This window comes from Cololabis saira, chromosome 1, assembly GCF_033807715.1.
Source record: "Cololabis saira isolate AMF1-May2022 chromosome 1, fColSai1.1, whole genome shotgun sequence".
Classification (NCBI taxonomy): Eukaryota; Metazoa; Chordata; class Actinopteri; order Beloniformes; family Belonidae; genus Cololabis; species Cololabis saira.
This window is the reverse complement of record NC_084587.1, coordinates 32,204,205-32,342,410: the sequence shown is the minus strand read 5'-3', so window position 1 is coordinate 32,342,410 and position 138,206 is coordinate 32,204,205. Positions and strand designations below refer to the sequence as shown.

The window sequence follows — 138,206 nt, the reverse complement described above, 5'->3', positions numbered from 1 at the left end:
TGACGACCCTCTTTGCCTTCCTGCCTTGTGGCTGGTCTTCTCCCTTGCAGGTGGCAGTGGGAGGAGCTGAGGGTCATCAGAGAAGTGGCAGCACCTGTGCTCAATGAGCCTTTAAAAAGCTCTGGCTGCTCACTTATCCCCTCTCTCTCATCCCTGAGGCAGCATTTTGTTTGTGGTTTGGTTTTGCTTTAGTTTTACACCTTACACACATACACCCACATTGTTTCCCGCATGCACTCACTTACACCACTGCACTGATCTACTGACTACACACGCCATACTTAATACCATACCATTCTTCTTTTAGCTTTATTATTTGGTATTATTTAATAAAAAACATTTTTGATTGACTTTCCTTGTGTTGCGTCTCCCTCTTTGTCATGGCCGTGCAGCCCGGTTCCTGACACTATTAATTTCCCGTTTTCTTCTGGGTTTTAAAATGATCTGTTGCTGAGTTATTGTATTATTTTGATAATTTAACTCATGTAAGGAACCCATCTAAGAACATTTAGATATAAAAATATAACTTTGAAATATAAAAGCGATTATTTTGAGTCATCATTTTGAGACTTAAATACTGAGACATCAAGTCTTTTGTTTTCCTTTTCTTTTAAAAAAAAATAGTTTGGGTTATAGCTTGAATGCTGTTTCGGTTCAAATGAAATATCCAATGTCTGACCTGAAGCTGAAGAAGAGCATCTCCCCTGAAGTAATAAAAAAAAAAAAAACTGTAGCAATGTGTTACATCTAATATGTCATGACGAAAATGTCATAGAATGAGGTACCTTTCTGATGAATTCAATACTATTCAAAGAAAGTTGAGGTACAATTGACACTATGTTGTTTGAGCTACATTTGATGCAGCATCTTGAATACATTTCAAGTACGTTTGTGGAACTGAAAGTCCAACTAGCGGTAAGCACTGGTCGTGTTCAGGGCCGTAACAGCCTCCAGAAACAAGCCTACTGAGACGGCAGCTTCGTCACAAGTTTGTTTCTTTATTTGGAAAGGAAATATATAACTTTATGCTGCTATACAAAAACTAATAAAACACACACATACAGATTAAGCTTTTTGAAGGGAAGAATCAGCTTTCCATATAAATATTAAATAACTGCACAGAAACGTCAATCTCATGGTTGCTCCATCATCTGAGCCCCCGTAAGTGTGATAAAGGAAAATCAGTTAGTTGTGTTTACAGTGGTCACCCTGTTGAACACTTTACAATAAAGTCGATTTACTGTGCCCAATCGATTGCGTTGTCGTCGGCATTTACATTCATGGGGCATTTCTTACATTTTCTGGTTTAAAGGCATCACTCAGTGATTGGTGAAGGAGATCTTCTATAAATCTTCTGAAGACACATTTAGAAGAGTACTGAGACATTAGAACTTGGGGTGTTATCTAGGGATGCAGGACATTTAAAAGTAGCACACGCAACTGAAAGATGTCTTTTAGACCCAATTAAAGTGTAATTTAACTGTCTTCCACTGACAGAACTTTTGGTTGTGTGCACATCTTTCAGGCACTTAGGACACCAACTGCATAGACACGAATGCGGTATCATGTAGGAGAGGAAGTATCCTTCTAATTGATGGTTTTCTCCTTTGAAAGGTTACATCAACGTGGTTGACGCGTTGAAAAAAGACAAACCGTTTTTGATTGTCTTGTACTGGTGTTTAATGGAGGCATATTATGCTCCCTTTTTTCAATATTAATGATTCTCTGAGGTCTTAAATGACACATTTGTGACACGCATCACTGAAAATCCGAGAGATGTAGTGAGGTAGCTCGGTTCATAAAAGGTTGATTTTGGAGGTCAGGTCATGGACCTGATGCCAGCTCTCTTTATGTTACGACTTTTTTACGACCCACAATACAGGAACAGCAAATGTTACATGATGCCATGGTGGGTGGCAGTAACATGGAAAGCTGGATAACTAACCTGGGGCCTCATTTATAAAGCTTGCTTGTGCACAAAACAGGGCTTGAAAGATGTGCACGCCACCTTCTACGCAAAGGTTGGGATTTAAAAAAAAAAAAACTAACCAAAAAAATGTGTGTATCTTTACGCCAACCCTGACTCTAGCGCACGAACATTTTGAAGATATGGGCAACTGGCGACGCAGGAGGTGAGGTGGTGAAATGAAGCCAGATTCATGTCATACTTTTAATGTCATCACATATCAGACCTAATCAGACTAATATAATAGCGCTGATCGTGTCCCTCTGTGTTTGAAGCACAGCGTCAGCGCTTGGTTCGCTCTGGTGCTGCAGGACACGCCGGGGCCGGGAACCTCCTTGTCACGCACCGCTTCCAACTGAAGAGTGACTGAGGACATAACAAATAAGTGCCGGGCCACTCTAGGGAGCCCATAAAGACACTCAGATTTTTTAAATATTATATATATATATATATATATATATATATGAGTTTTACGCGCGCGCGTAAAGCCTAAATTATGGTTCCGCGTTAAAACGACGCAGAGCCTAGGCTCTGCGTTGGTGTAACGTGGAACCATAAATCAGCCTTAAAGGTTTCACGTGCACGCGTAAAACTCATTATATATATATATATATATATATATATAAAAGAAATCCGTGTCCCTTTAGGGGCTCCGTATCTCTTGGCCTCCACCTTCAAATCACACCACTTCTTTTTTTTCTGCAACAGATCTGCGTTTAGCGCAGCAACGACGTGCTGCCACTCACTCACTTTATTTTATACTATTTATACTTTTACTGTGAGCACCAAATAATGTGGTTTTCCTGGCCTCCACCTCATCCACAAGATCTCGATCTCAGTCTCAGTGAAATTTAGCGGCACGGTGGCTCGACACGTCTCGCGCAGTAGAAACAGGCTGCAGGAAGCCGCTGCGCATGCTCAGCAGGCTCATTTATATGCAAATACAGTCATCAAGTTCTTTCCATTGCCCATTTATGGTAGAGAGTGGGCGTGTAGAGGGCGGGGTATGAGCCAAATTCACTTGCGCAACCTTCCAGCTGGACTGTGATTTATAAAGCGAACATTGCGTGCAAGTGTGCATGCACGCGGTTTTATAAATCCAGATTTTTTTGTGCGCATGCCATTTTCGCCTTTTGGGCGCACGTGCACTTTTAGTATGAATCCTACTCACTCTTTTATAAATGAGGCCCCTGATCTGGATCTGTGACGTCTCGGACCAACCCAAGAGAATGACAGATTGTCAGACTCGGGCTGTCCGGGGCAAGGTGACAGGGTTGGGTTACACCTGCTTTGATTTGAGTCATTTCAGACACTTGAATACGTGCTCAGTGCAGCTCCGTGCAGCTAAAGTTAACGCCCTGTCCTACAGCAGATATTTTAAGGGTCCTGGGGGAATGAGGGAGTTGTAATTGGATTCATTAAGCGTGTTGCAGATGGGCAGATGAGCAAGGTGGAGTCCAGGTCCAGACGGAAAGCCGGGTACAACGGCTGAGAGAACTGGCAATGGAAAGTGTGTAGGAGGACCACCGTGTCTGACACGCTGTAGAAGGACAAGGAGCCCTTCTGGCGCTGTAGGAACACACCGATCCTCGGGCAGGGCGGCGCAGCCACTGTGGTCTTGCGGTTATCGTGCCAGGCGGCGTACCCAGCATGCGTGCACCTCAAGCGCCAGGAATTCTCGTTGCGCCCGAGCAGGCAAGGCTTTCCGCCACCTTTGCGTCCAATTGCTTGATAAGTGACACCAATGTCTATCCATCCTCCGCCCCTCCACTCCACCTCCCAGTAGCTGGCGTCACTGAACCGGCCCTCCCTGCACAGGACTTGTGCCATTGAGTCAAAGCGATGGGGGTGAGGGGGGTAGGACTGCAGATCCTCGCCACAGTGGGCGCCTTGAAGCCCATCCAGGAGGATCAGAGTCGGGTGGGCTGTGTTGGGATCCAGTGACAGACGGCAAGAAACTGAAATAAACATAAAATCAAGGAGGGTTTAGGAGGCAGGAAGACTTTTTTTTTTTACTTTAATGTTCAGAAAATGAAACCATAATTTTCTAGCACAGCACTATTTCACATATTTACACATTTCTTGAAACAAGCCAAGGAGTTCCCCTCTCCTGAAAATCCCAGCATGCTCTGAACAGCCCACACACCAGTGGAAATTCCTTGCTGCTGATCTCCACACAGAACAAACAAACACACCAAATGTACCAGCATGCTACTGTAATCAATATGATACATTTTGACTGTAAGTGTCTGAGACGTGTCCACAGCTCTGTCATCCACAACATCTCAGAAATAAGAAGCAGACTAAAGACTGGCTGACCGACAAATGAGTCGTCAAGTATTACGGGCCGACGGTCTGTCAGGGAAGGGACAAAAGGAGCACACAAACCTAATCCTCAAAATGAATTATTGATACATAACAAGGTGTCGGCACACCATGGTCATGTCAGCTGGCACAAACTGATGCACTGCTTCACGTTATGATCAGGGGTGCACACAAGCCGGTACTCGAGGGCCAGTCTACTGCACGTTTTAGATGTTTCCCTGCCTCAACACTACCCTGATAGACAAGGCTGTGTCACCAACAGAGTTGTGTAAACCTTGATGACATGTTGATGATGACCAGTGATTAGAATCAGGTGTGTTGAAGACAGGGAAACATCTAAAACATGCTCGGCTTGGGTGCACCCCTGGTTATGATCTCCATCATTAGGGCCCGAGCACTTACAGTGCGAAGGCCCTATTGTATCTGTAGGAATTTTTCTTTATTCTTCTTTCTTTCTTTCTTCTGACGAAAGGAGGGCCTTTTTGCCACCCTAAACGTGCCCAAAAAGTCACCAAATTTTGCATGCAAGCCAGGCCTGGCGAAAAATGTGATATTTAATGGTTTGCATTAATGGGCGTGGCAAAATGGCTCAACAGCGCCCCCCGGAAAACTTTGTGCTTCAAGCCCCACAATACGGTTTGACGGCATGGCCGAAACCGAACAGGAAGTCTGCTATTTTGAATTAATTGTGTAATTTTGGCGCAATTTATGCCATTCCTTCGGCAATTAATACGGCCCGAACGGTAACCAGGTGTGTTATACATCAAAATGTGCGTCTCGATCCTGCGACAATGCGCAGTACTTTTCTCTTTCAAAAGTGTTACCGTGGCGACGCTAGATGCCAAAAAGCGTGCACCCCCTTCATCTGATTGGTTCAGACAGAAAAAACTTTGTGCCTCAAGCGCCACAATACGGTTTGACGTACATGAACGAAAATCGGTACACATCTGTATCATGTCGCAACTTAAAGAAAAGTCTCTTGGCGCCATAGCCGAAACTGAACAGGAAGTTGGGCATTTTGAACATTCTGAATTAATCGCGTAATTTTGGAGCAATTTATGCCATTCCTTCAACAGTTAATACGGCCCGAACCGTAACGTGCACCCCGGTGTGTTATACATCAAAATGTGCGTCTCCATGCTGTGACTATTACTTTTCTCTTTCAAAAGTGTTACCGTGGCGACGCTAGACGCCAGAACGCGCGTCCCCCCTTCATCTGATTGGTCCATATTTGATAGTTCCCCAAAAGTCACCAAATTTTGCATGCAAGCCAGGCCTGGCAATAAATTTGATATTTCATGGTTTGCATGAATGGGCGTGGCAAATTGGCTCAACAGCGCCCCCTAGAAAACTTTTCTCTGCCATAACTTTTGAATGGTTTGACATAAAGAGTCGTGGGTGGTGTCATCGGACTCGGTATTGAGTCCTTGACCATAATTGGTGAAAATTATCCCCGCCCCTTTTTCTGATTGGTTGTCCCTATTTTTTATTATTTTTATTTATTCGGTTCTCAACTTAAGTATATTTCATAGACTTTCCTTATTTATTTGCCTCCTCAAGATTATTTGCGCTGAAGGTCATCTTTCTGGTTGAGGATGGTGTGGTGATGAAGGCCAGCACAAATCTCAACTGGATTTTTCCTTTCCTCTGAGTTGAGTTTACATCTTTTTTTCTTGTGCCTGCAATCACTTCTTCCCCCCAGTTTAACAAAAACAAGGAGACATGAGGAGACACAGGTGTTAACTCAGGTTTGTTAACTCTGTGATGAACTGGTGATCTGTCTCAGCTGAACCCCGTCTCTCGCCTCGTGAGAGTGGGTGCATGACGGATCAAAAAAGAAGGGAACAGCTTCTAGATGGAAGGTGAATTTAAGGATGATTAGAAGAAAGCTGAAATACTCACATCTGAGAAAAACTGCCCTCATCCTCTGATCAGCTGACTGCAAGGACAGAGCGGAGAGGGGGAACGATAACCCCCCTGCTATAAAACGATGAATGACAAAAATACTTTAGGGTTCTGAAAAAGAATACGAACAAAAGACGAGGAGAGTCAAACAGCTTACATTATTTTAAGTTGCAGAGGAAAACAAGACCAAAAGGCAAAAAGTCTGAGAAAAGTTTTATCCTCGCTGTCTACATGCATGGAGCAAAGGAAATTATCGCAGAGCAAATGGGAAACATGCATTTTAGTCGCTGTTCGTGGTACCAACAACTAGGAACCAAACACCACAATAAATTATATACATTACAGGCAAGCATAGGAATGGTTGTCACCGTGAAAAGTTAATATTTAAGCCACTATGTGTGGTGTGAACCTTAAAAGTCACTTTTTGCTAGGTTGTGATTTGTCATCAATTCCATGATCATTTCCAATCTCTGCTTCGTTAGAAAGTCTGCTGGCATCTGCTGTTAAGGGAAAGGATTATTCCCAGTCATCCTCAAACTCAGTCACAGCGTTTTCTTTTTTCTTTTCCTACACATAGTGGCTTTGATGTCAGCATTGGTCGGATTTGCCCCAGGTTAGTCTTAAATTGTGTTACATTGAAGCCTCATTTCAGAATACCAGTCCACCTTATATAGTTCCACTCACCCGTACTGGTGTGTTGCCTTGCAGGTTGACACTGTGGAGGTTTGGAGTTCTCAAGATTTGGCCCACCTCCCAAACACAACAAAATTAATCCTTTTTTTTTATATGTATGTTTTTTCTTTATAAATTTTAACAAAAAAATTAAGTTATTACCAAAACGACACCCTTTAGTCAGACAAGTCTGAGGTCTGAGCCTTTTTTTTTTTCTTCTCTCTCTACACTTTGCAGACAAGTTAGCTTGAGGCAAAAATCCAACGTCTGTTCCTTGAGTCAAGTGAATACCGTTTACTATAACTTCTAATGATATTAAAAAAAAAAAAACAGCACACAAAATGTGATTTTGTTTTGTTTGTTTTTTCTTGTTATTGCTAACTAAAACAGACGGTAAACCTATCCTCTAAGACAAGTCCTCAAAATAGTAGGTTTCCTATCAAACGTCCAATTTGTGGATTTTAATATTACCTCAAGACCCTTCATTTATTGATCCATATTGACAAAATTCTGAATATTGCACTGCCATATTTCTACAGTAGCCTGGAATGGACAATTCAAACACGGACCCTGAGACTTTAGTGCTCACTGTACTTTTGTATGAGTTCTCAAAGAGATTGAAGCTGGGGCACTCAGTTGGCTTTGTGCTACAACTGGTCCCACTAGATGTCACTAAATACTACACAGCTGTCTGAAGCAAAAGCAGAGCAGGGGACTATTTTTTCAGGGTGCCATCATGTGCCGTGATGAGTTGGAGGATACGGGAATCAGAGAGTGCAGTAATGACTGTCCTAGAACCAATGACTTGCCTTACAGGCACCAGTATTTCAAAATAATCACACTTTTGCACCTCTGGAGACCAAATTACTGGTAGTTTAGTGGATTTGATTGCTTTTAACCATATTTATCTACCATTATTTTATGTGGCTTATTCAAGTTATTGCGACGTATTCAAAAGGTGACCTCAGATGTTTATATACATTTTAAAGCAAAACATTCAACCCTGTTCAGACATTTAGATTCAGAACATCATTTGACTGACAGATCATCATCACTATGCGTCATTAGAGTGGCTTTTTATGAACATTTGGACGAAATATTAGTTTAAACATTATGATTGATAGTTTCTTTTACCGTTTCTGAAGAGTCCTGATGAAACAAAACTATTTGAGCTAAAGTTAATTTTAGTGACGTTGACAGGCCCTGACTGGACACATCTGCATATATTAGAATGAGCAGAATTAAATTTTCATGGTCATACAATGTTTTTGCTTTTAAATCTCAAATATTAACCTTCCTTTGCTGTGTTTAAAGTAATATTAAAAGCTCAGATCTGACAAGTGTGTGTGTAACGTTTCTTCTGCTAACCTTTTACACACTCTCCTCTAGGGGCGTGGTTCTCTGTAACTGAAAGAGAAACATCATTAAAGCATGAAACTGACTGTAATCCCATCTAATGCAGAACATTTTCAACATGTAGATGTCCAGATAAACATGAAATGTATACCAGGTTGTTATCATGTTTTGTCATATAGAATATTCTGTCATCTTTGGGGTGTTTACTGCTGGCTGTAGGTCTAATGCACCTGCATGGCTGATATTGTCAACCTCCTCCCTGCAGACTTCTTCCATGCGACTGCGCAGGTTGCAGAGAGCTCTTCTCGCACCACTGAAGGCCTCTGTAGACAGGCTGAACACTCTGGAGGGCCGATCAGTGGTCAGAGGGACACAGAGCAGGGGCGCTGCCTAGGACGATACAAACACAGCGGAAACTGCATCACAACTGGGCGGTGGGACTGGTGCTGCTGCCGCCAGGCTGGGTGGGGTTGCAGTTTGCTGGCCCTGTTGCTCCTAGTAGCACAATTGCTGTGGATGGGGTGGGGGGTCCCTGATCTGACATCCCTTTGTCTGATGAAAAATTAGGGGTGTCGCATGTCGCAACTTAAATAAAAAGTCTCTTGGCGCCATGGCCGAAACCGAACAGGAAGTCGGCCATTTTGAATTAATCGTGTCATTTTGGCGCAATTTATGCCATTTCTTCGGCCGTTAATGCGGCCCGAACCGTAACGTGTACCCAGGTGTGTTATACATCAAAATGTGCGTCTTGATCCTGCGACGATGTGCATTACCTTTCTCAGTCAAAAGCGTTACCGTGGCGACAATAGACACCAAAAAGCGCGCCCCCCTTCATCTGATTGGTCCATATTTGATAGTTCCTACTTTCTGCCATAACTTTTGAATGGTTTGACATAAAGACTCGTGGGTGGTGTCATCGGACTCGGTTTTGAGTCCTTGACCTTCATTGGCATGAATTAGCCCCGCCCTTTCTTCTGATTGGTTGATCTGATAGTTCCTACTTTCTGCCATAACTTATGAATGGTTTGATATAGAGAGTCGTGGGTGGTGTCATCCACTAAATGTCCAGGCCTGAAGAATCTACATGCAAGTCATACAAGTGCTTCCACTGCAGCACGCCTGAACGTGCACAAGGGTGCCAGGGCCCGTTCATCGCTGCTTGCAGCTTTAATTCCCTTTTACACCTGAAACTCCAACTCCACATAAAAGGCTAGTGGGCTGATCGTGTGGTATCTCAGTCTGTCTTACGTTGTATGTCCGCCCTCTCTGTAACAACCCACCTCACATTCACTTACATCACATTACACAAACTGCACTCATCACTGTCCTGTCTCCTTCCTGTCCTTTTATGTTTCACATCAGTGGTTTTAGTCTTCTCTGGCAGAATCAAGTTTCATCTGTTAATGCATTTTGTTTGATCCGACTGATAAAAGGACTGGTGTAGGACACTTTCACTCTCAAACACACAAAAATTAATAACTGCGGCAGGATTAAAATGCATATATACAGCTAAAAAGGTTTTTTTTTCCCAATTAGGCACTAACCATTGATACACTATATGCAGACCAAAAAAAAAAAAAAAAAAAGCGTCATAACTTTGCCCTGCTGCCGCCACTTTCATTGATCCCTTGTATAATTTAAAATTGAAAGCACCACTAAGGTAAGTAATGTCTCAGTGTTGCTTTCAACATTTGATTCTGCTCCTAATCCTTCACCTAGTGGGTTCAGGTGAAGGACAGGAGCCCCAATTGCTAACCTGTCATGTCAAAGTGTCACTGAAACCCACACTTCCCTCGCTTTAAAAATCCAGCCACTAAGGAGTCACAAACCAGTGGTCTCAGTGTCGGTTCTAAGCTCAGGTAAACAGGGAGTGTTGTTTCAGAAAAGGCATATAACATGATTACGGCAAAATTAATATGCGGAACACGATGATCTGATGTGGTGAGCCCCTGAAGGGAAAAGCTGACAGAAGTTGCTCTGCTTCGCCTCTGGATCTTTCTAATCACTCCCCCTGGTGAGCTCTCATGGGCTTTAGGATGCATTTATGATACGTTAGCTAATGTGTGACTCGTCTTTAGAGAGTAAAGCTCTCAAGAGAGGCTAAAAGCGTCTCATACACAAGTGTCTATTTAAATACAACTATAATCACAGAAGGTTACAAAAAAATATATATTAATAAAATGAAACAGAAATAGGATACATAAATCACAAAAAATAAAGTGTTATGATATTTCTGTCTTACTAAAAAGACCATCATCATTTGCATTTTTTTTGTTTTTTACTCTAACCTAACTGAGCATGTCTATGCTTTCACTTGTATGAACCACGAGGCTTCCCCACCTGTAAGAAAAGGCTGTTGTCTTCTGTCTGCAGAAGCTGGCTCATCTCCTCGTCTTTCCCCCTCAGCTCCGCCAGGTCGTTCTCCAGCAGCTCTACGTCTCGTTGGGCTCTTCCGACCACTGCTCGCTCCTTCGCCTCCAGCGTTGCTCGAACCTGTGAGGCACAAACGGGAGACCTGGTCAAGTAACGGTACACTGTTAACCCGAATAAGTTCACAGAACTCAAATATTTTTGTGTAACTGATTACACCAAAATATTTAAGTTATATTTTTAAATATTCCTCAGTTTATAGTCTGTGCGAAATACACTCAAAATGTTCTATTTTCCTCAACTACTATAGTTACTACTATAATTCATACAGTAATGGTGACTTCCGGTTCACGAATGAACTGCAGATTTGCCAAATATCACTCCACTCATCTTAATCTTGTAATTCATGTTTTGTTTGCCACCAGTTTGATGCCTAATATTGGAGTCCCTACAAAATTCCTCAGTGCTGGTAAATATCATTACTTTTACAATTACAGCCAAAGCTTTGTGTAAGAGGAAGACTAGGATGACTATTTTAACTTTTGCTGAGACTTCTAGTGCCATCATTTTCAATTCTACTACAAGTGCCGCTGTTCTTACTAGTACTACATGGACTTTTTACATTTTTCCTTTTACATTTGAAAAAAAAAAAAAGATGTGAATGTATGCTCTAACCTTTAACTCAAGATGTTTAACTAAAGCATGAAGGAGTCTCTTGATTGTAGATTTTGACAATGAGACACCTACCGTTTCCTCACCTTACCAGACTATTGTTGACCTTTGCTGATAATGTTTTTTTTCCCCTCAACAAGGAATGGATTCTGTCATTATCCACTTTAAGTGTCTTTCACGCCTTGTGATGATGTTGGGCTCACCGGTGTTTTCTCTCTTTTTAAACCGTTGATTTGTCCACACCTACGTTTTTATTCTCTCTCCTATGGATTGGTTTATGTTGAGACTTGGTTTTGGTAGTAACCTCAGTCAAACAGCTGCCCATTGTCAACCTGGTATCAACTCCACACTTTTTATTTGAGGTAACAACGGATGCTGGTCACTTAAACTGAAGATAATACTTCAGTTAATCATCTTATTTCCTCACCTCAGCCTTAGTTTTCTCCAGACGCTGTGCCATGTCAGCAAACAGGGCTTCGCTGTCCTCCAGAACCACAGATGCCGAGAGCTGAAACACAACGAATCAGATACGTGAACAGTTTTTTAAGCTCAACTCCAACAACGCTGTCATTTTATGTCCTAATATGAGTGAGTTCTGTGAAACTCTCGGCCCCTGATGACGGTCGAGGTTCAGAGGAACACTGAACAGAAAAAAAAGAAAAAAACACTAGTTGTCACCTTGACAATATGTGTGTGTGTGTGTGTGTGTGTGTCATACCCGTCATACCGTTTTGCCTGGGAAACTACCGTATTTTACCCCTTTTTCCCGCCATCTTCCCGTATTAGTATTTTCACGTTTAATAATATAATCATTTTAAACTGCAAACTGAATTGTCACTAGCCTCGCGAGATCTGCCACCTGCCAAATGTTTCACTTGAAGACAAGCAATGTGTATACAAACTGAAAATATTTAATAAATAAGTGTGCTTTAATTCCCCTTTGTGTTTTCATTGAGGCTCTATTATGGGAATTACATACATGGGAATGTCCACAGCATTTGCGTGTCAACAAAGGTAGAACTATCAGGCTATATGACCACATTATTGTAGTTTGTAAGTGATTGACAGGTAGTTATTTTATATTTCTCGTAAATCTGTCTTAAAAATGTAAGATACTGGTCCTCGGTTGGGCTGGTGAGACAGTGGGTGGCGGAAAATATCCCTTATTTTTAAATCCAAAACTTGAGAGGTATGGTGTGTGTTTCTGTGCAAGAGAGTCACCTTGAGGGACTCCAAGCTTTGCTGAAACTCTGCCAGCTCCCTCTCACCAGTCTGTATCCTCCCCTGGACCATCCTCTGAGACTCCTGGAGCTGCAGCTGACAGTGACAAAAAAATAAGAAAGACTATTAATAGCCAGGCATTGAAAGCCATTCTGATATCCATCCATCCACCTGACAGTCTTGCCTGTACCGGGCGAGGTAATCTACAACTAATAATCACTCAAATATGATATATTTATTCCACAAATATGTCTAATTTGACAATTATTACTCTACTCTAAGCCAGTGAAGAGAGGATAAAACAGGAGTGATGTGTTCATACCTCTTGGTTTTTGTTAGAATTCTGGCCGCAGCATTTTGAATAAGCTAGAGTTTATGTAACACTTGCTTTGTTAGTCCTGCAAAAAGTCCATTGCAATAATCCAATCTACTGGAGATAAAAGCATGAACCAACTTTTCAGAGTCTGATTGTGACAGAAAGCATCTTACTTTAAATATATTTCTGAGATGATAGAAGGCAGTCCTGGAGACATTAGCTATGTGTTTCTGGAAGTTAAGATCAGCATCTAACAAAACACCCAAGTTTTTGACAAGTTCACAAGGTTTTACTGACAGATGAGTTAATAAAGGGAGAATATGTTGCCTCAGAGCACTTGGACCAACGAAAAGAATCTGTTTTATCCTCATTCAGCTGTAAAAAGTGTGTTGTCATCCAGTGCATGATATCTGCAATGCATTGACTGGGCTCAAATGATTGGCAGTAACAGATACATATAATTGTGTGTCATCAGCATAAGAATGATATTGAATATTATGATGCCGAATGATGGACCCAAGTGGTAACATATATAAATTGAAAAGTAGGAGGACCTAGAATTGACCCTTGTGGGACTCTATATTGAATGCTGACATTATCAGATTCATAGCTGCCGACCGAAACAGAGAAAGATCTACCACTTAGATATGATGAAAACCAGTTAGGAACTGTGCCTCTGGGCCCAAACACTGTTCAAGGCACTGAAGTAGCATGGCATGGTCCACAGTATCAAAAGCTGCACTAAGGTCGAGAAGTAATAGAATAGAAACTTTGTGGTTGTCTGTGTTAATCTTCAGATCATTGATAACAGTTTCTGTACTGTGTTTTTTCTAAAACCAGACTGGTACGCATCAAACAGGCTATTATATGACAAATCACTCAAATATGATATATTTATTCCACAAATATGTCTAATTTGACAATTATTTCCTGCCCATCATTTCTGGTACCTGTCTCCTGGCTCTCTGGGCGTCCACCCCGCTGGCCTCCTCCCGGTCCTCGCACAGCGGACAGTCCCCGCTCCACACCGGCTCCTCCCCGGCCTCCTCGGGCTGCAGACCCAGGCGGTGCTGGGCACACAGCCGGTCCGCCAGACCCTCCAGCGCCGCCACCAGCCGGTGCCGCCTCAAGGTGCCGACCTATGGAGGTAGATTTGTGTCTTAATTATTCAATCAAACAAAAGATCAATCAAAAAATATATTTTCAATAAAAAAAAAAAAAAATCACTTCAATCAATCAAAGAAAAACAGTGTTTGAATGCAAAAAAATATTTGAGAGCCAAAAAAAAATTGCATTTGAACACTTTTTTTGGATTTAAAATATTTTTTTTGATTTGAAGTGAGTTTTTTTTGATTGAAGTGAAAAAAGTTATGAGGTCTTTTTTTTTTTTGATTGAATAACTTGTCACTCAAACATGTCTGTCTATGGGCTGACCAATGGGGAAGCATCCGCCCACTGCGGGATGTTTGTGTCAAAATGATTCAATCAAAAAAAGAAAGACTTCAAAACTTTTTCCACTTCAATCTAAAAAAAATAAATAAGTTGAAATAAAAAATTTAAAAAAAATCACTTCAAATCGAAAAAAATATTTTAAATCCAAAAAAAGTGTTCAAACGCAATTTGTTGGGTCTCAAATATTTTTTTTCTTTTTTCCTTTGATTGAAAAAGTTTTTTTTTATTGAAGTGATTTTTTTTCCATTGAAAATATTTTTTTTTCTTCTTTTATATTTTTTCTTTTTTGATTAAATGATAAATACACAAATGTCCTATCCATAATATGGCCCAAACACAAAAGAAGAGTACTTCAATCAAAAACGTTGCTTCAAACTTCACTTCTATCAAAGAAAACATTTCCAATCAAAGGAAAACAGTGTTCAAATGCATTTTTTTTGTCTAAAATATTTTTTTGCATTCAAACACTTTTTTTCTTTGATTTAAAAAAAAAATTTTTTAATTGAAGCAATCTTTTTTTTGATTGAATAATGAAGACACGGTTGTCCCTCCGTACCTGGCGGTGCGGCAGGACGTGCAGGTCGCAGAAGGACGCCAGACACACCAGGCAGGACCTGCCGGCCCGCAGCCGGCTCTCCGCCGGGCAGAAGTCGCAGGGAACCTCCCCGACCGCCCCGGAGAACCGCTCCGGCGGCCCCGCCGCCTCGCTCAGCGCCAGCTGGTCCACCACCTCGGCCAGAACCGTGTTCCTGCGCAGCACCGGCCGAGGACTGAAGGTCTCCCGGCACTGGGGGCAGCGGAACTCCGGGGACTCCGCCTGGTCCCAGTAGTGGCTGATGCACGACATGCAGTAGGTGTGTCCGCAGGAGATGGACACGGGCTCTCTCAGCAGGTCCAGACAGATGGCACACTTGAACTGGCTCTCGGCCACGGCGATATTAGCAAAAGCCATGTCGGCAATGGGGTTTTCCTTCGTTGATAGTTGACTTCTGAGCCGCCTCTCGTCTCCCTACTACTTCCGAGAGAAAAAGCTTCCCAGTTTTCCAATGTTGTTGTGAGAGAGCGAGGCGTGGGAAACGTCCTTCCGCATTTACAGTGGAGGGCGGTTCGCCCTCAACGCTGTCTTGTAGGCAGAGGTGTCAAAAGTATTCACATTCATTACTCAGGTAGAACTTAGAAGTATAGATACTAGAGTTTAAAAATACTCCTGTAGAAGTTGAAGTATCAACTCAAGTTTTTTACTCAAGTAAAAGTATAAAAGTACTGGTTTCAAAACTACTTAAAGTATAAAAGTAAAAGTAATGTAAGGGGGGGAAAAGCCATTAAGGACAAAAGCCATTGAAAATGAATGCTTAGTATAATGCAAATATATTAAAGAAACATATATGTGTACTATTGAGCATTAACATGTGTTTCAGAGAGCAGAAGATATGATGACTAGTTGCCTATAAGTTATTGTAATGGAGCAAAAAGTCAAACTTCAGAGGCACGTTATCATTAATCCTAACCTTTATTGGAATGTACTGTACATCCAAGTTTAGTTGCAGGAATCTGAGGACAACAGATGTAAGAACAAAACTGGACAAGAACATCTGTGCCACAACCAGAACCAAATTCACTCTATCCGGATGGCGCAATTTAACTGGATAGTTTTTTTTTTTAAAGGCCGAAATGAAATAGAGTAAAGAGGCTGTTTTTAAAATGTAAGGAGTAAAAAGTACAGATAATTGCGTGAAAATGTAAGGAGTAAAAGTAAAAACTCGTCTGAAAAATAATTAATCCAGTGAAGTATAGATAACCAAAATTTCTACTTACCGGTAAGTAAGGTAACAAAGTATTTGTACTTTGTTACTTGACAGCTCTGCTTGTAGGCAACTTTTTTTTATTTTTATTTAACATTTGCAAAAAGTAAAATGATTACAAATCTTAATTTTATGCAATTTCAAGTTGAATTATAACATATAAAGAGTATAACTCAAATAAAAAACAAAACAAAAAGCACAACAGCCAGGGGGGATGAAATTATAACAGAAAGCCAAAACATTTACATACATTTATGGTTTTGATTGCTTTTGAATTAGTAGAAAACTTAATAGAGTCCAGATACTGATTGAATTCACAATGAAAAGTAAAAAAGAGGGTTTTTGTGTAAGAATTTGGATTTGTGGATGTGGAATTTTGCAAGGATAATCAACAAATTAATAATAAATGTTTCCTTTGGCTTTGTTCTAATCGTTACATGGTCAAAAACACCAAACAACACAATCCTTCCAAAATAATTTGAAATCAGTTTCAATGCTTTCAGACTCAAAATTACATTACTCCAAAAAGTTTGAACAATGGGGCACAGCCAGAATAAGTGAGTCATTGTTTCCGAATTTGCAGAACAAAAAGTACATTTTGAATCGATATTTCTTTTTAATCTTTTTACAATATGATCATTTGTAGGATAGAATTTATGAATTAACTTTAAATGAAATTTCTTTAACTTTGTTTGTCACCAGGTATTGGTTGGGTGAGAGCCAGACCTTCTTCCAGTTAATATTTTCTACATATTTATTCCAATATGGGATCACGTAGGAACTGAAGAGATATCCCTTTTATATAAAGTTCTAATTGTTTTATTATTCTTATTATGGTTGCAGGATAGGCAAATTTTCCCAACTGTCGTATCAATCAAAGGTAGCAAGGCTAATTGTCGGGTTTCTATTCTAATTTGAGACTTAAATAACATGCACACTCCAGATGGGATTGCTCCAAAAACTTTTGGTCTTGTAGGCAACATGCAGGCTTGAGAATAGGTTCACTTACATCACAGCTGATTGTAATTAACAGTCTTGATTAAGGCAAGGCAAGTTTATTTATATAGCACAATTCAACAACAGGGTGCCTCACAGTGCTTTACAAAGATATTGAAACATACATAAAAAGCAAGACGTTTAAACAAATAATAATGTGTGTGTATACCGGTATGTCCTTTTCGAGCCTTGTGGCCAGTACTCGAGTTGTAAAAAAAAAATCAGGGGGGGATGGTGGATTTTATCATATGGGGACAGATAATTTGTGCTGATTACAAATAATATAATATATTACAAATAATAGCACTGACCAAAACACCTGCAGAAATACTGCATGAATGACATAGCAGCAGTTAAATGCAGCCTTCTGTAAGCTTTAAATATCCACTGGGCTTACATCTAATACATCAAAACACAACAATAAAAAACAGTTTTCTGAACTTATCAATATGATTCTGTCCTTCACAGGATAAGTAAAATGGATCACTGCAAAAACTCAAAATAAGAATATTTGTCCTATTTCTAGTTAACATGTCTCATTTTAGTAAAAAAATCTTATTACACTTAAAACAAGACTCATCACTGGAAAAAAACAACAATTTTCACCTGTTTCAAGTAGATTTTCACTTGAAATAAGTAGAAAAATCTACCAGTGGAACAAGATTTTTTTGCTTGTAATGAGAAGATAAATCTTGTCCCACTGGCAGATTTTTCTACTTAGCTACTACTTATGCTGCTTATTCTGTCCTCGCAGTACGTTTCAGCTTGTACAACTAGACAGATAGCTAACATTCTGAAGAAAAGGAGAGGCTGAAGAAATGATTTTGTTTGAGGATTTCTTCTCTTTTGGTCCTCAGTTTTATTTCTTGTATTTCTCTCCAGTTCAATCAGTTATTTTTTTTTGTAAGAAGACAAAGATTTACCAAGCTCCGTTTGAGAGACAACTTGTAACTGTTTTCATGCTGCGTTTTCCAGCCCCGTTGGCATGGTAACTGTTAACGTCGCCGGAGCTGCACGCGTCTGTCCCAGAAAACGGTCAGACTAGGAATGTTACTAGTTCACCGCAGGGCGGAACACTGCTACTACTCTACTTATCTAGCTAGATAGCCATTTATACACCTGGGTGAAGTGAGGAAAGCCGAGAGTAAAGCATATTTCCCAAGGATGCACAAAGTGACGCCATTGCCAGGGTTCGAGCCCACGACCTTCGGATCTTGTGCTCGAAGCCCCAACCACCTACCACTCTAATAATAATAATGATGATACATAAATCATTTTATTTGAGCAATGAATTTGATCAGTGTTTGATTTGAATTTTAGTCTCCTGGCGAGATGGTTATATAGATTTGTGTGTCATCTACGTAGTTATGGTAACACATTTAGTTCTTTTTCATAACTTGAGCGAGTGGGAGCATATAGATGTTAAACAACAGAAGCCCCAGAACTGAAACTCGAGGAACTCCAAATGTTATTTTTGTTAGCTCCGATTTGTAGTTACCTAAAGACACAAAATAGTCCCTGTCTTTTAGATAGGACTCCAAGTGCTGTGCCAGAAAGTCCCACCCAGTTCTTCAACTGCTTTATCAAGATGTTATGGTCAACCGTGTCGAAGACAGCACTGAGATCCAGTAAGACCAAGACTGAAATGTTGCCACTGTCAGTATTGGACCGGATGACATTAACAACCTTTACTGGAGCTGTATCAGTGCTGTGATGTGGCCAGACACCTGACTGGAACAAATCAAAACAGTCATTTAGTGTCAGGAGGTTATACAGCTGTTGAAAAACAGCTTTTTTTATGATTTTACTAATAAAGGGGAGATTTGAAACAGGCCTTCAGCTGTTCATAAGTGATCTGTCTAGACTGTTTCTTTTTTTTAAAGTAGCTTAATAACAGCTGTTTTTAGGTAGAGATGTATTTACAATGTCTAGAAGATCTGAGGGCATACAATGTGCAACACTATAAAAAAACGGTTGGCAGAGTATCAAGGCTAATTAGCTTGTCATCAAGTTCTTCACAACGCTGTTGAAGACCCAGCTACTTGTATCACGGTGTGCTGAAGTAGGGTAACATCTAAAACATGCAGGACAAGGGGGCACGAGGACCAGAATTGATCATCACTGACTTAAATACATCAACACAGGCCATAGTCATCAAATAGAATAATAATGAAATTAAAATAGAATGGAATAGAATACAACACAATGTGGAAATTGCATTTTTGCAACAGCACAGAACAAGAACAGAGGTGGTAAAATAACAAAGCCAAAACCTGTGATGAACTGGCGACCATAAGAGATAAGCCCGCTCCTAAATCTATTAACCTGATATAACCTTCAATAAACACACCAAAGTGGGTTTTGGAAGAAGTAGAAAAAAACAAAATAAATGGGCGTTTTGATGATGTAATTCTAACAAGAATGCGTTTCAAGTCTAAATGATGTGCTTTCTCAACGTTTTTAAACTTTGGGATTGGTTTTATTGTGCTTTTATAATTTGAGTAAAATCCTGAGTAAATTGAGAGACTTTAAGTTTGTTCTGTAAATGCATCTTCTCAATACATTAAATTTAGGTATATACACATTCTTTAAAAACAGCCTTCATTCAAACCACTAAATTAAATAAATTCATACTTAAAGTGGCATCTTAAAAATAGCTATTGAGCTTATTAAATTGAGTACATCATTATTTCAACTAAAGGTTTATTTCATAATTGTATTTATGAAAAAAGATTATCTATACATACAGTATGTTGACTTAAACTATTTAGTCATGTTGACAAAAATGGCAATCGAGTTGGTGCAGAGTTATATCCTTGGATTTTTGCGCATGGGTGATGGATTTTCTGAGTGGGTGTGGAAGGAATTAGAGTCCTGGCTGCTGCCGTGGGCCTGGATCTCATCAGGAAAACAGCCCCCGTATGTTTCATGCATCCTCTCCAGACAGCACAACATGGTCATCAATCAACTGAGATTAATTGTAATCCAGCAGTCCAGCAGATTTCCATATGTCAGTGAACATGGATATGATGAAGTATCTGTTTGTTTTCTGTAAATAACAGAAAAAATATCCCATCTTCTACTGCCCAGTATTCCCACATTCCTTTCCATAAATTTTGTCTTCCTCCCAGTGTTTTTTTTTTTTCTTCCTTGGATTTGTCCTGATCCAGTAATAGCTAGAGTCTTTGTCTCGTCTAGTTACATGTTTAGTTTCAAGAGACAGTGTAGATGCTACAAACAGGACACATGCTGGGATGTTTTACATGTTGCTCTGATTATTGACAGAGTTATACACTTACATGTGTACTGAATCAGTGACCAAGGCAAGTTTATTTATTTAGCACATTTCGTATACAAGACCATTCAAAGTGCTTTACATAAAAAAATGTAAAAGTGCATTAAAGAGTAAAGGAGTTTAAAAACAGAATAAATCATTAGAGACAGACAGACATAAGTAAAAAAAAAAATAAAACAACTGTGATGTAAAAGTGAAGGTAATAGTGCATTGTGGTAGATCACTGAAATATAGCAGTTAATAAAAACCTTTTCAACCTGGACTTAAAGCAGTTGAGAGTTTCAGCAGCCTGATGCATTTTGGGACCCCGACATCCAAAGCAATCTGATTGGTTCATAATGGATCAGGATATCAGAGATGTAGATCAGCCCTAGAACATAGAACCAACAGCAGGATTTTAAAATCTATTCTGTGACAGACAGGAAGCCAATGTAGAGATGTTAGAACTGGAATTACTGTATATAGTCTCATGTTTTAGTGAGGACTCGGGCAGCAGCGTTCTGAATTAATTGCAGCTGGTTGATGGATTTTTTTGGGAGACCTGTGAGAACATCTTGACTGTCCAGTCTGCTAAAGATAAAAGCGTGGACAAGTTTTTCTAAGTCCTGCTGAGACATCAATCCTTTAATCCTTGATATGTTCTTTTGGGTGATAATAGGTTGACTTCACTACTGTCTTAATGTGGCTGTTAAAATTCAGGTCTGAGTTCAGGTCTGAGTCCAGAACCACTCCCAGATTTCTGGCTTGGCTATCAGTTTTTAGCTTCACTTTTTGAATCTACATTTGTTGTTTTACATTATCACAAACTGCAAGTTGGGGTAGACAGAAACATGAAAAGACAGTAGATGAAAAAAGGAAAAAATTGATGTTTTAAAGCTTAGATTTGGTTTTCATCAGTGACTACCAATTCAAAAACTTCAAGACCATACAACCTTTTCACTTAATTTGAGGCCATGTAAGTCTGCAAATATGTCAATAAGTGATTTACTGGGTATGTGTCATCACAGACCCAGATCAGAGTACAGTTATCCAGCTGTCTTTACTCACATCTTCACATCATTCTGTATTTACTGAGCCCGAGAAGCGTGTACTGAGAAGCAAGCTTAAATTTCAATGAAGGGACTCTGTTAAAAAAGGGGTTGGAGTTATGGAACGTACTGAGCCCATCCCTGCTGCCCCAACTGCTTTTAACTGAGCTAAAAAGATGTGGTTGAAAATAATGCTTTTGTTCAGTATTCTTGTGGTATTTTGACCAAAACATGTCAGAGATATGCCATTAATACTTCATTACACTGATGTTAAAAAAAGGGATAATATATTTTAACGGTTATAATTTCCACTGGATTACTTAAGGGGTATACCCTTTCAACGCTCAACTGTGTTGTGCCAAAATGAGTGCCAAAATGAGTGTCATAGGCATTATTTTCTGTCTTCTTCTTTTTTTTTTCTTTTTTTAAATTTGCTGATGAGTCAGTGAATGCTTCGCTTCTCAGCAGCAATGACACTAATTATGAGCTTCTACACATTAATGTGTGTAATGTTAAGGAGATGATTATTAATTTTATGAACGCAGGGATGATTAACCATGAGGCACTCAAGGGTGCTGCAGCAGTACTAGCTTTTTGCCCTAATAGAGCTGTGATAGGCTCCAGCAGATAACCTAAAGGAATAAGTAGGTAAGGGATGGAGGGATGCAAAGATATCTCCAGGTGATAACAAGAAAAAATGCTGAAAAACTGCAGACATGGTTCTCCAATCATTCTCTATTCACATGTTATATTTAAACAAACATTTATATGCATTCTTTAAAAAAGAAAAAGGGACATTTTGGCAATAAAGTAGAAGTTTAACTGCGTTATACTGACATCTTGTGGAAAAACCGAAGAACTACATAAAATGATAACTGGATGATACCTTGAGTCAGTTTGTTTTTCAAATCCATCCATCCATCATCCATCCATCCATCCATCCATCCATCCATCCATCCATCCATCCATCCATCCATCCATCCATCCATCCATCCATCCATCCATCCACCATCCATCCATCCATCCATCGTGGAGCATTGCTTTGTGATAGCCATTTGTAACATGTCATTTATTTTTCTCAAAATGTGAAGACCCCGCAACTCTTTGTTTTTCAAGTTTTAGTGAAGATTTCCTAAAACCTGTGTGGTATTGCAGAGTAAGCTGTCAGCAAAAACATTGTCAAAGACAAGACTACCTTTTTTCTTTTCAACATTTCACTATGCTACACCCAAAGCAACCAACCCCAACATGTGTGAAGACTGGGATACAGAAGATAGTTTTCCTTTTTCAAGTAGCTAATGTTGTTGACCTTAGTCTGAGTTGTTTCTTTTTTGCAGCACTAGCATCTGATGAATTAGCTTCTGAGATCACTGGCAAAAGCAAATGGCAGCCATAAAATTTAGCTTCAACAGCTAACAACCTCAAACAAATGATTTTTCTGACAACCTCAGCAAAAATCCAGTTTGGGTCATATGTTCTAAGCTCGGTCCTCTTGAGGTGTTGTATTCATTCTGTCTAGCATCAGACAAGTGATGCAACTGACCACTTGCACAATGTTCTTAGATTTAAAGGGCCAACAGACCACTTTTGGGTGCTGTATCAAAACATTGGAAGCCTTTTGTTTGTCATTTTACCATCAGTAATACCTTAATATTTAAAGTGTGCGAATATATAAGACCACAATACAACACTTGATTGTTTGTGTTTTGGTTTTCACTTCCTTCATTTCTCTTACTCTGTTATTTTGATGTCACTATCTGCTTACACATCCTAATAATTTGGTCAGGGCTAGGCAGCACAATATATTTAGCTTTACAAAAAGATCTAAGGATATCGGATCTAAGGCTATCATAGCTAGGTTTAGCAATCCACTTCTAGTGGCTATGCTAACCTAGGATAACAAGGGCTTTGTCAGACTGGGTTACTGAGAATAAAACTTAATATAACTTTTATCAAACACTGGCATTGATGGCCAAGACGCCAGTTCCCAAAGTATTGCTGTACACCATTAAACTTATTCTCTTTGATTTTAACATACTGTTTACTATTAAGTTGCTGTCCCTGATTCTATGACGGCTACATATACATATCCAATCACAGTTTTTGAGTGCAGTCCAAGTGTCTGTCTGCCTGGGAGCTTAAGTCAAGCAGAGAGACAAAGCACTGAAAGTGGTCTAGTCCCTTGTCTCTCTTGGCCCTTTGTTCAAACTGAGGCTGGGATGTACTCTCTGTTTTAGAGAGAGGACTTTTCAGCTAGGCCGTAAGGCGATCCTGGGCCTTTCCTGGCCAGGGTGTGCCCCGGGCGTCTCTGGTTTACCTGCGGGACCAGGAGGGGTGGGGTTAGGAGGGCTTGTCCTCGCTGCATTGGGGAGTAGAGCAGAAGCAGGTGGTCAGTGGAAAACAGAGAGAAAGAGAAAGGAGGGGGATGAAGGGATTGATGTAAGGTGAGAACGCTGAGAAAGGACAAATAAACAAAGGTGGCGATGAGGGTCTGAGTTGAATTAATTGTATCAAGCTCATTTTCTTTTAAGCCACAGTCTCCAGAGACGGCAGCACAGGAAACAGTAGACAGTGGAAACAGCTCGGAGAGGCCAAGGGCTTCTTAGCAATCACAACATTTCATTTCTTTACGTGAGTAAAATGGGTCGGCACCACTTTTTGAGCATGCAATCCAAAATTCTCTATTTTGTTATTGTACACATTTTTTCCACCTGTTTTACTATCAAGCTGACTTTTGCTGTTTATGAATGGAATTCCTTCCCAGCTTTATGAAAAGCTCTGATTTCTGGTTCAGATATCCATCCATCCTCCCATCCGAAATGACTTTTTATTAAAGGTGGAGTAAGTGACACCTTGAAAATGTGCAAGAAATTGAGGAATTTTGAAAGTATTAACACAAAATGCTCAGCCTCTTCCAGTTTAACCTCAATCAAAAATCACATAACATAACATAACAAATGCACACACATGACCTCATTAAACACCATCAGGTGATATGGATTACATAGCATGTTTTTAACATGCATTTGATTGCACAATAATTAGGGCCCGAGCACTGAAAGTGCGAGGACCCTATTGTATCTGTGATGTTTATTAGGGCCCGAGCACTGAAAGTGCGAGGACCCTATTGTATCTGTGATGTTTATTATTAGGGCCCGAGCACTGAAAGTGCGAGGACCCTATTGTATCTGTGATGTTTATTAGGGCCCGAGCACTTGCAGTGCGAAGGCCCTATTGTATTTGCAGGAATTCTTTGTATTATTTTTTTTTTTTTTATTATTATTATTTTTCTGACAAAAGGAAGGCCTTTTTGCCCCCCTAAACATGCCCAAAAAGTCACCAAATTTTGCATGCAAGTCAGGCCTGGCGAAAAATTTGATATTTCATGGTTTGCATTAATGGGCGTGGCAAAATGGCTCAACAGCGCCCCCCGGAAAACTTTGTGCCTCAAGCCCCACGATACGATTTGACGTACATGCACGAAAATTGGTACACACCTGTATCATGGCACAACTTAAAGAAAAGTCTCTTGGCGTCATGCCCGAAACCGAACAGGATGTCGGCCATTTTGAATTAGTTGTGTCATTTTGGCGCAATTTATGCCATTCCTTCGGCAGTTAATACGGCCCGAACCTTAACGTGCACCCAGGTGTGTTATACATCAAAATGTGCATCTCCATCCTCCGACACCACGCATTACTTTTCTCTTTCAAAAGCGTTACCGTGGCGACGCTAGATGCCAAAAAGCGCACCCCCCCTTGATCTGATTGGTTCAGACAGAAAAAACTTTGCGCCTCAAGCCCCACAATACGGTTTGACGTACATGCACGAAAATCGGTACACATCTTTATCATGTTGCTACTTAAAGAAAAGTCTCTTGGCGCCATGGCCGAAACCGAACAAGAAGTCGGCCATTTTGAACATTCTGAATGAATCGCGTAATTTTGGAGCAATATGAGCCATTCCTTTGAGAATTAATACGGCCCGAACCGTAACGTGCACCCAGGTGTGTTATACATCAAAATGTGCGTCTCTATCCTGCGACTACGCGCATTACTTTTCTCTTTCAAAAGTGTTACCGTGGCGACGCTAGATGCCATAAGGGGCGCCCCCCCTTCATCTGATTGATCCATATTTGATAGTTCCCCAAAAGTCACCAAATTTTGCATGCAAGGCAGGCCTGGCGATAAATTTGATATTTCATGGTTTGTATTAATGGGCGTGGCAAAACGGCTCAACAGCGCCCCCCGGAAAACTTTGTGCCTCAAGCCCCACAATACGGTTTGACGTACATGCACGAAAATCGGTACACACCTGGATCATGTCGCAACTTAAAGAAAAGTCTCTTGGAGCCATGGCCGAAACCGAACAGGAAGTCAGCTATTTTGAATTAATTGTGTAATTTTGGCGCAATTTATGCCATTCCTTCGGCAATTAATACGGCCCGAACCGTAACGTGCACCCAGGTGTGTTATACCTCAAAATGTGCGTCTCCATCTTGCGACTACACGCATTACTTTTCTCTTTCAAAAGTGTTACCGTGGCGACGCTAGACGTGAAAAAGCGCGCGCTTCATCTGATTGGTCCATATTTGATAGTTCTCCAAAAGTCACCATTTTTTGCATGCAAGCCAGACTTGGCGATAAATTTGATATTTCATGGTTTGCATTAATGGGCGTGGCCTAACGGCTCAACAGCGCCCCCTAGAATACTTTTATCTGCCATAACTTTTGAATGGTTTGACATAGGAAGTTGTGGGTGATGTCATGGGACTCTGTAATGAGTCCTCAAGCTTCGTTGGCCTTAATTAGCCCCGCCCCTTCTTCTGATTGGTTGTCCTTTTTTTAAATGATAAAATCGCCGCGAGCCGCCAGTCGCTCTCGCGCTGACTCCCGCTTCCTGATTCAAACGTCTGCCGGCCCCGCCCCCCGACCAATCAGTGGCGAGTAGGGTGATGACGGCCCCGCCCCCCTACCAATCAGTGGCGAGTAGGGTGATGACGGCCCCGCCCCCCGACCAATCGGTGGCGAGTAGGGTGATGACGCTAGACGCGAAAAAGCGCTCGTCCCCTTCATCTGATTGGTCCATATTTGATAGTGCTCAAAAAGTCACCAAATTTTGCATGCAAGCCAGACTTGGTGATAAATTGGATATTTCATGGTTTACATTAATGGGCGTGGCCTAACGGCTCAACAGCGCCCCCTAGAAAACTTTTCTCTGCCATAACTTTTGAATGGTTTGACATAAAGAGTCGTGGGTGGTGTCATCAGATTCTGTATGGAGTCCTTGACCTTCATTGGCCTGAATTAGCCCCACCCCTTCTTCTGATTGGTTGTCCCGATTTTCTGCTATAACTTTGGAATGGTTTGACATAGAGAGTCGTGGGTGGTGTCATCAGATTCTGTATGGAGTCCTTGACCTTCATTGGCCTGAATTAGCCCCCCCCTTCTTCTGATTGGTTGTCCCTTTTTTCTGCTATAACTTTTGAATGGTTTGACATAGGAAGTCGTGGCTGGTGTCGTTTCTGATATGCTTATGGGGGGCGGTGGCCGTGAGTGCGAGGGCCCGTTCATCGCTGCTTGCAGCTTTAATTATTATTATTATTATTCTCGCCGTAAATAAATTGCCTTTTTGGAGGCCTTAAAATGCTCCAAAACTCACCAAATTTTGCACACGCTTCCAGAGTCGCGTAAAATTACGTATTTTATGGGCGACAGGCATGGGTCCACAAGAATGGGCTCTATAGCGCCACCTATTTTATGTTTTTTGACGAGCCCCACAATATGGTTTGACTTACAGCAATGACCTTTATGTGTGTATTATATTAGACAAAGAGCTACAAAAAAGTCTTTTGGACCCATGGTCTAAGTTACACAGGAAGTCCGGTATTTTGAACAGAAAATGTAATTTTTCATGAATTCTGATCATTTCTAGGCCTCGTACTTTAACAAACTCCTCCTAGAGATTTTATCGAATTGGCTCACAACTTGGTTTGTACAATCTAGACACATGGCCGACGCTAAATTGCGAAGCTTTTAAGTTTCTGCCAGAGGGCTTGACCGTAGTGATCCGGCGAAGTTTGAGGTCATTTTTAAGCTTCGCCATCAAACATCAATTGGCTGTAATTCAGCAATACATTATTTGATGTGGTCGAAAACGTATGTGCATGATTGTAGGTTGGGCCTGAACCCATCTATGGTGGAATATTCAGGATCGGTTGTAGCGCCACCTGTTGGCACCAGGAATTGTCATGTCTTGTAGTTTGCATCTGTGCTCCAAACGAGATCAGTTTCTTGATCTCAAAGTTGGTGAGATAATAGGTAAGGCATTGACGATGAGTGACAGAGAAAACTGTAAGTTTGTGTCAAAGGGCGTCGCTGTCAGAGGTTGTCAAATTTCGGGGTCTCGCCATGAACACAAAAGTTGTTGTAACTTAAACATAATTGGTCAGAATTAACCCAAATTCAATACATTTAATCGGGCTTGCATTCTGAACAAGTGGATATGACAATCTTGGATGAACTCCATAGCGCCACCTTTTGGTCAGGTATACATTTTTCATCAAATTATGTGCTTTAGTTGCTGTTTGGTTTATCCAATCTTAATGCGATTGACACATTTGATTGGCAGTAGGTTCCTTGTTGACTGTGTCGCGTATCGTGGTTATTTCTTGAAAGGAATTGGCATTTTTATGTCACTCTGTATTTCTGGAAAAATATTAATTAAAAATCAAAGATTTTGTGTAAGGAAAATCAAATGACAGTTTCAGATAGCTTACAACAGGAGTAAAAAATCATACACTGTAACATATTGTGTTTGAAAAACTTGGTCACTCTAAAAATTAAAAAAATGAACTAATAACGTAAAAAGCTATGTCTTTGTCAATAAATGTCATAGACATATGGGACTTCATCAGTATATTGTTTACTGTATTTTGAAAAATGTCCTGTGATTTTGATAAACCTAATCATTAGACGTGATTTTAAATGAATATTTATGTGTGATCAGACTGTGTCTCAGTCAGATCCAGCAGTGCTGCTGCAGCTGAGAAGACTGCTGCAGCAGCACTGGGAGGGGAGGGGAGGGGTTGAGCTCCCGCGGGGGGAAGGTGGGGGGATGAGTGCAGTTTGGAATGCGCGCGCAGCTCTTCGGGGGAGGGGGGGTGGGGCGCGGCCGCCATCTTGGACCGGGCGCAGATCGATGCGGCCGCCATCTTGGACAGGGCATTATTTGCGTCTTAGTGCATCATTTCTACTGAGCAAGGTTTCTCCCGGACTACAATCATTCATAACTCCCAGACTCTTTACCGGATTTCCACACAGTTTGGTTTGTACAAACGGCAGAGATGTAGTTATGATACAGGATGCTGTCACACGTTAAAAATACGTACATTTATTCTGAAAGACTTTGTATTATGCTCTTTTACAAAGACATATGTTTTTTGTATAAATTGTATAAGGAAATAAGTTTGATTGTTTATTTGAATTTATTTTAAGAGGAGAGGGGTGTGTTGGTGTATTTATATATATATATATATTTATTTATTTATTTAGTTGAGAGTGAGAGTGACCTCATGCAAATATCTGAGATTAATTCCAATATCTGCTCAACAAACCACTTGCTCAGAAGTTGTTGTCTGTGTTTTGAAATATGTATACACTGTTGACATCCCACTTGCATTGGTTGTCGCTGTCTTGCCTGTCTCACTCACTGTTTTTTTTTTTTGTTTGAGTCATTTTTCTTTCTTTTCTATTATTATCATAGCCTGTAATTCCTGTATATAATCGAATTGAATCAATGTATTTTACAATTAGCTGTGATGTACAATAATTGTCATTAAAACCGATAATATTCCTATTTGTTTTAATTGAAATGAGAGAAAAACATTTAATTTTATTAAAATAGAAAAATAATATTTATAGCTTATAGGCTATAAAAATAATGTTCATTAAAGCAGTATATAAATACCATGTTATAGCTATCTGTTTCTGGTTATTTTCATATAAAAGTACGTTTTTCAATGTTTATAATTATTCACAAGTATGCAGTGTTATAACTACATCTCTGACGTTCATAACAAACTAAACTGTTAGAAAATCTTTAAAGGGGGACCTATTATGAAAAACACGTGTTTTCTTGTTTTAACATATTTAAAGTGGTCTCCCCTCAGCCTGCCAACACAGAAAAGATGAAATCCCATGAAAATCTGCAAGATCTGCTCGCCCCCACCCTTACAGAGTCCCCCAGTGTCACGTGGTTTCTGTGAGCCGTTAAGATTGGTGCATTTTCTTTACGTCACTAAAATGCACACCACCCCTCGGTCTCCTCCGCTGCTGAAACCACGCCCACCACCAGCTCTGCCGCTCGAGCTGCAGCCATTATTACAAGCAGGGGCTGTTTCCACAGCGAGGGAGAGTTAAAATGAGGTTTTGCCTCGACAAGGCGGTGCCGAGAGGGAGAGAGAGAAAAAAGGCGCTGGAGGAAGACACGGCCAAATGTCAAAAATTGGTTGATTTATTCAGCCCCCTCCACAGCAAAGATGCGTCCGCACGTAAGTTGCAGTTCACTTTCAGGCTACACAGTGTAAATATGCAGCCTATAAACCCTGGCCGTTAAATAAAAATAAGGATTGAGATTTTAAAATTATTGATTTATAAGACACTTTATTATAATCAGTACTCGAGTTGAGGGGGGATGAGGGGGATTTCCCCCCTGAAATAAAAACGGTCCAAATCATCCCCCTGTAAAACTGCCATCCCCTCTTTCCATCCCATATGTAATTTCATCAATGAATGTGGTTTTACTGCTATTTCAACATTTAGAGTCATCACCAGAAAAATAACACCAGAAAAATAACTTATTTGACAATTTTCACCTGTTTCAAGCAGAGGTGGAAAAAGTACAAAAATATTGTACTTAAGTAAAAGTACAAATTTTCTGCTTGAAAATTACTTAAGTAAAAGTAAAAAGTACCCATTAAGAAAATTACTTAAGTAAAAGTATAAAAGTACCTCAACTTAAATATAATAAAGTACAAAAAGTACATGGGTTAAAATGTACTTAAGTACAAAAGTAAAAAGTAAAAAGTACAAAGTACAAAGTACAAAATTCAAAGTACAAAATTATTTTCAAAAGGATTGCAAAGAAATGAAGAATCCAAGAATTTGCTTACAACTCTAAATAATGGTGATATTATTCTGACCCCTTTAGTGTTTGTTTCCATTACCCCATTTTAATTTCTCCCTTTGCTCATCACTGCTGCTGTCCCCCATTGGCCCCGCTGACAGGTCCACCCCCAGCCTGTAGTATGCAGTGACAACATTAAGCAACCCCAGCTGATAAAGGATGAGACTTTTGAACTTTTAAATGCCAAAACCAACTTAGAAGTGGTGGAATCAAAGAATGGTGCGCATGGACACGCGTCGGCTGCCGCTCAAGGCTGATTTATGGTTCCGCGTTACACCAACGTACCCTACGGCGAGGCTCTGCGTCGATTTAACGCGGAACCATAATTCAGGCTTCAGTCCTCCTCGGTACTCGACGCGACAGCGGTTCCTCCGGCCTTCCGGCCCGCCTCTGCGGCGCAACTCTCCCGGGAGCTGCGGCTCCTTCTCGGTATATCCACGCGCCCCCCTTCCTTCCCGTCCGCCTCATGGTTCCGCGTTAAATCGACGCACACCTTACGCCGTAGGCTACGGCGTAGAGTGTGCGTCGCCGCGTACCCTACGCTGTAGCTCTGCGCCGGTGTAACGCGGAACCATAAATCAGCCCCCGCTGTGCTGTTCTTTAATTTGTAGCGAGTAACGACGTGTCCAATTTTAAATATAGCGGATTAAAAGTACGATTATTTCCTTGAAAATGTAACGAAGTAAAAGTAAAAGTACAGAAAAATTAAAGTATCAATAAAAGTACAAATTCTCAAAAATCTTACTTAAGTAAAATAACGAAGTACTTGTAGTTCGTTACTTTACACCACTGGTTTCAAGTAAATGTTCACTTGAAATAAGTAGAAAAATCTGCCAATGGGACAAGATTTATCTTCTCATTACAAGCAAAACAATCTTGTTCCACATGCAGATTTTTCTACTTATTACAAGTGAAAATCTACTTGAAACAGGTGAAAATTGTTGTTTTTTCCAGTGATGAGTCTTGTTTTAAGTGTAATGAGATTTTTTTACTAAAATGAGACATTTTAACTAGAAATAAGACAAATATTCTTGTTAAGATTTAGAGTTTTTTGCAGTGATCCGTGTTACTTATCCTGTGAAGGACAGAGTCATATTGATAAGTTCAGAAAAGTGTTTTTTATTGTTGTGTTTTGATGTATTTGATGTAAGCCCAGTGGATATTTAAAGCTTACAGAAGGCTGCATTTAACTGCTGCTATGTCATTCCTGCAGTATTTCTGCAGCTGTTTTGGTCACTGCTATTATTTGTAATATATTATATTATTTGTAATCAGCACAATTATCTGTCCCCATATGATCAAATCCACCATCCCCCCTGATTTATTTTTTTTACAACTCGAGTACTGATTTTAATTATTTACTGATTTTGAAATGATTTATTTGGGCAACAAATGGGATAGCCTATAATCATTCAATTAGTATGTATATGAATACAAGGCCAAATCAAGTGAGACAAAGGCTACACTATCTTCCTGTATGAACTATACGTGTATGAAAAAACACTGTAAGCATATTGGCTGTTCAAAGGTGGTGATGGTGATGACACCAGTCCTGCTGTTGCTTCAGGTATTAACGTTTTACTACCTCCTCTCGAAACACTGAGCCAGGCCTGGTGAAAAATGTGATATTTAATGGTTTGCATTAATGGGCGGGACCTAATGGCTCAACAGCGCCCCCTAGAAAACTTTGTGCCTCAAGCCCCACAATACGGTTTGACGTACATGCACCAAAATCGGTACACACCTGTATCATGTCGCAACTTAAAGAAAAGTCTCTTGGCGCCATGGCCGAAACCGAACAGGAAGTCGGCCATTTTGAACATTTTGAATTAATCGTGTAATTTTGGCGCAATTTATGCCATTTCTTCGGTCATTAATACGGCCCGAACGTAACGTGCACCCAGGTGTGTTATACATCAAAACGTGCGTCTCCATCCTCCGACACCACGCATTACTTTTCTCTTTCAAAAGTGTTACTGTGGCGATGCTAGACGGCAAAAAGCGCGCCCACCCTTCATCTGATTGGTTCAGACAGAAAAAACTTTGCGCCTCAAGCCCCATAATACGGTTTGACGTACATGAACAAAAATCGGTACACACCTGTATCATGTCGCAACTTAAAGAAAAGCCAGGCCTGTCGATACATTTGATATTTCATGGTTTGCATTAATGGGCGTGGCCTAACGGCTCAACAGCGCCCACTAGAATACTTTTCTCTGCTATAACTTTTGAAAGGTTTGACATAAAGAGTCGTGGGTGGTGTCATCAGATTCTGTATGGAGTCCTTGACCTTCATTGGCCTGAATTAGCCCCGCCCCTTCTTCTGATTGGTTGTCCCTTTTTTCTGCTATAACTTTTGAATGGTTTGACATAGGAAGTCGTGGGTGGTGTCATTTCTGATATGCTTATGGGGGCGGTGGCCGTGAGTGCGAGGGCCCGTTCATCGCTGCTTGCAGCTTTAATTATTATTATTATTATTATTATTCTCGCCGTAAATAAATTGCCTTTTTGGAGGCCTTAAAATGCTCCAAAACTCACCAAATTTTGCACACGCTTCCAGAGTCGCGTAAAATTACGTATTTTATGGGCGACAGGCATGGGTCCACAAGAATGGGCTCTATAGCGCCACCTATTTTATGTTTTTTGACGAGCCCCACAATATGGTTTGACTTACAGCAATGACCTTTATGTGTGTATTATATTAGACAAAGAGCTACAAAAAAGTCTTTTGGACCCATGGTCTAAGTTACACAGGAAGTCCGGCATTTTGAACAGAAAATGTCATTTTTCATGAATTCTGATCATTTCTAGGCCTCGTACTTTAACGAACTCCTCCTAGAGATTTTATCGAATTGGCTCACAACTTGGTTTGTACAATCTAGACACATGGCCGACGCTAAATTGCGAAGCTTTTAAGTTTCTGCCAGAGGGCTTGACCGTAGTGATCCGGCGAAGTTTGAGGTCATTTTTAAGCCTCGCCATCAAACATCAATTGGCTGTAATTCAGCAATACATGATTTGATGTGGTCGAAAACGTATGTGCATGATTGTAGGTTGAGTCTGAAGACATCTATGGTGGAATATTCAGGATCGGTTGTAGCGCCACCTGTTGGCACCAGGAATTGTCATGTCTTCTAGTTTGCATCTGTGCTCCAAACGAGATCAGTTTCTTGATCTCAAAGTTGGTGAGATAATAGGTAAGACATTGACGATGACTGACAGAGAAAACTGTAAGTTTGTGTCAAAGGGCGTCGCTGTCAGAGGTTGTCAAATTTCGGGGTCTCGCCATGAACATAAAAGTTGTTGTAACTTAAACATAATTGGTCAGAATGAACCCAAATTCAATACATTTAATCGGGCTTGCATTCTGAACAAGTGGATATGACAATCTTGGATGAACTCCATAGCGCCACCTTTTGGTCAGGTATACATTTTTCATCAAATTATGTGCTTTAGTTGCTGTTTGGTTTATCCAATCTTAATGCGATTGACACATTTGATTGGCAGTAGGTTCCTTGTTGACTGTGTCGCGTATCGTGGTTATTTCTTGAAAGGAATTGGCATTTTTATGTCACTCTGTATTTCTGGAAAAATATTAATTAAAAATCAAAGATATTGTGTAAGGAAAATCAAATGACAGTTTCAGATAGCTTACAACAGGAGTAAAAAATCATACACTGTAACATACTGTGTTTGAAAAACTTGGTCACTCTAAAAATTAAAAAAATGAACTAATAACGTAAAAAGCTATGTCTTTGTCAATAAATGTCATAGACATATGGGACTTCATCAGTATATTGTTTACTGTATTTTGAAAATGTCCTGCGATTTTGATAAACCTAATCATTAGACGTGATTTTAAATGAATATTTATGTGTGATCAGACTGTGTCTCAGTCAGATCCAGCAGGACTGCTGCCGCTGAGAAGACTGCTGCAACAGCACTGGGAGGGGAGGGGAGGGGTTGAGCTCCCGCGGGGGGAAGGTGGGGGGATGAGTGCAGTTTGGAATGCGCGCGCAGCTCTTCGGGGGAGGGGGGGGTGGGGCGCGGCCGCCATCTTGGACCGGGCGCCAATCGATGCGGCCGCCATCTTGGACAGGGCATTATTTGCGTCTTAGTGCATCATTTCTACTGAGCAAGGTTTCTCCCGGACTACAATCATTCATAACTCCCAGACTCTTTACCCGATTTCCACACAGTTTGGTTTGTACAAACGGCAGAGATGTAGTTATGATACAGAATGCTCTCACACGTTAAAAATACGTACATTTATTCTGAAAGACTTTGTATTATGCTCTTTTACAAAGACATATGGTTTTTGTATAAATTGTATAAGGAAATAAGTTTGATTGTTTATTTGAATTTATTTTAAGAGGAGAGGGGTGTGTTGTTGTATTTATTTATATATATATATATATATATATATATATATATATATATATATATATATATATATATATATATATATATATATATATATATATTTATTTAGTTGAGAGTGAGAGTGACCTCATGCAAATATCTGAGATTAATTCCAATATCTGCTCAACAAACCACTTGCTCAGAAGTTGTTGTCTGTGTTTTGAAATATGTATACACTGTTGACATCCCACTTGCATTGGTTGTCGCTGTCTTGCCTGTCTCACTCACTGTTTTTTTTTTTTTGTTTGAGTCATTTTTCTTTCTTTTCTATTATTATCATAGCCTGTAATTCCTGTATATAATCGAATTGAATCAATGTATTTTACAATTAGCTGTGATGTACAATAATTGTCATTAAAACCGATAATATTCCTATTTGTTTTAATTGAAATGAGAGAAAAACATTTAATTTTATTAAAAATAGAAAAATTATATTTATAGCTTATAGGCTATAAAAATAATGTTCATTAAAGCAGTATATAAATACCATGTTATAGCTATCTGTTTCTGGTTATTTTCATATAAAAGTACGTTTTTCAATGTTTATAATTATTCACAAGTATGCAGTGTTATAACTACATCTCTGACGTTCATAACAAACTAAACTGTTAGAAAATCTTTAAAGGGGGACCTATTATGAAAAACACGTGTTTTCTTGTTTTAACATATTTAAAGTGGTCTCCCCTCAGCCTGCCAACACAGAAAAGATGAAATCCCATGAAAATCTGCAGGGTCTGCTCGCCCCCACCCTTACAGAGTCCCCCAGTGTCACGTGGTTTCTGTGAGCCGTTAAGATTGGTGCATTTTCTTTACGTCACCAAAATGCACACCACCCCTCGGTCTCCTCCGCTGCTGAAACCACGCCCACCATCAGCTCTGCCGCTCGAGCTGTAGCCATTATTACAAGCAGGGGCTGTTTCCACAGCGAGGGAGAGTTAAAATGAGGTTTTGCCTCGACAAGGCGGTGCCGAGAGGGAGAGAGAAAAAAAAGGCGCTGGAGGAAGACACGGCCAAATGTCAAAAATTGGTTGATTTATTCAGCCCCCTCCACAGCAAAGATGCGTCCGCACGTAAGTTGCAGTTCACTTTCAGGCTACACAGTGTAAATATGCAGCCTATAAACCCTGGCCGTTAAATAAAAATAAGGATTGAGATTTTAAAATGATTGATTTATAAATCACTTTATTATAATCAGTACTCGAGTTGAGGGGGGATGAGGGGGATTTCCCCCCTGAAATAAAAACGGTCCAAATCATCCCCCCTGTAAAACTGCCATCCCCCCTTTCCATCCCTTATGTCATTTCATCAATGAATGTGGTTTTACTGCTATTTCAACATTTAGAGTCATCACCAGAAAAAATAACACCATAAAAATAACTTATTTGACAATTTTCACCTGTTTCAAGTAAATGTTCACTTGAAATAAGTAGAAAAATCTGCCAATGGGACAAGATTTATCTTCTCATTACAAGCAAAACAATCTTGTTCCACATGCAGATTTTTCTACTTATTACAAGTGAAAATCTACTTGAAACAGGTGAAAATTGTTGTTTTTTCCAGTGATGAGTCTTGTTTTAAGTGTAATGATATTTTTTACTAAAATGAGACATTTTAACTAGAAATAAGACAAATATTCTTGTTAAGATTTAGAGTTTTTGCAGTGATGATCCGTGTTACTTATCCTGTGAAGGACAGAGTCATATTGATAAGTTCAGAAAAGTGTTTTTTATTGTTGTGTTTTGATGTATTTGATGTAAGCCCAGTGGATATTTAAAGCTTACAGAAGGCTGCATTTAACTGCTGCTATGTCATTCCTGCAGTATTTCTGCAGGTGTTTTGGTCACTGCTATTATTTGTAATATATTATATTATTTGTAATCAGCACAATTATCTGTCCCCATATGATCAAATCCACCATCCCCCCTGATTTTTTTTTTTTACAACTCGAGTACTGATTTTAATTATTTACTGATTTTGAAATGATTTATTTGGGCAACAAATGGGATAGCCTATAATCATTCAATTAGTATGTATATGAATACAAGGCCAAATCAAGTGAGACAAAGGCTACACTATCTTCCTGTATGAACTATACGTGTATGAAAAAACACTGTAAGCATATTGGCTGTTCAAAGGTGGTGATGGTGATGACACCAGTCCTGCTGTTGCTTCAGGTATTAACTTTTTCCTACCTCCTCTCGAAACACTGAGCCAGGCCTGGTGAAAAATGTGATATTTAATGGTTTGCATTAATGGGCGGGACCTAATGGCTCAACAGCGCCCCCTAGAAAACTTTGTGCCTCAAGCCCCACAATACGGTTTGACGTACATGCACCAAAATCGGTACACACCTGTATCATGTCGCAACTTAAAGAAAAGTCTCTTGGCGCCATGGCCGAAACCGAACAGGAAGTCGGCCATTTTGAACATTTTGAATTAATCGTGTAATTTTGGCGCAATTTATGCCATTTCTTCGGTCATTAATACGGCCCGAACGTAACGTGCACCCAGGTGTGTTATACATCAAAACGTGCGTCTCCATCCTCCGACACCACGCATTACTTTTCTCTTTCAAAAGCTTTACCGTGGCGATGCTAGACGGCAAAAAGCGCGACCACCCTTCATCTGATTGGTTCAGACAGAAAAAACTTTGCGCCTCAAGCCCCATAATACGGTTTGACGTACATGAACAAAAATCGGTACACACCTGTATCATGTCGCAACTTAAAGAAAAGCCAGGCCTGTCGATACATTTGATATTTCATGGTTTGCATTAATGGGCGTGGCCTAACGGCTCAACAGCGCCCCCTAGAATACTTTTATCTGCCATAACTTTTGAAAGGTTTGACATAAAGAGTCGTGGGTGGTGTCATCGGACTCGGTATTCAGTCCTTGACCATAATTGGCGAAAATTAGCCCCGCCCCTTCTTCTGATTGGTTGTCCCGATTTTCTGCTATAACTTTTGAATGGTTTGACATAGAGAGTCGTGGGTGGTGTCATCAGATTCTGTATGGAGTCCTTGACCTTCATTGGCCTGAATTAGCCCCGCCCCTTCTTCTGATTGGTTGTCCCTTTTTTCTGCTATAACTTTTGAATGGTTTGACATAGGAAGTCGTGGGTGGTGTCATTTCTGATATGCTTATGGGGGCGGTGGCCGTGAGTGCGAGGGCCCGTTCATCGCTGCTTGCAGCTTTAATTATTATTATTATTATTATTCTCGCCGTAAATAAATTGCCTTTTTGGAGGCCTTAAAATGCTCGAAAACTCACCAAATTTTGCACACGCTTCCAGAGTCGCGTAAAATTACGTATTTTATGGGCGACAGGCATGGGTCCACAAGAATGGGCTCTATAGCGCCACCTATTTTATGTTTTTTGACGAGCCCCACAATATGGTTTGACTTACAGCAATGACCTTTATGTGAGTATTATATTAGACAAAGAGCTACAAAAAAGTCTTTTGGACCCATGGTCTAAGTTACACAGGAAGTCCGGCATTTTGAACAGAAAATGTCATTTTTCATGAATTCTGATCATTTCTAGGCCTCGTACTTTAACGAACTCCTCCTAGAGATTTTATCGAATTGGCTCACAACTTGGTTTGTACAATCTAGACACATGGCCGACGCTAAATTGCGAAGCTTTTAAGTTTCTGCCAGAGGGCGTGACCGTAGTGATTCGGCGAAGTTTGAGGTCATTTTTAAGCTTCGCCATCAAACATCAATTGGCTGTAATTCAGCAATACATGATTTGATGTGGTCGAAAACGTATGTGCATGATTGTAGGTTGAGCGTGAACCCATCTATGGTGGAATATTCAGGATCGGTTGTAGCGCCACCTGTTGGCACCAGGAATTGACATGTCTTCTAGTTTGCATCTGTGCTCCAAACGAGATCAGTTTCTTGATCTCAAAGTTGGTGAGATAATAGGTAAGGCATTGACGATGAGTGACAGAGAAAACTGTAAGTTTGTGTCAAAGGGCGTCGCTGTGAGAGGTTGTCAAATTTCGGGGTCTCGCCATGAACATAAAAGTTGTTGTAACTTAAACATAATTGGTCAGAATCAACCCAAAATCAATTCATGTAATCAGGCTTCCATTCTGAACAAGTGGATATGACAATCTTGGATGAACTCCATAGCGCCACCTTTTGGTCAGGTATACATTTTTCATCAAATTATGTGCTATAATTGCTGTTTCGTTCATCCAATCTTAATCCAATCGACACATATGATTGTCAGTAGGTCCCTTGTTGACCGTGTCGCGTATCGTGGTCGTAATTTGAAAGGAATTGGCATTTTTATGTCACTCTGTATTTCTGGTAAAATATTAATTAAAAATCAGAGATTTTGTGTAAGGAAAATTAAATGGCAGTTTCAGATAGCTTACAACAGGACTAAAAAATCATACACTGGAACATATTATTTTTGAAGAACTCCGTCACTCTAAAAATTAAAAAAATGAACTAATAACATAAAGAGCTATGTCTTTGTCACAAAATGTCAAAATTGACATCCGACTTCATAGATATGTTGTTTACTATAATGAGAAAAAATATCATGTTAATTCCATAAGTCAAAGATACATGAGTGATTTTTAAATAATATTTATGTGTGATCAGGCTGCCTGACATGTTGATCTCTCAGTCTCTCAGCTCCAGCAGCTCCAGCAGAGTGGAGAGGGGAGGGGCTGAGCTCCCGCCGGGCGAAGGTGTTTGGAATGCGTGCGCAGCTCCCCCGGGGGCGGGGGGGTGGGGGTGTCGGTGGGTGGAGGGCAGCCCCCGGGTCTGGCAGTCAGAAGGCGCGCCGATTTTTTCCAGTGGCCAGCCGCGGTACTGCAACAGAAAATCCCATGCGGCCCAGAAAGCTTTTTTCCCATAGAGCGCAATAGTAAAAGAGAAGCCTCTAAAACTGTTCACAGGACACCTCCAGCTGTAATCACCGGCAATTACTAATCTTTGTATTCTATATTTTTAAGTCATGGACTTTATATCCGTCAAAGATGTTTTATAACGGCCAGAAAAGTCAAAGAAAAGTCTCTTTCTGGGCGTGACGTCACGGATGACGTCACAGCCGTGTCCGTGCATTCCACGGATGGATTATATTAATATATATTATGTAATTATATTATATTAATACATTAATATTATATGTAATGCTATACATGTAATAATATACATTAATTTATGTATTATATTAATACATATTATATTAATATTCGCGGCATTCCCCCGGGGCATGATGGGAGGCCCCAGAGCATCATGGGAGGTGACTCAACTGCGCATGCTCTATGGGCCGCTGTATGCGGAAGTAAACCCGGAAGTCAGAGATTTTTTCGGCTTATGCGCTGGCTGAGCAGAATGCATTGAAATGAATGGGCGGCCATTTTTAGTTTCCAATCCAGTTTCTATAATACATCCATGGTGGAGGGGGTTGGGGGGGTGGAGTTTAGAATGCGCGCGCAGCTCCCGCGGGGGGAGGGGCTGGTGTTCAGCGCGGCCGCCATCTTGGTCAAGGCGCCGCATTGACTGCCTGAGAACATCGGGCGTGGCCGCCATCTTGGATCGGTTTTTTTTTTTTTTTTTTTTTTTTTTTTTTTACTTTATTTAAAAGAATTATCACAAAACAGTATACACGAACAGTATACAAATAAAAAACAGAACATGTGCCAGGGGTGATGTTTGTTATTCAAGAAGATTAAACATATAACACAAGTCTACGGTTTTAAAAGCCTTTTCATTTGTTGATTTTAGGATTAATTTCAAGTAAAGTTCCATTTCTTTCTGGAAAACAAAAAAACAAGGGGTTTTCTTTGAAAATTTACTCCTATGAATATGGAATTTGGCAAGAAATAAAAACAGATTTATCAAAAAGTAACATTTTCCTTCTTTTTTAGAGAAACAATGGAAACCAAAAACAACATTTTCCCAATATAAATTAAAATCTATACCAAAGGAGTCAATAATAAATTTGCTAATATCTGCCCATAGTTTTTTCGAATGAGAGCAAAGCCAAAATAAATGGACAACTGTTTCTGGATGTAAATTACAGAAGGAACAATTTGTATTAATGTCCTTTTTAAATTTCTGCATGTAATGGTTAGCAGGATCATATTTATGTATGATTTTGTAAGAGACCTCCATAACCTTATTTGTGATTAAAAACTTGTTAGGAAGCATCCAAGTTTTTTTCCAATCAATATGATCTGTGAAACAATTACAATAAACAGTAATATTAGGGGTAGCAACAATATCTTTTTGAAATAAGGCACGTACCCTATTATTATTATTCTTTTGGGTCAGTGAAAAACATATTTTACCTACTGGAGAGTCAGTTGAGAATGGGACGGACACATTTCTAGACGAGGAAGTACAACTGTTTTTAAAAAGCATTAAGGTGCCTGATGGAATAGCATTGGCGACAACTGAGAATTCTTCAGGAGTTACTTGAAGACTATGTCGTGATGAAAAGTCTCCGTAAGACAGCACAACTCCTTCCTCATTTAGCAGCGGACTCACCAGCCAGATCCGGTTCTGAAACCAGGTTTAAAAAAAAAGGGATTTATTTCTAACTAGGATATCTCTATTGTTCCAAATAATATAATGGTGGGGTGAAAAGTTATGCTTATAGATAAGAGTCCATGCAAGGAGGACCTGTTTATGAAATACAGATAACTTAACTGGAATTTTTTCTACATTATAATTACAAGACAGTATGAAATGAAGGCCTCCAAAACGAGAGAAAATATGGTGGGGAATAAAATTCCAGATTGAGGTGGGATTCTTCATAAAATTTTTTGCCCAATTAATTTTAAATGTATTGTTTAAAGTTTTAAAATCCAGGAAATTAAGCCCTCCAGATTCATAAGTATTCATGACTATACTTTTTCTAATGTAATGTATACGATTTTTCCATAGGAAATTAAAAAGCATCTGGTTAACAGTTTTACTAATTTTATTATCTAAATGTAGTGAGATAGCAGCATAAGTTAGTCGAGAAATTCCTTGGATCGGTATCGCTTTGACTCCAGTGCGTTCACTTCTATTGTGGAAGGAGGTGTCTGCATAAGTAAAATAACTATAACTTGCTTAATTTTCAACCGATTTTCACGCAGTTTTCTTTGTTACAAACGGCAGACATGTAGCTACGATACAGGATGCTTGATGTACATTAAATATGCAGGCTTTCATGCTAAAATACGTTCTGCAGGTAGTCACACTACTGGTTATGCTATTCAGGTATACACACACACACACACACACACACACACACACACACACACACACACACACACACATATATATATATATATATATATATATATATATATATATATATATATATATATATATATATATACACATACACAAACACACACACACACACACAATATACACAAAACAAAATACAGTATAGCATATTAATGAATGTATTAATATATTTGAATAACAGACATAACAAACTTAAAAACAAAAAACATAATGGATGACAGCATACAATTGTCATAATGGAGCAAAAAGAAGAAACATTTGGAAGGAGTGTGTGTGTGAGGAATTGTATTTTAGTGTTATAAATGAAATTATATAATAATGCAATCGCTATGATATATAATTTTACAATATAATACAGTCAAAAATATATTAAATGAAGCAACATACAATATAATAATACAATATGCTATATTACTGGGTACGCTAATATGATATAACAACATGTAATATAATATGGTATAATAGATTAATATAATATCATACATTCTGGACCATGAGATACAGCTGTACTGTATGATCGTCGTTCATTTGAGTGATCTGATTTTAACTACTATCCTCTCATCTGTACCGCCATGATTGTCTGTCTTTCTTTCTTTCTTTCTTTCTTTCTTTCTTTCTTTCTTTCTTTCTTTCTTTCTTTCTTTCTTTCTTTCTTTCTTTCTTTCTTTCTTTCTTTCTTTCTTTCTTTCTTTCTTTCTTGACATAAAGAGTTGTGGGTGGTGTCATGGGACTCGGCATTGAGTCCTTGACCATAATTGGTGAAAATTAGCCCAGTCCCTTTTTCTGATTGGTTGTCCCTATTTCCTGCTATAACTTTTGAATGTTTTGACATAGAGTCGTGGGTGGTGTCATGGGGCTCTGTAATGAGTCCTTGAGCTTCTTTGGCCTTAATTAGCCCCGCCCCTTCTTCTGATTGGTCGTCCCTTTTTACTGCTATAACTTTTGAATGGTTTGACATAGGAAGTCGTAAGTGTCATTTCTGATATGCTTATGGGGGGTGGTGGCCGTGAGTGCGAGGGCCCGTTCATCGCTGCTTGCAGCTTTAATATTACATTTAAGTTTCAGTTAAATTTGTAAGGTTTGAACATGGTTTCAGACAGATGTCGGTAATTTCTATTACTACAATCCTGTACATTTCCCTCCAACCTTTCCATGCACGTCTCATTCAGATACTGTATCTGTGTTTGTATCTTTCAGCCATGTCATTGTGATAAATATCTGAGGTTCCAGATCTGTACAACATAGACATTTTTAGATTTTGTGTGTTAACGTGCAGACGTGTGAGGTGTCCTTTACAACGTAAACGCAGTGAAACAGTATGACAACAGTGTCTCATTTCAGTTTTTTCTCTTTTACTTTTTACTGCTTCCTTCTCATACTTTGAGGCCTGTAAACACAGCACTTTGTGTTTAACTTTCAAAACAGTTGGGTTTTATGATTTTACCATTTTAAGATATTAATCTGTTAACTGCAATAAACTGTTTTTCTACTTTAATGACACCTCCAAAGAAGTTATGTTATGTTTTTGAGTTAGGCCTTTCCCTTTGCAAAAGGTTTGGGGGTACAGCCATTCAGAGGACTGTATGTCACTGATTCTTGGTGCTGAGGAGGAAGGAAGAAGATGACGTGTCTGCTGTGGTTTACCATTTCTGGTTGACAGACAGTCTTGCCTGTGCTGATATATGCAATCAGGGGCGTCAATTCAGTATGGCAAGGTACGGCAGCCGCCACACCTTGGCTTCAAGGGAAAATGTAAATGTTTGTTTTTTTAATACATTTATGGAATTACTCTGTGTCTATTTGTATTGATTATTCTATTACTTAATACATATAGAATAACTACAAATGCAAATCAGAACAACATGATCGATTTCACTAGTTATTATACACTGCAAAAACTGAAAATCTTAACAAGAATATTTATCTTATTTCTAGTTAAAATGTCTAATTTTTAGTCAAAAAAAATCTCATTACATTTAAGACAAGACTCAAAAACAACCATTTTCACCTGTTTCAAGTAGATTTTCACTTAAAATAAGTGGAAAAATCTACCAGTGGAACAATATTTTTTTGCTTGTAATGAGAAGATAAATCTTGTCCCACTGGCAGATTTTTCTACTTATTTCAAGTGAAAATTTACTTGAAACAGGTGAACATGGTAAAATAACAAGTTATTTTTCTGGTGATGACTCTTGTTTTAAGTGTAATGAGATTTTTTTACTAAAAATTAGACATTTTAACTAGAAATAAGACAAATATTCCTTTTTTTTTTGAGTTTCTGTGACTTCTGTGATGAGTATTTGCTGGATGTGTTGATTGATACTCTAGTTAAGTTCTGTGACTCGTAACCTTGCCATACCTTAGCTTCGACTGAATTGACGCCACTATACGCAATCATTCAAACTCATGTCCAACACAATAAGGTCTGGTAAAAGTAAACTCTATTTATTTAAATATCAGTTTGTACGTTTAACTTAGTACTCTCAAACTGAAGTCTAACCACCGGAAGTGTTTAATAATGTGATTTATTTTGAAAGCACTGACAGGAAATAGCCACTACTGTATTATTCCACCTAATTTGACCGTAAACTTGGGCAGAGCTGTGACTGAAGTCAGATATGTATAAGTGATGATGGCTTCTGAAATTAACAGATGAGAAGTTATCAGTGGTATGATGCCCTAAATACAAAAGGAAAAAAAATCTGAAAAAAATAAAAAGTAATCACGGGTTCCTGATTGAAATGACTGATGTAGACGCTTCTGGAGTGTTATGAGGTTATTATAAGGAACTACGGCGGCAACTAACGGTAAGCCTTAAAAGGAGGAGGAAGTGATGGAGGAACAACTACAAAACCACCGAAAACATGCGGATTATTTCAAATGAGGAACAGGGATTTAGATTAAATGTATTTGAAGATTCAGCCTGATGAACTTTCCGATCTATCATGAATAAAAGATGGATACGTCGGAGGCTGCCTTTGCTGATCTTCACCTTCTTCATCGTTGTCTTGGTGGATTTTCAACTACGCAGCGACAGCTTCCCCAAACTCCTCGCGGTCCGCCGTGCGTCAGGTGGAGCGCTGCGCCGCTCCATCCAGCAGCTCCTTTCTGCTGTTTCTAACAGCAGCGGCGGCGCAGGAGAGCCGGCCCTCGGGGACCGGAGCGCAGGAGAGCCGGTGTCTGAGGGGGAGCGTGTCTCTCCAGCCGGGCTGAAGCTGGAGGACATCTACATCGCTGTGAAAACCACCGGGAGGTTCCACAAAACGCGCCTGCCGCTGCTTTTGGAGACCTGGATCTCCAGGACTAAAGCGCATGTAAGTGTCTGTTGTACCAGTTTGTTGAAATTGCTTTCACATTAAGCTGAAACTGTCCCATGAAAATACAATATCATTGAGCCACACTGGTACAAATATTGTGCTTGATCTACTTAAAAAAAATAAGTCAACTTTTTGCATGAGATTATTATGTAGATCAAGAAACTACTTAATTTTCTGTATGTAAATAATACATGTTGCAAGTACAGTCAACTTAATTGTGTTAAATTTAATTTATTTATCAAAATAAGTTGACTTTACTTGCAAATTAATTTTGTACATACTAAAAATTAAGTAGTTTATACAAAGACTAGTCTTTTTTGATCTACAAAAAAATCTCATGCGAAAAAGTTGCCTTAATTTATTTAAAGTAGATCAAGCAAGATATTTTTTACTGTGGTGTTCTACTTACACAAATAAAGCATGTTTCATCTAAACGTTGGTCAATCTGCCCAATAGATTAAAATTGTTAAAGTAAAAGTAAATACAACAAGATCATTGCTTGTTGTTTGTGTGTAAATGAAAAGATTGCTGGGATTACATAAATACTGCTTGTTAAGGAAAAAATTCACTATGTCTTGTTTTTTGAACAAATGCAGATTAAGTTCAAAACTAGATGTATTGATGTAAAGCAACAAAGTTCCTTTTTAATTGTTAATATCACAGATTTAAATATGTTATATTTACATGTGCCTCGATTCATTTTTTTCAGTGCACAATCAATAAAAGAAACTTTAAATTAATGAAGAATCAAAATAAGCTGTTGAAATAGGTTATCTGTAAACATAAAAGGTTCGCAAGAGAGAATTCGATGTCATTGTAAAGTGAGAGACGTAAAAGGCATTTCAAAAACAAAACAAAAACAATAATCAGGCAAAAACTGATAATAAATGTAGAGAAACATTACATTCATATTTATTTTGGGTTTTGCCATCAGCTGCCTTCATCCAGATGTCTTAACAAACCTCCGAAGCATTTGATTCCCTATTTTCAAAAGAGAAATTACACCCGAATGGTTACGTCTGGTTTAAGGGACTGCAGTGAGGATGTGATAACGAGCTTTTCATCCAAGAAATGCAGAATTTGAGACAGCTGTAGCACAAATAAAGACATGTGCTAACTAACAAAACAGTATTTCTTTTTCTGTGTTTGGTTGATTTCTCTCTCTTTCTCTCTTTCTCTCACTCACTCACTCACTCACTCACTCACTCACTCACTCACTCACTCACTCACTCACTCACTCACTCACTCACTCACTCACTCACTCACTCACTCACTCACTCACTCACTCACTCACTCACTCACTCACTCACTCACTCACTCACTCACCCACCCACCCACACACTCATAATCTCGCTGGCCTCACAGCTATGCTGGCCAATTCAAACTACATCTATGTATGTCAAAACACTTTACCAGGGACATCTGTTTATCTCATACAACATCTCTAACATGCAGAGGTTTAACTTCTCTCTCCTGGCTCCAACATGGGTTAGTTAGCCTTTGGGAAAACATTTGCAATCTTGAGTTGGTGTTGGCCCACCAATCGTTACTGGTTTATAAGATTGACTGTACTGATCATCAGACCCAGAACAGGGATTATTCAGCAGCAGTGGGACATCTTGAGAAATGAGATAATGACTTTCAGATCTGCTCTCTAAATATGCTTGGCCACATTTAATACGTTTAATACTGTGATATAGATCTTTCTTTCCTCAAGATGCTTGAAATAGATGGTGAAGCTGTCGTCCTTTCACTTCTTGTTTTCTGCCTCACCGTGCACTTACTGACATGTGACAGAGTACATCCTCTTTCAATTCTAATTTTTTTTAAATAAAAGTAAATCTGCGTCTTACCACGTCTTAAAATGAAGTAAATAAAACCTCAGATGGACAATAACACTTGACATATTTCAAAATGTCTTTCTTTATTCAAGACTTTATGTTTATCTAACAGGAACCCACTTGTCCAACAATTTAAAAAGTAGCCAGCAGGCAGGAGCTCCTAATAAAATTACTAATTGGAGCAATTTGGTGTTTTTAAACACAGTGCCAAGGAGGAAAGACATCAACAAGAGCTCAGAGAAACAATCAATGCTGCCCATTCATTTTGGGAAGAGGGTTATTTAAAAAAAAAATCAGATTTGGAGTCCATCAATCTATAGTAAGAAATATTAATCTCAAGCAGAAAGTATGTTTCAGCAACAGACTTTGAATCGGACATTGAATGTTAAAGTTCATGAAAGTACACTTTGAAAAATGCCACATGAGTATGGTTTGTTTTGAAGGATTGCTAAGAAAAAAAAACACGTCAGTGCAACTTACTGTAGGTTTGTAAGTTGTATCTGAACAAACCACAAGACTTCTGGAAGAATGTCCTTTGGTTAGACAAGACCAAAGTGGAGATATCTGGCTGCAATGCACATAAAGTCATTCAACAAAAGCCAAAGACAACATTTGAGTATAAACTTCTTGCGCAACCTGTCAAGCACGGTGGTGGTAGGGTCATTATGTGGTTTGATTGGCTGCTGCAAATCAAACATTCACCAAGGTGAATAGGAAGTCCTCTATATAGCATATAATTTTGTGAAATACAAGAGCATCTGTGTGACAACGTAAGCTTGGTATAAATCTGGTCGCGCAAGCAGAAAGGCTGAAAAAGAAAAGAAAGATATTTTTAAAGGTCCAGTCAAAGGCCAGGCCTTTACCCAATGTAGATGTTTTTGTGGGACCCTTAAGAGAGCTTCACATAAACAATGGTTGCAAACATTTAGTAACTGAAGATTGTAAAGCAGAAGAGTGGGTCAAAGTTCCTCCACAACAATTTGAGAGACTGATAACGTTGCAGTATATAAAAACATTTGCTTCGAGTTATTACAACTAAATGCGGTTCTACCAGCCATTACATCATGGGATCCACTTTGTTATTCACTCACTGCTTTGGTATTTTGACATAGTTCCATAGTTCCTTGTTGCGTGTGTTGTTCTCTCAGATGTAAGTCGGTTTGGATAAAAGCAGTAGTAGTAGTCGTTTATTTAACCTGATTAATGACATTAAGTGATATGTATTGCACTGTGTTTCATTTGAGGTTTTTTAATATTTGGGTATGGTAAGAGCTGGATTATTATTTTTCTTATTGAAATCTTGGTACACACACACACACACACACACACACACACACACACACACACACACACACACACACACACACACACACACACACACACACACACACACACACACAGGCGCATGTGTGCTAGTATAGATGTAGCAATGCAAGAAAAACACAAACACAGTCACAGGAAGCTGCGCAGCCACGTTTTCTCGGCAGACAGGAAGCAGCAGCCGTGTAGTGACTTTACTGACAATACTGAAACGGATGCTCGTCGTAGAACAGGAACTGGAGAGACAGACTGGAGAACAGAATGAACATCATCATACTTACACCCCTTATACACCTAAAAGACAAGTAAAATAATATTTAAATGTTAAAGACAATAATTACAGCAAAAGTGATAGAGGAACAACCATTTACAGCAAATTAGAACTTTGAGGAAAAACTGAGAAATTCTCTACAAACATTCAAATATGACACGATGTTGTCTACTGTAGCAGTCATGTACAAGTTACCCATTTGTGATCAAACGTAACTGTTGATGGTGATTGAGACTTTGATACAGCAGATATGACTTCTTGAATTAGTAAAAAAGAAAACATCTGGCATGTAAGATCAATTGCTGGAGGAAACATCTTCAGCCGTTTTCCCAGTGGTCACATTAAAAGTTGGCCTCATTAAACTGCTACTGTTCCTGTTTGGAAAGCCACACAGGCTGCTCGTCCCCCATCGGCGCGCAGTTACACACAGCATGCCGCCTCTGCGGAACCACCCGAGTGACAGGAGCGTGTTCTGCCATGCCGGCCCACCTTTGTCAGCTCACGCAGAGCTCGTCTCCCTTTGGTTTCACCTCGTTTACGCCTTTCTGAAGTGGAACGGCGGTGCAGCAAAAATGCCTCACCATTCTGCCTCGAGGTTGTTCATGGAGGCGGAAAAATGAAACAAGCTATGAACAGATATCATGAGCAACTGAACAGTGTGAGTATTAGGTTATAAATTAGAGGAAATATGCGCCTTTTTAGTAATTGCTTAGACATTTATGTGGTTAGTGCAAAAGCCCCATACTGAAGGTGTTGTCTCAAAAGGGGAACTTGATTTTGCAGATATTTTGTTAAAACAAAGAACTGAGAAAAGTGGACCATTCCTCTGGCTTTGGTGCAAAAAGGAAAGTCAAGTGATCTTTGGAAGTCATTCTTTGCAATCAGTAATTCAAGCAAAAATTCAATTGCAACCTGCATTCTTACGTTTATTATTTATTCTTTATTTCATTCATTGATAAAATAAAACCACAAACAATCCAATATAAACACAAACGTTCCTAAATTGTGAATGAAAGGGAGCAGAAAGAAGAAGAATCTTATTTAATGCCCCTTTTTCCCAAGAAATCAATTCACAAAGTAAATTAAAAAGTTAAAAAACAACAACAAAGTAAACTAAAAACTAAAAATAAAATAGCCGCCGGCCAACACAGACAGTCACATTTCTTCTTAGTTCCCAAGTCACAACTCAGTTAATACCAATCAACAACAACAAACAATGTTCATACCTTTCATGACAATGGGTATGTCAATCAAACGTAGCCAACATATTACATTATATTTCATTATATTTCCTTAACATACTGGCTTTAATTGTTCTTTTGAATGCAATGTTTGATTTGGATTCTTTGTTTTCTTTGTTCAGATTGTTCCATAAACTGATTCCTTTCACAGAAACACAACGTTCCATCACGTTTCATATCATGACTGAAACCTGAGAACGCCCAATAATGGATGTTGTGTCAATCACATTCATTCTCTTCAGTTCCATGTACGATGCTTTTAGATGGTCAAAAATGCAAATGGGAGAAAAACAAAACAGGGAAAGAAAAAACACAGCATTTTCTTTGCATGTACCATGGACGCAAAAGATTTCATATTTTATAGTTTATTGTTAACTTCCTGTCATTTATTGATATGCATTAGTCCTTGCATTTCCAGCCTACAGCACTTTACAAACCAAGTTACAGGTGCAGTTCAGTGCAAATAAGAAGACTAAAGAAAATGATAATTGGTGATTGGTCCTGATGCCTCCCAGCAACTGTGAGTGTGTGCTGTTGTTGGTTTGTACGTGGCGCTGCGATGGACTGCCGACTTGTCGTTTGGCTGAAGAGAGCTGGGATAGGCTCCAGCGAACCCCTGTGACCCTAATAATGAATAAGCAGCTATAAATGATGGATGTGTGAATTTTACTAAAATATGTGCAGTCAACAGGTGATTATAATGATGATTTCATACACAATTAGGAGCAAGTCTTAGACTTTGAGTGCAGGATATCTGCTTTTTCAGCAAATGATATGAGAGGAAAGAGAGGATTGTTGAAATGTAGAAAACAATGCTCCTCGAAGAAAGATGGGAAGGGATTATATTATATTATATTTCAGCTTCTACAATAATCATTTAAAAAATAATATGTAGGAATTTGAGAGCATAAGGGGCAAGAGGGTAAGATGAGTTTCAGCAATATCTAATCCCTCAGAGGGCGCTGCATCCAGAACTGTCATTCACAAATAACTGGTATGACCACATTTACAACAGGCTATGTAGGAAACTGATCTCAAGCACTATAACGTGGCACTAAACTCTTAAATCTGACTTACAATTATCCTCAACATCTCTGGCCACAGAGTGGAAATGTGAACTGTGGTCAGACAACTCTTTTTTATTTTTTATAACAAATGCACACTGTGTGCTCTGAATGAAAAGGTGAAAATGACAATCCACCGTTATCAGTTATCAAGTCCAAAAGCAAGGGTCTGGGATGGTGTGGGGTGGTATCAGTGTCACTTCTGTGATGGCACTATTCATTCAGAAAAGTACTTTTAGAGCAACGGTTCTGTCTCGAGGGTTGGGTCTAAGATGCTGGAAAGTTTTTAAAAAAGAAAACATTTTAATGGCTGAAACACAAAACCTCCCATCTGAAAAATGCACTCTCCTGAGAGAACAACCCCCTCCATGTTTTTTTAACCGTTTTGCTGGTAGGAGCTTTTGCATTTCAGTCACTGAATTGAAAATAATAATAATAAAAAAAATGCTTCAAAAAAAGTAGTAAAAGTACTAAAATCTTTACCGTCTGAACCTGTTTTGGAGTGTGTTGTAGGCCTGAAATGGAAAATAGATCTCTATTAACAAATAAAATGAAGTGAATGAGAAAAAAACACAACAAAACACTAAATATCTTCAGTTAATAATAATGCAAAGAAATAAGGGTACAAATAAATGTGAAAATTGGTGCTTTAGTTTTTTAAATTTGAATCCTCCGTATTGCACCAATGGTTTTCTATTCTGCTTGTTAGTTAGGGATTTTAGCAGAGATGGTTTACATTGAAAGGGTTATTTCTTTTTTTTTTTTTAAAGTAAGACATTGTCACCAATTGGAAAAGTCATGCACTATTACTTGGTTCATTTTGCAGCTAACTAAATAACATTTGACATGCTTTGCTCATGCAGTTGGAGGAGCTCCAGCGATGCTGGATCAGAGGCAGCCTTTTTTTAATTGAAGAGAGCAGATTTAGGGCCAATCCCAATACAGCCCAATATCCCTCACTCACTACCACTAGCCCTAAAAATGAAGCCACAAACTTTAGGGCCCTTGTAATCTTCCCTAGGGATTGGGACACCACTTGCTACATCACTGCGTGGTCACGTTCAGGTACGTAAGCGACTGCGTAGTTATGTTTGCATATACCGTATTTTCACGACCATTCGGCGCACCGTGTAGAAAGGCGCACTCTCAGTTTTGTGTGTAATTTTTGGATTTAAAACACACATACGGCGCACCGACCCAAAAGGCGCCGTCTACAGACACGGAGTGCGCAGAACACACACGCACACAAGTGTGCTTATTTAAAAATAGAGCGGGAGCAAAACTTAGTTTGATTGTATTTTATTTCAGTTTTTACATTAATCAAACCCTTCAAAGTCTTCATGCTCTGTTTCAGCATTAAAGAGCTCCGCTAATTCAGCTGTGCCAGTCCAAATTTCCTCGCTGTCAGAGTCACTTTCTGTGCCGTGCGTGCCCTCGGAAATGCCAGCTTTTGCAAATGTCCAAACAACAGTAAATGACGACTTTTCATTGATCCTTGTTCCCGTCCTCTCCACCGCGCTCGTCCCGGTCCTCTCCACCACGCTGGTCCCCGTTAACTCCACCGCGCTGGTCCCGTCCTGTCCACCGCGCTGGTCCCCGTTGGCTGGGCTGGATGCGTTTGTCGGTGATGTGTCGGCTGCAGAATGAGCGGAAGCTCGCCATCTTTTCCATATAATCCGCCAGGCGCTGCTGCTGCGCTGGCACCGTTTCATGAAGCGAAAGCACCAAGACTGACCTCCATGAAAATGTTAAATTTTCATTTCTTCCGCCAGTGCTACTGCTTTCAGTCGAATGGTGGTTGAAACGCTCCTTCCACCCGCTCTGTGCTTCACACCCCTCTTCCCCCTTTAACGTCTGTGGATGGTCTCTATCACGTCCGCAACTCACTGGTGCTTCACACGCCCCTTCTCCCTTTACCGTTCTCATTGTGGCTGTCCGCCTTACATTACCGTAATACGGGTAATAGAAAGGGCGCACTTTCATTGGGCGCTCGGCACATTCCTTAAAAAAAACAAAGTCAGCATCTGAAAACCCTCAGGGCTAGATTGGTACCCCCTACCCCTTGATATGCCCACTAGCCCTAGATGCAAAGAGGAATTGGGACACCACTACCCTCACGGGAACGCTCAAAATTTAGGGGTAGGGCTGAAAAGTAGGGGTAGTGGGTGTATTGCTTTTAAGGATGACTACTTATTTGATGTCACAGCTATCAAACTGATGTATGTTTAAAGTTTTTCATTTAAACTTTTTTTTTTTTCAGCCAAGCTCTCTCAAGGCATCTCGATGTATTTTAGTGGAACTCAGTGACAAAACAAATGACAGATATGAAAGGCTGACTTTCTCTCACTTAGGTGAGGGATCACTAAAATATGGATTTATTATTGGTTTTGGCTGACTGAGGAGGGGAAACATATTGTGAAGGCAGCTTTTTCTCAAGGGAATGTAGTAGCATAGGGGTAGCGGGTGTTCTGGTGGATGTGGAAAGGAGGATTGATCCCAATATCTCATTACTACTCTTTTTGTCCCTTCTTAAGCGATGGAAGGGTGAGAGGGAGTGGTGGAACAACAACAAGAAGAAAAAGGCTTTTTCACCAATAAGGTGAGGGAAGGGTTCTATGGTTAATAAAAACATTAAAGTGAAGGTGTAGGCGTTGTCAGTCCTGAGAGATGGGAATAAGATGAGTGTTGGCTCAGCCAGAGTGGTAGAGTTAAAGGGTCTTAAAGACAAAGCCAGCGTGTTTTATTGACTGCAGCAGAGAGAACATTTCAAAAAGTTAAAGAAAACCTACACAAACACGTAAAGTAAAGTAACATGGGATGTTACATACCGTATTTTTGCGGCCATTAGGCGCATATAAACTACTTATTTTTATTTCAAAATGTGCAGCGCGCCCAATGACGCAGCGCGCCCAATGACGCAGCGCGCCGAATGTGTGCTTGATCGCGCTGAGCCCTGTAGAACTGCTCAGCGTGGCCAGAGAGCGGCGCTCGTGCCGACACGCTGATCAGTTCTCCGGTCTCAGCGCGATCAGGCTCCGGATGAAACCCGACACGCTGAGTCCTGACAACTGTTGCATATTTGATTTAGCGCAGCTGTTTAATTCAGAAGCGGAGGATGAGGACTTGGATGGGTTTGATTAATGGCGCTTGTTTTAATTTTTGATTATTCATTGGTGATTTTAAAAATGTTGGTTCTTTGTAATAAAGACTTAAAATACAGCACAATCAACCTCAGTTTTGCTCCCGCTCTATTTTTAAATACGCACACTTGTATGCTTGTGTGTGTGTTGTTGTAGGGCGGCGCGCCATGTGTGTGTAGACGGCGCCTTTTCGTTCGGTGTGTGTGTGTTAAATACAGAAATTACACACATAACTGAGGCTGCGCCTTTCCACACGGCGCGCCGTATGGTCGCGAAAATGCGGTAATACACTGGGGCAAAAAAGTATTTAGTTAGTAAGTGGGACAACTTGCACAATTGGTGGCTGACTAAATACTTTTTTGCCCCACTGTATATACTATATGTTCTGCATTTGGAGTTTTTTTCCCCTCTTGCCTGTTACCTGCTGCCCCTTGCTTCCTCAGGATGGACCGATACCCAGACTAAAGTACATATTTGGTTTGATTGTTGGATTCTGAGCTATGGGACTTCTTAAGAATTTGAATAATATGAATAAATCTATGATGAACTGTCACTAGGCTGGTGTAGATTCTCAGTCATCCAGGTCATGGAAACGCAGTCCTGAGGATGGTTATGAGAACGTGTTTAAAGAAAAAAAAGAGTTCACATGCTTTATTTCAAGCATTTTGGTGTCTAATGAACTGGAGTTAATTGGATATAAGTGGATTATATTTGGACTGAATGTTATTATATTAAATTGAACATCAAAGCAAAACGGGGGGGTGCTTAATATATGTATATAAAATTATATATATAAATTATTAGGGCCCGAGCACTTACAGTGCGAAGGCCCTATTGTATCTGTAGGAATTTTTCTTTCTCTCTTTCTTCTTTCTTTCTTTCTTCCAACGAAAGGAGGGCCTTTTTGCCCCCCGAAACGTGCCCCAAAAGTAACCAAATTTTGCACGCAAGCCAGGCCTGGCGAAATGTTTATATTTAATGGTTTGCATTAATGGGCGTGGCAAAATGGCTCAACAGCGCCCCCTTGAAAACTTTGTGCCTCAAGCCCCACAATACGGTTTGATGTACATTCACGAAAATCGGTACACACCTGTATCATGTCGCAACTTAAAGAAAAGTCTCTTGGCGCCATGGCCGAAACCGAACAGGAAGTCGGCCATTTTGAATTAATCGTGTAATTTTGGTGCGATTTATGCCACTCTTTCGGCAGTTAATACGGCCCGAACCGTAACGTGCACCCAGGTGTGTTATACATCAAAATGTGCGTCTCCATCCTGCGACGACGCAGATTACTTTTCTCAGTCAAAAGCTTTACCACGGCGACGCTAGACGCCAAAAACGCGCCCCCCTTCATCTGATTGGTCCATATTTGATAGTTCCTACTTTCTGCCATAACTTTTGAATGGTTTGACATAAAGACTCGTGGGTGGTGTCATCGGACTCGGTATTGAGGACTTGACCTTCATTGGCCTGAATTAGCCCCGTCCCTTCTTCTGATTGGTCGATATGTGATAGTCCCTATTTTCTGCTATAAGTTTTGAATGGTTTGACATAGAGAGTCGTGGGTGGTGTCATCAGAATCTGTTTTGAGTCCTTGGACATAATTGCTGCAAATTAGCCCCACCCCTTCTCCTGATTGGTTGATATCTGATAGTTCCTACTTTCTGCCATAACTTTTGAATGGTTTGATATTATAGAGAGTCGTGGCTGGTGTCATCCGCTAAATGTCCAGGCCTGAAGAATCTACATGCAAGTCATACAAGCTTCCCCTGCAGCACGCCTGAACGTGCACAAGGGTGTGAGGGCCCGTTCATCACTGCTTGCAGCTTTAATTTACCGTAAGATTGTATTTCAATGGCACCTAATCAGGATTATTTACAAACTATAGTAATTACATTTCGGTATCAGTTAATGAACTTTGTATATGACAGACATAAATATGTAAATTACAATTGTATTATTTAAATTTTCTTCTATTCAGAATATAAAGAAAAAGAAGATATTCCAGTTGCAGTTTCATACCACCAGATGTCAGTATGGTACTACTGATAAATCTGAATCTGGTTGCGAGGCTACAGGAAGCTTTCAGGGCAGGGACATATTTAAAATGTGACCTAAGGTTTGTTATAAAATGGAAACAATATCGATGCAGATTTAGCCATGTTGTATTTCTCGGATCCCCACTCACCACAAATATGTTTTGCGTTTACGTCTGTGTGTATATTGTACGTCTAAGCCCAGTGTTGAACCTTGCGAATGTCACAGTGAATTTGCTCCATCTGAAAGAATATCGATCTACTGCGAATATGATTTGTTTCTGTGTTTACTTCATAATGAGATTCTGTAACAGGTGAAGAGGAAGGATGAACCCTCGCCATACTTGCATGGTTAACTCCGTCTTTTTTTCTTTGTGGTTTTCTGTTTTACATGTAGACATTCATTTTCACTGACACAGAGGATGAGGGCTTGAAATCTCAAGGTAAGCAGTTCTTATTTTCTCACAGCATTTCTTATTGAGATCATGTCAATGACAATCAATGAAGGGCTACTGTAGTTGATAACACTATTTTGTAATAAACCACAACACTATTAACAAAATCTGTTCCAATGCAGTATAGAGGCAGGCCACCAATTCAGTCCAGAACTATTGCAGCATATGAGACATTTCAGGCCATTTGAGCCATCCCTAAATATAAATTTTATAAAAACAGAAGGTTTTAAGCTTAATCCTAAAAGTTAAAGAGGGTGCTTTCTTCCTAAACACAAACTGGCAGGAGGTTCCAGAGGAGAGGAGCCTGATAACGGAAAGATCTACCGCTCATTATACTTTTAAAAACTCTAGGAACCACAACTCAACCTGCCATCTAAGAACAAAGTGCTCTGCTTAGAAAATATGGAACTATGAGCTCCTTGCGCGAACAGCACAAGGAGGTTTTTTTTTCTATGTGTATACATGGATGTAGTTTTTGTTAGGATCTTATTGGTATAATCCATAACATGTTGGGACCAATAATCTTTGTGGGGACCACAGTCTGATGTCAAGAATGTAATTTCTGGGATTCTGAGTAGAAATACAGCTAAAATGTGATTTGTGATTAGGTTTAAGTTACAGTTTATTATGAACTGTTAGGGTTTGGGTTCAGGTTAGGATGCACAAAAGGAAATTAAATTAATGCAATGTCCTAATAATGGTACACAGCAAGCTTATGAGAAATAAAGTCCTTGTGACGTTAAAAAAGCAATACCACTTCTGGCTCATGCAGAACTAAGATTCATTACAGTTCCTCGACTGGGCGCTAGAAGCTGGATGCAAAAGCAAGTCAGTCTCCAGTGAATCCCATGTTAAAATGTCCAACGTTAGAGTGGAAATAAACATATTTACAGCAAAACTATTTTGGTCTAAATCTTTTGATTTCACATCCATAACAACTCTGAGGGGGGTGGATTGTTTTGTACCACTCCAGGAGAGTTTACATCAAGCAATACATGTATTTATAATATGATTTATTGACAGTAGGCCCAGCCATTGGCTCGCCACTATGACTTCCTCATCCGTAATTGTCAACCGTCTGTACTTACTGAAACAGCCAGCCATTTGTATGAACCCAGCGTTGGCTACACGCAATGGTCATTTTTGATTTTGCTGTTGCTTCACCAAATGGTATATCCCGCTGTAAATGTCTGATAGCAGCTCTGCAGATATTTCGGCAAAGTTCGGCTGCGGGAGCTGGGAACAAAGCTAACCATATAACTAACTACATGTGTTCGTGTCGACTTGCTCAGCAACACGGCTCTGTCCCGCAAGAATTAAAATGGGCTTCAAAACCGGTCTTCAGAAACAATTAGGTCACGTGACCAAATGTATCGTCTACTGTTTTATACAGTCTATGGTTATCATAAGATGTGCAAGACTCTCCCCACTCATTAGTACGGTATTGTCGGTGGCTCTGTTGTAAACACAACAGATTTATATGCTTAGACATGGTCACAAGTGGTATTGCTACATGTGTGTTTGCTATTAAAGCTGTTAGAAAAGCTTAAAAAAAGATAATAATCATAATTAAAGCTGCAAGCAGCAATGAACGGGCCCTCGCACTCAGGGCCACTGCCCCCATTAGCATATCAGAAATGACACCACCCACGACTTCCTATGTCAAACCATTCAAAAGTTATAGCAGAAAAAAGGGACAACCAATCAGAAGAAGGGGCGGGGCTAATTCAGGCCAATGAAGGTCAAGGACTCCATACAGAATCTGATGACACCACCCACGACTCTCTATGTCAAACCATTCCAAAGTTATAGCAGAAAATCGGGACAACCAATCAGAAGAAGGGGCGGGGCTAATTAAGGCCAACGAAGCTTAAGAACTCATTACAGAGTCCCATGACATCACCCACAACTTCCTATGTCAAACCATTCAAAAGTTATAGCAGAAAAAAGGGACAACCAATCAGAAGAAGGGGCGGGGCTAATTAAGGCCAACGAAGCTTAAGAACTCATTACAGATTCCCATGACACCACCCACGACTTCCTATGTCAAACCATTCAAAAGTTATAGCAGAAAAAAGGGACAACCAATCAGAAGAAGGGGTGGGGCTAATTCAGGCCAATGAAGGTCAAGGACTCCATACAGAGTCCCATGACACCACCCACAACTTCCTATGTCAAACCATTCAAAAGTTATGGCAGAGAAAAGTATTCTAGGGGGCGCTGTTGAGCCGTTAGGCCATGCCCATTAATGCAAACCGTGAAATATCAAATTTATCGCCAAGTCTGTCTTGCATGCAAAATTTCGTGACTTTTGGAGAACTATCAAATATGGACCAATCAGATTTCAAAATGGCCGACTTCCTGTTCGGTTTCGGCCATGGCTCCAAGAGACTTTTCTTTAAGCTGTGCCATGATACAGGTGTATAGCGATTTTGGTGCATGTACGTCAAACCGTATTGTGGGGCTTGAGGCACAAAGTTTTCCGGGGGGCGCTGTTGAGCCATTTTGCCACGCCCATTAATGCAAACCATGAAATATCACATTTATCGCCAGTCCTGGCTTGCGTGCCAAATTTGGTGCCTTTTGGGGAACTATCAAATATGGACCAATCAGATGAAGGGGGGGTGCGCTTGTTGGCGTCTAGCGTCGCCACGGTAACACTTTTGAAAGAGAAAAGTAATGCGTGTAGTCGCAGGATGGAGACGCACATTTTGATGTATAACACATCTGGGTTCACGATACGGTTCGGGCCGTATTAATTCTCGAAGGAATGGCATATATTGCTCCAAAATTACGCGATTAATTCAGAATGTTCAAAATGGCCGACTTCCTGTTCGGTTTCGGCCGTGGCGCCAAGAGACTTTTCTTTAAGTTGCGACATGATACAGGTGTGTAGCCATTTTCGTTCATGTACGTCAAACCGTATTGAGGGGCTTGAGGCGCAAAGTTTTTTCTGTCTGAACCAATCAGATGAAGGGTGGGCGCGCCTTTCGGCGTCTAGCGTCGCCACGGTAACGCTTTTGAAAGAGAAAAGTAATGCGTGGTGTCGGAGGATGGAGACGCACATTTTGATGTATAACACACCTGGGTGCACGTTACGGTTCGGGCCGTATTAACTGCCGAAGGAAGGCATAAATTTCGCCAAAATGACACGATTAATTCAAAATGGCCGACTTCCTGTTCGGTTTCTCGACATGACGCCCAGAGACTTTTCTTTAAGTTGGGCCATGATACAGGTGTGTACCGATTTTCGTGCATGTACGACAAACCGCATTGTGGGGCTTGAGGCACAAAGTTTTCCGGGGTGCGCTGTTGAGCCATTTTGCCACGCCCATTAATGTAAACCATTAAATATCAAATTTTTCGCCAGGCCTGACTTGCATGCAAAATTTGGTGACTTTTTGGGCATGTTTAGGGGGGCAAAAAGGCCTTCCTTTTGTCAGAAAAATAATACAAAGAATTCCTACAGATACAATAGGGCCTTCGCACTGAAGGTGCTCGGGCCCTAATTATTATGGATTTCTTGCTCTTTCAAGAAAGAGCAGGAAACACTTTGTCTAGTGAATATGCATTATTGCCAATGCAAAACCTTGTTTCACTCATTGAAGCAGGAAACCTAATATTTCCCCATCATTACAGAGTACCGTACTTTTTTTTTTACTAGTTCAGCGTTGGCATAAAGCTCACTGGACAATATTTTACATGCCCCACTTGTCTAACATCCTCCTGTGTGTCTTCTGCAAGTCCTCTTTGTGTAAATTTATGCTCCGGCATCTGATGAACAAAAGATATCTTGGCTTTCATCATGACAGTGCTTCAGTGCATCAAGGCAGGCCTGCAGGAATCAGGAAGAAATTCACTGGCACATACGCAGTGCCCCCACAGATACTAGGCTTATACAGCCTAGTTTTGAATATCAGTAGCTTACAATGATGACGTGCTGCATGTGCCTTTTGGCTTCCACTGTGATGCTTGAAGAAAGCTTTGCCGTGTCCAGGCAGCTTCTCATTTCTAGTCTATTTTGCCACTTGATATGACAACTAACAAATGGTCAATTTAAGGACAAAGTGCAATCCTGACCTCATCACCTTTATATCAGTTGCTAACTGTGGGTAAATAGGAGCACATCCCTGTGAGCTTGTGGAGAGTTTTGGAAGAAGATGAAAAGCTATTACTGCAATCCACTGATGTACATAAGGTAACTTTCCACGGGCGCTTTCATCTTGGAAAACCTCTCCATTTAGGTTTCAGGCTATATAAGCCAGCAGAGACTGCAGTCGAAGTCACAAAACTAAAAGGAGGAGCGCCTGTTAACAACAGATGGTGTAACCTTGCATACTATTGTGAAGAAGCGTCTCAGCAGTGTGAGCATTGAACTGTCGACTGTGTCCATGTCCATATCCAAATGAGAGAGGTCACCTTTGTTACCTGCCAGGGCTGCATGTGACATCAGTTGACATGTTGCAGATGTATTTTTTTCTTACTTATCTCTATCCCTCTATCTATCTATCTATCTATCTATCTATCTATCTATCTATCTATCTATCTATCTATCTATCTATCTATCTATCTATCTATCTATCTATCTATCTATCTATCTATCTATCTATCTATCTATCTATCTATCTATCTATCTATCTATCTATCTATCTATCTATCTATCTATCTATCTATCTATCTATCCATCTATCTATCCGTCTATCTATCTATCTATGCAACACCTTTGTATTAAAGGACATTCTACATGTAAAACACTTTGAATTTAAGGGAGATAGAGCAGTAACTCCCTCCCCATCAATCTCCTCATCTCTGTCTCTCTCCCTCTCTGCAGGTTATAACGTGGTGGTAACTGGCTGCCAATCAGACCACAGTCAGCAGGCTCTGTCCTGCAAGATGTCTGCTGAGTACGATGGTTTCATGGCTTCAGAGAAAAGGTGAGACGCCCCACAATTCATCTCTCACCCTTCCCACAGTGGATTTAAAGATTGGATTAAGATTTTAAGCTTGAATGATAACCATAGGAAAATCGAGCCGTTCCGGCAGCAGGTTGAGCAGCAACAAATCAAACTGATAAATAATCTTCAAAGTTGATATGAGCTGATACACACTTACTGTAAGATAAATCTGAGAAGATTATTTTTTAAAGGGATTTGTTGACTTAATTGGTAATATTGTATGTTAATTTAGAAAAGTTTCTTACATTTGCTTAATATACTGTATTTCATTTCTTTGAAGATACTACAAGCCCAAATTATTAATGTTTTTCATCATCAGCTTCATTTAATTTGTCAATTAACATGAAATGAAGGAAATTCAGGTCACACGCGAGCTTAAACGCTTGTAATAACTTTAAAACATTTCAAACAGGCACTGTCATAGAGTCCTTGCCACCAATGAGATGGCACTGCATCAAGACCTGTCATGTATCCATACCTGATATGTTCACACGGGCAAGGGGTTGCTTTGGAAATACTTTAGCAAGCACTACATATGGAACTTTATTTAGAATTAATCTTAAACCTTTATGCATAAAATACGTTTATTGGACCTTGTCCAGAGGGTGGATCAATGTCTCTGACTGCAGCATTAATTCAGGGAAGTACACTGAGATTTCAGGGCAACATGTGCTGCCTCTGCAAGAGAACACATTTTCCAGGTGTGCCTGAGCATTGTTCAACAAGACGGTGCGAAACCAAGCCGTGCACACATTACAGAGGCTGAAGAAATCAGGTTATGAGCCTGTTCTGGTGCACACCTAAGGCCTTGTTTGGAGGAAGAATGGGACAAAAGCACACCTGATACTTAATTGTGCTTGCTCTTCTAATTGCTATGGCTTCAAGGAGAATCTGCAACACCAGAAAGGGAGGAAAAAGTTATATAGCCTCACTTTTTTAAACTTTTTTTTGGAATGTGTTGTAGGTCTGAATTGCAGAAAAAGATTTATATGAATTAACTCGTGATACCCGGGGGCCCCCGGGTACAGGGGGCGAATGCTATATAAGAACACGAGCCTGAGATTAGGCCGGGTGTAATGCGTTTGCTCTCCAACCAGAGGGCTGTGATCTTATCTTAATGATCTTGAATTTAATTTATTTTGCCTTACTGAGACCTGGCAACAGCCCACTGACTTCACTCAATTTAACCGAACTATTGCACCTGGATTCGTTTACATTTGTAAGCCCCGTTCCTCCGGTCGAAGAGGTGGTCTGACAAAACTACACTCGGTTCCCACTCTACTGGCCACCATTTACCAGCCAGCCAAGCCTACCTTTCTCTGACTTTTTAGAGAAATTCTCTGTTTTTCCAACTGGTACAGTATATGTTTTTTATCTCCTAATAATCCTCTTGAGTGATTTTAATATTCATATGGATAACACTCATCATATTCTCACTTGAGATTTTACAGCCTGTCTGGAAGGTTTTGGCCTGCAGCAATTTTTGAAATTTTCCAGCCTCTCTAAAGGGCACCCCAGCACAACCTCATCTGTTGTGGTTGTGTGCCCCCTTGAACTGCACTGCCTGTGATGTGCACATTTCTGAGCATACGTTGCAGTCTTTTAATGTCAGTCTGCCACTATTTAAAGCAAAATGTTTCTGTTCAAACTCACTACGCAATATCAAAAGCATTGATCCATCTGCTATTGTTTATGACATTGACACCCTCACACTCAAAGATTATTCAGCTACCCCTAACGAACAGGTCTCTTATTATAAAAACAAAGTGTTCTCCTCTGGATTCCCTTGTTCTCCTCTTAAAACTGGGACTGTTTCCATCACCTGCTCTGCCCCCTGGTACACCCCTGACCTGCGCCAGCTTAAAGTTAAAGGCCATCGTCTAGAACGGCTGAACAAAAAAGCCAGACTTATTGTTCACAATGACATGAATCACAACCATATCCTGCATTACAAAGAAGCCCTAAGTGTGTTTATTACTCAGCCCTAATCAATGCAGATAAAGGAAACCCTTGTGCTGGGTTTTCCACACTCAGCAGCATCACAGAACCACCTGATACATCTGTCCATCTCAGTGACGTGCGGTGAGGTTCATGGCTGGTGAGGCACTGACTCCTTTGGAGTCGGATTTACAATTGTGAGAACTCAAGAGAGTATCTTATTCACTATTCAACTGGCAGCATGGATATTGACTACTGGTTTTATATTTCATTAGCAATCCTCTCCTACTCACACTCAGGCACCAACACAAAAACAAACAGATACACAGGAACATATTTGGCGGAGAAAGAACTTTTTTTTTCAAATAGCAACAACAAAAATGTTTAAATTAAAGGAAATTTGCTATGGACCCTTCATGTATTCTAAACAAGTCATGCTCATTATAAACACATAGAAGTACTGTGATGTGTAGCACACAATTTCAATTTTGACCCTCATTTAAATTTCTAGTTTTTAAAATTCGAAATCCTGGTGCTTTAATCAATTTCAATACAGGTTTCTCATCAAGAGGATAACAAGGAAAATAATTCACTTAAGGTCAAAATTTAGTTTTCAAATACTAGATTTATTTTCCTTTTTTTTCCTTACTTTACTTATTTGCGGTCTTACGTTTATTTGTGTGTGAAGGCCATACGCCTATCCTTCTCCACGAAGAGCTCTGGTTCTTGGTTGTAAATGTCCTCCTTATTTTCTTTTCCCATTTAAAAAGTCTCTCAGCCTTAATGGAGACAATGGCCAAAGAAGAGGGTCGTCCTTGATCAGTCCTATTCTGACTGTATGTCTTCAGTCTTTTCAATGCAGAGAATGACCTCTCCACCGATGCTGTTGTGGTTGTACAGTGAGAGCTAGCTGGAGTAACTTTGCCATCTCTGGAACAGTCTGTATTAGATCGTTCTGCGGGCCAAAAAGCTGTTATGTTGTCACATTCAATTAAATTTGTACAATCGACCGAACCGAGGAAAGTTAGCTCACTAAAGTGGTCAAACCTGGCCCTCATTTGAACAATGTCCAGAATGTTATAAAGCATTATTTTCCTTTCATCTCTGACTAATTTACTTTCACTATCCGTCAAGCCAAGTGTGGTTCATTTCTGATAATACTTCTGATAGAATATGTCAAACTCTTATTTCATGTGTTCAGTAACTGCGACTGTGTCGCCGATTTGCGCACAATATCCAATGTCCATGACTTTGTTCTGCAGCACTTTAAAAAGGGCATCGGTTTCAATGAAAATGCCCCTGTATGCCGTAATTAAGAAGCACGTTGGGGTTTTTTGACAGCCATCGTGTCATTATCCCAGTTGTCAGGATTTTAACTTAATAAAATATTATAATATTTATGTAGGTAATAATATTTACTTATAATTCGGAATACTGTACATCACGCAGATCTTACAGATAGATGCTAACTGTTTGCAACAACCAGGATTTGAGCTCCATCATGTGGGGCCTGCTCTTGTCACTGTCACTGTCACTTCACAACATCATCCAGTAAGTAGGTGTGTTTTGTGGCGCACACCTTGCTGACTGCATCAGCACCAGGTTTAATTTGTGTGTGTAGCAGTGAGAAAACATGGTCTCTGTACCTTCCCTTTACTATTGGCCTGCAATCCCTTAAGCTCTGATGCCATCATGGCAGCCCGGTTATATGTTTGAGCCACTTACGTTTAAACACTGTTGTATTTCCAACAGGCCCAAGACATATGCAGCTATGGTGGGAGCTCATCTATTGTTGCTTATGTCATGGAAGCCCAAAATAGCCTCCTTCTCTTAACAGGAATCCCTTAATAAAGCTACATAGCACAAAATAACTGAAATATGTGCTTTGTTTGTGACATTAGTTGTCTTATCTACTTCTAAAGCTACAAATTAAGCTGTATTTTTTCTCCTTTTAAATATAGTTTCTGATCATATCACAAACTGCTTTAATTAAATCATTCTGTATCCTGTTCAACAGGCCATAAAAACACAATGGATGTTTCTAAATGTCTAGCTAACGTCTCATCTTTTCAGCAAAAGCATGTAATAACTCTACACAGTTCCCTCGATTAGAAGAGCTTTCCTTCTCCTCGTTACTATGAAATGCCAGCTCCTGTTTGGATAGGAAACAGGTTGCATTAATGGGGTCTTTCAAAATCTCTCTGTTTTCCGTTACCTTTGCATTGTGGACGCTAAAGTTTAGTCTCCGTTGCTCATTCAATGCCAAATCCATCCTTGGGGTTCCAACAGCTTTAAAGCAAACCTGGCTTTGAATGTGAGGGGTCGATATTACATAATTGCCGAAACTTTGTGGTACATTTTTCATGTCATGATATCCCATGTTATTCCAGACACTATCACAGGTTGAGAACAAAAGGCAAGGAAAGCAGTAAATGTGGTTTCTTGCGGGACAGCCACACATCCATTTTCAGGTGGTCTCTTCAGGTGTACCACTTCTCTTGAAAAGAGCGACTTATCTTCTCTCCTGTAGTTTGAAACAAACTTTTTAGTTCCGGCATTGGTCTTCCATCACTTACAGTATCACCATCTGTTTGGATTGAAACGGTCCAGTTTTGAGAATTTTTTTGCTGAGATATATAATTCTCCATATGGGAGTCAGACGACGCAGAGCATGAAATAAACAAACAGCTGTAGTGCACTTGACCTGCTGACTTTAGCTAAGAGATCTGCGTGTCAATTGCCTCACTGTAGAAGGAAGGCAGCAAGAAGCTCCTGCTAGCTCATGTATGAGATGCAGCAGAGTAATGTATGTCTCACCTTATGACTTCTCGTTGCAGTTTATTGTCCATCAGGAAGAATAATTATGCCACACACTTACATTAAAGACATTACACAGATTGTAAAAAGTCATGGTGTGTAACAAATCTTTCTGTAAACTCTATATTGGCTACATGCTGAGAAACAGAAACGGACACAAGCCACATAACCCAGTTTGTAAGGCATCGTGCACTGAAGGGCTCAGCTTGGCTCGTCGCTGCCGCACCTACAGTTTTTGCCCCTATTTGGTTGGGAAATGCACAAATTCAGCGATTTCTAATGGCACTATGTGGCAAATGTGGAAATGTGATCTTTGTAATGATTGGAGTCATACAAAAAATAGATTTATAACAGATCAGTGGAAAAATATTGATATGTATTTTATGTAATCATTATAAGATTAGTATTTTTCATGATGACAGGTGAGGCTCTGCCTCATCTGGCACCCTTGACCGCACGTCTTTGGTCCATCTGTATTCGACTAAACTGTGTACTAGTTTTATGGCCTTTTTTTAATCACAAAAATGGTAAAATAATGGCTTCAGTAACTGCCCACTGTGTGTGACAAAGTCAACTGCTCACTCTGTTTATCTATATACTTATCTTTTTCCCCGTCTTCCTTCTGAAATCACCTGCCTTGTCCAAAAAGCAAAGTTTTTTACCTGCCCACTTGATGCTGCTCATAGATGGAACCACATATCCCCTATTGTATCTTCTTTACATTGGCTGCCAGTTAAGCAACAAATTGATTTTAAAATTCTTGCACTGACTTTTAGAGCTTTTAATGGCCAAGCCCCAAAATATATTTGTGTTCTTTTAACTGTTTATGCCCCAGCTCGCTCACTCAGGTCATCAGAACAAAACGTATTATCTGTCCCAAGATCCCAGTCTAAGACAAGAGGATATCATGCTTTTCAGTCCATCACCCCTCGACTATGGAACGCTCTTCCTCTCTCCATGCACCTGACCAACAGTGCTGATTCGTTTAAAAGACAACTGAAGATCCTTTTATTTGGACACGCTTTTAGTTGACTGAATAACCTTTTTTAAACTCTGTTTTATTTTGCTCTTTTTTATGTTCTTAATCCCTGCTGTTTTATTCTTCTTCTTTTATCCTGCTCCGCTTTTATTGTAAAGCACTTTGTGATTTTTATCTGTGATAAGTGCTATAGAAATAAAGTTGATTGAGTTAATTGATTAATCCCATACCCACTAAGTTGATAAAAGCATGTCTGTCTTCACTGTTACCCATCATAACAACCATTATACACCCCCCACTGACATTTGTTTTTGTTTTGTCACTCCTTAATGCTGCAATTATAACTCTCATACTTAAGAAAACTGGATCTTGCCACTTTCCAATCTACCATGCAATCTACCACCTTCAAAGATTCTGAAAAAAAGTGTTGCAGCACAGCTTCTGCTATGGTGTAGGATAAATGGGGTTGGGTTTTGAGTTTGTCAAACTTTTGTCATTTTGTTCTTTACTGTAGTTTTGGTTTTGTTTGTGACCTGTTACCTGATTTATTTTGATAATCCTGCTGCCTCATCTCCTGCATTTGGGTCCTCCCAACTCAACACAGGCTCATGATCACTTGTCGAACAATGATGTCCATGAAAAGGTCAGTGTGGTTACTGTCCACTTCACATTACAAACCACCATGGCAAAAATCACCAATGATTTCCTGTTGGCTGCACACTCTGGACTTTTAACTGTAATCATTCTCATCTGTAGTGTTTGACACAGTTTCTCCCACCATCCTTCTTGACCGTCTTGTCTCTATTGGAATCACCAACACTGCGTTGACCCTGTTTCACTCATACCTTTCCATTCGTACTCAGTCAGTTCATCTCAAACCTTTTAAGTCACAACCCTTACTTGTAAAGAGTGGTGTTCCACAGGGCTTTGTCAGAGGTCATCTTCTCTTTACCATCTACTTTTTGATCACATCCTTTGTAGATACAATATCCAATTCTTCTGCTATGCTATACTCTGCCAACAGGGTTTTTGAAGAATGTTGCACATTCCATGTCCTCAGAGCTTCTCGACATTATAAATACATCTCTGCTTTCAGGTATCTTTCCTCAGTACCTAAAAACAGCTGTTATTAAGCCACTTTTAAAAAAGAACAGTCAAGACAGGACACTTATGAGCAGCTACAGTGTAAGCCAGTATCAAACCTCCCCCTTTCTTAGTAAAATCATGGAAAAGGCTGTTTTTTAACAGCTGTATAATCAGGTTTGAGTCCTGTACATTCTGTTTGGGTTTGAGTCCCTCAGGTTTGAGTTCTGTAAATTCCACTTGTGTTGGAGTCCCATCTAGTTTGAGTCTGGATAAATGGCAAAATATTGAATGCGTTTTATTGATGTGTAAAGCAACCTTTTTGGTTTTTATGCAGAATTTTTAAAGTTTCTAAAGCAAAAGATAACATCAGATGTTTGAAGTCAAAATTTAACTTGGCAAAACAAATAGAACAATATGTTTCCAGACAACTTTCTTCCTGCTTTTCAGTGATCTTGCTTTATTTTTTAGAATGCCTTGGAGAGTACAAACTGATGAAAACAAGGATGCAGTGATCAATGACTGCAAGGAGTAGGGAGGCAAAGCCCCAAACAATTTTGGCTCTGTTAAAAAAATACAAAACAGCATGTGGATTAAATCTTTTGACGGTAGCTTAAGCTTAATCGTCTTTATTTTTTTTCTGAATGTGTATAACGAAGACATTTTATGGTTTTTGGTTTCAATTATTAAATTTAATTAAGCTCTCAAATACAAATGCCAATGGAAAATGCTCCTTTTATTAATAATAATAATAATAAAAATAACAATTATAATTTTCAGTGGCAGTCTTAAAAGAGCATTTGACCAAAACATTAAAAATTCAGTAGCAAATGCACTAAAATTTGTGCAACATTGACTTGTATTGTTTCTTGTTGGTACCAAAGAAAGAGAAAAATGAGTGTTCAACTCACTTATTTGCCTGGCTGAAAAAGTGTAGGGCTGAAGAGGAGATGAGAGACCCCACACTATGAAAACAAACAGCGGTAGTCCTTATTGCTACAATAGAAAGCAAAAAAACAACAAGAAAAGAAGTCCTCTTATCTTGTGTTTCAGCCTTTAGAATGACAATGACCTGGATGCCTGAGATTCAACGTCGATGTACAAACTGTAGTATTGACAGCTCAATCGTTTTTCTCCTCTTCCCTCTGTTGCTCCTCAGGTGGTTTTGCCATGTAGACGATGATAACTACGTGAACCCTGAGGCTCTCCTGTCTCTGCTCTTGACCTTCCCTCAGGAGGGTGATATCTATGTGGGCAAACCGAGCCTGGACAAGCCCATCACTGCTCACGAACTGCTGGAGGGAAATGCAACGGTAGCATATCACACTGATCATTTAACTCAACCCACTTCTGGGCTTTTAGGTATCTTTAGGTATCGTGGTAGATTCATCAGTAGCAGTGACACTTAATTGAACTTTGTAATGAACTTACTGAAAGTCTCATTAATATACAAACAATAGTAATGAATAATGCATATGCCTTTTTTAAGTCAAGGTCAGGTCAGCTCTCCGATAACCTACACTGAATTCAATCTATATGGGCTGATAACACTTTTATTTCTTCTTGCTGGCCTACCATCTGAAATTATTTAGCTTCTTATCCACCCATATTTCCTTTATTCTCTTTGATTTTTATAGCCATGAAAAAAGGGAATTGATATCTTTTATTCAACAAAAGTAAAATATGCACATAGCTAAACGCTTCAGCAGTCTAATACATTGTACATGTGGAAGTATGAGCGTATTCTCGAACTGCAGCTGAAGCAGCATTTAAGAGAACCCACAGATCCACCAACCAGAGGAATTAAATTAGTACTTTTCATAATTAATACCTGCCACATCATTAGGGAAAACAGAAAGCATTTGAACACTTTTAATTTTAAATCCTGGGATTGCTTCCTGTTGATGTTGTCAACCAGCTGATTCGGTGTATTTCAGCTATCAAACATTTAGTAGAAACATTTTTTTTTTACCATCCAGGAAATGTTTCTGGTGCTCCTCATAAGAAAATGGTCTGGATGTTAACAGACTTAATTCGGTTTTTAAAAATGAAAGTAACTGATAGTGACCATTAACCCAAACACAAGCGTGCACTCTTTATTCAAATGCCCTCACTACCAGGGGGCTGTATTGAGAAGCTGCACGAGTCAGGCTTAAGTGAAGTTGAGCCTGCCTAATAGGAATGATGGCCAAACCTGCAAAATGAGAATCATTTAGACACATTCCTTTCTCATTGCCTGTCCTCTCACTCTCTCTCTGCTTATCAACCTGTTGTAGACCTCAATTTTCCTCCTGCTCTTTCTGATCTTTTTGTTCAGCTGGTGACAATAAAAAGCAGTAAAACAAAACTGACAGTTGCTCCTATTGGCTTTTTGCCGATTTATTGCCCAGACAGGTTAATCACAGTTATTCAAAATCCATATTTTGCTCTATTTTTCTCCCCCTCTCTCTCAGCAGCGCTAAAGGGATGATGAAGCAGGATGTAATTAAGTCTGTATGCATATGTGGATGAATGGGTGAGTGGAAGTGCATGAAATGTGTAGCTCTCTGGCTCTTGTTGACTTGGGGAGTGTTTTGCATGGTTGGCATCTAGTGTGACACACACACACACACACACACACACACACACACACACACACACACACACACACACACACACACACACACACACACACACACACACACACACAAATACTGAGGTGGAGTTCTTTTCCATGTATATGCAGGTGTGTGTATTGAGCAACTGTAATACTCAGAAAACCATTTAAGGGTGTGCATGTGTGTGTTTGTGTGGTACTGCGTTTATGGAATTAAAGCTCATATTGATTTAAAGTGCATCATGATTCCAGTAATCTCTCTGCACTTTTCTATCTCTCTCGTTCATTTCTTGAAATTACACCCTCCATCTTCCCAGTGTCACATTCTCTGCTCTGATTGCATCCATTTATGTTGAAAAATAGATCTTTATTAGGCTTGGCTTCCTGTTTCCCTTCTCCTCTCTCTTCTGTTCCTTCACCCCCCACCCCCTGTTCAGGGGCAAATAAAAACGAATGTCAGGATCCTCTCCGTCTCCTCCTCTCCTTTTCTTACATCTCCCTGCCTGTCTTTTTCAATTTCCCGTCAGTGTTGCGAGGCAGAGAAGAGAATGAAAGGAGGAATAAGAACAAGAAATTGAGGAATGAAAAGAAAGACTGGGATGGGAAATGAGGGAATTTTAAGTGATGGAGGGATAGATGGGAAAACTATTTTGAAAGGAGAGGGCAGAAAGGAAGGTAAATACCTGAAGGAAATATGGTTTAAGGAACTAAAGGATTGGAAGGGATGCAAATCAAGAAAAAGAAATCGAGTCAAGAAAATCAAATGGAGAAAAAGATGGAGATAGGAGAAAAATTATAATAAGGAACTGAAAGAAAAGGATGGCTGAAAGAGAAAAGGCAGTGATTAGATAAGGAATGACTAACATATCCATTAAAAGAAAAAAGTATGATTACAACAATATGATATGCTAACTGTGAATTCATTGTCAATGAATAAACATCAGATAAAATAAGAAAAAGAAATACAGACTGTGAAAAGGATGAAGAAAAGGAAATAATAAATCAAGACGGGAAGTGTTAATACTACTGTAAGTCAAACAGGACGGTACGGTGGAAAAAAATGGCGCTACCTGCTCTGTGGTTTGTGGTATGTTAAACTCTTTATCTCACGCACAAGCAGACCTCATTTACCTTCGTAAAATATCAAACAGTTTACACAGAGAGGGAGGAAAAAAGCTATCTGCTTGAGAAATGGGACAGAAATAGCAGATAGAGACACCGTTCTCTTAATGAGCTGGTTTAGAAAGAACCGAGCAATGAATAGAAACCCGTAGCACTTCAGTCGGCGACGCAGGCAACCTTTTTCTCCTACACTTCCCCGGTTAAATCACAGACATTGTGCATGCATGTCTGACGGGGAGAAAGCAAGAGAGACAAAGTGCAGTTTTTCTCAATATCTGTAACACTTGAGTGAGTGTTTGACTGGTTTTATGTTGCTGTGTATACAGATTTAGTTTTATGTTCCAATGCTTTGTTCTTCACTCCCATATGGAAGGTAAGCGTGTGCGTGCGTCTTGACATTTCTGTTGACTGTTGTGTGCAAGAGTTTGAAACGTGACTTGGAAACAGATTGGACACATTAAAAGCAAACTCTTTAAAGGGATGCAGGTAAGAGGCTTTTTATTTGAAGGACAGACAATTTGAAAGACAAAGTGACTTTTTACCCTTTTAAGTGAAAATATACGGAGACTAATCAATGCAGTTTTTTTTATATGTAGAAGGGCTTTCAGAGAGGATATTTCTGAATTCTTCTGTTGCGTTCTTTAGTTCCTTACTCATCTACAAATGCTGCCAAGCAAAATCTGACAACCACAGCAAGTTACCAGTGCAGGGATAATTTTATTCTGCACTGACTGGTCCATGTAGTGCAGTTGCTTTTTCTTAGGTTTTTTCTTGTTGGGGCCCTTGAGCATCACTAGCAGAATACCCACAACACAGTCCTTCATGCATTTTTTCTTTGTTTCCACGTCTGTTGAAAACTACGTATGCTTGTCGTTCTTCAGAGAGAAGTGCGATTCTGGTTTGCCACAGGAGGAGCAGGTTTCTGTCTGAGCCAGCGGCTGGCAGAAAAGATGGCCCCGTGGGCAAGGTAAGGACAAATTTACATAAGTGTGTGTGTGTAAATGTCCTGTGTTGTCACGGGAACCAAATATCTTTCTTTGTGACTGTTAAAGGAAGATCTAACCTGCTGATATCAAACACAGTTAAATCCGTTTTTGCAGTTTGTATTGCTTTGCTTTTAGGGCATAGATTCAAAAGTTTCCTCACTTAATTAAATGGAGAGTATTTAGATTGAGTTCCTATCCCCCAGGCAGCTACTTCTTTTTAGCTCCAGCCTGGGAAATTGACTTGAAGCTTGGTTGAAATATAGCAGGTAATTTATCACGCTCAAGATTTTATAATTTATTTTAAGGCCTTACATAATGGTTGCTTAGAGATACAGTTATGGCTGAGATTTGAGTTTCAAAGGCCCAAAAGCATGGTACATACAATATTGTCTTTGTTTTCCTGAAAGAAGAAGAAGAAGAAGAAGAAGATCTCATGTAAGAAAAAATGGAAATTTCACACTCTCAGCCATCCGATGTTATTCTCTAATCTTTTTAGCAAACACTCAAGTTCATAAGGTATACACAGACAAAACTGCCTCTTTAGAAGGACTTTAATGAATGAAATAAATCTGACTAAATGTTAAGAGAAACATCAGGCTAAGCTAAATTTCAGCTCTCAGGAAGGATTAATTGCAGGGAATCACTCTAGAAATTTATGGTGTTCTTTTGAAAAGGTCAGCATTAAAATACACCTGATAAGTAGTTAATGGGCTGCAACATGAAATTTCCCCAGTTACATCCCTGTAGGGTAAAAAATGGGCAGTTTTAAATCTTTCTTTGGATAATTTTCCTCTCAAAAGAATGTAATTGAAAGGTCACAGGAGCTGATGCTTCAAGTGAAGGAGTTTAAATGTCTAGGGATTTTGTTTATGGGTGAAGGCAGAATAGTGAGGGAGATTAACAGGCGGACTGGGGCATTGACGTTTACCAGTCCATCTACGGTACAGTCCAACCCTCCCTAATGGCTATGAACAAAAGACGCAGGTTGTGAATGCTCCTCCACAGTCAAAGGAGCCAGTTAAGATGGTTTGGGCACCTGATCAAGATGCTTCCTGATATGTTCTATTAGAAGGAGGTCTCAGGGAGCATCACGGACTCATGGAGACTCATCTCATCTGACTGGGAATGCCTCGTTTTACTCCAGACAAGGTGGCTGGAGAGAGTTCTGGGGATATATGCTCCTCCAAATCGATTCCAAACAAACCCCAGAAAAAGAATGCAAAAAGAGCAGTGTTGTGAACTATTCAAATGAGAGAGAAAGAGTGAGGAAAAAAACAACAATTATAAGTTTTGTATGTGGATATGCATTTCAGTGGCTCCAGGTTCGAGCGGACGTCAGCAAAGATCCGTCTTCCAGATGACTGTACCGTGGGATTCATTGTGGAGAAAAAGCTGGGAATCTCTATGGTCCAGTGTCCTTTATTCCACTCCCATCTGGAAAACCTGCTACTCATCAGACAAAGAAGCGTACCACAGCAGGTATCATCATGTACACACACACACACACACACACACACACACACACACACACACACACACACACACACACACACACACACACACACACACACACACACACACACACACACACAGACACACACACACACACACACACACTTACAATACACAAAGAGACATCGACTTAGCTGCACCTCTTGTTACAGATGTGTGTGCTTGTGCGCGTTGTCTGCAGGTGACACTGAGTTATGGGATGTTTGAGAACAAATTGAACAGCATTGAGGTGAAAGGCAGCTTCTCAAAGGCGGAGGACCCCTCCAGGTTGGTTTCTCTCTCAAACCAATTTATGAATTAGAAGATTTGAGCACAGTTTTCATCTTATATACAGTAAGTGTATTTAATGAATTTGACATCTACTAAAGCTCCAGGCAACAGCTATATAATTGCATTATAGGTGCAAACTGCAGCGGTAAGAGATGTATTTTTAGACTTGGCTCTTCATGTGAAAAGTAGCTCAGGCTATTTCTATCACTGTTTTAACTCCTGTCACTTCGGTATTCTGAATAATTTTCTTGTTGTTCAAATGACTGCTGTGTTGTTGCTCTTGGAAATGAATAAGCTGCAAATGGACTCTGCAAAACCTTGACTTTTGGATAAATTTAAACAAGTCCTACATCTCCTTTATTTTTAAAAATGTTTGAAATAACACGATGGACCTTTTGACCAAAGAAAAAAAATGTATTCTCACTTTCACTCTTATATAATGAGAAAAAGATGAACTCATTCAGTGCTTTGGTTTGAAGTCCACTATCTCTAACAGCCCACTCAAACAGCTCTCAGTAAGTCTTTAAGTTTGTCAAAGGCCAAACACCATAGAATCTTTAAAAAAAATAACTTTTACACCCTTCAGCCCAAGGTGAGTCGCTCCTAACATTTTGCAGCTCTTTTTCTTGTTAGATCCAATTAGAAATTAAACAGAAAGGCAAAAAGGTTCAGTTAAATCCAGTCTAAAAATCCATTAAATCCTGTTTGTTATATTTACAGTCCTGTTCATTTCAGTTAAATGAATTATCGTAACCATACAATGATAATGAATCAAAACAAAACAACAGATTGCCTCAAACCTTCACCATCCTCCGCATAAACAAGGTGATACTGCAAAGCAAAAAACCTCTGTTTTAACAATAGCCCATTTTACATTGCTGGAAATGTTTATACCCAAATTCAGAAGGGAACGATTGATGGAGATATAAAGTTGAATAAAAGAAAGAAAAAGGCATTCACTGACAATGTTTCAATCATTGTTTGTGGCTTCTGCTTCACCTTCAACAGTGATGCTTTTATGTTGACTTTAATGTTAGAAGTCAGATGAGGAAGAGGTGGATCAAAACACAGAGTTTGGGACAAGAACAAGCAGAAACACAAAGTACCCCCTTCATGAAAAACGTTATATTAATAAAAAATACAAACAGTTTAACAAACTCTGATTATTTTAACTCACACACAAAATGCATATAAATGATGAAGAGTTCTTGTTTTTATTAAATGATCCTCTCAATTCTCTGTCAATTGCCCTTCCGTTTAATGATACAGACGGCACCTTTTCCTCATAAATATTTTTCAACCATGCGTTTGGGCAGAATATATGAATATGTCCAGCTTAATGAATTCTGGGGATTTTGTGTTACCATAGTCCCAATTTATGTAGAAATGCAGGAAATTTGGTTCCTTTTTTTTCTCTGCAAGAGAACCCCACTATTCTTTCTTCCCCCTCTGCTTTTCCAAACAAAATTACACCCATGGGGAAGAAAAATGAATACCAGATTACAATTCATATTGAAGTGTATGGAGCTAAAACAATAGTTGCACAATTAAAGCAATTAAGATTAATAACTAAACAACTTCTCATAGCAAAGGGATTAAGTAGCAAACATGTTAAATTCAATGTTTCACTTACTTATCCACTGTTGTTGCTGGAAGCAATGTTGAACTGACTGAAATTCATGTGCATATAGTGCGGTTTGAATGGCTTAATGTGATGGCCTTATGAGTAAATCATCCCCCATGTGGGGTGCCTCTCTTATGATTGGCTAAAACAAGGAAGATATCTGATTGGTTGCAGATCATTCCGTGTTTAAAAATTTGTGGGTTGAGAAAAGTCAGGGAAGTCTCAAAAATTCCCACACAAATGCAGCGAAGTCCACAGACCGTTTGTAAATCAGGTGTATGTTTGTGTGTGCATCATGAATACGTTTGTGAACCTTGTCCTACGCACCTGTGAAACGTCCTGTGCATTTGTTAATATTGAGACTGTATTAGCTCCATAGGAGTTTTCCAAACCTCCTACTTGAGATCCTGATGCCTCCATAATAGGTCCCTAGATAGTGTCCTTGCCTTGATAGGTAGGACACATTTACAGCTGAGATCCCCAGCAGCAGGGCTGATTGATTACCTGCTGGCAACACGATTGGCATGGCAAAAAAACAATCACACTCTAGACTTCAACAGTTCTCAGAGCAGAATAATAACATTTCAATGAAAAAAAAAGTCATACAGTGAGGATTTTAATTCTCTGAAAAATAAAGTAACCAGCCAATAGCCATTCCTTTTCAAAGTACTTTTTGCCACCAGCACACCTCAGTGTGATGAATGTAAAACTCGTAAAAACTGCCCCAAAGACAAGAGCTGTTTGTGGGGTTCAAGGGCAGATGCTCCGTAGAGAGTACTGAGAGTTTTCCTGCTGGGCTGCTGGATAATTAGAGTGATAAAATAGAGAAGATGTGTTTAGTTAATGTCTTTTGAAAATCCATTTAGTAGTGAAATACCATTGAAAGTGTATTTTTCCCCCTCTGTTGTCCTCTTTGTACTTGCACAGCCAGTATCATAATTCCATGAGTGTAGCATACTCAAGCAAATTGGTTGGTACGAATTTTATTAGATCACTGAACTCTAAAATACAGATACACACTTCTCACCGCCTCTGTGCATTGGGGTGGGAACTTTACAAAATTTAAAAAGCTATTTCGAATTTTGAAAATGTGTTTTAATGGCCCATTTTATGATGCATTAAAAAGTATCCAAAGGCCTTGAGCCCCCACAAAATACTTTATATAGAGAATGCTCTGACCCATTCCTGGACATTTAGACCCATACCCCTCCCCGCCCCCGCCCTGACCAATTAATTATACTCAGACTGTGAAGTGAAAGAATAAAGCCACATGCGGGATCTAAATCTGATTTAGTAAAGATCTAATTTGTTGGTTCACATTCATAAGAACAAATGTTTTATGTCAGAATTTGATGTGAAAACAACAGCTCTCTAAATTTGCAAACACGTGGAACAGTTGCCATCCTGCATGTGTCATCTGGGTAAGCGACAGAAAATGTCATAACCAGGAGACGATGTTGAAGAGATCTGATTCAGGCTCGATGCAAACAGTTTAGTATGGAAGCAATCAGAGCTGTGACTGGTGACATCTCACCACTGATATGGCCGCTTTGTTCCATTTTTGCTGATTGATTTTTGCCACACTGCCATTCGCGATGCATGCCTGGTGGGAAATGTTGCAACCCCCCCCCCATCAAACAACACGTGCCTGCGTATAGGCGTGTATCAGAATCACGTGGGTTCTGATATGTTCATCGCCACTCATGTCATGTCAGATACATATCAAGAAGCGTGTACTTAAATGAGACACGTTGATGATTGGATTTCTGTGTCAAGTCATCATCATTTGCATAATGGAAAAAAAATCTGATACTGGTCACCTCATCTTTATTGCTGGAGTTGTTTTTTATCATACTAGGGACCAACGTTATGGAGAGATCTGGTGAAATTACCAAAGACAAAAATAGAAAACATTTTTTTCGTGAAAATCAAATCTTTGATAGGTTATAAGTGTTTTTTCTTTATTGATTAAGCATGTTCTGATTACACGCACGTGTACTGTGGGAATTTTCTTTCCAATCTCTCGCTATTACTCCTGACATAATCTGATGTGAAGACATGACTTCAATTCTTGTCCTCTCCTCTCAGAGATAAAAGCAATTTGATGTAACACAATGGAGCTACAGATTGTGTCTCATACCCTTCTTCGTCCTTAGCTGTTTTAAACATATCAGCACAAGTGCTCCACGTTGAGGCCTCCATTTGCTCCCCTCCTTGTGCAAAGTTATGCTCTGCATTGGCAGGCCCTTACATGAGTAGGTCAAGTGTTTATGTAATGATGCCAGAATGCAAATATGGACAAAAATAGTATCTCCTTGCTTGAGGAAAGAAAGAAAATTAAGAAGCCTAATGTTTTATGGTTATGATATTCATGACATCATGAGGAGCTCCTTGGGGAGTATTTTTAGCTCCTCCAACTGCTGCTTTTTTTATAGTTGCTGTTGACTATTGGCAGAGGACGGGACAAAGTCACAGCTAAATTAATCTTCTCATTAACATGCTGGAATAAAATATATTCCACACAACACTGTGTAGTACTTCTTTATCTACCCCTTCAGACATGCACTCGTGTCCATTAATCTGCTTTTGCACTTATTCTCTTTCACTCACTGTTTGCTTTCAATTTCACTCTAAAGTTTTGTAGCTTTACGTTTCAGAACGTTGGTTACATTCAGGCACTTAAACTACTTGCTTAGGTTGATGTGAACGTGAACGGAGAGGAAAGCTGAAAAATCTGCACTTTGATCAACTCTTGTTTGTTTTATTTCTAACCCACTGTGGCGGCATATAAAGGCAAAATCAGGAAAACTCTGTAATTGTCCAAATATTACTGTATGTTTTGTGAAATTAAATAAATACAACCTGATATAACATTGCTAATCAAAGCCACTCTTCTGAAATTTCACTCCCGACTTCAATGTCTATGGTCAGGGAAAGTGATGAAAGAAAACTGATGTAACCAAATCAACAGTGGGTGAAAATTAGTAAATATGCACAATGTTTAGTGGGAGACTGAGTAATGCATTCAGATGAGCCTTAATGTGAAAGTCTGTCCAGAGTCCTCTCACATCATGTATTTCTGCATAACACTATAATGCATGCTAAACATGCTGTGGTTGTGTAAATTCAGCTTTTGTGTTTTTGTCTGTACGCAGCTGATGTTTTTTTTTGCTGGCGTAGTGTATCTGTGTCTTGTAAGCCCTTATAGGCTGGGCACTTTAGAGGTGTATGACACATTAATAAATAACAATTCATTCATTCATTCATTCATTCATTCATTCATTCATTCATTCATTCATTCAGCTTTATCTCACTTTGATAGCATCATTTTCTACTGTTTTGTCAGGACATATTGCCCTGGACATTAAAAATCATTCCAAGAGGACACGTCCGCTTCAATTTTCAAAGTAAACATAGTAAAAAATGTGTACCTCAGCAATATCATCCAAGAAGCTGTATGTGGGCTGTTTTTAAAAAGAAAAACACTAAATCTTTAAAACAGACCACAGTATTTCCCTTATCCGACTAGGATATTTTAGCTAAATGCTAACCCAGAGACTACAGAAGAGCTACGATGTGGCTGGCAGAGGGATGATGTGATACCTCCAGATGAGTTTCATCATGTTTTGACTCGGGGACTGCATTTTGGGAATCATATTGAAAAGACAATTAATTGCCATGGTTACTTTGACAGGGGAAATCAACAGAGAGCAAGAGCTTGTCTGTTTAAAATGTTTTTATTTTATTTTTGTGGCCTGGAAAAATTTCCTGGGATGAAATGGAGGAGTAAAGAAACAAAGGAAAGGGATTTACCAGGAGAATATAAATACCAGACTGTTAAAAACCCCTCTCTTTCCGCTGATTTTCTCCCCATGTGGTCAGAAGTGGTATTGCTTCAGAGTGGCAAGAAAGAATGAGTAAAAGAAACTAATGATTCAGGGGTTTAAATCTGACTCAGTTGCTGTATTTTGAATAAAGTCTCTCAGATTTGAGACACAGTGACCTCTAATATGCTTTCTGCAGGTTTAAGACTGTCCACTGCATGCTGTATCCTCTCACCACCTGGTGTCCCTGAGTACCTGATAGAGGACTACGCTGTCCAAACACCCGAGACAAAGCTGGTGTCCTCCTGGATATGGTTCAAAAGGAGGAAGAAATGGATACCTTAATTATGATGGAACATTTTAAGATACAGAAAAGCAGAACAAAGAAATGTGGCTGAAACAATGTGAAACAATATGAAACAATGTGAATCAGCAGACTTAACTGCGGAAACACAAAATGGTTTTCCTCAATTTCTCAGTTGAGATCACATGCTTTTTACTTTGACTTTATTTTGCCTTTACTACTGAATGACTTTTTCTTGTTTAGAGAGTTTTTTAATTTCTTTTTTCTTTAAAGGGGACCTATTATGAAAAACACATTTTCTCTTGCTTTAACATACCAAAGTGGTCTCCCCTCAGTCTGCCAACTCAGAGAAGGAGGAAACAACCAAATTCTGCAGTGTCTGTACAGCCGCCCGGATGAGCCATCCAGTCGTTATGTAACGACGGGCACGATTTACATAGGTTGGCCTCCCATGCGTGAAACCACGCCCACAACTAACTCCGCCGGCCGGAGCTTCCGCCATTTTTTCGTAGCGGTGTATCGCGTCATTCAGGCAGCCAATCAGCACAGAGCCTCATTATCATAGCCCCGCCCACTCAGAATCCCACATAGAGAATGAGGTTAGAGAATGGGAAGATAAAGACATGGCTCAGAGGCTGAATTTCTAATTTATTTAGCAAAAACAATGAAAAGCTTGTTTTTAAGACATTCAAAGCCTGATTAAAATAGGTATTAGATGCCATAATAGGTCCCCTTTAAGACTTAAAGAACGTTTTCTTTTTCAGTCAGCTTTTTTTTTTCTTCTTTTTTTTACTGACATTTTATCGTTTTGTTGTAAATTGAGGAAAATTAAATTGTACCACTTTTCCCCCATGCAGAAATGTGTGGCAGGGGAAAAAACAATTGATATCTTGTATTTATTTCATTATTTCTTTTTAATCATTGAAAGTTGCTGATGATCAAAACTATAAACAACCTGCAGCTACGAGCGAGAGTTACTGCAGGTGGTGCTGAATTAATTTGAGCTTTATGTACTGAAAAGGCAAGGATTCTGTGTGTGCTTATGAAGGAGATACTGTCCTTGTGCCTACAGTATGAAGTCTGGGCACGCTGAACCTTCTTGACTCACATCTCCCTCCTCAGCCAAAGTTCTTATCCTCCTTCCTTTTCTCACTTCTTCCCTTCTTCCGTCCACCCCTCCATATGTCCACTTCCCTGCCTCCTCCTCTTTGTATATTTAGTCTTGTCCACAATTGTTTTGCTCCTGGAAGGCATCATCTTTTCTTTTTCTAAGCTGCATTTATTGATTTATTTTTGCGAAAAATTTAGACAATAATAACAAACCGAGACCACAACTGACATGCCTGAAACCTACTCTCCTGGGGAGGCAAAGAAAACGCCTCACATTGGTGTGAAAATCTCATCAATTTGGATCGGTTCACACTACAAATGTCACAAAAATATGCACATAATCAAATGTTATTGTAGGTATAAAGCGGCAGCGGGGCTATGCGTGGTGTACCGGCAGAGAGATGACACCGCAGGCTGCCCGTTTGCTTGTTTGGTGTGAATGGGGAGGTGATGAATACTAAATAAGCTGTTGAAAGCATCTGGGTCTGACCTTCCCTGCAGAAGATGGAACGTACTCAGGAAAGTATGTGACTGGCTATGTGACTTTAGCGCATCGCAGTGAGAATATTGAGAACAACGTATTTCAAGTAGAGATGGAGAGGACAGAAAGTTTAGGGAATATGTAAAATCAGTCTAAAACCACTGTGCACTGTTGTTTCAGGGCTCCAGTTTTTGTTTTTTGCCTTTTTTCTGGTTTATAAATAGAAAACAAGGTGAACAATGGTTATTGTTGATCTGTGACTCATGACGAGACCCCTAAAGGTATTACAGTCCACTTTCAGGAAGGTAAGAATGGTACTCCGATGGAGGTGCAATGTGAAATGGCTAAAGGGAATATTATTACAGTTTTCTGGACAACATCCACATCTGTACATGTTTTCATGCCAACTTAATACTGTCTGAGGGGTCTGATGCATCTTACTCATATTTTTGTGCCAGATTAATACTGTGAAGCAGGAGGTAATAATACTTACCACATTGCTAACTATTTGGTCATTTTTATCTGTCCACTAACTTACATGCAAAGAGACAGTAATTTATAACATAATGTCTTTATGTGCGTGTCCCAAATAGAGACCATGGGTATCGTATTAAGTAATGTTGTTGTGCCCCACCTCAAAATGTATGTACCGGTACTGTATATCCCATTGATGTCAGAAAAACTTTACTTTACTTTTAATTCTTGCAACGAGTAAGCGGTTCAGTGATGTTAAGTTATTCATACGTATATCAGAGAGTAAGGCAGTTGCTTAACCTCACACACGAAGACAGCCCTAAAGTTATGCAGCTTCCCATTAGTCAGTTTCTACAGTGGAGCTCTGCAACTCATGTGTTTAACATCCATCTAACATGAGGCCTGATCGTACATATGGCTAATGAAGGACAAGTTGTTCACAGATGAAACTTATACAGTCATATGACACATGGATTTAATAAGGAAAGTCAAATATTAAGTGTTTGCAGAAGAATAACAACAGATAATGATGTTTTTCTGTCAGGAGAACAGGCAGAGCTACTCACTTGGGACCACAGATTGTATAAAACAAAAATAACTACCGTAACTGGACAAATCCCCTGTGACATTACCTGCTGGTTCTTTGAAGAGTCAAACCTCTTTTTCCACATACTGCGCCATGCTGCAAAGGGGTGGAACGAGCAGCCCCGAAAACCAGCTGGAACAAGTTCACCTTATTTCTGTCACAGTTAAAGGAGCATGAGAGGCATGAGAAATGAGACTCTATAGCGCCACCCTTCACCACGACGGCCGTCGGGGATACTGCAGCCACGGGAGAACGGGGAGAACGCGCATGCAGCATCATTTGACGTCACATCCGCAAGACAGCGCGGGAAACTCGGCCCCAGCACTGCAGCACATTTTGCAGCACACAGCCTGTTCAAGGCAACGGAGAGATACGCTAGAGGGCTCATTCGTTTTGGTTTGGAACGCTTCATCTGACCTTATTACTAGAAAACTTAAAACGTTTACAAATTTTTTTCATAAATCCTGCTTTAAGCTCCTTTAACTATTTTAGTTTGGCCCTCAGCAGCTCCTTCAGCCAAAGACTGCTCCACCCGCGCTGCAGGAAAGAACGCTACCGCAGGTCCTTCATCCCCACAGCCATCAGACCGTATAACAAGCAACTGTAGCCACCCTTGTGCAATAAACCTGTCTCTTTAAAAGTGCAATAACCACTAATACCTCACGTATTTTTGGAAATATTTGTAAATATTTTGTAAATATTATCCGTTTATTTGGTGTTTACTACTTTTTTTTTCTTTTTCTTCTCTCTTGTACATAGTCTTTTTCTACTTTTTATATAGCTCTTTTTTATTATTTAACTACTGTATTGTCGCGACCATAAGGCGCACATAAATTTATTTTTTCTTTTTAAAAATGTGCTGCACGCCCAATAAAACGGTGCGCCATATCTATTACCTGTATTACGGTAATGTAAGGCGGACGGCCACCATGAGAACAGTAAAGGGAGAAGGGGGCATGTGAAGCACCCGTGAGTTGCGGACGTGAATGAGACCATCCTCAGACTGAAAGCAGTAGCGCTGGCGGAAGAAATGAAAATTTAACATTTTCATTGAGGTCCGTCCTGGTGCTTTCACTTCATGAAACGGTGCCAGCGCAGCAGCAGCGCCCGGCAGATTACATGGAAAAGATGGAGAGCTTCCACTCATTCTGCAGCTGACACATCCCCGACAAACACATCCAGCCCAGACACATCACCAACATGGACGGGGTGCCGCTCACGTTCCACATCCCGGTGAATCACACGGTGGAGTTAACGGCAACCCGCGCGGTGATAGACGGAACCATCGCGGTGATAGACGGGACCAGCGTGGTGATAGACGGGACCCGCGCGGTGGAGATCCACACACCGGGGTATGAAAAGTTTATTTACTGTTGTGCTTGCCTTCCACGCTGATGGACAGAAACTGTATGGTGATTTTTAAAAGAAAAACTTTGCCTAAAGACGTTTCCAGGCGGAGTCATTATAAAGGCGAATGAAAAGGGCTGGCTGGATGAAGGGATGATGATCGAGTGGCTGAGGCAGGTCTATGTGCGGCGACCCGGTGGTTTTTTCACACATCATGCGTGGGCTAACGTGTCTGCTGGGACTGTTGTTCGGGCATTTGCAAAAGCCGGCATTTCCGAGGCGCCGCACGGCACGGAAAGTGACTCTGACAGCGAGGAAATTCGGACTGGCGCAGCTGAATTAGCGGAGCTCTTTAATGCTGAAACAGAGGATGAGGACTTTGAAGGGTTTGATTAATGTAAAAACTGAAATAAAATACAATCAAACTAAGTTTTGCTCCCGCTCTATTTTAAATAAGCACACTTGTGTGCTTGTGTGTGTGTTCTGCAGCGGGTGTGTGTGTGTTTTGCGGTGCGCGTGTGTGTTTTGCGGCGCGCGTGTGTGCAGCTCCGTGGGTCGGTGGGTTGGGTCGGTGCGCCGTATGTGTGTTTTAAATCCAAAAATTACACACAAAAATGAGGGTGCGCCTTTTCACACGGTGCGCCGAATGGTCGTGAAAATACAGTATTTATGGTTATTTCTATTTTTACATTTTTTGTATAAAGCGTGTGTGTGTTTTCGGCTGCTGCACGACTGAATTTCTCCTCTGGGAGATCAATAAAGTCTACTATTCTATTCTATTCTATTCTATTCTATTATGCTAAACTATGATGCTAGTTAATATTACATTATATTCATTCAGATAAATCTGTCCAAACATCGTCATTTTAGAAGTTTCTAGTGAAACAACATCCAAAACCAGTGCTACCAAAGCTGAAAAAAGGGCTAGCAGCGGTCTGCTGGAACTTCCTCTTGCTAGGCCTACCCACCAAAATTTGCCATTGATATGAACTCTAGCTATAGTGAACAAAAGTACTTTTTGAAGCAGGCTGCAAATATTTTTGTTTCTGCTGAAAAGTTGGACATTTTAACATGGGAGTCAGAAATGGCAGCTTTTCTTACTCGTGCACTAGCATCAACCTAGGAGTTTGAATATTGGCGCTTGCTTGAGTCTCATATTTGCAGACCACTATTAACCCTTATGTTTCCCAGATATACAGGTGCGAATATTCAGGTTCCAATTACATTTTCTTTCCCATTACCTGTTTCTGAAAATTTGAAACACGTTAAAGTGGTACAAAGGAACTTATTGCAATTTTTAGTTCAGTGGGTCTGCTTGTAAGTGTGGAATTGCTTATACAAGACTGTCTAAGATTGTATCTTATTTAGTCTCTTGAAAGGTATTTTTCTTATTTTTACGTTAGTTGCCTTTAATATCCTCTATAACTCTTCAAATCAGTTCTATAATTGTTGATGTGTTACATATTGCTGTAAAGCCATATACAGTTCTCTCATGAGACGATGAGGACAGTGGTTCGCTGCCCAAACTGATATTTTAAAGTGAAAAAAACTCTCTTGTGCTATTTTATTTTAATGTTTTTTGATGTCAAAATGTCAAAAAGTTGCAGAAGTACTCCACAAAATAGTTAATTGAATGTGACATTTTTTCCTGTGACAATCAGAAAAAGTATCTGATCGAAGAATCTACATGTGATGATGTGATCACTTTTGAGCCTTATGTGAGATTTTCTCCTCCCTTTATGCATGAGTGTGCAAAAATAACCTTATTTTCAGTGTTTTCCCTTCCTGATGCAACCAGCCCCATTTATCTGGGCTTGGGACAACCCCAGGGGTGGCTGGAGCAGTGGTGAGTTTGTTTGCGTCCTACCCAGGACACCGAACCCCCCCAGTGACTGAACATGTGACTGACCTCCTAGGATGAGACTGAGCTGGGATTAATCCAGCATCCGGCTCTACCAACTACACCGTGGAAATCCCAAACTCCTGTTTAAAACTGATTAAAATCACTCTAGTTTGAAGTGGAAATCAAATTTGCGCATGGCTGCTTTTACAAATACAAGTGTTATGTATTTAGTGGCTTAGTTTTATTTGGTTTTTAACAATAAGGCAGTTGTCAGTGGAAATTAAAAATACGAATGCTCTATCATAATGATTCAGTTTTTAATCTGAATAACAGTGCAATCCTCCTCAGCCCCTTTATGACTGGAAGGACCTTTGACATATACTGTGTATGTACAGTATATACTATATATATATATATATATATATATATATATATACATATACTGCATATTTGCAAAGTCAGTCTTGGCCTGTTCAGGTGTGAGAAAGCCATGTTTGTGTATCCCCCTCTCCCTGTAGCTGACTGTGCCTCTTGTATAGTAGATTTATGGCCTCTGCTGTCTATAAACAGGACTAACTGTGGAAGCAGAGGACCAGGTCAATCGGAGGCGGAGTGTTACAGCTGTCAAAGGAATGGTGCCTCCCATCCTCTCTGTCCATCACATTAAATTGATGGGGCCTTTTAAAGGACAGAAAGGGAGAAAAGATGACTGGGAAAAATCTAGTGATGGAAGAGGTAGTGGAGGGAGTGACAAGCAGGTACTGTATATCTGAGTCCAGAATAAAGACAAAAGTTTAAAACCTTTAATTCAATAAAACCTTTTGAGTGATATAACTGCTGAACTACAACTACTTCTGTTTTTTCCTGGGTTAGGTCCCATAATATCAATACATTCTTGCATGGGTGTTTGACAGTTTATGAACCCTTCAGCAACATATTTTTCATAAAAAAGACAGACCCATAAAATTTTCATCCACAACTAAACTGTGTATGTAAGAAATTTAAAGAAAAATATTTTCTAAGTAGTGGATGGTATATCCAATATCCAATATCATATACTGTATGTAAATGGAAATAGTGGGTAGAATCAGAATCAGGCATTTGCCATCATTCAGATATTAATCAGATGTGAGAGGACCCTCTTTTGAACAAGGATCTGTCGTTGATGATGTCCCAAGAGTCTGTTTCAAAAACCAAAGGTCAACACGTGAAGGCCTTTGTGATGCCTTCAGCAGCAGCCCATGTCACATGGTATTTGTCAAGATGGCAAGAACAGGTGAGGACAAAAAAGGGGCAAGTGAAGGTCTTCAGCTCTCACAGTCGAATGTTCATCAGCGGGGATGAGAATCATCACCTTCAAATCTGTTTTAGTCATCAGGGAGGGACTCTGAGTCGGTGTGGAGGAGCATTGAGGTGGTTCGAACATCTGGTTAGGATGGACTTGTTTTGGACATGTGCAACCAGGGGTTGGGGTTTCAGAGAAACATTCAAGACACAGTGAATATGTATTAACTGGTCAGGGAATACGTTGGTGTCTTCCTGGAGCAGCTGGAGGAGCTAGATGGGCCTACCTTCTTAGACTGCTGCCCCATGACCTGACCTTCCCCGCAGAAGATGAGCTTGAAGGGAGAGATGGATAGGATCTGTTGTGAAAAGTCCTGACAACATGTTTGTTAAAAGATATCATGACTTTAATCAGTAGATTTTCTTCTGGGTTAAAAATGTGTTGGTGCTTATTAGGTTGAAAAGGGGTTGACAAACTTTATTTTAAAACATGTTAGACTCTGCTAATCCACAGTTACCCACAACCTCTAAGCTAATGAAACTCAAAGACTGTTTTTAGTCTTCCTACGAGTGGTACACCAACAAAGGTAGGAAATATGGTAACTTACAACTCATTGGATAACTCTTTATGGCAAGCATTTGAAAATATCAAAGAATCTTCAAGATTCTTTAAGTTCTTTGAATTTTATCTGGGACATTATAACTATCTGGCACACAACAACCTTGATACCATTAGAATGAATTTGAGGTTATATAACTTTGAGGTTTGAGGAAAGTTATTTCCTAGCATCAGTGCCTTATTTATGGAACCTTTCTAAGCCAGTGTACATAGTTTCCTCCATACTGTGCAGATAAAAACAATTCTTGTTAAATCAATGAGGACACACACACATATATATATATATATATATATATATATATATATATATATAAAGATTTTAAAAGGTTCAAACTGTTTGGAAAGGACTAATACACTATGAAAAATGCTTAAATGAAACATAAAGGTTTAGCATTTTTTTCCCTTCCAACACACTACAATATCAATAAAGAGCCGAACGTGTATTCAATGTCTAAATAGGAGAACACCTCATAGAATTACCATTATTGGCAACTATTGTGTCTGCGTGTTGTGTCTAAGAAACGATGAAAGGTTTGAAAATCATGATTTATTCCCTTAATTCAACATGTGCAGTGGTTGTATACACAATAAAGAGATGTGAGAGAAGCTGAAAATCTAAATCCAGTACGATACTTTTAAACTTCAAAAGGCATTAAACCATTAAAGATTTTGACAGAGGCGCTTTCCTGCTTTTTCATTCATCCTGTCAGTTATGCTTTCTATTCTGTTCAAGGACACATTTTTTTGTGGTGAGAATATCAAATATTAGTTATATTACAAATATACATGTGGTTCATGTGTCACTCTGCTATGACAAATGTTTTGTTTGCATTCTATTCTGAGCTTCTTTTGATTTCTCAACGTCACTGTTCTCAGCTCTCATTTGTTTTATTCAGCTCCAAATTTGTTTTCTGCCTCATCTGTTCTGTCTCTCACCTGCTTTATCCCTATGCCCCTCACTTGCTCTGCTGTAATTTCTCTTTTCCTCTGCTCGTGCCGGAGAAATGTAAAAGCTCATTTTCAGCTTCTTTAAACAGGGACTTGATTATTTCTTGGTAAATGTGTGAGTGGTAGTTCAAAGTGGGTATACAAGAATGTTTGCTCTGCAGCCTCTGGGTCAAGCTTCTGATTACTTTAGCCCTATCTTAAGTTCCATTAACAGCAGCAGCTGTATTGTCCAATTCCTGATTCAAAGATTTACACTCATTACTAGAATGTTGCATCAGATTTTCATGTGAATGTGCCAACCCTCACAGACAGCGCACAAACGCACCAGGTATTGTTTGGGATGCATCATTCATATCAACAACAGAAAATGCTTTATGTGTGAGACCACATTAAAAAAGAGATTTGATTACAGAATATAAGTAACTGCAGCTGTTGGTGGTGATATCTCACCAGCAATACTACTTGTCTTTATTGTCGCCGACTGACTTTTATCTTCAGAGAGATATGTCCACTGCCGTCGTAAAAGTCTCAGTGAATAAGTAGAAACAAAAAGGTGTTTACCAGCAAAAGGCATCATCAGCTCAGACGGACAGGTGGAGATTGTAGATCTTATAATGTGTGGGAGTCATGTGCTAACCACTGACCCTCCGTTCACACTTGTTGGCTTGTCAGTCCACTGTAAATTGTTTACCTGGTTTTGGTCACGTGAATCAAGGTGCGGAATATTGTGAACGCTCAATTCTAGATCTTGCATAGGTGAAACCTAAGGCTGTAGTTTTTAATGCTGGTCTCTCTCATGTCCATCCATCCATCCATAGATTAATCTCAATTAGGTTCTAGGAGTGGTCGGCTGCACCAAAATGAATCACACACACACCTCTTCTTTGCTATGAAATATGAATACATTTATTAGCAAGAAGCAAGCATTTACATAGAAGACATCCACAAAACTACCCGTTTGCTAGGATAACGTGTCGGATTACCCCCCACAACTCGGCAGTACACACAATATCACTCGTTTGCTAGGATTACGCGACAAGCTATCCCCCGCAAAACAGCAGCAATAATCACAGTTGCAATCATCACACACAAGTACAAGGGTTTTTAAGGCCTTCTTATATGGAGCTAGAACAGTCTCATAATTCACAAATGCACAGGACAAGTTTTACAAATGCACGGACCGATTTGCAAATACACACACCGTTTCACACGTGCACAGGACAAGTTTTACAAATGCACAGACCGATTTGCAAATACACACACAGTTTCACACGTGCACAGAACAATTCACACGTGCGTAGGACAAGATACACAAATGTATTTTTGATGCACACACAAATATAACCTGATTTACACATGTTTTTTTTGTCTGTGAGCTGCGCTGGATTTGTGTGTGAGTTTTGAGACTCCCCTGACGTGACTAGATGCACAAATAGGTTTTTTTTAACACGCAACCAATCAGATGTCTTAATTTGTTCCAGCCAATCATAAGAGCGCACCCACGTGGGGGACGATTTACTCATAAACCAATCAGATTAAAGGGGCGGATACACCTGCTGTTTCAACTGCGTTAGCGCTGTTCACATAGAAAAGTGATTAATATTTCGAGTTGGTGTAGTAAAGATGAATAAACATCAACATGAGATAAAAGATAAATAAACAGGATGGAGAGGAGATCACTGCTCTGATTTTCTTGTGATGTCGGTAAAGAAAACAGCGCGATCAGAGATGGTTTGTCGGGCCGTTCAACCAGAGCCGTCAGGAGACTGCACTCCAAGTCCTGCCGATGCAGCAGCTGATGAGAAACAGCGGAGATATATATATATTTGAACTACAGGTGTCTTTCAGGAGAACAAGCCTGTTGACGGGGGTGAATATTGCTGCAGTCTCGTTCTGGCTCTGGCCGTGGGTGGCGCTGGTCCCGGTCAGACCAGCTGACCAGGGACCAGACACGGAGGTCAGAAACAAGCAGCTGTTATCCTCACATTTATGATGTGACATCGCCACCACACAGAGACAAACGTGTGTCAAAACAGCGGTGGCAGATCAACACATTCCCGGTGCAGATAGAGTCATGCATGAGAAGATGCAGCCGTGATGATGCTGGTCGGGGTTTAGTCCACCGATCATCAAACATCTGAGCTGATACAGAGGTTCTTCGGTTATCAGTCGACTGATACCGACGTTACTCCAGATATTTGGGTAAATTAATCTCCTGACATGCGCGTGATCGCTCCACCTGGCGCTGCAGCTCGTCCCCGTCAGGCAGCGCAGCAGCTCTCTGCTGTCTGTCTGGTTCTGAGATGAATCAGCGGGACAGTAATACTTCGTGAAACCAAACGGAGCAAATATATAAAAATCTCCGCTGTTTTTCATCATCAGTTGCTGCATCGGCAGGACTTGGAGTGCAGTCTCCTGACGGCTCTGGTTGATCAGCCCGACAAACCAGCGCTAACGCAGCTCAAACAGCAGGTATATCCGCCCCTTTAATCTGATTGGTTGCAGATCCTTCCGTGTTAAAAAAAACCTACGTGTGGATCTTGTCACGTCAGGGGAGTCTCAAAACTCACACACAAATCCAGCGCAGCTCACAGACAAAAAAACATGTGTAAATCAGGTTATATTTGTGTGTGCATCAAAAATACATTTGTGTATCTTGTCCTACGCACGTGTGAATTGTTCTGTGCACGTGTGAAACTGTGTGTGTATTTGCAAATCGGTCTGTGCATTTGTAAAACTTGTCCTGTGCACGTGTGAAACGGTGTGTGTATTTGCAAATCGGTCCGTGCATTTGTAAAACTTGTCCTGTGCATTTGTGAATTATGAGACTGTTCTAGCTCCATATTCTTACCTCGACACGTGACTGGAGAGCCCGGCAGTCCGGTTTTGAATAAGCCAAGGAAAAAACCCGCGCCGGGCGTTTTGCAAGAACCCACGGCAGACTCTACCAGACTTCCGGGTTCCCTGTCTTTTATACCTTTCCCTCAGCACCTTGCGGAGGGGGGGGAAAGACCTATTCGCCCCCCCCGTCCGCAAGCTCTCAAACTAAGTTTCGGCTCCCACTGGACCAAAATCCCGTGCGAACCAGGCTCTTTCTCACAGAAAAACAGGCATTTGCTATGATAAACAGCAGGTGCGTGGCTGACTAAAACTAAAGCTGTGTTTTGGGAATTCAGGACATCTTCAGGACACAAAACATATTTTTTCTCCCTTCAAGATGGCTCCTTGCACTCCTTCAAAAACACGTGTCTCCTCTGTCCAAAATGTGTAGATTATGGTACTCAAAAGAATGTCCCATTTCCTTGAGATGCATGTGTAGTGATGAATCTGGATTTGATGAGTCAGATCTGCTGTGCATTACCATGCGTTTGTGCAATTTAGTTTTTCCAAATGCCCTTCATTACACTGGACTGAATATACCGTACTGTAAAACACCACATTTCTGTCTGGTGTTTTGTCCTCTGAACCAGATTTTGTCTTAGGATGGTTGAGTTTCTCAGACACATATTGGATGACAACATTTTTGTGCCTCATCACTGAGGGTCTACACCAGTTAGATCATAAATACGTTGTATGTTATAAAAAAACAACTACAGCCTCAGAAATTCTGCACCTTTATTATGACGGCACCTTGTTTTACATGTATTGACGAATCAATAACAGATTTCCGTGAGACTGAGCTGACATAGAGGGTTATTAAAGTTTTAGACATACACACTCTAATACTTATTGATCAAAAGCAACACCTGGGATGAGGCTGAAAATAAAAAGAAGCTGATGAGCTGAAGACGGAGGCAGGGAAAGGGTGTTCAGTGGGGAAATGGTGTTAAGTCCCAGAAACAGATGGTAGAGGGCAAGGTGAGAATTCTCCTCCCATCATGAAAATCCCATGAAGCACAGAACTCCAGCTGTGAACCACACCAAGCGTACCACCAGCAGCCACCGAGAGGCAGCAGCTTGCCAATAAACACCCTCTAATTAATAGTAAAGAGGAAAGCTTGAGACGGAGGCACTGGGAATGTAAATGTGAGCACATGTGGCCTCGTTCTGGAGGGTAAGAGAGGCTCAAACATGATTGTCTGGGTTATCAAATGGTCACGGTGAGTTCCTGCGTGATCGGTGGATTGGATAGATTTAAAGTCTGATCAGCAGTGAAGGGTAGGAAATGGAGGGAGTAGATTTCTAGAAAATTCTCAGGCTGCTCTTGTGGAAATAAGGGAGGGGAGGGGAGACAATGAGGTGCAGAGTGACAGAAAAAGCCATGCAAAAAAAGGAAAAATAACACAAGAGACAAGGTTGTTATGGTGAAAAAAAGAACAGGGGTAAAGAGGGATAAAGAAAATAGTAAGAAATAAAAAAATTGAAAAACGGAGGTAAAGAGATGAAGACAATAAATAAGTTAGAGCAAAAAAAAAAAAAAAGCAAGAATTTCCACCAGTCAGTACTTCTGAGTTACAGTACAGCAAACAGTAAAGCAGCATTTCTTATATTTGATATGACTTATATTTCTCTGGAGCCAGTGCAAACACAAAATATATCATGATTTCTTTCCTATGTCATACCATTTGTCAATATATATCTATTTTTGGTATTCCAGCCCTGCAACACATTCTAAAAAGTTGTGACAGTAAAGTTTCTAGGCCTTTTTATTGCTCTCAATTCTAGTAAGACTTAAAAGGTGTTACGGCATTGACGATACCGAGCAATAAAGGGTTTCAGTTCTAACTTTGTCCCCTGTAAACGTGCATCTAGGTGTGCAACAGTATGGGGTTGTTCTAAGCCACAATTTTGTAATATGTACAGAATGTTGTTTTGCATTATCCCTTTGAAAAGCACATGGACATCCCTGGAAAAGAATATTGGGGAGTAACACATAACTGATTATATGATTATCATTTTTTTTCTCTCACTTCATCACAGATGTGTTTCAAATGCTGCTGTTACCATGTACAGATTTATACAGTAGCTAAAGGTAAAAATGGTAGTAGGTTTAAGCCTCAGGTCTTGTTCCCTCAGGACCGGTATTAAATGTTGAAAGACTTGCTCTTATAATTATTAACCAGTCTGGGAATTTCTACACTAAAGTTAAAGGGGACCTATTATGAAAAACACGTTTTTTCTTGCTTTAACATGTATAAAGTGGTCTCCCCTCAGCCTGCCAACTCAGAGAAGGAGGAAAGCAACCACATTCTGCAGTGTCTGTACAGCCGCCCGGATGAGCCATCCAGTGTGATCTGAGCTTCTATGAGCCGTTCAGATTCTGCTCCCGTCGTTACATGTATGTAACGACGGGAGCGATTTACATAGGTTGGCCTTCGATGCGTGAAACCACGCCCACAACTAACTCCGCCGGCCGGAGCTTCCGCCATTTTCTACGCGTCATTCAGGCAGCCAATCAGCACAGTGCCTCATTATCATAGCCGCCCCGCCCACTCAGAATCCTGCATAGTTAACGAGGTTAGAGAATGGGAAGATAAAGACATGGCTCAGAGGCTGAATTTCTCATTTATTTAGCAAAAACAATCAAAAGCTTGTTTTTAAGACATTCAAGGCCTGTTTAAAATAGGTATTAGCTGCCATAATAGGTCCCCTTTAAGCTACACTTTCATAGGGACACATTCAGGTCTGTATTTTGAGGAGAACAGTTAGCATTTTGATGGGATGCAACGTAAAGTTATCTAACATGTAATGAAACCAATTACTTTGTGGCCTTTGATTGACATGTAAAGTACTAATCCTACTTTAATCCCACTTTTGCAAAGGATAACAAGTAACAAGGAATAATCTTTTGAGAAATGTGCCCAACGCTGGACTTGAGGACAGTATATGCTGCTTTGAAATATCAGTGGACTTTTCTGCATGAATGGAGCAATCAGAGTGGCCCAGAGGGAGTCTGGACAATGACGAGGCCTTTAAGTGACATTTTGGAATGCACCTTCATACGATAATGTTGACAAAGGGATTCCAAAATGATTCCTTGTCTTTGTAGTCTTATCAGCTATTGATGAATGGCAGTTATTGAGGCAGTGCGGTCACAGGTGTCCTTCTCCAGCTCACTGAAATTTCTCCGGAAAATCTTGGGGTTATAAAGGTCTAAAAAGAAAGGTGAAATAAATGCAATAATCATCACATAGGTTTCACATTTTCTATTTATTTCTTTTTTTTTTTTGCCATTTTTTGTCACTTTACTGTTGCAACTTTTTGATTTGTATTGTATTTCATGTTCTGTGTTTTCATAATAGATCCCCCTTTATCTTTTTGTCTTTTCTTTTTTGTTAAAATGACTGTTTCACTGTAGCCTCAGCTTTGCCTGTAAAAAATAGGTATAGCTCCATTTGTGTGTTTTTGCACTCTTTACCCTCTTTCTTCTTCCTCCACCACTTTGCGTTGAGAAGCAGGTAAGTCAACAACCAAGCTATTTTCAGATTTCATTTAGGCTCATGATATTCTCGGAGCAGGAGGACTCTTGGATTTTCAAGGGATTAGTCTCTCCGCTCATGCTTTGCATTGGCATTTCCCACCTGAGTGGTACTTGACCAAGGAGAGCCGCATGTACTGTATATTGTACTACTCGCAACATTTGTCACTTGAGATTCGATGGCACAAATGTTGAACACTGAAGTTTTTTTTTACTTAAGCTCAATTCTAACATTATTTTTAAACCTACAGTCCCAGGCAAACAGTACCTCTGTTTGCTGTTATCTTGATTTAACACCGGAGTCCAGCACAACCTGTGTGATATTTAAAGAGGCAAACTGAAATCTGTTTTCTTCACAGGGTGATGCCACTATATCAAGTCTTATCTCAGCAAGCTATGCAGCCATTTGCCAGCAGCTCTGATGTCCATACCACTGATACATTTCAGATTATAAGATTAAACTGGGGGTGTCAGGCAGCGTAGCAGGTTGAGCAGGTGTCCCATGTAAAGAAGCTGAAAATCCTTGTCAAAGCAGGCCTGACTCTGTAACCTTTCACTGCACGTCTTTACCTCCACTTCCTGTCTTACCTGCTGTCAAATAAAGACCACTAGAGCACCTCGCCTCTTCCCCAGACACACACACACACACACTCACACGCACACACGAGAATTGGTTCAAGTTAAAATCCCTCTTTTGCTGGTGGAAGTTCCCTTTGATATCTTCAGTTTGCTATCTTTGTTACATAATTTATATCACTATGATCCCAATATTAACAGATACACTACATTTCAATGGAAATAAATAGAGGCAATGTGATCTATTCCATTTAGGGCCTGATTTACTAAAGGTTTGCGTGTGTAAAAACGTGTGCAAACTTGACAGCACCCGCAAACCAAAGTGCCAGCTGATCTACTAACAGCGTGCAAAGAGGACTGCGCCTCTCAAATGAGCAAAATAGCACACGCTGTTCATTTAGTACTTTTGCCCTGATGAATAATCAATATGGGGCGTACCCGCCAGAAATCGCTAACTACTGGGAGGGGAAGATGCAAATTGGTCCATTTACCACGCACAATGAGATTTACCAAGCCTGAAAGTAATTGCGCGTATTGTGATTGCGTCTGTATTTAATACGTTCGAAAGGAAGGTGCTAATCTGCTGCTGCTGTTATTGTGGCAAGGAGGCGACATCCAAAATCAAAGAATACGCAGAGAGAGAGTCTTTATTCTGCTGCATGCTATTTTAAGTTTTATTAAAGGCCACTTTTTCTTTAGTTCTTCGCCTTATATCTTGCCACCTTCTTTTAATGTGCCCCCCTCCACTCGCCCACAAGCAGGCCAGGCCTTTGTGCCAAACTTTGTATTTTATTGATTACTTATCTTATTGAACGTGAAATCATCCTTCGTAAATTACATTTAATTAAAACCCGTGCTTATTAATCACAAAACACAGGTTAAACATCATGACCAAATCCGCTCCGACCCGCTGTGTCAGGATCAGCGCAGAGACTGCAGCTTCACCTGAATTATGGTTCTGCGTTAAATCGACGGCGTAGCCGACGCGTAGGGTCGCGGTGCGGTGTGCATCGCCGCGTACCCTACGCCGTCGGTTCTGCGTTGGTGTGACGCGGAACCATAAATCAGCCAGAGGAGCAAGGGGTTGGGGGAGCTGGGTTGATGTTGATCCGCGGACAAAACTTGTTAAGGAGCATCAAACTCACTCTTATCTACGCGGAAATAACGCTAAAATATAAAGAAGGCTTCCCAAAGTGTGATCTATGGGGAAATAGGAAAATTAAGATGTGCAACTCTTCTAAAGGTGAGACATGCATTTAATTGACTTCATGGCGCCAGCCTTGGCGTTTATTATTACGCAAATGTGGAATGTTTGGGTCTGTCTAATTTCGTCAAATTAAATTTGGAGATTCACCGTTCACATTTTTATGTGTATGCGTTGTATGAGAGAGAGATGGAGAGGGCGAGGGAGGGAGGGAGAGACGTGGCCTGTACGTCGTTGTTTTTGTTTTTTTTGCAGTTTGGGTGCACAATACACTTGTGTGTGTGTGTGTATTAAAAAGAGATTTTGCAGTATGTTGTGTAATTGAAACTGGTTTGCTGTGATCGTTGATGGCAAACTCATATTAAGCATTTACATCGCTGGTTATTATGTGCCCCCCAATTAGATCTGTTCTGCCGCCGACTCTGTTTTAACCTCATCTGCCGTTCTTTTTGTCTTACCAACTGCATTTATTCTATCGCAGATTTTCTCCGATATTGCGTTTCTTTTGGTAATGTTTAAATGTCTTTGCTGTAGTTCATGTGTTTATTTGCCTCTTCCACTAATATTTGTAACTCCACCGCGTCAAATTTCATTTTGCGCTTGCGACTATCTTGCTTTCCATCCAGACTCTCCATGGCGCAAAGTTTGCGCTCGCAAACCGTAAGACACGCAACACCTCATTTAAATACTGCAGTTTGCACCTGTTATCAATTGCGCACGCAATCTTAGTTGATCACCCGCGAAACACACAACAACAGCACGCGCAAACTTTTTCAGTGCACACGCAATTTAGTACTCTTTATTTAGGATCTTAGTAAATCGGCCCCTTAGTCTTTTAATGTAGCATGATAGACTGTCTACCACATGCATCTTTCACCAGATAAAACTACACCTGAACCGAATGAAAACATCTCTGATCATAGGGTTTCCCCTAGTCAGCACACGATTCTTATTAATGGGCCTCATTAGCTTGTCATGAACGTCTGTACAGCTGTGTCATCAACAGATGTTGATGACAACTACTTGTATTATGGTGTGCTGAAGCAGAGTAGCATCTAAAACGTGCAGGACAGGGGTTCCTGAGGACAAGGATTGGGAAACACTGCCTTAGAGCCTGTCCAAGCTGTTACCACTTTATTAACACTACCATATTGTCATTTAGAAATAGCACCATGTCTTTTTCTGTTAATATGCAACTGATAACATTCATTGACTGGATCCAAAACCAGTCGCTAGTTGCTATATAGTCCACTAGTCCATGGCCATGCAGTAACTTGTAAAACTCTTTTTGTCCATCTACCAAATTTACTTTCTGATACTAGTACATCCATTTTGTTGGTATCGATTACTGCAACATTGCTGTTGCACAAATAAATAATCACAGATCACCACCCACATATGTATCCTTACAATATAGCCTATTTTAATGTCTTTTTGATACTTTCCACTCTAAGCTAAAAAAAAACACATTAACCCTCAGAGGATTTGAAGATGCAACAAAGGAAATAAAATTGCCTTTTAAGGATTAAGGTTTTTGTTGGAAGTGATCTTATAACTTATCAGGTTATTTACCTGCTTATTACAAAAGGGAAATACTTATTTACATTGCCCTTTTGCTGTATTTTCTTGGCTTTTTTTCCTGATGTATTTCATTGACAGCCTTGCACAAAATTCAAACTGTCTACGAGGGCGGGATTCACAGGAAACACTTCTGCCTTGCATGTGTGCGCACTGTTTTCACACTGGTCTTTTACATTCCACTAACCTTTTAGTAGATTAATGACATAGATCTGGTTACCATCACATTTTTAAAGTGGAGAATTATGTATCAGAAAAGGGAGCAAATAGGCTTATCTTGAAAGCTCAGTTTCCTTGAATTAATTGATAAACACAGATTTTCAAACTGTTTATTTAAGAGACAAGGGTCAGATATAAAAAGAGTCAAAACTAATGTCCAGTCAAAGTTATGGCTTAAACTTGCACTGATCCCTATATAGATGGTCACTCCTGCAAACACTATTTCCACTGACTGATATATTTTTTATTTAAAATCCTCATTTCACTCATGATTTTCCCAGTCTTGGTTCCTTGCTATTATCCCAAATAGGGGTTGCCTGAGAGCCTGCTTAGAGATCTTGTTTTCACTGATAAATTCAATCTCTGGCTATTTGTGACTGCCACAATATAATCTAATCTAATATAATATATAATATAATTACCATGATATTACTTACAAGTTCATCAAAATATGAATATTGGAAAATCATTAAAAAAAAACCAGACATGCATGGTTTGGAAAATCAATCAAATTAGCTGTTTCTGCTTGTGCAAGAATTTTTTTCAGTTACTGAGGAAAGAACGATGGCATCCCATCCCAGAGGCTGATCTCAGATCTGAGGCTGGACCAATTATATAAGACATCTGAGGATGCAGGGACTCTGTCTTGGCTTATCAGCAGCTAAGCCTTAAAATTTGATATCTGCACATTTCACTCTAAAGGTTGTTTTTTTTTGGCACACTCCATTTGGACACCACACAGCTGGTTAAAGGAGCTCAAAAGCAGCAGCACTTTTTGAGGAGGCTGAGGAAGTTTGCTATGACGACCAAGATCCTCATTCTCAGTGGTATGGCAGCACTTCTGCTATGGTACGCAAAGGCCTGCAGAGAGTGGAGAAGATTGCTGAGAAGGTCACCAGGACTCAACTGCCCTCTCCGCAGAGTGTTTGCAACCACAGTCCACAGGAGGACTGCATCCATCATCAAGGATGCCACCCACCCCCAGCACGCCCTCCTCCCACTTCTATCCTCAGGCTCGGAGAACAAAAGTGTGAAATGCAGGACCTCCACACTAAAGAACTCATTCCCACTGCCATCAGGCTCCTAGATAGTTTATAATCATAAAGTACTTTATGTAACGGAACTAGACTGTTTACATTTTCAATTTGCCCACATGTAATTGCACACTCATTGCTGACTAATACAAATACAGCTGTCACGCATTCATTTGCACAAATATGTACACAGTTTATTTGCAGCTCCGTTTTTCTATAGCTATTTTTCTGCTTCGTTTAAATTTCTATTGTATTTTTGCACATGCTGCTTTTTAAAAAAAATGTTGCTCAGCATTCGTTGGGGACAGAAAAGAAAGAATTTCATTGCACAGGGAAATATGTTTCCTTAATTAGCGCATGACAAAAAACTTTGAATCTTGAATCTCAGATAATAACAAAAAATAGCTGTTGCACTGTTTTTATTTTGCTCATTCAGTTTCATCATTCATTTTCTTCATCTCCCATCATTTCAATAAACTGGAAAGAGACTTTACCAAAACAGCCCTATGAAAAATGAGTACATTTTTTTGCAAGGTTCAGAGGAGAAAAGAAGAAGTGACATCACAGATGATGATAAATGATTAATAGTTTCATTAGCAATAGATCTCAACAAATTAAAGTTAACAAATGAAAACACGATTTGCTAAATACAGTAAATGTTATCATCTCTTCATTTGTTCTCCCTTCAAAATCAGCATGTTCCATTCCCTTCCAGCTTTGTCTGATATAATACTATACAACACAGTGGTGCGCAGAAAGGAGAGGAGGATCAACAACACACATGGCTTTATACAATATAAACTGCTGTCGTTCAAAGTCATACAATATGAGAGCTCAAACAAGCTGCCAGGAGCTGGTCTGCAAAACCAGCCCATCTGTAAGCTAAATATTCCATGAATCTAGTCAAAATCATCCTAAAATAAGCAAAAATATCTTTGCCAATGGGATGATAAAAATGATCTTGACTAGAATTTTAAAATAGTAAAACAAACTAAAATAATCTTCTATTTTTTCAAAACAATGCCTTTTAAAACCTTTCTTAGAAATTAGATCTTGCAGTGTGCAAACCTTTGAAACAATAAAACAAACAATTCCAGACCCAATCACCTTGCACACTAGCACATGCAACATTCCCCTACATGCACATACAATGCCCTTCATGGCTTCAGATGTTTTTGCATCCATTATCTCGTCCCCATTTCCCTTCCAGGCTATTCTCTCTTAACATTTCTATTGTTTCCCTGCAGACAAATGCTGCATCCAGACCCCACAGATTCTAGGGCATCTAAGCCAAGTAACTCTTGTGGTGCGCAGCATGTTCATATACCCGCTGCTGGAATGACAATGCATCTGGACCAGATGGCACCAAGCCTGTGGAAAAAAGTTTCAACAATTAGCTATTGGAGTTTGAGGTGATGGCGGTCTGTGCCCACCCTGCCTGCTGTCCATATTGTTGTGAGACACTCTATTAAGTGGTTGCCAAGTAATCATTTTAGAGAGTTTTAATGATTTTAGTTGTATATAGTACATAATGTCTCTACTGCGAGATACAGAGACCCAGTCTGCATCCATTTTATCGACTACCGAGAGGGCTGGACACCACTAAAGAGTGTGGTGCAAACTAATATTAAGAATCAGGGGAATTAGCTTCATATTTAAAAACTTTACAGCTTTTCTGCATCTGTTAATATTATGGTACATACAAATATATTTTATCCACTTGTATATATAACCTGGACCATGTAAACACCTGCTTTTAAAACCCATTCTGAGTGATTCAATCACAAGTGGACAATCTTAAGTACAGGTGTAAATACACCCACAATACAGTTAAAGGCAAGGATGTGTCACATTTCTGTTTTGGTCTGTCTGGAGGCTTTTGCTATATTTCCGTTATTGTTATCTGTTAAATAGAGATTTAGAAAAAGACATACAAGAAGGGTTTTCTTTTTTTTCTTCCCGGCAATTAGTCTCAGATTTGTGCATTACTATCTCTCACAAGTAGAAAATAAAAAAAATCCCATCAAAAATGAATTTAGAAACAAATCTTAATACCTTATGTGAAGCCGTTCACTTGGATCACTCAGGTGAGATTTTAACACCAGGTATATAAAGGACCATAGTCAAATATACAGTTTACATCTGCTGTCCCCATGGCAATGGATGATGTGTTGTGCTAATTTACTGCAAGAAGTGGAAAGTCTTGCCTGTGTCTGTGTCTGTTTTCATGAGCTGCCCGCCCCCACTCCCACTACTGTAGCCACAGTACCATCCCCCGGAGCCACATTATGACTTTTTATCAGACTTTTCCATTCTATTCACCCATTTAACCACTCGCTCAACCAGTTTAATACTGTTGGGGCACTTCAATATACAAATGGTGCTTATGAATAAGAAGTATTAGTATTAATTATTATTATTATTATTATTAGGGCCCGAGCACTTGCAGTGCGAAGGCCCTATTGTATCTGTAGGAATTCTTCGCGTTATTAGGGCCCGAGCACCTTCAGTGCGAAGGCCCTATTGTATCTGTAGGAATTCTTCGCGTTATTATTAGGGCCCGAGCACCTTCAGTGCGAAGGCCCTATTGTATCTGTAGGAATTATTTGTATTTTTTTTTTTATTATTATTATTCTTATTATTTTTCTGACGAAAGGAGGGCCTTTTTGCCCCCCTAAACGTGCCCAAAAAGTCACCAAATTTTGCACCCAAGCCAGGCCTGGCGAAAAATTTGATATTTAATGGTTTGCATTAATGGGCGTGGCAAAATGGCTCAACAGCGCCCCCTTGAAAACTTTGTGCCTCAAGCCCCACGATACGGTTTGACGTACATGCACGAAAATCGGTACACGCCTGTATCATGACGTAACTTAAAGAAAAGTCTCTTGGCGTCATGCCCGAAACCGAACAGGATGTCGGCCATTTTGAATTAGTCGTGTCATTTTGGCGAAATTTATGCCATTCCTTCGGCAGTTAATACGGCCCGAACCGTAACGAGCACCCAGGTGTGTTATACATCAAAATGTGCGTCTCCATCCTCCGACACCACGCATTACTTTTCTCTCTCAAAAGCGTTACCGTGGCGACGCTAGACGCCAAAAAGCGCGCCCACCCTTCATCTGATTGGTTCAGACAGAAAAAACTTTGTGCCTCAAGCCCCATAATACGGTTTGACGTACATGAACGAAAGTCGGTACACACCTGTATCATGTTGCAACTTACAGAAAAGTCTCTTGGCACCATGGCCGAAACCGAACAGGAAGTCGGCCATTTTGAACATTCTGAATGAATCACGTAATTTTGGAGCAATATATGCCATTCCTTCGAGAATTAATACGGCCCGAACCGTATCATGAACCCAGATGTGTTATACATCAAAATGTGCGTCTCTATCCTGCGACTACGCGCATTACTTTTCTCTTTCAAAAGTGTTACCGTGGCGACGCTAGACGCCAACAAGCGTGCCCCCCCTTCATCTGATTGGTCCATATTTGATAGTTCCCCAAAAGGCACCAAATTTGGCATGCAAGCAGGGCCTGGCGATAAATTTGATATTTCATGGTTTGCATTAATGGGCGTGGAAAAATGGCTGAACAGCGCCCCCCGGAAAACTTTGTGCCTCAAGCCCCACGATACGGTTTGACGTACATGCACGAAAATCGCTACACACGTGTAGCATGGCACAACTTAAAGAAAAGTCTCTTGGAGCCATGGCCGAAACCGAACAGGAAGTCGGCCATTTTGAATTAATTGTGTAATTTTGGCTAAATTTATGCCATTCCTTCGGCAATTAATACGGCCCGAACCGTAACGTGCACCCAGGAGTGTTATACATCAAAATGTGCGTCTCCATCCTGCGACTACACGCATTACTTTTCTCTTTCAAAAGTGTTACCATGGCGACGCTAGACGCCAAAAGGCGCGCCCCCCCTTCATCTGATTGGTCCATATTTGATAGTCACCAAATTTTGCATGCAAGCCAGGCCTGGCGATACATTTGATATTTCATGGTTTGCATTAATGGGCGTGGCCTAACGGCTCAACAGCGCCCCCTAGAATACTTTTCTCTGCCATAACTTTTGAATGGTTTGACATAGGAAGTTGTGGGTGGTGTCATGGGACTCTGTAATGAGTTCTTAAGCTTCGTTGGCCTTAATTAGCCCCGCCCCTTCTTCTGATTGGTTGTCCCGATTTTCTGCTATAACTTTGGAATGGTTTAACATAGAGAGTCGTGGGTGGGGTCATCAGATTATGTATGGAGTCCTTGACCTTCATTTGGCCAGAATTAGCCCCGCCTCTTCTTCTGATTGGTTGTCCCTTTTTTCTGCTATAACTTTTTAATGGTTTGACATAGGAAGTCGTGGGTGGTGTCATGGGAATTTGTACTGAGTCCTTAAGCTTAGTTGGCCTTAATTAGCCCCGCCTCTTCTTCTTATTGGTTGTCCCGATTTTCTACTATGACTTTGGAATGGTTTGACATAGAGTCCTGGGTGGTGTCATCAGATTATTTATGGAGTCCTTGACCTTCATTGGCATGAATAAGCCCCGCCCCTTCTTCTGATTGGTTGTCCCTTTTTTCTGCTATAACTTTTTAATGGTTTGACATAGGAGGTCGTGGGTGGTGTCATGGGACTCTGTAATGAGTTCTTAAGCTTCGTTGGCCTTAATTAGCCCCGCCCCCTCTTCTGATTGGTTGTCCCGATTTTCTGCTATAACTTTGGAATGGTTTGACATAGAGAGTCGTGGGTGGTGTCATCAGATTCTGTATGGAGTCCTTGACCTTCATTGGCCTGAATTAGCCCCGCCCCTTCTTCTGATTGGTTGTCCCTTTTTTCTGCTATAACTTTTGAATGGTTTGACATAGGAAGTCGTGGGTGGTGTCGTTTCTGATATGCCTAGGGGGGGCGGTGGCCGTGAGTGCGAGGGCCCGTTCATTGCTGCTTGCAGCTTTAATTAGGGCCCGAGCACTTGCAGTGCGAAGGCCCTATTGTATTTGCAGGAATTTTTATTATTAGGGCCCGAGCACCTTCAGTGCGAAGGCCCTATTGTATTTGCAGGAATTTTTATTATTATTATTATTATTATTATTATTATTTTCCTGACAAAGTGAAGGCCTTTTTGCCCCCCTTAACATGCCCAAAAAGTCACCAAATTTTGCACCCTAGTCAGGCCTGGCGAAAAATTTGATATTTAAAGGTTTGCATTAATGGGCGTGGCAAAATGGCTCAACAGCGCCCCCTTGAAAACTTTGTGCCTCAAGCCCCACGATACGGTTTGACGTACCTGCACGAAAATCGGTACACACCTGTATCATGGGACAACTTAAACAAAAGTCTCTTGGGGTCATGCCCGAAACCGAACAGGATGTCGGCCATTTTGAATTAGTCATGTCATTTGGGCGAAATTTATTCCATTCCTTCGAAAGTTAATTCAGCCCGAACCGTAACGTGCCCCCAAGTGTGTTATACATCAAAATGTGCGTCTCCCTCCTGCGACCACACGCATTACTTTTCTCTTTCAAAAGCGTTACCGTGGCGACGCTAGACGCCAAAAAGCGCGCCCACCCTTCATCTCGTTGCTTCAGACAGAAAAAACTTTGCGCCTCAAGCCCCATAATACGGTTTGACGTACCTGAACGAAAATCGGTACACTCCTGTATCATGTCGCAACTAAAAGAAAAGTCTCTTGGCGCCATGGCCGAAACCGAACAGGAAGTCGGCCATTTTGAACATTCTGAATTAATCGCGTAATTTTGGAGCAATATATGCCATTCCTTCGAGAATTAATTCAGCCCGAACCGTATCGCGAACCCAGATGTGTTATACATCAAAATGTGCGTCTCCATCCTGCGACTACACGCATTACTTTTCTCTTTGAAAAGTGTTACCGTGGCGACGCTAGACGCCAACAAGCGCACCCCCCCTTCATCTGATTGGTCCATATTTGATAGTTCCCCAAAAGGCACCAAATTTGGCATGCAAGCCAGGCCTGGCGATAAATTTGATATTTCATGGTTTGCATTAATGGGCGTGGCAAAATGGCTCAACAGCGCCCCCCGGAAAACTTTGTGCCTCAAGCCCCACAATACGGTTTGACGTACATGCACGAAAATCGCTACACACCTGTATCATGGCACAACTTAAAGAAAAGTCTCTTGGAGCCATGGCCGAAACCGAACAGGATGTCGGCCATTTTTAATAAATTGTGTCCTTTTGGTGAAATTTATGCCATTCCTTCGGCAGTTAATTCAGCCCGAACCGTAACGTGCACCCAGGTGTGTTATACATCAAAATGTGCGTCTACATCCTGCGACACCACGCATTACTTTTCTCTTTCAAAAGTGTTACCGTGGCGACGCTAGACGCCAAAAGGCGCGCCCCCCCTTCATGTGATTGGTCCATATTTGATAGTTCTCCAAAAGTCACCAAATTTTGCATGCAAGCCAGACTTGGTGATAAATTTGATATTTCATGGTTTGCATTAATGGGCGTGGCCTAACGGCTCAACAGCGCCCCCTAGAATACTTTTATCTGCCATAACTTTTGAATGGTTTGACATAGGAAGTCGTGGTTGGTGTCATGGGACTCTGTAATGAGTTCTTAAGCTTCGTTGGGCTTAATTAGCCCCGCCCCTTCTTCTGATTGGTTGTCCCGATTTTCTGCTATAACTTTGGAATGGTTTGACATAGAGAGTCCCGCTTCCTGATTCAAACGTCTGCCGGCCCCGCCCCCCGACCAATCAGTGGCGAGTAGGGTGATGACGGCCCCGCCCCCCGACCAATCAGTGGCGAGTAGGGTGATGACGGCCCCGCCCCCCGACCAATCAGTGGCGAGTAGGTGACGGCCCCGCTCCCCGACCAATCAGCTGCCTGTAATATGGTGACGTCAGAAATAGACCCGTGCTCAGCCCGGTTGGAACCACGATAAAATGGTTACAGAAAAAGTAATAAAAATAGTAGTGTTTTACTAATATTTATACCTTACAAATATTTAAAAAATTAGGAAAAAAAAGTTCCAGACATTTTATCGCTATGTTGGTCTTAATGGGCGTGGCCTAATGGCTCAACAGCGCCCCCTAGAAAACTTTTCTCTGCCATAACTTTTGAATGGTTTGACATATTTGAAATATGCTGCTAATGTGTCAGCCAACCACAAAAATCTCTGCAATTTTGGTGGAATCATTTATTTTTTGTCCTTGCCCGGTGCAAATGACATAAATAAAGTGCGTGGTTTGGTTGTGAAAAAATAAAAGTAATGTTATGTGAACAATAAATCAAACGCTCCCTTCCATGCAGTGTGTGTGTCTAGGAAGTAAAGACTGGAACATGCTATTCACAAAAGCACAAATAGTGGTGTTTTACTAACATTTATATCTTACAAATATTTAAAAAATTACGAAAAAACAATTCGGGACTCAGATTATATCGCTATGTTGGTGTGTCCTCAATCAGTCAGTCAGAAAACGGCCAAGCTGATTCGTGGCTCAGAGGTAACGTCACCGTCTTTCATGTGAGAGGTCGCGGGTTCGATCCCAGCACAATGCAAAGTTTATTGTCAGCTATTTTTGTGTTTTTTTTAACATCAAAATATGCGTCTCAATCTTGCGACGACGCGCATTACTTTTCTCATTCAGAAGTGTTACCGTGGCAACACTCGACGCCAAAAAGTGCGCCCCCCTTCATCTGATTGGTCCATATTTGATAGTTCCCCAAAAGTCACCAAATTTTGCATGCAAGGCAGGCCTGGCGATAAATCTGATGTTTCATGGTTTGCATTAATGGGCGTGGCCTAACGGCTCAACAGCGCCCCCTAGAATACTTTTCTCTGCCATAACTTTTGAAAGGTTTGACATAAAGAGTCGTGGGTGGTGTCATGGGAATCTGTATTGAGTCCTTGACCTTCATTGGCCTGAATTAGCCCCGCCCCTTCTTCTGATTGGTTGTCCCTATTTCCTGCTATAACTTTTGAAAGGTTTGACATAAAGAGTCGTGGGTGGTGTCATGGGACTCTGTATAGAGTCCTTGACCATAATTGGTGAAAATTAACCCCGCCCCTTCTTCTGATTGGTTGTCCCGATTTTCTGCTATAACTTTTGAATGGTTTGACATAGAGAGTCGTGGGTGGTATCATCAGATTCTGTATGGAGTCCTTGACCTTCATTGGCCTGAATTAGCCCCGCCCCTTCTTCTGATTGGTTGTCCCGATTTTCTGCTATAACTTTTGAATGGTTTGACATAGGAAGTCGTGGGTGGTGTCATTTCTGATATGCTTATGGGGGCGGTGGCCGTGAGTGCGAGGGCCCGTTCATCGCTGCTTGCAGCTTTAATTATTATTATTATTATTATTTTTCTGACGAAAGGAGGGCCTTTTTGCCCCCCTAAACGTGCCCAAAAAGTCACCAAATTTTGCACCCTAGTCAGGCCTGGCGAAAAATTTGATATTTAATGGTTTGCATTAATGGGCGTGGCAAAATGGCTCAACAGCGCCCCCTTGAAAACTTTGTGCCTCAAGCCCCACGATACGGTTTGACGTACATGCACGAAAATCGGTACACACCTGTATCATGGCGCAACTGAAAGAAAAGTCTCTTGGCGTCATGCCCGAAACCGAACAGGAAGTCGGCCATTTTGAATTAGTCGTGTCATTTTGGCGAAATTTATGCCATTCCTTCGAAAGTTAATTCAGCCCGAACCGTAACGTGCCCCCAAGTGTGTTATACATCAAAATGTGCGTCTCCATCCTGCGACAACACGCATTACTTTTCTCTTTCAAAAGCGTTACCGTGGCGGCGCTAGACGCCAAAAAGCGCGCCCACCCTTCATCTGATTGGTTCGACAGAAAAAACTTTGTGCCTCAAGCCCCATAATACGGTTTGACGTACATGAATGAAAATCGGTACACTCCTGTATTATGTCGCAACTAAAAGAAAAGTCTCTTGGCGCCATGGCCGAAACCGAACAGGAAGTCGGCCATTTTGAACATTCTGAATTAATTGCGTAATTTTGGAGCAATATATGCCATTCCTTCGAGAGTTAATTCAGCCCGAACCGTATCGTGAACCCAGATGTGTTATACATAAAAATGTGCGTCTCCATCCTGCGACTACACGCATTACTTTTCTCTTTGAAAAGTGTTACCGTGGCGACGCTAGACACCAACAAGCGCACCCCCCCCTTCATCTGATCTGTCCATATTTGATAGTTCCCCAAAAGGCACCAAATTTGGCACGCAAGCCAGGCCTGGAGATAAATTTGATATTTCATGGTTTGCATTAATGGGCGTGGCAAAATGGCTCAACAGCGCCCCCCGGAAAACTTTGTGCCTCAAGCCCCACAATACGGTTTGACGTACATGCACGAGAATCGCTACACACCTGTATCATGGCACAACTTAAAGAAAAGTCTCTTGGAGCCATGGCCGAAACCGAACAGGATGTCGGCCATTTTGAATAAATTGTGTAATTTTGGCGAAATTTATGCCATTCCTTCGGCAGTTAATTCAGCCCGAACCGTAACGTGCACCCAGGTGTGTTATACATCAAAATGTGCATCTACATCCTGCGACACCACGCATTACTTTTCTCTTTCAAAAGTGTTACCGTGGCGACGCTAGACGCCAAAAGGCGCGCCCCCCCCCTTCATGTGATTGGTCCATATTTGATAGTTCTCCAAAAGTCACCAAATTTTGCATGCAAGACAGACTTGGCGATAAATTTGATATTTCTTGGTTTGCATTAATGGGCGTGGCCTAACGGCTCAACAGCCCCCCCTAGAATACTTTTATCTGCCATAACTTTTGAATGGTTTGACATAGGAAGTCGTGGGTGGTGTCATGGGATTCTGTAATGAGTCCTTAAGCTTAGTTGGCCTTAATTAGCCCCGCCCCTTCTTCTGATTGGTTGTCCCGATTTTCTGCTATAACTTTTGAATGGTTTGACATAGAGAGTCGTGGGTGGTGTCATCAGATTCTTTATGGAGTCCTTGAACTTCATTGGCCTGAATTAGCCCCGCCCCTTCTTCTGATTGGTTGTCCTTTTTTTATAATAAAATTGCCGCGAGCCGCCAGTCGCTCTCGCGCTGACTCCCGCTTCCTGATTCAAACGTCTGCCGGCCCCGCCCCCTGACCAATCAGTGGCGAGTAGGGTGATGGCGGCCCCGCCCCCCGACCAATCAGTGGCGAGTAGGGTGATGACGGCCCCGCCCCCCGACCAATCAGTGGCGAGTAGGGTGATGACGGCCCCGCCCCCCGACCAATCAGCTCCCTGTAATGTGGTGACTTCAGAAATATTCCCGGCTCAGCCCGGTTACAACCTTGGCAGAATGGTTACAAAAAAAGTAATAATTTAAATAGTAGGGTTTTACTAATATTTATAACTTACAAATATTTAAAAAATTAGGAAAAAAAAGTTCCAGACATTTTATCGCTATGTTGGCCTGTCCTAACCCAGAAGGTCAAATAAAAGGAATAGCTGAGACTTAGCTCAGCCAGATTATTGCGGTCTTTGCTGCCAGAGGTCGAGAGTTCAAGCCTGGCTTGATATGCCAAAATTTTTGTCAGCAATTTTTGTGTTTTTTTTACATCAAAATGTTCGTCTCTGTCCTGTGACGACGCACATTACTTTTCTCTTTCCCCTTCTTCTGATTGGTTGTCCCGATTTTCTGCCATAACTTTTGAATTTGAGTGGAGTTTGCGCGCGCAGCTCCCGCGGGGGGAGGGGCTGATGTTCAGCGCGGCCGCCATCTTGGTCGAGGCGCCGCATTGACTGCCTGAGAACGTCGGGCGTGGCCGCCATCTTGGATCGGTATCGCTTTAACTCTAGAGCGTTCACTTCTATTGTGGAAGGAGGTGTCTGCATAAGTAAAATAACTATAACTCACTTGATTTTCAACCGATTTTCACGCGGTTTGCTTTGTTACAAACGGCAGACATGTAGCTATGATACAGGATGCTTGATGTACGTTAAATATGCAAGCTTTCATGCTAAAATACGTTCTGCAGGTAGTCACACTTCAGGTATACACACACACACACACACACACACACACACACATATATATATATATATATATATATATATATATATATATATATATATATACACACACACACACACACACACAATATACACAATACAAAATACAGTATAGCATATTAATGAATGTATTAATATATTTGAATAACAGACATAACAAGCTTAAAAACAAAAAACATAACGGATGACAGCATACAATTGTCATAATGGAGAAAAAAAAGAAACATTTGGAAGGAGTGTGTGTGTGAGGAATTGTATATTAGTGTTATAAATTGAAATTATATAATAATGCAATCGCTATGATATATCATTTTACAATATAATACAGTCAAAAATATATGAAATGAAGCAACATACAATGCAATAATACAATATGCTATATTACTGGGTACGCTAATATGAAATAACAACATGTAATATAATATGGTATAATAGATTAATATAATATCATACATTCTGGACCATGAGATACAGCTGTACTGTATGATCGTCGTTCATTTGAGTGATCTGATTTTTTTTTTCATGGTTTGCATTAATGGGCGTGTCCTCACGGCTCAACAGCGCCCCCTAGAATACTTTTTTCTGCCATAACTTTTGAAAGGTTTGACATAGAGAGTCGTGGGTGGTGTCATGGGACTCGGCATTGAGTCCTTGACCATAATTGGTGACAATTAGCCCAGTCCCTTTTTCTGATTGGTTGTCCCTATTTTCTGCTATAACTTTTGAATGTTTTGACATAGAGAGTCGTGGGTGGTGTCATGGGACTCTGTAATGAGTCCTTGATCTTCTTTGCCCTGAATTAGCCCCGCCCCTTCTTCTGACTGGTCGTCCCTTTTTTCTGCTATAACTTTTGAAGGGTTTGACATAGGAAGTCGTGGGTGGTGTCATTTCTGATATGCTTATGGGGGGCGGTTGACGTGAGTGCGAGGGCCCGTTCATTGCTGCTTGCAGCTTTAATTAGGGCCCGAGCACTTGCAGTGCGAAGGCCCTATTGTATTTGCAGGAATTTTTATTAGGGCCCGAGCACCTTCAGTGCGAAGGCCCTATTGTATCTGTAGGAATTCTTCGCGTTATTATTATTATTATTATTATTATTTTTCTGACGAAAGGAGGGCCTTTTTGCCCCCCTAAACGTGCCCAAAAAGTCACCAAATTTTGCACCCTAGTCAGGCCTGGCGAAAAATTTGATATTTAATGGTTTGCATTAATGGGCGTGGCAAAATGGCTCAACAGCGCCCCCTTGAAAACTTTGTGCCTCAAGCCCCACGATACGGTTTGACGTACATGCACGAAAATCGGTACACACCTGTATCATGGCGCAACTGAAAGAAAAGTCTCTTGGCGTCATGCCCGAAACCGAACAGGAAGTCGGCCATTTTGAATTAGTCGTGTCATTTTGGCGAAATTTATGCCATTCCTTCGAAAGTTAATTCAGCCCGAACCGTAACGTGCCCCCAAGTGTGTTATACATCAAAATGTGCGTCTCCATCCTGCGACAACACGCATTACTTTTCTCTTTCAAAAGCGTTACCGTGGCGGCGCTAGACGCCAAAAAGCGCGCCCACCCTTCATCTGATTGGTTCGACAGAAAAAACTTTGTGCCTCAAGCCCCATAATACGGTTTGACGTACATGAATGAAAATCGGTACACTCCTGTATTATGTCGCAACTAAAAGAAAAGTCTCTTGGCGCCATGGCCGAAACCGAACAGGAAGTCGGCCATTTTGAACATTCTGAATTAATTGCGTAATTTTGGAGCAATATATGCCATTCCTTCGAGAGTTAATTCAGCCCGAACCGTATCGTGAACCCAGATGTGTTATACATAAAAATGTGCGTCTCCATCCTGCGACTACACGCATTACTTTTCTCTTTGAAAAGTGTTACCGTGGCGACGCTAGACACCAACAAGCGCACCCCCCCCTTCATCTGATCTGTCCATATTTGATAGTTCCCCAAAAGGCACCAAATTTGGCACGCAAGCCAGGCCTGGAGATAAATTTGATATTTCATGGTTTGCATTAATGGGCGTGGCAAAATGGCTCAACAGCGCCCCCCGGAAAACTTTGTGCCTCAAGCCCCACAATACGGTTTGACGTACATGCACGAGAATCGCTACACACCTGTATCATGGCACAACTTAAAGAAAAGTCTCTTGGAGCCATGGCCGAAACCGAACAGGATGTCGGCCATTTTGAATAAATTGTGTAATTTTGGCGAAATTTATGCCATTCCTTCGGCAGTTAATTCAGCCCGAACCGTAACGTGCACCCAGGTGTGTTATACATCAAAATGTGCATCTACATCCTGCGACACCACGCATTACTTTTCTCTTTCAAAAGTGTTACCGTGGCGACGCTAGACGCCAAAAGGCGCGCCCCCCCCTTCATGTGATTGGTCCATATTTGATAGTTCTCCAAAAGTCACCAAATTTTGCATGCAAGACAGACTTGGCGATAAATTTGATATTTCTTGGTTTGCATTAATGGGCGTGGCCTAACGGCTCAACAGCCCCCCCTAGAATACTTTTATCTGCCATAACTTTTGAATGGTTTGACATAGGAAGTCGTGGGTGGTGTCATGGGATTCTGTAATGAGTCCTTAAGCTTAGTTGGCCTTAATTAGCCCCGCCCCTTCTTCTGATTGGTTGTCCCGATTTTCTGCTATAACTTTTGAATGGTTTGACATAGAGAGTCGTGGGTGGTGTCATCAGATTCTTTATGGAGTCCTTGAACTTCATTGGCCTGAATTAGCCCCGCCCCTTCTTCTGATTGGTTGTCCTTTTTTTATAATAAAATTGCCGCGAGCCGCCAGTCGCTCTCGCGCTGACTCCCGCTTCCTGATTCAAACGTCTGCCGGCCCCGCCCCCTGACCAATCAGTGGCGAGTAGGGTGATGGCGGCCCCGCCCCCCGACCAATCAGTGGCGAGTAGGGTGATGACGGCCCCGCCCCCCGACCAATCAGTGGCGAGTAGGGTGATGACGGCCCCGCCCCCCGACCAATCAGCTCCCTGTAATGTGGTGACTTCAGAAATATTCCCGGCTCAGCCCGGTTACAACCTTGGCAGAATGGTTACAAAAAAAGTAATAATTTAAATAGTAGGGTTTTACTAATATTTATAACTTACAAATATTTAAAAAATTAGGAAAAAAAAGTTCCAGACATTTTATCGCTATGTTGGCCTGTCCTAACCCAGAAGGTCAAATAAAAGGAATAGCTGAGACTTAGCTCAGCCAGATTATTGCGGTCTTTGCTGCCAGAGGTCGAGAGTTCAAGCCTGGCTTGATATGCCAAAATTTTTGTCAGCAATTTTTGTGTTTTTTTTACATCAAAATGTTCGTCTCTGTCCTGTGACGACGCACATTACTTTTCTCTTTCCCCTTCTTCTGATTGGTTGTCCCGATTTTCTGCCATAACTTTTGAATTTGAGTGGAGTTTGCGCGCGCAGCTCCCGCGGGGGGAGGGGCTGATGTTCAGCGCGGCCGCCATCTTGGTCGAGGCGCCGCATTGACTGCCTGAGAACGTCGGGCGTGGCCGCCATCTTGGATCGGTATCGCTTTAACTCTAGAGCGTTCACTTCTATTGTGGAAGGAGGTGTCTGCATAAGTAAAATAACTATAACTCACTTGATTTTCAACCGATTTTCACGCGGTTTGCTTTGTTACAAACGGCAGACATGTAGCTATGATACAGGATGCTTGATGTACGTTAAATATGCAAGCTTTCATGCTAAAATACGTTCTGCAGGTAGTCACACTTCAGGTATACACACACACACACACACACACACACACACACATATATATATATATATATATATATATATATATATATATATATATATACACACACACACACACACACACAATATACACAATACAAAATACAGTATAGCATATTAATGAATGTATTAATATATTTGAATAACAGACATAACAAGCTTAAAAACAAAAAACATAACGGATGACAGCATACAATTGTCATAATGGAGAAAAAAAAGAAACATTTGGAAGGAGTGTGTGTGTGAGGAATTGTATATTAGTGTTATAAATTGAAATTATATAATAATGCAATCGCTATGATATATCATTTTACAATATAATACAGTCAAAAATATATGAAATGAAGCAACATACAATGCAATAATACAATATGCTATATTACTGGGTACGCTAATATGAAATAACAACATGTAATATAATATGGTATAATAGATTAATATAATATCATACATTCTGGACCATGAGATACAGCTGTACTGTATGATCGTCGTTCATTTGAGTGATCTGATTTTTTTTTTCATGGTTTGCATTAATGGGCGTGTCCTCACGGCTCAACAGCGCCCCCTAGAATACTTTTTTCTGCCATAACTTTTGAAAGGTTTGACATAGAGAGTCGTGGGTGGTGTCATGGGACTCGGCATTGAGTCCTTGACCATAATTGGTGACAATTAGCCCAGTCCCTTTTTCTGATTGGTTGTCCCTATTTTCTGCTATAACTTTTGAATGTTTTGACATAGAGAGTCGTGGGTGGTGTCATGGGACTCTGTAATGAGTCCTTGATCTTCTTTGCCCTGAATTAGCCCCGCCCCTTCTTCTGACTGGTCGTCCCTTTTTTCTGCTATAACTTTTGAAGGGTTTGACATAGGAAGTCGTGGGTGGTGTCATTTCTGATATGCTTATGGGGGGCGGTTGACGTGAGTGCGAGGGCCCGTTCATTGCTGCTTGCAGCTTTAATTATTATTATTATTATTATTATTATTATTTTCCTGACAAAGTGAAGGCCTTTTTGCCCCCCTTAACATGCCCAAAAAGTCACCAAATTTTGCACCCTAGTCAGGCCTGGCGAAAAATTTGATATTTAAAGGTTTGCATTAATGGGCGTGGCAAAATGGCTCAACAGCGCCCCCTTGAAAACTTTGTGCCTCAAGCCCCACGATACGGTTTGACGTACATGCACGAAAATCGGTACACACCTGTATCATGGGACAACTTAAACAAAAGTCTCTTGGGGTCATGCCCGAAACCGAACAGGATGTCGGCCATTTTGAATTAGTCGTGTCATTTTGGCGAAATTTATGCCATTCCTTCGAAAGTTAATTCAGCCCGAACCGTAACGTGCCCCCAAGTGTGTTATACATCAAAATGTGCGTCTCCATCCTGCGACAACACGCATTACTTTTCTCTTTCAAAAGCGTTACAGTGGCGGCGCTAGACGCCAAAAAGCGCGCCCACCCTTCATCTGATTGGTTCGACAGAAAAAACTTTGTGCCTCAAGCCCCATAATACGGTTTGACGTACATGAACGAAAATCGGTACACACCTGTATCATGTCGCAACTAAAAGAAAAGTCTCTTGGCGCCATGGCCGAAACCGAACAGGAAGTCGGCCATTTTGAACATTCTGAATTAATTGCGTAATTTTGGAGCAATATATGCCATTCCTTCGAGAGTTAATTCAGCCCGAACCGTATCGTGAACCCAGATGTGTTATACATCAAAATGTGCGTCTCCATCCTGCGACTACACGCATTACTTTTCTCTTTCGAAAGTGTTACCGTGGCGACGCTAGACGCCAACAAGCGCACCCCCCCTTCATCTGATTGGTCCATATTTGATAGTTCCCCAAAAGGCACCAAATTTTGCATGCAAGCCATGCCTGGCGATAAATTTGATATTTCATGGTTTGCATTAATGGGCGTGGCAAAATGGCTCAACAGCGCCCCCCGGAAAATTTTGTGCCTCAAGCCCCACAATACGGTTTGACGTACATGCACGAAAATCGGTACACACCTGTATCATGGCACAACTTAAAGAAAAGTCTCTTGGAGCCATGGCCGAAACCGAACAGGATGTCGGCTATTTTGAATAAATTGTGTCATTTTGGCGAAATTTATGCCATTCCTTCGAGAATTAATTCAGCCCGAACCGTAACGTGAACACAGATGTGTTATACATCAAAATATGTGTCTCCATCCTGCGACTACACGCATTACTTTTCTCTTTCGAAAGTGTTACCGTGGCGACGCTAGACGCCAACAAGCGCACCCCCCTTCATCTGATTGGTCCATATTTGATAGTTCCCCAAAAGTCACCAAATTTTGCATGCAACACAGACTTGGCGATAAATTTGATATTTCATGGTTTGCATTAATGGGCGTGGCCTAACGGCTCAACAGCGCCCCCTAGAATACTTTTCTCTGCCATAACTTTTGAATGGTTTGACATAGGAAGTCGTGGGTGGTGTCATGGGACTCTGTAATGAGTCCTTAAGCTTCGTTGGCCTTAATTAGCCCCGCCCCTTCTTCTGATTGGTTGTCCCGATTTTCTGCTATAACTTTGGAATGGTTTGACATAGAGAGTCGTGGGTGGTGTCATCAGATTCTTTATGGACTCCTTGACCTTCATTGGCCTGAATTAGCCCCGCCCCTTCTTCTGATTGGTTGTCCCGATTTTCTGCTATAACTTTGGAATGGTTTGACATAGAGTCCCGCTTCCTGATTCAAACGTCTGCTGGCCCCGCCCCCCGACCAATCAGTGGCGAGTAGGGTGATGACGGCCCCGCCCCCCGACCAATCAGTGGCGAGTAGGGTGATGACGGCCCCGCCCCCGACCAATCAGTGGCAAGTAGGGTGATGACGGCCCCGCCCCCCGACCAATCAGTGGCGAGTAGGGTGATGACGGCCCCGCTCCCCGACCAATCAGCTGCCTGTAATATGGTGACATCAGAAATAGACCCGTGCTCAGCCCGGTTAGAACCTCGGTAGAATGGTTACAGAAAAAGTAATAAAAATAGTAGTGTTTTACTAATATTTATACCTTACAAATATTTAAAAAATTAGGAAAAAAAAGTTCCAGACATTTTATCACTGTGTTGGTTCCTCATAAGCCAGTAGGTCGAGGGGAAAGTGAAAGCTGAGACATAGCTCAGCCACAGCATTGCGGTCTTTGGTTCCAGAAGTCGAGAGTTCAAAACTGGCTGAGTGACGAAATTTTTTGTCAGCAATTTTTGTATTTTTTTTACATCAAAATGTGCGTCTACATCCTGCGACACCACGCATTACTTTTCTCTTTCAAAAGTGTTACCGTGGCGACGCTAGACGCGAAAAAGCGCTCGTCCCCTTCACCTGATTGGTCCATATTTGATAGTTCCCTAAAAGGCACCAAATTTTGCATGCAAGCCAGGCCTGGTGATAAATTTGATATTTCCTGGTTTGCATTAATGGGCGTTGCCTAACGGCTCAACAGCGCCCCCTAGAATACTTTTATCTGCCATAACTTTTGAATGGTTTGACATGAAGAGTCGTGGGTGGTGTCATGAGACTTGGTATTGAGTCCTTGACCATAATTGGCCTGAATTAGCCCCGCCCCTTCTTCTGATTGGTTGTCCCGATTTTCTGCTATAACTTTGGAATGGTTTGACATAGAGAGTCGTGTCTGGTGTCATCAGATTCTTTATGGAGTCCTTGACCTTCATTGGCCTGAATTATCCCCGCCCCTTCTTCTGATTGGTTGTCCCTTTTTTCTGCTATAACTTTTTAATGGTTTGACATAGGAAGTCGTGGGTGGTGTCATGGGACTCTGTAATGAGTTCTTAAGCTTCATTGGCCTGAATTAGCTCCGCCCCTTCTTCTGATTGGTTGTCCCTTTTTTCTGCTATAACTTTTGAATGGTTTGACATAGGAAGTCGTGGGTGGTGTCATTTCTGATATGCTTATGGGGGGCGGTGGCCGTGAGTGCGAGGGCCCGTTCATCGCTGCTTGCAGCTTTAATTATTATTATTATTATTATTTTTCTGACGAAAGGAGGGCCTTTTTGCCCCCCTAAACGTGCCCAAAAAGTCACCAAATTTTGCATGCAAGCCAGGCCTGGCGAAAAATTTGATATTTAATGGTTTGCATTAATGGGCGTGGCAAAATGGCTCAACAGCGCCCCCTTGAAAACTTTGTGCCTCAAGCCCCACGATACGGTTTGACGTACATGCATGAAAGTCGGTACACACCTGTATCATGGGACAACTTAAAGAAAAGTCTCTTGGCGTCATGCCCGAAACCGAACAGGAAGTCGGCCATTTTGAATTAGTCGCGTCATTTTGGCAAAATTTATGCCATTCCTTCGAAAGTTAATTCAGCCCGAACCGTAACGTGCACCCAGGTGTGTTATACATCAAAATGTGCGTCTCCCTCCTGCGACCACCCGCATTACTTTTCTCTTTCAAAAGCGTTACCGTGGCGACGCTAGACGCCAAAAAGCGCGCCCACCCTTCATCTGGTTGATTCAGACAGAAAAAACGTTGCGCCTCAAGCCCCATAATACGGTTTGACGTACATGAACGAAAGTTGGCACACTCCTGTATCATGTCGCAACTAAAAGAAAAGTCTCTTGGCGCCATGGCCGAAACCGAACAGGAAGTCGGCCATTATGAACATTCTGAATTAATTGCGTAATTTTGGAGCAATATATGCCATTCCTTCGAGAGTTAATTCAGCTCGAACCGTATCGTGAACCCAGATGTGTTATACATCAAAATGTGCGTCTCCATCCTGCGACTACACGCATTACTTTTCTCTTTCCAAAGTGTTACCGTGGCGACGCTAGACGCCAACAAGCGCACCCCCCCTTCATCTGATTGGTCCATATTTGATAGTTCCCCAAAAGGCACCAAATTTTGCACCCAAGCCAGGCCTGGTGAAAAATTTGGTATTTAATGGTTTGCATTAATGGGCGTGGAAAAATGGCTCAACAGCGCCCCCTTGAAAACTTTGTGCCTCAAGCCCCACAATACGGTTTGACGTACATGCACGAAAATCGCTACACACCTGTATCATGGCACAACTTAAAGAAAAGTCTCTTGGAGCCATGGCCGAAACCGAACAGGACGTCGGCCATTTTGAATAAATTGTGTCATTTTGGCGAAATTTATGCCATTCCTTCGGCAGTTAATTCAGCCCGAACCGTAACGTGCACCCAGGTGTGTTATACATCAAAATGTGCGTCTCCATCCTGCGACACCACGCATTACTTTTCTCTTTCAAAAGCGTTACCGTGGCGACGCTAGACGCCAAAAGGCGCGCCCCCCCTTCATGTGATTGGTCCATATTTGATAGTTCTCCAAAAGTCACCAAATTTTGCATGCAAGCCAGGCCTGGCGATAAATGTGATATTTCATGGTTTGCAATTAATGGGCGTGGCCTAACGGCTCAACAGCGCCCCCTAGAATACTTTTCTCTGCCATAACTTTTGAATGGTTTCACATAGAGAGTCGTGGGTGGTGTCATGGGACTCTGTAATGAGTCCTTAAGCTTCGTTGGCCTTAATTAGCCCCGCCCCTTCTTCTGATTGGTTGTCCCGATTTTCTGCTATAACTTTTGAATGGTTTGACATAGAGAGTCGTGGGTGGTGTCATCAGATTCTTTATGGAGTCCTTGACCTTCATTGGCCTGAATTAGCCCCGCCCCTTCTTCTGATTGGTTGTCCTTTTTTTATAATAAAATTGCCGCGAGCCGCCAGTCGCTCTCGCGCTGACTCCCGCTTCCTGATTCAAACGTCTGCCGGCCCCGCCCCCTGACCAATCAGTGGCGAGTAGGGTGATGGCGGCCCCGCCCCCCGACCAATCAGTGGCGAGTAGGGTGATGACGGCCCCGCCCCCCGACCAATCAGTGGCGAGTAGGGTGATGACGGCCCCGCCCCCCGACCAATCAGCTCCCTGTAATGTGGGGACTTCAGAAATATTCCCGGCTCAGCCCGGTTACAACCTTGGCAGAATGGTTACAGAAAAAGTAATAATTTAAATAGTAGGGTTTTACTAATATTTATAACTTACAAATATTTAAAAAATTAGGAAAAAAACGTTCCAGACATTTTATCGCTATGTTGGTCTGTCCTAAGCCAGTAGGTCAAATAAAAGGAATAGCTGAGACTTAGCTCAGCCAGATTATTGCGGTCTTTGCTGCCAGAGGTCGAGAGTTCAAGCCTGGCTTGATATGCCAAAATTTTTGTCAGCAATTTTTGTGTTTTTTTTACATCAAAATGTTCGTCTCTGTCCTGTGACGGCGCACATTACTTTTCTCTTTCCCCTTCTTCTGATTGGTTGTCCCGATTCTCTGCCATAACTTTTGAATTTGAGTGGAGTTTGCGCGCGCAGCTCCCGCGGGGGGAGGGGCTGATGTTCAGCGCGGCCGCCATCTTGGTCGAGGCGCCGTATTGACTGCCTGAGAACGTCGGACGTGGCCGCCATCTTGGATCGGTATCGCTTTAACTCTAGAGCGTTCACTTCTATTGTGGAAGGAGGTGTCTGCATAAGTAAAATAACTATAACTCACTTGATTTTCAACCGATTTTCACGCGGTTTGTTTTGTTACAAACGGCAGACATGTAGCTATGATACAGGATGCTTGATGTACGTTAAATATGCAAGCTTTCATGCTAAAATACGTTCTGCAGGTAGTCACACTTCAGGTATACACACACACACACATATATATATATATATATATATATATATATATATATATATATATATATATATATATATATATATATATATATACACACACACACACACAATATACACAATACAAACTACAGTATAGCATATTAATGAATGTATAAATATATTTGAATAACAGAGATAACAAGCTTAAAAACAAAAAATATAACGGATGACAGCATACAATTGTCATAATGGAGAAAAAAAAGAAACATTTGGAAGGAGTGTGTGTGTGAGGAATTGTATATTAGTGTTATAAATTGAAATTATATAATAATGCAATCGCTATGATATATAATTTTACAATATAATATAGTCAAAAATATATGAAATGAAGCAACATACAATGCAATAATACAATATGCTATATTACTGGGTACGCTAATATGAAATAACAACATGTAATATAATATGGTATAATAGATTAATATAATATCATACATTCTGGACCATGAGATACAGCTGTACTGTATGATCGTCGTTCATTTGAGTGATCTGATTTTTTTTTTCATGGTTTGCATTAATGGGCGTGTCCTCACGGCTCAACAGCGCCCCTTAGAATACTTTTTTCTGCCATAACTTTTGAAAGGTTTGACATAGAGAGTCGTGGGTGGTGTCATGGGACTCGGCATTGAGTCCTTGACCATAATTGGTGACAATTAGCCCAGTCCCTTTTTCTGATTGGTTGTCCCTATTTTCTGCTATAACTTTTGAATGTTTTGACATAGAGAGTCGTGGGTGGTGTCATGGGACTCTGTAATGAGTCCTTGATCTTCTTTGCCCTGAATTAGCCCCGCCCCTTCTTCTGACTGGTCGTCCCTTTTTTCTGCTATAACTTTTGAATGGTTTTACATAGGAAGTCGTGGGTGGTGTCATTTCTGATATGCTTATGGGGGGCGGTTGACGTGAGTGCGAGGGCCCGTTCATTGCTGCTTGCAGCTTTAATTATTATTATTATTGTTGTTGTTATTATATTGAAGGGCTAGATGTGGTGTGCCTTTGTCCTGTGACCAATAACTATGGCAAAATTACAGAAAGAAAGCATTTGTAATGGATTGTTTTATGGCCAATTTTGATTAATTAAAAAATGCCAATAGCTATCAAATGGCAAATTAATTGGTAGACTAGTTCTTCTTGGCAAACTGATCAATTGTGCTATCAACTGGCTAAATTATTGCTGTACTTTCTTTGCTGGCATCTCGGTAGAGGTACATATACACTTATACACATGGATGCTTATTTACGTAAACTTAGCTGGAAAAGGACTACTAAACAAGACAAGACAACAATAAAAACAACCAGAAATTGTTTTTCTCAGAAGACAGAATTGATTCATAAAATTCAGTTCATTCACTTTGATTGGAATGAAGGTACTAATTGTGATACTGCACTGTTTCAGCATGGAGCTTTGCTGTTGTAGCACATTTTAAGGTTGCTGTGCAATTTGTCAGAATGATGAGGACATCTTTATGAGGCATGTATTCATTTCAGCTGAGCTACTTTACATTAAGCACCTGCTGGAGTGCATTTGAGGCTGCATGTGAAGCATCTCTGATGGCAACACGGTAGCAGAAGGATTTTTTTCTTTTTCTTCATTGTATAAGCCACTCAACCATTCTGATTCATCAAGCACAATGAGCTGAGCTTTCTGGGCGTTTTGCAAGGATGAAACGGTGAACTAGTGAAGGTTGCATTCTGAGCTCAGGGTGTAGTGTTTGCAAGCATGGATAACAAATCCAACTGAAAGAATAAGTAGATAATGCATGTCCAGCTAGTGTAAGTTTGTCATTCAGAGGTCTATGCCTTTGAATTGAACACTTAAAGTAGTTAAGATGTTGGAAATGTACAACATACTTGTACATTTCCTTAACTAACAACATAAATCTTTGGAATCACTTTGCCTGGTATTAGTTTTCTTCTGAACCTGTAGTTACCAGCATGAGGTCCCTGCCATCGTAATTGGGATGCCAAAGAACAAAGAGGTGTGCCAAACTGTCAACACCTTTACTCTCTACAACTAGACAAACAAGAAAATGGTCCTAAATCCAATATCACCCAATAAAAAGATGATCAAATTTGAATGCTGTCGGGGGAAAAAAAAGTATATATTTTTTTTCTTTTTATATAAAAAAGTGAAGCTGATGGAAACATCTTAAAAAGGTAAAGATAACATTTTTTGATCCATTCGCTTTTACTTTCTCTCTCTCTCTCTCTCTCTCTCTCCAGACTGATATAACTAAAATCTTTATCTCTTCTTTACCATGTGTAACCCGGTTAAAATATCACATGTGATAGAGTTGATGTTTAAAACAGTTAAGTATCATAAGTAAGGTTAAAATGTTATTTCATGGGAGATTAAAAAGTGTTATGGAATAAATAAATAAAAAAGTTACTGTGTAATAGGCTGAATGAATAATTGGTTTATTTTGAAAAAAGTGTTTTATTTTGAAGACTGTAATTGGCAGTAAGAAGATGTGGTGTGTTTATTGGTCATTGAGCGTGTGTTGCTTGACTAGTTGGTGTTTTGAGGCTGTCTGCACGACGGTCTGTGCCCGTACATACATATCTTCTGTGAGAGGCTAAACACATTTCTGCTCGAAGTGTGTTGAACAGTTTTCCATGGGATGTATTATTAACTCTTTAGCCACCACAGGTGTGTTGTTAGCATCACTAGCTCAGTGAACGAACTTTTAGCCACAGTACAGCTAAGAGCCGAGATATACTTGCTGTTGGTGCTTGTGTTTGCGTCCGTTCACGTCCGTTCGAGTGCACCACCAACCGCAACGTCGCTCGCGTAGTACGCGAGGAGAGCGCGTCGTACCAGTTGTTACTGATAGGGGGCATTAAGCAGAGCAACAGTTGGAAAAGTGATTCAATATTTAGTAGTAGAAGTAGTAGCAGTGGCAGATTAGAACAACAAACAAGTTAACATGACAATATTGGATGATGTAGGAGATTATAACATTGCTTTGGCTGCAATCTCGGCAAAGGAAACGGCGCCAGCGACCTCTGCGTCATCACTTGTGGCCAGCTGGTATCTGACCGGGACCAGTGCCACTCGCGGCCACAGCAGGAACTGCAGGTTGCGAACGCGTTCAGTGTCTTTTTGAGAACGTGCACGTCGATGTGTCAAATGAACGCAGGATACGTGTGGTGGCCATGATGCGTATGCGTGCGCGTACGCGGTCTGAACTGCAAGTATATCTCCGCTCTAACTCAGCTTACTAACAAGGCTGTAATTCATCTTTTCCGAAGAGGAGATTTGAAGAGATCCTGAAGGGTTAGCGATTCCCCTGTAATCTCCCCAGAGACCGGAATATTTCTGACTGCACGGCTCAGGCCAGCCATTGTTGACCACCTAGGCGGCCATCATCGTCCTCACCAAGGACCGGAAGGTTTATGGACACATGCCCTTGCCTGCTGGTTGGATTCTTACCGACAAACTGACTTTACTGTTGGAATAAGGTTTCGTATTTATTTTATTGCTCCTTGGAGTGAAGTGGCCATACAGTTTTGGGCATCACTTCAGGCCTGCAACAAGTGTATTATTTGCCGGTTTGTGAGAGTGTGTGTGTGTGTGCTCGAGTGTGGGCTCACTGAAATTTAGTTTATTCTGTTTATATATCTGATAATTTAATTTATTTCAGAATAGTTATTCTGTTTACAAGGGATAGCTGAATTTCATTTCAGAATTGTGTTTATTCACTTAAAAGAGTATTATCGCCTGTATTCTATTTGAAGCAGATTCATCTGCATATTATCTATTTTATACATTTTTCTTATTAAATAATTGAGATTTATATTTCTTAACACTGATTCCAGTGTGATTTTTTTGGTTATTTCATCTGTGTAAGGTGTTTAAATACAGGGTACTAAATAACAGGTTATAAAAGAGTGAAACACAAGTACTTACAGTTAATTTGCAGTTATTAAAAAGACTCAAGATGCATAAAATAGTTTAAAGGGTAATAGAACAGAATACATTACCTAACTATTATTTGTTGTTCAATAATTTCATTAAGTTAAAGAACTGAATGAAATTATCCCTATACTAGGGATAGCTGGGCTACACATGGTATCATTCAAAGTGCTGGTAGTGGGCTAATTCATCAATATTATGGAAGCTTTTGTCAAAACAATACTCATGGAAATGCTTACTAGTCATTGCAGCATTTCTTCTATGATTACATCATAGCTAAATTAGCAACCTGTGAAAAAAGACAACAAAAGTAAGTTTTCTCTCCACTTTATCGATCAGCAAGTCCCTCACTTCCAATTATAGAATAATTTTCTCCACAGCTTTGCTCCTGTTATAAACTAAACAAAAAAACAATATTGCAGCACTTTCAGTGGGTGAATTTTTCCCGGATGACAACCGAAGTTGGAATTTGCCATCATCTCCACCATGCTTCTTTTACAAATGAATACTTAACAGTGCAATTTCTACCAGTATAAGAGCAATCTGCAAAGGCAGAGCCTGCATTCCTAGATATTTTCTCTTTGCATTTTAGTTTCGTTAGTCCTAAAGATCACGCACATTGCGATGAACTGATGACATGTGCATCTTTCCCAAAATTAGTACTGAAATGAGTGTAGATATTATCTTATGCCAAATTATTGATTATTAAAATACCAGTAAAGATCTGAGAACTTTCCAAATATGCAGCCAATGCACTAATCCAAGTCCAAGTCGACACTGTTCAAGTCTGAGTTAAGTCCATAAAATTAAGGCTCCAGTCAGACTTCTCCGGTCGGACTCCTACAAGTTTGGTCATTAGCTCAACAACATTTGATATTTTTCTTTCAGCTGACGCTGCTGTTCAAGGCAGTGACTTGTTGGCAGCTGTGATTGAAGATGGACTCCTGCTGTTGCTCCCATTTCTGTTGATGTTTAGACCAGTAGTTGCCAACCCTGTTCCTCATGGCATACAGTCGTGCATGCTTTTGATGTTTCCCTGCTATAACACACCCCCCTTAAATTAGTGAGCAATTGACCGATTTCTGTCGACCTTGATCACAAGCTGATAGTAATCCAATAAGGCGTGTCTGGATCGGGAGGATACATCTAAAACATGCAGGACAGTGTCCCCTGAGGAACAGGGCTGGGAAACTGGTTTAGAGAAAAGAAAGTGAGAGGGTGATGTTTTTTAACCTCGGGAGCAAGTTCAAAGCTCGAGAAGAAAAAGAGGAAAGAAAACACATATACACGTACACACTGCAGTAGGTGTCCATGTGTGAAGCAGCCAGTGGCCTTTTTGCAGTGAATCCATTTTTCAATAGATGTGGTAAGAAGACAGATGCAGCCAGGGACTAAGATCAGCTGTCCACTAATGTCTGGGTGAGACACATAGAGGCTGAGCTTAGGAAAGAGCGAATCTGCCTGTCTGCCGCTCGTCTTGCCTCACTGCTGTTACCATGACAACAGGCTGAACCCAGGGGAATGGTGCTTGAGATTCCCCTCGTACTCCTCTCTTTCTTACTTCCTCCTCTTCTTCTCTATACTTCATACACCCTCACCTTTCGCCACCTCCTTCACCCCTTGCTTAGAAGTCTTTACCTTTACTAGTTCTCACCATTTCATCTTTTCTTGTGCAACCTTTTTCTATTTTCTTCACTTTATTCCTCTTTATTTGATTTGCTCCTTCACTTTTTGTCTTGTCCTGTCCCTCCCTAAATTACCAGTAACCACCCACCAAGGCCAAATGACATCCTCAAAAGAGGTCTGAAACATGTGGGACATGTTTTGGTAAAAATACCTCAGGGATACAATGCTAAAGCCCCCTTTTAATCAGCTCTGTTCATAGCAGCTGATTCAAGGTGGTGGAGTTGGCATCTCAACTCCATTCCACCCCATGATTCTCACCTGTTCATGAGGTGTGCCTTTGTGACGTGTGTTAAAGCTTTGTTCTTCGCACCTCCAAGGTACAGCAAATGCAAGATTATGTACACTGAGCTGGTACACTGTGATGTAATAGTAACTATTCTTTAAATTTGAATGGCTCAAAGGCAACTTAGGAGTATTGACTATTTGAGAAGAACTGGACAAACACTGAGTTTTCTGAAGAGTGCATTATGTTGCAAATGGACAAAATGAACAGGCCATGGGACGTTGGCTGGAACAACTTATTTTAGTTACCTTGATTGACTTAGCTTATGCTAACCAATGTTGCTAGTTACTGTTTTTCACAGTTGCTAACACCCAAAAAGCAAAAATTTGGCATAATTTGCACAACCTTCACTTCATGTACCAATTGCTTGACCCAAGTTGGCACTACTTCACACTCCCTTATCTGCATTAGAGTCTGACTTTCCTTCTTTACACTGATGTCAATTACAAATCACCTTGCTGTCAAAACACTACACACAATTTTCAGTTGTTGCACACAGTTCTCAAGTAAAATCTCAAAGCATCAAACTATAACACACAAATATTCAAATCTCTAAACTTTCAGGTCTGTTGAGCAATTTGCAATCAGGACTGCAGTATAAAAGTGCCTTGAGCCTCTGTTTTGTTTGGTGAACAATGGAGAACATTGGAGAGAACCAGAGAAGGAGAGAGGTAAGAGTGAGAGGAAGAGGAGGAAGAGGAGGACAAGGAGGGGGTCAAAGAGGGAGAAGAGGAGGAGGACAAGGAGAAGGAGGAGGGGGAGAAAGAAGGAGAGTTACCATCTCTAATGAGATGCTGGCAACCGTGGTAGACCACGTTCTCAACCATGGTTTGAACATGAGGGAGGCTGGCCAGAGGGTCCAACCCAACCTCAGCCGCTACACAGTTGCTGCCATCATAAGAACCTTCAGGGTGGAGAACAGGTACGAAATCTATTTGCCTTGTTTACTGTAATACTGTATATCAATAGAATACAGTGTGCTCACAGTATTTGCATTTTGCAGGACTGAAAGAGAACCACACCGTGGAGGAAGAGCACGGAGAGCACAAGTTTGTGCTTGTAAGTCCCATACTTTCAGCACTGACACATGCATGTATTGTACCTGTAATCCACTATTACTGTAAGTGTATTTACATGTATTTTCTATAGTGTCTCACTATAGCCCACTGTATTGAAGTCTCTGTGTCCATACTGTAACTCAAACTTTCTCATGTTGTCTGTGTAAGCGGATCCAGTAGCATGACACCGCAATGGAGGTGAATGAGTACATTTTCATTGATGAGGTTGGGTTCAACCTCGTGAAGAAGAGGCGCCGGGGCAGAAATGTCATTGGCCAGCGGGCCATTGTTGAGATCCCCGGCCAGCGTGGTGGCAACATCACGATGTGTGCGGCCATGAATCATCATGGCATCCTCCACCATCATGCCCACCTAGGGGCCTATAATACTGCCCGTCTCCTTGCCTTCCTGGATGGCCTGCATGACCTGCTAATACCACCTGGTCGGATGGATGTCCCACATCGGAACCATTATATTGTCATCTGGGACAATGTCAGTTTCCATAGGGCTGCTCTAGTGCGTGGGTGGTTCCAGGACCACCCACGCTTTTCCACTCTATTTCTTCCACCTTACTCTCCCTTCCTTAAGGGGCTGACACACCAAGCCGAAAATCGGCCGTCGGTGAGCGTCGGTGCTCGTCTGTCGGGATAGTTTCCCCGGTGTGTCCCGCACGTCGCCACAGGTCGGGCGCCCGTCGGGAGCTTTTCAGCCGATTCGACAGGTTGAATCGGCGTCGGCCGTCGGTCAAACAACTCACTCTGTGATTGGCTGTTCCCAGAATTTCCCAGAATGCTTTTCGTCGTCATTTGCGGACTGAATTTAAAAAAAAAACATTTCTAGCGAGAAATAAATATTTTACTTTCATAATATTCACTCAGTGAATGTACATAATCACTTGCTTGTCTTTTTCAAACCGCGCCAGAATAAAGGCTAATTTATGGTTCTGCGTTACACCAACGCAGAACCTACGGCGTAGGTTACGCAGCGACGTACGCCGTACACTACGCCGTACCCTACGCCGTACCCTACGCCGTAGTCTCTGCGTCGATTTAACGCGGAACCATAAATCAGCTCCAGAGCCGGCAGGCAGAAAATCCCGAAATTTTCGGAGCAAATTACTTAACAGGCGTAGCTACAACTGTTAGATTTCATCTATTAAACCAACATTTATCTTCCTAAATGATTTATTTCAGCCAGCAGTAATTCTACACAGAGTTTTGTTTGTCTGTTTTAATCAGATCTGTTCTGGTCAGAGTTTTGTTTGTCTGCACTTGTGTTTTCTCAATAAAGCTTTGAACAAAAAAGCGCTGTCCCCCTCCTTGAGCCCCTGAATACAGACTAGCGCTGCCTGCTGGTATGGAGGGGAATTACCTCTGATGAGGCCCCCTGCAGACCCCCTGCGGGGACACGACGCCGCCCTGCGGACGGCTCCTGAACTCATATCCCCCTCAGCTCATTGACATGCAATTCCAGTTGCTAAAGACCCCTGCCCCTGCAGACCCCCTGCGGGGACACGACGCCGCCCTGCGGACGGCTCCTGAACTCATATCCCCCTCAGCTCATTGACATGCAATTCCAGTTGCTAAAGACCCCTGCCTCTGCAGACCCCCCTGCGGGGACACGACGCCGCCCTGCGGCCGGCTCCTGAACTCATATCCCCCTCAGCTCATTGACATGCAATTCCAGTTGCTAAAGACCCCTGCCGGTACGGCACCTTGCCGGCAAGGTATTGTCTCCCTGCTGGGACAGGCACCAGCTTCCAGCCCCCCGCAAGGCCACGCCTCTGACTTGTTTAATTCTGTTGTTTGTTCTTGTATATAAAAAAGCTTGTTACGAACCATTTCGATGTCAGCCCACCGAACCAGACACTGTCTGTATCTGTCTGCTGAACGCCGGCTAGAATAAAATCTCTCAATACCACAGCGGACTCTTGAACTGGACTTTGTAATATTCCTCAACATTTGGTGCAGGTGACCCGGATTGACAATAAACCTTCGACGGAAACTCCTTTTCCAGACCAACGACACAACCAGCGACTCTATCTAAATTTTCAAAGGTAAGGGATCCATTTAAATCCCAAATTATTGTTTCTGGGCTGTTGTCGAAAGTCTGTGAACTGGAGTGCCAGAGAAAGTTGACGTTATCCTTAAATTTAGGTAAGTCCGCTGTGTGGTTGTGAAGGTTATATTTTTTATTATTATTTTGTGTTATTGGGAAGGTTATTGTAGAGATGTTTTAGGAATGCTGACAATTTCATAACACTTGAATTTGATTGTGTTGTGAGAATGTTCTGCTTCTCCTGCCTTAAGAATCTGACTCGCTCTTCTAAAAAAAAAAAGGTTTAATATCTCGGGTAACATTAAAGAGAGAAATGGCCAAGAGCGCCATGGTTGGTCTGGTACCAATAAAAAGATAGTCCAGGGGGACTATTCTTATGCATATGCAGGACGTGGGGTCCGTAAGTGTTGGAACACTGATATATTTGTGAGAATTAGACGTGGGGATGACACGCTCTCCCAAAATGGAGTATATTTCATTTCTGCAAGAATCGACTCGCTCTTCTTTGCATCAACAGGAATGATTTATATGCTCAGGTAGACTGATAGTTGGAAAGTTTTTGGGAAGTTTTTCAGTTCTTTAAATACATGTATGGTAATCACGGTACCGATAGTTTTATTTGTTAGTTTTGTTTGTTACTTAGTTAGTATTAAATATTGTTAAAATAACTAAAAAGCACTTCAAACTCCCTCAGATTTTTGGAGGGATGAAGGTAGACGCCGTAATGCAGAATCTCAAATAGCTTCGCTTACTGATCAAAATAAAAAGCTGATGGCTAGAAGGATTTAAAAACACAACGCAGACGAAAAAGAAATTAGAGAACCAGTTAAATGATAAAATCAAAACCTTTATCCGGTGAAACTGATTAAAGAATCAAATGACGATGACACTTCTGATTACGACTGGATTTTACAAAAATCCAAGATCTGTTGCCTACAAAATTTGGAGCCAAATAATGGTAAGAGATTTTAAATTAATAAACAAAATGGCTAGAGGAAACAGCGGTTAAACTAACTTTGCCACATGATTTGAAAAGTAAAGTACTTGATGCGCAAAGTACTTGATGCTTGTAGAATTCCCTTTTAATCCCACAGCTGTTGCCAAAATCACACCAGAGCAAGCTCAGACCTTTTTTCACAGTATTTATTGCCTTAACAGTTCAAAGGGAAAATTGATAATCCCAGGGAACTTTATGCTAAAACAATTTTGACAGCAAAAGAGAATTGTGGTCTGTCACGAGATCAGATTGATGGATTCCCTCCAGGGTACATGCAAAATATATATTTGCTAATTGCCCTCCACAAAGGGTAGGCCTGGATAACGCAAAAAAAAAGAATCTGAAATGTATGAAAATACTAATGTCTTTTTCAAAAGTGTTTCCTACACAGGTTGAGCGCTGAGAGGAGGCGCAGAGGAAACAGCCAATGATCGGCTCCCATTGGGGTGAGCCAAATCAGAACATCCCAATTTACATAATCTTATCCTGCCTATGGTAAAATTCATCATGTAAGTGCATGGAAATCTGTCTGTGGCCTACTATAACGTCTCTGAATGCATGTATAACTAATCTCTAACTAGAGGTGTCAAGTAACGAAGTACAAATACCTCATTACCTTACTTAAGTAGAACTTTTGGTTGTGTATGCTTCACTGGAGTAATTATTTTTCAGACGGTTTTTACTTTTACTCCTTACATTTTCACGCAATTATCTTTACTTTTTACTCCTTACGTTTTAAAAACAGCCTTACTCTATTTCATTTCGGCTTTTAAAAAAAAAAAAAAAAAAAACTATCCAGTTAAATTGTGCCATCCGGATAGAGTGGATTTGGTTGTGGTTGGATGAGAAGTATAAACATATTTGGTTTGTACGTGTCTGGTCTCTGAAACACATGTTAATGCTCAATAATGCACATATATGGTTCTTTAATATATTTGCATTATACTAAGATGCATTCATTTTCAATGGCTTTTAGCCTTAATGGTTTTTCCCCGCTTATATTACTTTTACTTTTATACTTTAAGTACTTTTGAAACCAGTACTTTATACTTTTACTAGAAAAAAAATGTATATATAATAAATTTTGAGTTGATACTTCAACTTCTACAGGAGTATTTTTGAACTCTAATATCTATACTTCTACCTGAGTAATGAATGTGAATACTTTTGACACCTCTGTCTTTAACACTCGTCCTGACCTTTCCTGTTTTCCTCACTGACGGCTCTGCTTATAAAGATGGAATACCATACGCAGGTTATACAATTTGTGATAATTCTTAATTGTTGAAAGCGCCCCCCTCTCCAGCTCCACCCAAGTAGATGAAACTATATACTGATCAAAAGGTAAAACTGTTACAATCTATACAGATTCCAGATATGCTTTTGGTTGTGTATATTGTATTTTATAGATTTTATATATTGTGGGCGAACCGAGCATTTATCTCATCCTCGGAGATAAATGTGGTTAATTGATTGGTGAACTGTTACAAGCCTGTCAACTACCTTCATCTATTGCTTTGTTAAATGTGAAGCCCACACCCAGTCCAACCCTGTTTTCACTAGGCAATGCTTCAGCTGACCATGCAGCAAAAGAAACTGCCAAATTTGGCTTACCTGTCTATGTAAAACTTTGCCCTTCTATACCCACTAACGACCTGGTTTCTCCTAATGATGTAGCTCTCCTACAAGAAGACTACTGAGGTGAAGAAAAAACGGATTGTAGCATTCCCATGGTTGTAAAAATGTAAATAATTTGTGGGTCAGCAACGACGGCCGCGTTGTTGCACCCACATCCTTGTACACGTGAATAGTTGATCACAGTTGGCAATCACAGATGAGAAAAAGGGGGAATGTGTCAGATAGTGTTGAAAGACTGATAAGCTCCAAGATTTGCATCCTATAAAAATATTGCAAACATTATCAACACTCCCCCCCACCGTGACTTTTTTGAAGCTCTGCAAATAGACATTATGTGAGGGATATGAAATTATTCTTGTATGAAAATGTTTTTGTATGTGCAGAGAATTTTAAACTGGACTTAAATGGACAATGTTGACACCTGTTAACACCCATTAGGAAGCACAAAACTCACGCCTCATGAAAGGATCACGGTGACAAACCGTGCCATAACCTCCAACCCGGCGACTGGGTCTGTGTCAGGGAGTTCCGACGGAAAAACGCCCTGAAACCTCGCTGGTCTAAACCTCAACACGTCCTGCTCACCACCAACACCGCCGTCAAGTGTGAGGGGCGTCTAATCTGGATCCACGCATCCCACTGCAAGAAAACAACTCCTCCGCCATGCACCGGAAACCAGCTGGTACCATCTTCTTCCTGGGGGTCTTCGTCCTCACCACCGTCGGAGCCAGTGAAAGAAACCACGCAGGCTCGGACAGCCCAGAAGTAGATGAACTTCAACGACTGGCAGAGGAGCAGGGGAGCAGGGGAGCAAAGGAGCAGCACAGGCCAAACTGTGACTCCACATGCTCTCCTTCTGAAGAACCGCTTGTTAAGCCTAAAACCAGCCAAAATCCACTATTATAACTACCTTGCTACAATGGTTAATCGCTGTTCCATACCTCTACCAAAAGGTGTTTACTGGATTTGTGGCATGAAGGCTTACGAATATCTTCCAAACGATTGGTCTGGTATATGTGGTCTGGGCCATGTGGTACCAGCCATGAGAATCGTCGCTGTACCACCGAAAGTTCGCATTGTTAAAAGAGAATTGTACACTCACACCCAAACACCATGGACAAGATTTTTTGGTGCCCTCGTTCCAAATTACGGAGTCATGGCAGCTTTGGATCAGATAAGGGACCTATCTCATGCAGTTGAAGACTTAGCAAATACCACAGCAAAGGGCATGTCTATGCTTTCACAAGAGATGACTGCTGTAAGGATGATGGCCTTGCAAAATCGTGCTGCATTGGACTACTTATTAGCTTCTCAAGGGGGAACTTGTGCTGTGATTAAAACTGAATGCTGTACCTTTATACCTAACCACAATGCCACCATCCAAGAAATAACAGATCACTTGAAAAACATTGCTAACACATTACATACACCTGTCACGACTAGTTTGTTTGGTTGGTTTAGAGAACAGTTAGGACACGTTGGTTACTTGATATTTGAATTTGCTTTATTGGGGCTTGTACTCCTAATTGTTATTTGGCTTCTGATTACATGTCTAAGGTTCACTTGCAAAATATGTTTGGCTCAAACTACTACTAAAATCATGTACTCCACTGTAAATCCACCTCTACCGTCAGTGGAGGAGGAAAATTCAGACTTTCTGTTCAAAATTGAGATTGACTGTACTTGACTGTAAAAAAAAAAAAAAAAAAAAAAAAAAAAAAAAAAAAATTGTGAATTGATGAGGCCCCCTGCAGACCCCCTGCGGGGACACGACGCCGCCCTGCGGACGGCTCCTGAACTCATATCCCCCTCAGCTCATTGACATGCAATTCCAGTTGCTAAAGACCCCTGCCCCTGCAGACCCCCTGCGGGGACACGACGCCGCCCTGCGGACGGCTCCTGAACTCATATCCCCCTCAGCTCATTGACATGCAATTCCAGTTGCTAAAGACCCCTGCCTCTGCAGACCCCCCTGCGGGGACACGACGCCGCCCTGCGGCCGGCTCCTGAACTCATATCCCCCTCAGCTCATTGACATGCAATTCCAGTTGCTAAAGACCCCTGCCGGTACGGCACCTTGCCGGCAAGGTATTGTCTCCCTGCTGGGACAGGCACCAGCTTCCAGCCCCCCGCAAGGCCACGCCTCTGACTTGTTTAATTCTGTTGTTTGTTCTTGTATATAAAAAAGCTTGTTACGAACCATTTCGATGTCAGCCCACCGAACCAGACACTGTCTGTATCTGTCTGCTGAACGCCGGCTAGAATAAAATCTCTCAATACCACAGCGGACTCTTGAACTGGACTTTGTAATATTCCTCAACACCTCTCACGCATGCGCAGAACGTACGTGCTAGTTCGCCGTCGGGTGTCGTATTTGCAGGGTGTGTCTAGTGAGCCCGACACAGCCCGACACAGCCGACGCGAGCCGACACAGCAGTCGGCAGAGAGCTGGGGAAGTCGGGTTGGTGTGTCAAGGCCTTTAATTCAATAGAGGAATTCTTTTCAGCATGGAGGTGGAAGGTGTATGAACAGAACCCACAGGGCCGGGTCTCACTGCTCCAGGCCATGGAGGAGGCTTGTGGCGACGTAAGTGTGGAGGCCTGTCAGGGCTTCATTCGCCACTCAAGGCAATTCTTCCAACGCTGCCTAGACAGGGAGCACATTGCCTGTGATGTCGATGAGGCCCTCTGGCCTGACAGGAACCGGAGGCATGATGGCTAATTTTTTTTTGTGAGGGGGGGGTTACTGTACTGTACTGTTCTGTGTATGCTAAAATTTGGTTGCATATTTGTGTGCTGTTTTATGTTTGACTATACAAAAGTAGGCCTACAGACATTTTACAAAAGGAGAAAAAGCACATTTTCCAAAGTCATTGTCATTCATATGGTGTGTTCTGTTTCTATAATTGTGTTTTCAGTTTTGCACCTAAGTGTGCTGTAAATGCTTGGTAGTGTGCAGACAAATGCTTAGTTGTGTGTACTCAATGAATGGTATGTGTGTGTCATTTGAAAAAATGGCTGTGTGTACCAAATGAAAACACAAGTTCCATTTTGTGAACAGGTAAGAGATTTGATGCCAAAGAGTCATCTTGCAAAGGGAGTGTCAGGTTTAGCATTTTGTGTGTGAGGTTTTCAGATCTGTGTGTTCAGTTTGAAAAAAGCTGTTATTGTTTTGAGAAATGGGTGTTAACAATTGTGAAAAACTTTAAATCACTTTACATAATTTCCTCAACAAATCTGTCCAAATATAATCATTTCAAGTGTTGCTAGTGAAACAACATCCAAAATTATTGTTACCAGAGCTGAATTGAAGACTAGCAGAGCTGGGACCCGCAGTTACTATTGGGATTAGACCCCTTGTGGTCAGATAAACCTACTGCTGTGACTGCTGTTCTGGAATCCAAATACAAATCAAAATCTGCTGTATTGATAGATAGATTGATAGATGATTAGATGTGGTTCAAGGGTACTTGCTGGCTGGTGAATATTTGCAACGGAAGTTTTTATTTTTAAATTATGTTTATGTGGCAAAATCCAAAATGACGTATGAATTGCAATCCTCTTCCTTTTTTTTTTTTTTTTTTTTTACAACTGTGCATATATCAGTGGGGCGGCAGTAGCTCAGGTGGTAGAGCGGGTCGTCCAATGATCAGAAGGTTGGCGGTTCGAATCCACCTCCGTCCCAGTTGCTGTCGTAGTGTCCTTGGGCAAGACACCTTACCCACCTTGCCCCGTTTGAATGTGTATGAATGTTTGGTGGTGGTCGGAGGGGCCGTTTGGCACAATATGGCAGCCACGCTTCTGTCAGGACAGCTGTGGCTACAAACGTAGTTTACCACCACCGTAGAGAATGTGCATGAATGAATAATGGTCTAAGTGTAGCACTTTGAGATTCATTGAATGTAAAGTGCATTACAAATTCATTATTATTACGGTAGTAGCATGATTTGGTCAAAATCTTTATCTATGACATATATATGAATTTTAATATTGCAGCAGATGAGTTTTCTGAAAATGCACGAATGTGTGTGACAGTGTACACGTCCTTCACCGGTCCTCATCGCCAGTCTGATCTGACACATTTTATTTGAATTCCATATTCTGACAGGACTAAAATATCCTACATGAAGCATGAAAGGACATGACTGATGGAAAGACAAGACAGTGATGTGTGCAGTGTGTGTAGTGTGGTGATTGTTGTAGTGTTTATGCGATGTGTCTTAGTGGTGAAATATCTTTCAGTAAAAACGGCAGACATGCTAACATGAAACAAACAGAAATAAAAATAAAAGGACAATTAAAAAAGAGAGCATGTGTGTGTGTGTGTAAGAGAGAGTGATGCATGGAGGTCTAAAGTCTACAAGTATTTTTGAATGATGTTA

At 40.8% G+C, this 138,206-nt stretch overlaps 2 protein-coding genes across 4 annotated transcripts; one reads left to right on the top strand and one right to left on the bottom strand.

Annotated features, from left to right (window-relative positions):
* Positions 1–2,605: 2,605 nt before the first annotated feature.
* LOC133452343 (E3 ubiquitin-protein ligase TRIM58-like) lies at positions 2,606–15,304 on the bottom strand. 3 transcript variants are annotated; one of them, XM_061731596.1, is made up of 10 exons: positions 14,812–15,304; positions 13,754–13,942; positions 12,488–12,583; positions 11,694–11,774; positions 10,565–10,717; positions 8,455–8,614; positions 8,237–8,275; positions 6,881–6,946; positions 6,194–6,271; positions 2,606–3,924 (listed from the first exon to the last, which is right to left on the bottom strand). In XM_061731596.1, exons 1-10 carry the CDS (start codon positions 15,205–15,207, stop codon positions 3,344–3,346), a joined length of 1,839 nt encoding a protein of 612 aa, XP_061587580.1. In that variant the 5' UTR covers positions 15,208–15,304; the 3' UTR covers positions 2,606–3,343. The 3 variants fall into 3 exon arrangements, with proteins under 3 accessions (XP_061587580.1, XP_061587589.1, XP_061587592.1); XM_061731605.1 differs by lacking the exon at positions 6,881–6,946; XM_061731608.1 differs by lacking the exon at positions 12,488–12,583.
* A 29,527-nt stretch (positions 15,305–44,831) lies between these two features.
* Positions 44,832–81,831, top strand: mfng (MFNG O-fucosylpeptide 3-beta-N-acetylglucosaminyltransferase). The gene is made up of 8 exons (XM_061720648.1): positions 44,832–45,566; positions 56,880–56,925; positions 61,769–61,871; positions 69,869–70,022; positions 73,309–73,394; positions 74,727–74,892; positions 75,107–75,192; positions 80,843–81,831. Exons 1-8 carry the CDS (start codon positions 45,198–45,200, stop codon positions 80,892–80,894), a joined length of 1,062 nt encoding a protein of 353 aa, XP_061576632.1. The 5' UTR covers positions 44,832–45,197; the 3' UTR covers positions 80,895–81,831.
* The last annotated feature ends 56,375 nt before the right edge of the window (positions 81,832–138,206 follow it).

Excerpts from the sequence above, each read along its gene's own strand:
- LOC133452343 (XM_061731596.1), bottom strand. The coding sequence starts at position 15,207 with ATGGCTTTTGCTAATATCGCCGTGGCCGAGAGCCAGTTCAAGTGTGCC. Across the intron at positions 10,718-11,693 it reads TGGAGAAAACTAAGGCTGAG|GTTCGAGCAACGCTGGAGGC; the intron begins GTGAGGAAATAA and ends TGTGCCTCACAG. Across the intron at positions 8,615-10,564 it reads ACAACAGCCTTTTCTTACAG|GCAGCGCCCCTGCTCTGTGT; the intron begins GTGGGGAAGCCT and ends GTATCGTCCTAG.
- mfng (XM_061720648.1), top strand. The coding sequence starts at position 45,198 with ATGAATAAAAGATGGATACGTCGGAGGCTGCCTTTGCTGATCTTCACC. Across the intron at positions 61,872-69,868 it reads TTCATGGCTTCAGAGAAAAG|GTGGTTTTGCCATGTAGACG; the intron begins GTGAGACGCCCC and ends GTTGCTCCTCAG. Across the intron at positions 70,023-73,308 it reads TGCTGGAGGGAAATGCAACG|AGAGAAGTGCGATTCTGGTT; the intron begins GTAGCATATCAC and ends GTCGTTCTTCAG.